The following is a 109,859-nucleotide window of genomic DNA, read 5'->3' on the forward strand; positions in this document are numbered from 1 at the left end:
AATTTGAAGGTTCACGTGAACCACATGCATGCAAGTTACTAAATTCTTTATGTATTTTATTAAATTGTTTTAATGCATTAAATGCATGTTTACTACATAAATATGTGTTTTAATTCATGGGTTATTACAGTTTTAGGCATACGGGCTTTTAATATTTTTCGTGCTCGAACGAGGAACGGAGACCAGTGATAATACAGGAAAAATATTTTTATTAAATAATTAGTTTTAATTATTTAATATATGGTGTATTTAAGTGTGATTTTCAAAAATGGGCCTTAGTGGAGTATTTATACTCGCCGGATCGTATTTTAAAGCGGTACGCGAATTTTAGCGAGTCGGAGGACTTTTTGAAGGTTCGGACTATATGTTCAAAAACTTACCTAAACAAAATATTTTTCGGGAGTGTTATTAGGCTTAGTGGGTTTATTTTAGTGTTTAATGGGCCCAAAACTCTTTTAACCCTTTAAATTTTAATTAAGCTAAGGACACATTAGTGTGTTATATTTTGATTTAAGCACATCATTAAGCAAACTTTCTTCAAAGAAAATACAACAGCCCTTCATTATTCTCTTGGGGTTTTTCAAAGGAATCTCTCTCCGGTGCACGTTCTACGTCTCGTTTGTGCGTTTTCCGTGCGTTTATACGCAAAGGCATGCCTAATACCTTTATTTTCTCATCATTCACATCATATTAAATATTTTGAATGATCTTTCATGAAAATATGTCATTTAATGGTTTTATTCACGTTTTTATGGGTTTGACATGAGAAAACTTGATTTTCTTGAGGTAGTTCATGTGTTCTTTAATGTTTAACGGGTTGCCAGGTTCCAGGCTTGAAGGGGCACGATCCATGAGTGTATATCTGTCCTAGGAGTGGTTCGAACAGGTCTGGTATGACAGCACAAAGAGGCTGAATGAATTTTTCATGGTTTAGGGTTGTTTGCGGTTTTAGGATGCATATGGCTTAGGAGAGCGAGGGGCAGAACTTGCGGCTTATGAGCTGTTTCTAGAGGTTTAGGAGGCTCGTGTAAAGGCCCTAGATGGGTTAAGACGTGTCTGGTATGGTGCAGCAAGGGTGGCCGTCGAGTTGGTCGCGTTTGGGTAGATATAGGACTCGATCTAGAGAGGGCAAGGACATGGGCTTTGCATGGGCTGGTTGGCCAGGGTTAGGACGGTTCAGGAGGGTCTGTTTAGGTTCCTAATACGTCTTGTTGGAGTCGGGGTTGGTCTGGTCCGAGGCTGGTCCAAGCCGGTCAAGTACAGGGTTGAGCGTTTAGCTTGTCAGTGTGACTAGGGTTCGATCATCTAGAGGGTGCAAGAATTTTTCCAGCAGTTGTAGGGTATTTTCCAGGGGTCCTATGTGGTTGGAAATAAGGGGTTTAAAGGCTGGTCATGTAGGTTCAACTCATGGTTCGAGTTGGGGAAAATTGGGCTACGTTTTGCGTTGATTCGGGTTAAAATCGGGACCCCGGTCCAAGTTTTAGAAAGAATCGTGTAGGTTCTGAAACGGGCTCGAGTTTATGTCTAAGGAATGCTCATAAATATTTTTAGGATGTTTTAAGGAGTTTGATAAGCTTCGAGTCAAAATTTAGAGGTCCAGGAGTAAAACTATCATTTCGGATTTCTAGGGGCAAAATGATCATTTTGCACCCGAGTCGAGTTTTTAGTCCTGGCAGCGCCCTAAACACGATTTTACATGTTCTTAAATGTTTACGTATCACGTATATAACCTTTTTGGTAAATATGAAAAATACGTTGCATGCTTGGTTTTAAGGAAAATTACGTATATGCTTGTTTTTATAAGTGATGAAAATGATGATGTTTTTAAAGGATGGGAGTTGGTTGTGACTGACGATATATGTATACGATGAGCTGTAAGGCCAAGGCTCAGTGGATGGGTAATACTGTCGCTGATGTCCCCGTCGTCGGGTACCACAGTTATACGTAGATGGATCCATCGAATAGAGCTGATACGAAAGTCACAAATAACGAATTGAATTCAATCAAGAAAATATATACGTATATGATGATTATGTTGAGACATATTTTGACACGTTATGATTTTATACGATATGTTTACATTTGCACTTTTAAGATTGTAAAATGTATGTTAAGTACAATAATTTTTACTGTTGCATGTTATGTATATATACTCGTTATAGCGTTACAAGTATGTTGAGTCTTTAGATTCACTATGTGTGAATGATGCAGGTGAGCATGATGTATGGAGATTGGAGGCACTGAAGACTGAGTAGACGAAGCTGGGTGATGCACTAGATAACCTGAGAATCTTGCATTTCTTTCACATAATATGTTTATGAGACATGGGTTTAAACTATATGTATATGGGCCATGAATGATCATTGTTTATTTTATGTATTTTTATCTTTTACTATGTTTTCGATTTAGCAGGATTTGAAAGAGTACGCTTGGATTCTTTTAAACAACATTCTAGAGTATGAGGATGTTAAATTGTTTTTAACAGTAGTATTTTTATCCAGAGGTTAGATGACTTTTAAAAACTTGATTAACTTATTTAAATATTTTTGGTGTGTGAGTATTTTCCGCCTTAACTTTTAAAAAAAATGTTTCAGTGGAATTTTCTAAATGAGCAGATGTCTCACAAGGTATTTGTAAAATGGATTGCAGAACCATAATTAATCCATCACGTGTTATAAATCATATCAACCATATTAGATTCATAATAGACAAATGAAATATGAATATCTTTCTTTTCAAGTCAATCCTTAAATTTATTTCAATCCTTCTTCATGTGTCCTGTCTTTTTCCAGAAGAAACACTGGGATTCTTTTCTTGATGTCAGGTTGAGGTGGAATTATTCCTTTATGTTTTCCCTTGACTTTGGCTTGCTTCTTACACTTTTCTTGTGTAGTCATAAAAACATTATCACTTGTTTCTATTAACAACCTTCCTTCCTCTTAAATACACATGGTCATTAATTCGTTTATTGATCACTTATCCTTATGTATGTTGTAGGAAATTTTGAAGGGTCCATATTGTTGTGGAAGAGTGCATAAAATGTAGTGAAAAAGAAAAGTTTCAGACATTTCTACTTCAAGTATCTTGAGTCGAGCAGCTATGTCCCATATTTCATTATGTGCTTTCACACATCTCTCACACTTGTGAGTCTTAATGAAAAGAATTCCATAATTAGGGTGCTGACAAGTGCCTTATCTGAAGACTGAAGCTGTTCATCAATAGCCTTCAGTAATTCTTTTACATCCTCTTCGAAAGTGTTAATAATAAAAGTTTCAAAAACCTTCATCTTGAAAATTTTTTTCTAAAATTTTTTAAAAAAATCAGATAACTGAATAATATCATCTTCAAGACTTCAAGGTTTAATAGATAACTTCAACAAGAAAAAGTTTTCCTACCAATTATATTCAGAAGAAATTCTTATGAGGTGTGCGTTACCTCCGGCTATCGAATAATTTGTAAGTTTTTCTCCGATTGAAGCCTTCTAAACACTCCAACTCTCTCCGTAAATGGTGTATTTTGTTCTTATGATGAGATGTGCGTTTAGGGACCTCAATCACTGCTATTTATAGGCATTTCTCATATTATCAATGAGTTTATAGAGAGCTTGAGAGTTAAAAGAAGAGGTGTCTGCTTGTCTCAATTTTCTAAAGTTGAGGCAGTACATGTACCGTTTTTCAAAATTGTATGTTATGATCGTCGTCATTTTTTACACGTCTTTTTTTTTTTGATATGAGTCTTTTTCTTAGAGGAAGGTGAAAAGATTTAAAATAATTAATAAGGAAAGTAAAAAATAGAAGGCAATTCATCACATGTAAGATGACATTATTGCCATTATATAATTGGCAAGGACAATCAATCAATCTAGATTTTATAAATATAAGATATTAGTTTGAGAAGCATTTGATTGCCATAGCCTTGCAATGACAAATGTTATTTGAACCACAGCGGTCTCTTTTGAAAAGTTAATGAAAAATGTTTTTGGGCCACAGCGGTCTCTTTTGAAAAGTTGGCAACGCCATCATGCATTAATGCTACGGTGCTACCCCCGAATTATTGTATATGGAACATTGCATTTCACGTGTGATACACCTACATGCATGTAATTTATTACCTCTATAGTTTTATATAATATTTTTTTATGACGATGAAATCTGATGTATCATGTCGTATAATAATATTGTTTTTCTTAAAAAAATTCACATTCACGAATCTGATGTGATTTAAGTAAAATGTAGTTTTGTATTTTTTTTTAAATTATTATTGAATAGTTTGGTTGTCTAAAGGAAGCACTCGAGTTATTTTAGATAATTATAGGTATAGGCAACTTATAATATCTAGAAAAATTAAAACGTACATCTATGGGCGAGCAATTTAATCAACACCTACTACAAGAAAAAATGCTTATGATAACATTCATAAATGTCATCATATTCAATATTTAGTGTCATTTAAGTTTAAGTGACACCTCCAACAAATGTCATCTATTCCAATGTCGTCTTAAACTTACTGACATTTTTTAATGTCATTATAAGATATTAATGACAAATTCATACGTGTTACTAATAATTCATATAATGACAATTTTAAATGTCAGGAAAACTCATATTTAAATACATTTATAGATGCCTTGTTATTATAGTAAGAATGACAAATTTATATGTCAGTTAAAATCATTTATAATGACAATTAAAAGTGTCGTGTATGTTATTTATAGTGACAATAAAAAATGTGGGAATATTTGCGTTGGATAAATATAGAGAAAGGAAATTAGATAAAATAAATGTTAGAATAAAAAAACATATTAGATTAGTTATCCTGACATTTTTAATTGATGTCATTTTTTATATGGAGGGAGACAATTATTTTCCCTCCAATATTTATCTAACTCAAATATTCTCACACTTATTTATAGTGAATTTTTTTAGTTCTTAACGATTTTTTACGATGTGGGAAAAATAATTGTTTCCCTCCATATTAAAGATGACATCAATTAAAAATGTCATGCTAACTAATCTAATATGTTTTTTTTATTTTACATATTATTAATTTTTTACAAGTGTCATTATTAAGTATTTGTAATAACATTTAATTAAAAGTGTCAACAAAAAGTGTCACAATAGCCATTTATTGTTGTAAGTCCTTACTTTTCCTCCAAAATATTGGATTATTTAAGCAATTTACGTAAGACGTCTAGTTAATCTCTCACAGTCTCACTATTAATTTATAAGTGACAAAAACTTGTGTGAGACGGTCTCACGGGTCGTATTTTGTGAGACATATATTTTATTTGGGTCGTCCATGAAAAAGTATTACTTTTTATGCTAAGAGTATTACTTTTTATTGTGAATATCGGTAGGATTGACCCGTTTCACAGATTAAAATCCGTAAGACGGTACCCACTCTTTATAAGTACTAGAAATGTATCCACACTTACTTTTTGTAAGTGGATATACTTTACATGTCATAAACATCATAATTCGTATATATCTCCAAATAAAGTAAAGTAAAAGGATTCCGTGCATGTCTGCGCCTGTAAAAAAAGATGATACAAGCAACTTTACTTCATTCCATAAATTGAGAATTTTAAATTATCACAAACAAGTTGTCGGGACGGGGGACACTTCCTTATTCTTTCCGACGTTAACTTAGCCAAGATTGTTACACAACACACGACATGCACCTCGAAAACATATAACATCAAACCACCACTGTTACAACTTCAAAACATGAAATGCAAACATATCTTAAACACACACTTGAAATCATTACCACCTCGATTAATCAGTGATGCAAGACGATGGAATCGTATTGGAAAACAGCGTCGCCTGAAGTATTAGACCGCCACACGGTGCTGACCGACGTTACGCCTCTTGCGAAGGCGAAAAAACCGGTGCCACCGACTATAGATATGTGTCGTAACGGAGTGAGATAGGCATTGTGACCAGAAAAACTAAGTGTACTTCCATTATACTCCCCATCTGTGAAAACAATTGTGAACGTCATGTGGATACTAGTCTCCTCCAACGAGGCTAAAGCATAGATCCCTCCTGCCTGACCAATTATCTTGGATCCGGGTTCCGGCCCGACTGTCACCGGATCATCGAATACCGACACTAGGCCAAACAAGGTAGGCGAGGTAAAGGTCGTGTTTGCACTAGCCACGACGACAATCGTCGGAGTTGGCGAGGTGAAAATATCTCGAACGTAGAAATTGAGTTTGGTGAGCTTTTCCTTTCCTGAATAATGGGTTGTTAACCACTTTTCGAGGGAGTCGGGGCTGGTTCGAATGCCGACATAGGCGATGCCCACGATTGTTGCTAGGGAGACAAGTGTGAGAAGTATGGACTTGATCTTCTCCATGTTAATTATAATGTATGTTTTTCTCTCAAGAAATGGCTGGTTCAATGAATAGATATGGATTTCTCCAAGTTATATAGAGAGATTTAGAGTTTATCACACTGCTCGCTATCTTGTTTGAATGCAATATCACGTGATAAAATTGTAACGATGATAGATCATTAGGTTGAACTAATATGAGGCTATTCATGATTAGTAGTGGTGCATAAATATAGAACGATATGCATGTTTGTTCAGCCTCATGATCTTTTGAAAATTACGATCGAAATAGTTTATTTTAAATTAAAAAGGGAATGTTATTCACACTCCTAATATTATTAATCATACTCTAACTTAACTTTTAAGTTTATAAATTGACCACAATACCTTTATCACTCTTATTTTTGCTTAAATATTAATAAATGCACTCAATAAAAACTCTAATTGCATAACATGAATATTTCTTCTTTATTTTTCGGTTTTCTCAATTTAATATCTATAATTTTTTTTCTAAAATATGCTAATTTTTTATGTTCATATAAAATGTGCAATTATAATATTACATGATAATACATTCAATGTTTCTTTTGTAAAAGTTTTATTATAACATGAAAAATGTTATTTATATTAATTTTTTTAAAAAAAGTTAATTTAATTTTTATAAGCTCTTGTGCCATAATTTTCTCTACTTTTAGGAAAAAATAAAATAATATTTGTAAAATAGTTATTATGATACAGTATAAATTAAAGTGAGAATTAAAATATTTTAAATTCAAACTTTTATCATCTAAAAATAATATTAAATTAAATTTCGAAAATTCACACGGACGTAGAAAATGTTTCCAACTTAAAAATTTTGAAATTTATTTAATAGTTTCAATATTTACAAAAATTTATTTTAATTAATTGGAAATAATTTTAAGAAATATTATTTATGTGTTTTATTTAAAGGTTGAGAAATATGTTCTAAATAAATTTTATTTATGATTTAGGAAATGTGTTTTCTAAGTTTCATCATTAACTTTTTCTAGTAAATTAACAATACATTTTTTTAAAATAATAACTTTGCTTATACGTTTTAAAATAAATATATACAACGTGAATAAATAATCTAAAAATATAGTAAATTAATATATATGTATATATAAAAGATAGATTTAATTTTTAATTTATTACTGACGGAGAACAGAGGCTGACTGAATAAAAGCATTTTAACACTTCAACTGATCTATTTAACACTTGTATGAAAGTCCGAGCATCTGGTAGCCCGGGGAAAAGATGTCCCGGATACTCACCTGCTCGACTTCTGAAGAATTCATCCTGCAGATTGATCTTGATTTGAACTATCCATATAATATCACGAGTCATCAATGACTCGAGCTCTTATAGGGTATCACCAGCACCTTTTCTTTCCTTTGGCACACTTGGGAGCCATTATTCTTATATGTTATTATTGCTCGCTTTGGCGCTGGCTATGATGAACAATGCGGAAAACATCAAAACTAAAACAAATTTGGCCATTTTTGGAGAAAATTTTTATTATCTTGAGTCGAACTTTTGATTTTTATGTAGTTTACATGTACAATCACAATGCATGTGCCCAATATGTGGGTGGGCAATTTAGTCAACTACTAGAGGTTTTTAAATTTTAATTTGAAAATTTTCGTATTCATTTCATGCGACCTAATCCATAATTTATTTTTGGGAAAAATTATTTATCTAGTAAAGGGACGTGTCCAAGATTGTAAAAGATTTGCGACAACTTTCATTAAGGGGACATGACACGAGCCCTATTATTTCCGGCATCAATAATATATATTCATTGTCCCACGAGAAGTTTAGTACATATTCAATTATTCATTGTCCCACGAGAAGTTTTATATATATATATATATATATATATATAATAGTTTGAATTAACTATTTTGGTCAAAATAGAGACTAATACGACATAGTTGTTATATGGACTCATTGTAAAGTCGTGTTGGTGCGAGCCTGAACCGGAGACGTGACATTAACTTACATAAATCGTTACGAGGAAGAAGAATCATGCTTATCATGCTCACAATATACCTTCGAAAACATGAAATCAAACTACCACAATTACAACTTCGATTCGTGATGTATAATCGGGCCAATAATCAAGCTTGTTCGATTTAAAGAAGCACAAAAGCAATAAGAATGTAGCCCGACGTAAATTAGAGCCCGTCCCATGTTTTGTGATAGTGGGCCGTCCCCAAAATACTCAACTATGATAAACAGACACGCTATATTTTTTTTCTCTCTCAAATACCAAAAATATTTTTCATTTTTATTGTTATTTAATAAAAAAATATTTTGGTATCATAATAAAAATATTTCTTTATCTATATCTATAATTTTTAATTTTTAAATAGTCATAACACATATAACATTAAAAATATTATAAAAAAACAATTTTAAAGTTTTAAAATTTAATAAAATATCTAGATTTTCACAAAAATATTTAGCATCAATTTTTTTTTAATATATATGCAAGCATCGTGTGCCAAAAGACACTATTATATATATTATGATAGTGCCAAAAGACACTATTATATATATTATTATCAAAAGACGGTCTCACAGATTTTTATTCGTGAGATAGATCAATTATGTTCATCTTTAAAATAAAAATTAATATATTTGACATAAAAGCAATACTTTTTCGTGGGTGACCCATATAGAATATCAGTTTCACAAAATTGACCCATGATACTGTCTCACAGGAGTTTTTGTGCAATTTTGAACCACATTTTCTAGTTTTTGAATAAGTTATTCTGTTAAGCATTTTTTGAAAAGAGTTTCTCATCCAAAACTTGATTGTTTAGGCTAATTTCTTTAAAAGCGAACAAAGATTAATCGAAACACGCTCTTTATTTGAAGCATAAGCTAGCTTACTGCCTTAAAATTTAGTTAATTGATAAAAGAACGTCACATAAAGTCAAACTTTGATTAACATTCTATCCATTGATATTCTTTAATGAATTGTACTAATCAAGCAAGATTTTCTGATCACGAAAATTTCATTCAAAGGAAATAAAAAGTGTAAATTTAAAATAAAAAAAAAGCGAAGAGAAAAAGTCATGGTATGAACTCACAAAACCCTTATGAATTAAAAAATGATAAATCTAAGCATATATGTGATCTCAATTTGAATTTTTTGTGTAAATTTTATCATAAACTATATTTATTAATATATACATTTCAAAATATTTGAAAATAACATTCATTTAGACAAGATATATAGCAGGCGGTGTTAGCACCTACATTTGCGTGTAAGCATTAAATAGATTATGGAAGACGACATGTAGAATGTGCTCTTTTCTTGTAGTTTTAGGGAGAATATTTTTTATTTTTTATATTATTCATATAAGCTTAATTTTGTATATAAACAAACTAATTAATCTTACTATCCATTTATCATGCCATTCATCAAGCAAAAACAGAAATTCAACATGGAGAAACCCTACATAGTTTTAACACTTCTCTCGTTAGCAACAATCATGGGTGCTGCCAATGGTGTGGCGATGCGGCCCGAATCAATGGAAAAGTGGTTAAAAACCCGAAACCGGGTAAAGGAAAGGGTCACCCCACTCCAGTTCTACGTTCGAGATGTTTTTAGTATGCCAACCACAACGAACGTCATTGTGGCTAAGGCAAACTCTACTTTTGGTTCGCCTACACTTTTTGGCCTTGTCACGGTGATAGATGATCTGGTGACAGTCGGGCCAGAGCCAGAATCCAAGATAATGGGTCGGGCAGAAGGGATCGTCACGTTCGCCTCGTTGGAAAAGATTAGCTTACACATGACGTTCACCATCGTGTTCACTGATGGGAAGTATAATGGTAGCACACTTAGTTTTGTTGGTCACAATTCATGCCTCGCGGCCGAGCTAGGTCAAATATCTATAGTTGGTGGGACAGGTGCTTTCGTCTTGGCAAGAGGCGTCGCGTTTATTAATACTATATCGTCTAATAGTTCGAGTGATACTCTCTTCGAGTATAACGCGTTTGTGTTATCACATTATTGATTGATCGTGACATGACTTGCGGGGTGTTGAAGATCTCATCTGTTTCACATTTCATGTTTTGAAGTTGTACTTCATTCTTGTAGTTTGATTTCATGTCTTCAATTGTGTAGTGCACTGTAAATATGTCTCCGTTTCCTTGTAATAAATATTGTGCAAGTGTATGGACTTACTCAAAGCTCAAGCTCGACCAGGAATGACAATTTCCTCCGAACCCGTCGGAAGATCCGTTCTATTCGGGTTGGAAGGATTTTTAGACCCGATTAAATAATTGGGTAATTGAGTATAGAGATTTTCGGGTTCGGGTATGGAGGCGGGTTTGATATAATCCGACCCACACCCGACCCGAATAACCGTTTAAATTAATATATATATATATATATATATATATATATATATATATATATATATATACATACATATATATGTGTATGTATATAAATAATCCGATGGGTATGTGGATGCAGATGAAATTCAATACCCGGTGGGTATGAGGATGAATTTAATAAATGAGTATGTGGATGGATGTATGAAATCCGACCCATACCCTACTCATTGCCATCCCTAAGCTCGACTTGTGTACATATTGAGTTACTCGAGCTTGAACTCGAAAAGTGTAATGACCCAACACCACTCACCCATGATCATTACTCATAGCATTTCTCCAGCCCAGACACTGGGTCTTCTACCTTACCAGGATTGATTTGCCAAGACCTCCAGGACATAGCTCAATTGGTAACAGGATTGTTTTGTCAAAATCTATATATCCAAGAAGTCTTGAGTTCGAATCCTGGGAAGGTAAAAGCTACAGTGTCTGGGCTGGAGAAGTCCTACGAGTAATGATCGCGGGTGAGTGGTCTCGGGTCATTACAAAAGGCTCGAACTTTATTTAAATAAATATATACATATATATTTACACTCAGTAGCTCGTGATATGTATATACTCGAATAAACACAATTAATATTCGAACTCGAATCGAGATAGTAAATTTGACTGAGCTGCTCACGAGTTATAAGTAACTTGACTCATTTGCAGTTATCTAAAATAATCTCAATGCTTTTTAGGCAATCATATATTCATATATAACATAAAAAATACAGAGAAAAAAAAAAGATCGCCTCAAAAAGGAAATCTCATGTATCAACCTCAACAAATCCATGTAGCACACGTGTAAGACTATTAATAAACGAGAAAGCTTGGAAACTCACAATGATCCAAAACTGCAAATATTTGGATCAATGGCAAGCATTAAATCTACAGGTAGCATTGAAGCTGGTTCCTGAATTGGCCCTCATGAAGCCTGAAGCAGTACGGGTGATTTGTCGAGTTGACCCCATTAGCGCCCAGTTCATGTGTTGGATTACAGCAAATGAGTTATACGGGAAGACTACGCTGTTGTATGAATTCAAAAGTGCGGTGGTTCCTTCCCTTAGGAGGTTTCTGTACGGGTCGCCTCTTCCACTCATGCCTTGCCATAAGGTCATGTCCGTGCCGTATTTATTCGCCGCGACAGGGCCAAAGACGATGGCTACTTTGGTGTCCGGGCTCACCACCTTCCAATAGCATCGGTGCTCTGGCAACATCCATTGCCTACAAGAAGTATTATTTAATGGAAGAGATTTAGAGAAAATTGTAAATTGGTCTCTAACAATCAAATTCCAGTTTTATTCTCATAATTTTGCTTATTTTTCAATTTTATTCATTTCTATCTTAATTGTGTTCAGTTTGGCTCACATAATTAATTGTTTATTGGAATAAATCTGAAATCAGTCAAGTTAAACAAAATCACAATCATGCAAAGTTTAATGACCAAGTTTACTATCTTCCCAAACATTTACTGTCTGGTTTTGAAGTCATAAAATTAAACTTACTCATGTGAACATGCTGAAGCTTCCGAGAATGGCGTCGCAGGCGTCGGAATAAACCAAGGCAACGGCTGCTGCTGAGGAGCCGGTGGAAGCCGTACTGGTGGAGGCTTCACAGGGGCAACCGGCACTGTGGGCGTGGGGGATTTTTGGCAAAATGACATGGGCTTAGCAGGCTGCGCTAGCAATGGATCCACAGTATACATTTCCATATCAAACATGTTGAACATCAATCTTAGGCTCCCAGCAGGACCAGCAGCTACCCCACAGTCATTTGACCCTTGCCCGCTGCTCGAAACTTGTGCATAGCAACCTCTCAAATCCGGGGTCCCGTCAAACTTCATCGCATAATTTCCCACCCAATCCGTGGTTTCTTCTCTCCATGTTGTGTATTGGCCGCCACTGCCGGGACAGGCCAATGTCACGTTCATTCCTGCAAATGAGAACTACTCTTTTACCAGCTGCAAATAACTTCCAGTGAACACGTAAAACTTTATATCTGTCAACACATAGACGCAATCAGTGTTCGAAATTTACCGGACAAGGGGTAATCGTAAAAGGATATTTGGCCATCTCGGCACTGATCACAGAACACAGTTCCAGTAACCATTGTATCTCCATACACTCCATCAATGGATGCTGCTGCAAAAACAAGAAGAAACCCTGTCAAGAAGAGCTTCCCTGACCAATCCATGGATTCTGAGGAGCTCTGAATTAAGCAGTTAACAAGAGGGAGAGACTGCAGAACCTTAAGTAGCGAAGCTTGAGAAAGATAAATCTCGGTGTGAACGAGTTTGAACGAGTAGAAAAACAAACGAAGAAATACTAATTATAATCGGTGCTAAGCTGCAACGCTCAACTGCCTCCATTTATTATGAGCTCTATCAATTGTGCCTTGGATTCAGGATTGTAAGCAGTTGCATTTAAGGTTGTTGAAATAACTAGGATTCAGCTTTGACATTAAAGGAAAGAGTTGCATTAGAAATTGAGCAACTGTCGTTTTTTGATTTGTTAAGGAAAATTAATAATGGTAAGGAAGGATCTTCATTAATGTCCATCTACTACGGTCTGCTCTCTGAATCTTTCATAGGAAAAGTTGTTCAGAAATGTTGACAAGAAATATTCAAATCCAAAAAACAAATCTTTAGATGAAAGAACCCAAAAATTTAATAAGGGAAAAGTAGAAAATCTAATCCTCTAAATTGTCATGTTTTCTTTTTTTGCCATATAACTTGTCAAAATTGTGTTTTATTTCATAACTTTAATTTTTGTTGGTGGTTTTCAGTCATATTTCGTCGAAGTGCTGATGTTACATCAGAAATTTTCTCGTGTACTAAAAAACAAAGTTATATGACTAAAATACAAATTTGACAAATCAAATTACCAACACAAAGAACTTATCAACTTAAAGTGACTATTTCTCTATTTATTAATAACTTGGTATTTTATGGTGGAGCCAATATACCTAAATGCAACCAAGAAGTTGTTCTCGAGCGAAATTTACCAAACTGAAAATCTAGAATCGTTTACAAAATTTCAATGTTCAGATTTGGTGTAGGTTTTTAACTTTTGGACTGATCAAATTCTTTGATCTTTATCATCCCCTACACACACTCCAAACGAGTTGGAACCACGACGGAGTGATGGGTCGAGTATTTCGTGGTCGGTATGGGGTAAGTTTTACTTTTACACATGTAAATCATGTGCAATTACAGCAATCTTTTCAAACAAAATTCACTATCTGAGTCTGCCCATCTATTGTTTGCAGTTTATAAAGTTAATTAATTGAATTTTCTACATTGGCCATTTTCCAAACATAATGCCAAAGTTGTATAAGTGAATTTAATTTATTTATTAAATATTTTACGTGAACTATTTGTCAAACATTATTTGATATGGATTCAAGTTTCTTTATGAATTATTAGTTATTATTTGACCAATATCTCAACTAAATGTGACTTGAATTTGTCGTTGGTAGCTTGAGTAAAATATTATTTCTTGAGTGGGTCTCATGTGAGACCGTCTCACGGATCTTAATCCGTGAGACGGGTCAACCCTACTCATATTCACAATAAAAAGTAATACTCTTAGCATAAAAAGTAATACTGCTCATTGATGATCCAAATAAGAGACATGTCTCACAAATGCAACCCGTGAGACCGTCTCACACAAGTTTTTGCCTTATTTTCTTAGAACGACTTTCACTTTAAAATTTTCGTACAGTTAACAGTTTTCTTCTAAAGTTTCTCATATATAGACAGCACCATTCGACTTCTGTAATCTATATCTACTCGCTTTTGTTGTCTTTGGACTTAAGGATTTCATACGCATGTTTTTTAAATTCTTTGACTTATTTGAATAAACAAAAGATTTAATTGATTTTTCACTTCGATCTGTATCAATTTGACCAATTTCAATAATAAATCATTTGAAATCTAATATTCTCGGAATCCTTCTCCGAATCAAGACACCTATTCTGAATCAAATACATCAATTCAAGCACAACTTTAATTAATTTAATTTGTCGCTCATTTCAATGTAACAATCCAACCAAAAATATTTATTTGATTTTAATTTTTTATTAAGGTCGAAAGACAAGGGCTTTATACAAGATGAAACTTTAAATATTTATAAAAATCATTTATATGATTATCTCGAGTTCAAAACACCATTATTTTGATAATATATAAAAATAAAAAAATATTCGATATGGTTTAGGATTTTATATATTGAGGGCAATTAAGTGATTTGTGATGTTTTTTATTATTAAATTAAAATTATCACATCTCATAAAAGAGATATTTTATTCTTGTATAAAATTATTTATCACGGGCCCATGATAATATCATGTGCTTTTTAAAAAGTTATGAATATCATGGAATTTTTAAAAAGATATCAAACATGTGATAAAAAGAATTATTTATGAATCTCTTTTATTCAGTGTACCAAACTATGCCTAAAAAAGAATTACAAACGGAAGGAACACCAAAACATGGATCAAAAGTAAATAGAGAAGTTGGAAAGGTCCATCTTATTGGGCTTAACTGGAAATACTTAAATGGATCCAAAGGTGATCCTTGGTTGGTTCTTGGAAATAATTAGGCTTAACTGAAATGTGTTTTTTTTGAAAGAATGTTTTCTTTTTTTCTTAATAATATAATCATATTAACTTAATATTGGCAAACAAGTAATCATTTTTGTTAGAGTAGGTATTTTGTAAATACAGTCTCACGAATTTTTATCTGTGAGACGTGCTAATCCTACCGATATTAACATCAAAAAGTAATATTTTTAGCATAAAAAGTAATATTTTTTCATGGATGATCCAAATAAGATATCAGTCTCATAAAATACGACCTGTGAGAGCGTCTCTTACAATTTTTTGTCTTTTTGTTATGAATTAAAGAAAGATAAATTATAAATTTTGTTTGCAAATTTTGCTTTTATAATAAAAAATTTTAACCCCATGGAAAAAAGCACTACCTTTATATTTTGGGCGGATGAAATATTTAACAATATCAATCAAATCTTGAAGATTCCAAGACAAGATGGCTCTTTCAAAATATATATTTATAAGAAGGTGGCCAGACCATTGTGCCGGTTTATTTCATCCTACTTATGCGGGCATTGCCCCCATGATAGGATGGATGGTCAAGATTTGTCCATGCATATGTAGGACCCACTTTTTTTTTTGAAATTGTATGTTTGACAAGATCTTGGACATCCATCCTCTCATGGAGGCAATGCCCACATGAGTAGGATCTCATTAACCCATTGTGCCCATGTTTGAAAGGAAATGAAATATCTAAAATAGCTAAATTCCCACAATTCGGCTATTCTCTTTTACGAGTAATGAAAAGGTAGTTGAGAAGGCACGTTACGCTGCGGCCCGTGCAACTAATCAACCCTCCGCAATTCAAGGAAAAAATAAATAATCTATACATACATACACATACATATATATATATATATACTAGTCTACGCACACGTTGCGTGCTTATACGATATTTTTTATAATTTATTTGGTTTATATTTAACTGAGGATCAAAATATATTTATAAAAATAATGAGTAGCTACATTGTAATTTTGATATATGAACTAAAAAAATTAAAAAAAAGGATAAAAATACCCAAGTAAGAATTGACCTGCAATCTTATGACTAAGAAACATAAGCTTTATCCACTAAATTACATGTGAATTATATTAATTATTTATATAATTAATAAAACAGACCACCAAAAAGTAGTTAAATAATATAATATAGATATATATAATATAATAAACTGATCGTGACATAGATATTAAATGATGGGCGGGGAAGCCTTCTCTGTCTAAATCAATCAAATAAATATTTCCTTCCAACTGCATTTTGTCCCCTTCTCCTTCTCCCTAATTTCAATCCATTTTTATTTATTTTTTTAAAAAACAAACAAAATGTATTACTTTAAAGAAAATACAGTTTTAATTTTAATTAAAATATGATATGTCCATTGATTCTTTCAAAGTAAATCTAGCGTAAGACGATATCACTAATTTTTATATGTGAGATATGTCAACTCGATTTATATTTATTAAGAAAAATAACATTTTTTTTTATAAAATTGGTATTTTTTTATGAATAAAGTTGAGTCGAAAATACGTCTCACATAATTATTCTATGAGACGGATTCACAAAATTATTTATGTTTATTTAATTGTTCTTCAATTTAATTTTCCCTTGAATTTGTTTTGGAAAATCAGTTCACTACCGGGGGGAGTGGGAATCACTAACCAGGAGAATATCTTTTGGTGTAGGTCTTTTGTGAGACGGTCTCACGAATCTTTATCTATGAGACTGGTCATTCCTATCGATATTCACAATAAAAAGTAATAATCTTAGCATAAAAAGTAATATTTTTTTATGGATGACCTAAATAAGATATATGTCTTATAAAAATACGATATGTGAGACCGTCTCACATAAATTTTTGCATATTTATTTGAAGGCCTCTTGAATCAATCAAAAAGGGTTCATGTTAGCAAATAACATAAAAATTTATTGAACTAAAAAGAAACGCAAGTTAGTATAAGTAAATCAAAGCACATTTTAAACAAATAACAGTGATCCAACAATCTTATAATTACTTAACTATTATCATACTATGTTACAAAAGGACAATAAATTTGCTTATTAATTATTATTATGGTTTTATGTGAAAGATTAAAATATGATTTAACGTCCTTTTATCATATAATATTTGATTCAAAGTTTTACAACGGTTTAAGTAAAAAAATAACTATGCTATTTTTATTTTTTCATTTCATTTATTTAATGAGACAATCGACGTACTGAAATTCGATAATTATCTCTATTAACAGAAAAATCAAAATTTTGTGTTTGAGTTGTTATACAACATTAGGGATGTAAACGAATCAAACTGTTTGTGAATTATTCGAAGCTCGATTCGATAAAAGCTCGTTTGAGCTCGTTTAATGAGGCTCGTTAAGATAAACAAACCAAACTCAAGCTTTACAGTATTCGGCTCGTTAGCTCGTGAACACGTTCGTTGGTAAATTCATGAGTAATTTTTTAGATGAAAAATAATAGTTTGATAATTGATTTATTGATTTTGTACATTATTTATGAATTATATAGAAAAATCTATTAAATTTTTTTATTATAATAAATTTTAATAAGAATAATATATTTTTCTTTAAATATATAATTTACCTTTTAATTAATTTAATGAAAATTTAAATGTATAATTCGTATTTATTAAACTTGTTTAGGCTCGATAAAAGCTTGAATAAGCTCGTGATCCATGTATATATTTGTTAAATAAAGCTCGAGCTCGGCTCGATTATAAACGAACCAAGTTCAAACATTCAAGAGTTCGGCTCGACTCGACTCGACTCGATTACATCCCTATACAACATAAAAAATTCGAATTATACTATTATTATTAACTATATTTTTTAAGAAAACGACAAACTTTACATCCTATTTAATAAATAATTAGACAATCTAAATAATCATAATTAGGGGACAAAGCATGATAAATAACTTACTAAATTGCCATAATTGGAGGCGTAAATGAAACATTTTTTAAAGATAAATAAATAAAACTTTTTGAACTACTAGCTGAGACGACTACGTCACTCGCATAAGCAGGCGCGTGGGAGACAAAGCTGGGGTTTGAGCTGGAGAGACCCCCGAGGTTCTGTTAGAGCTCTTTCTTTCTCAGCACATATCAGATTCAATTTCTGCGCGTGTTTGCTCAAACTCTCATCGATGGCGCCGCCGCCTCCCGGAGTGTACTCCGGCCCTTGTACACTCGCTTTGGTAATTGATTTTTCACACTTTTCGCCGTTATCCCTCTTCTCCTGATTTTTGTGTTTTACGTGTGTGTGTGAGAGATAATGAAAATTGTCTGAATTTTGTTGAATGGCAGGTGGCTCGGGTAACAGCATTCTCATTCGGGCTCGTTTACGGGAACATGAAGCTCAGATTTCTTCGGGTATTTTGCTCTCTTTCTTTTGGTCGTCTCTGTTCTGCTGAATTTGAAATTGTGAAATTGAGTTTATGTAATCTTTGTGCCGGAAGGAATGGGCGTATTAGGGTTTCATTGGGGTAGAAATAATTGACTTACATAGATCTTGCACAATGATGATGATGACGGAAACCAAAATATATAGCTTCCCAAAGTCGCGACTTGCGGAACTGAATTTAAGTTACTGCTTTTTTGTTGAACTAATATTGATGAGTAGAGACGTCAAATGTAGGGGGTAATGTTCATTCAAAATTATCCTTAAATCTTTGTAAGAATTGGGATAAATTTCATGTGCCACCATGTTTTGTGCCGTGATTACTAATTGTCTTTTGACATATAGACACAAGGGCAGTAGAGCAAAGAGTTGAGGACCCCCTCAAATGTAAAACTTTTAATTTTCATTTGCAGTGTTTCCTAAAATTCAGATTTCGCATCCAAAATATATTGAATCATCCTTTAGTTTGATCTGGCCCCTGGTCCTCAATCCTGCATCTGCCCTTATTTCGTATCTAGTGATTCTCTCGATTGAAAGAATTTGTGTTACCATTTTCCTGCAGAAATTTTTTTGTTTATCCCAAATTTTGGTCCGTCCTGTTTTTCTATGAATCTTCCCTTTGTGTCTTTCATTTGACATTAGTTTCTTTCAAAAGTCGGTCATTAGTTTGAGTTAAAATGATTGATTGCTTGAAGCTTTGTGGTGATATGTGATATCGTCTTCATTGGCACTTGGGTGTGAGAATGCTGGGGTTTAACGCTATTGTCAGTTGGCCACTGATGTCACTTTGATTTTGTTTTCAAATAAGGTTAGCTCAGTAAGGGGGTCGACTTTTGTTCTGAACTTTCCATCATAAGTTCATTTTTTTATGATCATTTAAAGGAGTTCACATTCTTCTTGTCTTTTACCCAATCAATTCATCAATGCCACAGCTTGCTTGGACGAATGCATTGCAGTTTTCATGAATTAGAATGTGTCTGTGTTACCTTTGAGTTACGATAGATGAAAAAGTGCTGCTTTCACACATTGCTCAATATTCAATGAGTTGATTAAATAGTCCCGTGATTCAGAAAGCTGGTGCACATGATTATTTTTTTTTTTCTCTTTATAAGTAAGAATGCGATTATCCCTTTCCGGCGCTTCATTATATTTTCCCCTTTACATCGATACTGACGTGCTTGTTCAGACCTCTGAAAATGAAGTTGCTAACCAATGTGATGAACATGTAACCATCTAAAAGGTCCCTCGTATGATTCTTTTTTAAAGTGTATTCTATCGATTCAATTGTTTCACTCATGTCTCGTGTATTTGGAGTGCATATATCATTAACTTTTATTTGTATATCCAGTGTTTGTTCTACTGTTAGTTAATGCACAATATATTCTATTCTTCTGGCTAGAGCTGAGAAGACTGAATTTTTACCATCATCTTGTTTTACCAGGCGAATGCCAAATCTTACAAGAAAGCTGAAGCGAAGGGACATCATTGAAGGAGCCCAGTCTGCGTTTTTTCGCGAAATAGTCCTATCTTCATTCTGCCTTAAGATTTAGGATATGTGGTTTTTCTTCTTGGGACTGTTTAGTTCTTGGAGGATAGAGACATGATTCTGGTCTTACGCAGATTTTGTTTCAATTTTCATGATATTGACTATTTCTGAAGCAAGCACGTCGTGATTTCATGTGACAAACGAGTGAAACGACCGATACCCAATATAAAATATTGCCTTTTGTTTTGTTTTTTTATTTAATGTGATCGGTGCCTGATTATATATAGAACACACAAATCTCATCTTCTCCGAAGCCAAACATTTGAGAATTTTAACAATTTAATATCTCCATAATGAAATAACAAATGGTCGCCTTTTGAATAAGTGATTTACGCATTTCATCAAAAAATTTAATTTATTTACACACATGGTTTCATCAGCCACAAAATTTTCAACCCCAACAATATATTTTCTAAGTCAACGATTTATGTATCTCATTTGACACCAAAATCCTGAATTACCATGATTATTGGAATTTTCGAATTTGGATAAAATATTAGATTTGAGAGCTGTAAAAATATCATTCCGGAACTAAATAAAAAAATATATCTTGTATATATTTCTATTAGGCATAGTTTGGTACATAAGATAAGGGAGTGATTGTAAATAATCATCTTTATTCCATTTTTGGTACCATTTTAAAAAGCTCATGATTTTATCATGGACCCTTGATAAATAATTTTTTAAAAGGATAAAATGTCCCTTCTATTATGTGTGATAATTTTAATATAATGATAAAATACACTACAAATGACTTAATTACCCTCAATTTAAAAATGATTTTTATAAATCTATGCTAATAGGTAGAAATTAAAATCAAATAAATATTTTTATTTATTTTTATATATTATATAATATGATAATTATATAAATGAATTCGAGATAATTATATAAATAATTTTTATAAATCTCAATAAAAGTATTAGTATCACCCGATTAACTTTAAAAATTGATATTTGACTTGACTCACAAAATCAATGGCTCAATTATCATATTATATAATATATAAAATTAGGTAAAAATAATAAATCATGTAAGCACTATCGACGCATGAACAGATAAAAAATATGAACTCAAGCAACAATTTTGAAATTATAAAATTTATTATGATAATGTTAATTTTGTCATTACAATCTAATATATAAATTTAATCACTATTATTAAAATCATACCAAACATTAAATATAATATCATACATCTAATTTATCTTTAACTTATTTATCGTGTATATCCTTAATTTATATTCGATTAATTACGCATCATCAATTATTTATTTTGTCGGTCATTGACATTTGCCACGGACGGCACGAAAACGCGTTACTAAGTATTTGCACTTGCCCCCTCCTTGAAAAAGCAACTGGAATGTGCCCACAGAAATCACTGAATTGCTGATCGATCCAGATATAAATGGTTTCCCTATTTTGTCCCTTAAAGAGTCTTCTCTCTCCTGTCCAGACACGCGCGCGGCCCATTCGCTGGCGAAGTCTCTCTCCGAGAACGGGGGAAATGGCAATTAGGGGTTTTTCCTTTTCTCTTGCTGCTTCTCATATCTTGTTCAATTAGACAAGGTAAGAATTTTGGATATAGATCCGTTTCCATTTTTTGAAGGCTATTCATTTGCTCTTTGTTTGGTTGGGACTGTTTCAATCGAATCGTCTGAATCAGATGCATGTATAAAATCTTTTTTTGCTGAGTTCTGCTGTTTTTCCTGTGTTTGATTGCATTTGGATCTACAGAGAATGATGCTAGATCAGATCCAGATTCTTTTGTAATTCTTTAGTTTTGAAGACACTCTGGACTATGCGTTGATTGATTTGAGTCGGACTTCTGTTTGTTTATTTATATTATTACTACAGTATGACTGATATCTGTTTCGGATCAACTCTGTGACTGTTATCTTGTTGGAAGACAACATCTAGCTAGATCTCACTGGAGTTGGGACAAACCTCCAAGTGTATATAGCTTGTATCGCATCCGAAATTACTTGGCGTGCATTAGGAGGGAAGGTAGGCGATTAGCCGAGCAGAGCTCGGATACGGATTAAAAAACCAAAATAGGTGTGGGAGTACCATATATTTTTTTGGGGGGGACCCCAATCTCATGATAATAATTATATCGATTGAAGATTATCCGACGGTGGTAGATATTTTCCTGTTTAGATGGAGAGATCAAACAGATGAAGACGTAAAGTGGTTGCCATACACATGCGACAATATAAATTGTTGCTCAATTTTCAGACAAATTTTAGGTATAGGGAGAGAGATTCCCTTTCCTTGATAGATGGAGACAGATGTAAAAGACATTATTAACGAAATTCAATCGGAATGAAATTGAAATGAACATTAAAATTCGAATTCAATTAAATTGAAATTCAGCTTAAATTCACATGTTTTTGGGAGGAAAGGCAGGAGAGTAAATGGGAGGAGTAATGTAGTACTTGTCATGAAATCCCTAATGTACGTGCTACTTGTCATGAAATCCGCAACGTACGTAGTACTTGTCATGAATCCGTGTAAATTTAGTTGTATCTATCGTCTTTTTAGAGAGGGGACGTTGCTTGTAGAGAGGGAAAATGTACATAGATATGCATACATAATCACGCACACTGATACAAGCTTGTAATCAATCACGTGGAGATTTAGCCGAGGGATGTTGATTATTTGCACCGGAAATGTGGTAGATAAACTCTTGCTAACTTGAGCCGCTCGCCTCTGGGAAAATATTTCGGTTAGTGAATGCGATTGGAAATTTTGTTTCTAATTACTTTCTATTTATTTGTTTTTGTCACTGTTTTTTTTTTGTTCTGATGTCGAATGTGTATATATATTTGGTATTCCAAGTAAAACCCGTCTCCGCTTACCTGAGCCGGTTATACGATAAAATATTTTCAGGAACATGCAAATGTAAATGAGCTTTGTGCCTTTTAAACTGCAATTTTATTATTTGATCGGTTTAAATGAAGATTAATATCGTGTTCAGGGATTAATAGCTTGCCGATTCGATGATTTTCAGGTTGGCTGAACTGAAATTGTGTCCCTGACTGGCCAAGTGTATAAGATTGTGTTGAAACTGAAGAAATGAGTGGCAACGAGGAAGTCAACAGTGATACTATGAGAAGACTTCAATCATCGTTCAGAACATCACCGTCTTCACTTCCGAAACAACAGAATCCCTTTTTAATGAATCAACAACAAGATGTACCTCTGTTAAGCATGCCACAAGTTCATGGTCAAATTCGACAATTATCCCCAAATTTAGGAGTCGAAAATAGTAGTAAAAGGGCTGGCATCCCACCCTCTTATCCCCAAATTCCACCTATCTCACCTTATTCGCAGATCCCGGTGAACCGCTCTGGAAATCAACAAATCGGTATGCAACACTTTAGTAATAGCCCGGGGCCATCACATACTAGGTCTTTGTCTCAACCCTCGTTCTTTGCACTCGATTCCTTGCCACCTTTAAGCCCTTCACCTTATCGGGAATCTCCTACGAATCTTGTTTCTGAGCAAGCATCGGCTGATGTGTCTATGGAGGACAAGGATGGTGGTGGGAATCTGCATTCGTTGCTGCCTCCCTCTGCTTTTATGAGGGGTAACTCATTGAGGCTTGGAGAAGGTCCTCCCCTTCGTAAGGCTCATAGACGTTCGAATAGTGATATCCCTTTTGGATTTTCGACTATAATGCAGTCTTCTCCTCCACTAATTCCACTGAGGAGTCCTGGTGCTCTGGATAGCTCAGTTTCTCGGCCTTTGCCGTTGGTTAAAAGAGAGTCGAGCTGGGAGAAACGAGTTGAGAACAGTGCAGAAGGGACGGGGGAGAGAAAGTCGGAAGGGGAAGTTGTTGATGATTTATTCTCTGCTTATATGAATTTAGACAATATCGACGCATTCAATTCTTCAGGTACCGATGAGAAACTCGGAAGTGAGAATCGGGATGATTTGGATGGTCGAGCTAGTGGTAGCAAGACAAACGGAGGTGACAACAGTGATAATGAAGCGACCAGTAGTGTTAATGATAGTGCAAACATCATGACAAGACCCGGAGTGTCTCATAAAAGGGAGGGGGTCAAAAGAAATGCTGGGGGAGATATTGCTCCAACCACTCGACACTATAGGAGCGTCTCCATGGATAGTTTTATGGATAAGATTGACTTTGCTGATGAATCAACCAAAATCCCCCCATCTCCTGGGACACATCATGGTCAGCTCTCGCCTACTAATTCTCTGGATGCAAATTCAAATTCATTTAGCTTGGAGTTTGGCAATGGTGAGTTTAGTGGTGCTGAATTGAAAAAGATAATGGCGAACGAGAAACTAGCTGAAATTGCATTAAATGATCCAAAACGGGCCAAAAGGTAATCTGTCCTTTCCGGTTTCATTGCTCTTGAAATAGATGAATTTTATGTGGCATGTTTTGAGTAGAATATGACTGTTTTAGGATCTTAGCTAACCGCCAATCTGCTGCTCGGTCAAAAGAACGGAAGACAAGATATATTGCAGAGTTGGAACACAAGGTCCAAACATTACAGACAGAAGCAACCACGTTGTCCGCGCAACTTACTCTACTTCAGGTGAGAGATTGATAAGATTTTTATTTTTCTCAGGATTTTTGGGCTTGAAATTTTTACTTGATCATGGGTTTCTGTTTGCTTTCAGCGGGATTCTGCCGGTCTAACCAACCAGAACAATGAGCTGAAGTTTCGGCTGCAGGCCATGGAACAACAGGCCCAACTCCGAGATGGTATGCTGATTTAAAAATTTTAGATTTTTAGCTGTATTTTGTGGAGACTTAGTTTCTGTCTTTTTCCTCAACCTCTTCCTCTTCTTTTTTTTTAAAAATAATTTATAGGAAAATGCTATCTAAGTTCTGAACCATTACTGTAGCAACAATTAATGTCCTTTTTCATGTTAAATGGTTTGTCAGGGATTGGCGGGGGGGGGGGGGGGGGGGGGTAATTCTAGTGAAGAATTCGATCACATCACGTCTCCTAAAATGATTTATATTCATGGTTTGTTATCATGTATTTTAAAACAATCTGCACCTTTGGAGGTGCATCGCTACTGTTATAGATAAAGTACAGAATTGAAATTGAGATATTTGTTTCTAACTTCCTTCGACTGTGAATGATGCACCTTTGGAGGTGCATCGCTACTGTTATTAGATAAAGTACAGAATTGAAATTGAGATATTTGTTTCTAACTTCCTTCGACTGTGAATGATGTGAAGTATCTTGAAATTCCTTTTTTCCTCAATGGAATGACACGCGCATTTCGCGTAATGGATACACATTAAACCCTTGAAGATTTAATGATGTTCCAAGAAAGAACTTGCTAAATAGGGTGTGAGTCATAAGAGAACATGGAATTCTTTATTTCTGTTTTACCCACGTATCTAAAGTCACGATACAACCGAGTATTCATAATACATTATCGGAAAAATGTTCTTGTATCCAACTCCACACAAATGGGTGTGTATAAGGTTGAGGTTCATGAACCTAACTTATATAATCCAATAATTACTATTCTGTCATCACATCTAAATTTGACGATCATGACTCGTTTAAATTTCACTTACTTTTGGTTTCTTATGACAGCACTAAACGAAGCACTGACAGCTGAAGTGCAACGTCTGAAAATCGCCACTTCCGAACTTAGTGATGACGCCACCAAATTTCAGCAGCTTTCCATCAATCCCCAGATGTTCCAGTTACGCCAGCAGCCAACTCAATTAAACGTGCATCAGTTGCAGCAGCAGCAGCAGCAGCAGCAGATGAATGGCAGCAGTTCATCTAAGATAAATGAATCGAAGCAGTAGGTTCCTATCGTCACTCCAGATGCCGACCTATTCTCTTAAATCTTTTTCTCCCCATTTAGCGAATTTCGCTACTTTGCTTTCGTTTTATACAATTTTGCACCTGCAATGCAACACATGGAGGCGTGGAATCCAGAAAATCCTACCGCTCGCCCATTTTCATCACATATATATTATCTTATAGACATTATAATACAATGAAGTGTCAGATTTATGCTCTAGGAACAAGGATGTGTCTGTAGAATTTGTTCGTCGGATGAATGTTTTATTTTGTATTTATTTTGATTCTTTTTTGGGTTCAACATGATAGTGACATTTTTTCTCTGTTTCTTGCTCTTTAGTTTGCGACTCCCGTCGAGGACACTTGATACTAAAGAAACTGAACTGCAATTTCGTCAAGGTTATGTATGTGATGTCTTGTATATAACTTCATTATGTTTTTCATGAAACATTTGCAGTTTTTATATTCCTGGGTATAGGTTTGTGCTGTGAGTTATAACATGAAAGGCATCTTAGATTCAGAAATGCCATTTTGATACCAAACCTTGTATGATTGTGTCCGAGGACGGACATAGCAGCTCCATTTGAAGTTCCAAATTAAACATTGGCATTACTTATTCTAATATGCGGATAATGCATTTACAAGTAATTATAGTATCATGGGATATATGATTCTATATTATAGCAGGGACTTAATGTGATGATATAATTTTCAGCATAATTTGAAAAGAGCTTTTCAAAAAATAAATAAAATAATTAAAGAGTGAATAAAGCTCTGATCTTTGTTTAAATTGGGATTTTAAAATTTTGATATTCCAATTGGCATCAAGTATGTAATTTTATTATTTGGGCATAATACTAGTTTGTTTTGTTTAATTTATTATGTTGGTGTTATAGTCAATCTAAAAGTAGAAAGTTTTGAATAAAGAAAGTAGATTAAGGGATCAACTCATTAATTAGATTATGGAAAATGGTTAACTCAAATTCCCAAAACATCATATTTTTTTACTTTGTTGGGTCAGATATCTATCCATTCAATAACCAAATCCGACATGCATCTTCATGTTTCTGAAAATGAAGTTACTAATCAATCTGATTAGTCAGTAATAGATTAGACATTTATCTTCATGCGAACTGTTATTGTAACTATTGTTGTTTTTCCTCGCATCCGTCTGGTCTTTGGGATTGGGAGGATTGTGGCAAATGATTCTGCTCTTACAGTGAATTGTTTCCATTTTCATAATGAATCATGATGTTGATTTTTGAAGTGCGCACATAATAGTTCATTCATGTGACAAACGATCATGTGTTGCTTATAAACAGCACCAATCTTTGTTCCATAATGCTAGAGAAATGTTTATAAAGAACAGTAATTCCAGCAACGTTACAAGTACCACGGAAACTTTGAGAAGATGAAATAATTATTGAGGCATCTTTTTGACTTTCCTTCATATGCAAATCCAATGTTGTTTCCTGAAAAAAGGCTCGGAAAATGGACACATACAAAACTACAGAACATGGTAATGGTGGAATTGTACATGGTGAGATGCAAAAAAAAATACATTTACAGATCAGATGCTTTCAAGTGTTGCTGTCCATCTATCAAATTCATCTGCCTTCTCAGTCTTGCAATGTGTGCTTGCACCTATGTATTCAGATAACTGTGTCAAGCAACAGTGTTTGTGCATAGACGAAAGAAGATACTGTAAACAAAGAGTGTACTGTCATGAACTTGTATTTCACATTATAAAGATTGAGCAAATATAGCAGCTAACGAGTTTGAAACACATCGCAAGTTCATCAATTCCAGCACATAGTGGAATAGAAAAACAGCCCAAGCAAGTCATCGACAGTTCAAATTCTGTCTCCAAACAATTTACATCTTCAATTTTTTCCTTGATAAGATTATTATCATCAAAACTATGGTTTTTCCGAGCTCGCTCTTTATTTTTCAAAATCTTCTTTGTGCAGTGAGAAGAGTGATATTCCGCTCCCAATATTGAATTATTTCAAGCTCAAATTGTTTGATTTTGTACCATCTCATGACATTACTTACCTGCTGGCGAGCTGCAGCGAGTTTCAATAGCTCATCAGCCTCAGAGAAAGTGGTAAACCATTGGTTTAGGGGATGATCTTTGGTGTCGCCTCTCTTGCCATCGCCATGTTCCTCCATAGGCACTATTAAAAACCAGATGAATCGATATCATTCCAATGTGTCATGAATAACCAGCACTTTGAATTCGATTAAGAAAAGCAGAACAAAACAGACCAGGAGGCAGTGTAAAGTCAACAGGCAGTCTTGGCACAACAAGTGCAGGATGATTTTGCACCCGAGCAAAGAACGCCTCTGTAGGCTCTGAGAAAACGATTTCATCATAGGCTTCCACAACAACAGGCTTCTTAATGGAAAGTGGACCAGACTCATCCTCTGGATACAACTTCAAATGGTGAAACCTACACAAAAAAGATAAGACACCTCCATATTTGAAAAATGGCGCAACTGTTGTTTTTATCCCTGGATTGTTCAATACACGTTACTTTTGAGTGGCTCACAAGTGCAAAGGTTTATCATTGACATACACACAAGATAACATCATAACAAGTTGAGTGGCTCACAAGTGCAAAGGTTTATCACTGACATCACCGTGGAAGAAAAGGGTCATAGCGATTTCGAATTCACCCCATCCTGACTCTGATAACTCAAAAGGCGGATTCTCGATAATTCTCGTGGGATTATTAAAGCTCGAATGCAATTGAAATACCACACGCTTTATCACCACCCCGAGATCCTCATTCGTCGCCCCACGAACATATATTGTCCATTTATGTGATTGATGCCTGATCAAGCAAAAGAAGAGTGATTAATGGAAAACCGCCCGACATTTTGATCAAACCCTTTCAACACTCAGCATTTAGTGACGGAGCCAGACCGCCGCTCAAATTTTAAATTTCATTGATCAATTGCCTAAAAATATTATATCTTTTCGCTTAGCTCTTATGCTTGCTCTTGCCCCTAAATTTTTTTTTTAAAAGAAAAAGATTCTCTCAACCCATCCTCCATTTTCTGACTCCGTCCCTGCTAGCATTACTATGATCTCACCCAAAAAAAAAGTGAAAGAAAACAAATTAATACTCACTCAGTCGCCTTCTTGCCAAGCCAAACCGCAATGTTACCATAAACAATGGGAAGACAGATTTCGGAATCTTTACGCTTCTTAACCAAGCTCTACACGATTCGCAACAACCACGCAAAGAATTTTAAAAGTAGCAAAATTCGTAATTATACGGATAAATTCTTTTTAAAACGCTTCACCAGTTCCTTGACAAGAAAACATCTTACTTTTTTTTCATTGTCTTCCGGTGATTTAGCCATTTTTGAGCTCTGCGATTTTGGAAGGGGGTCAGTTATATCCAGCTGATCTGCACCTTGACTCGGAGACATTTTGCAACAAACAATCAATTGTTAATTGTTCGAAACTCGAATTTAATTAGGGTTTCCAATTGGATCATCTCGGGGATCAAATTCTCCTGCGGGAAGGCCTGCTATCAAATTTTACCACCGCTAGTGCAATGGAGAATATATTACCCTGTATAGGTTACGTGTCTTTAGCTGATTGGCAAATAAAATATACTCGAAGGACAACATTTTTACGGGTGTTAAAATTAGATATGACCATCGAATCGAATGATTTAACTCAAAAAAAATCAGGTTTGAGTTTGAGGTAAAAATGATCGGGTTGGATAGGTTCGAGTTGATCCGAAAAGTTTATTTTTTTAAAAAAATAATATAATTAATAAATATTGTATATAATTTTATATATTATATGTCTGGAAAAATATATTTATATCATAAAATTTCATAATTTAATATTTATTTTGAATATTTTTTTATTCTTTAAACAATTGTTTATTTGATTTAGTAAATATACTTTATTTTTCTATAATTAAAGTTTCAAATTTAAATCATATATACGACGGAGATTTTGTTATATTTTTTAATTATATTTTTTTAAAAAAATCAAAATCGAGTTAATCGGGTTGATCGGGTTTGGGTTCGGGTTGACAGTTTTCGAGTTGGCTCGGGTTCGAATTGGACAATTTTTGAATAGTACTATTGCTCGACCCGACCCGACCCGACCCACCCGAATCGACAACTCTAATTTTTACTCTGCCATCTATTGTCTACCGTTGCTCTTGCTAATTCGAAAAACTATACTTTCAACCCTCAACCTTTTCTTTTTTAGAAATAAGTCCCCAACTTTTAACATATGATAGTTTAAAACATTGTGTACTGGAGACCGATTTTTAGTTCTAATGGTCTTACCTTGCTTCCCTTTATATTAACTCAGTTTCGAGTCCTGCCACCCCCTAGAGTAGGATTTTAAAAAAAAAGTTGTGTACAGATGATGATAACAATTCAAACCTGAAGTAGTTGCTTGGTTCACGAAGAATTATTAAAAAGAGATTATTCAACTTATTTTTTTGTTATACAACAAGTGTAAAAGGGTCCAAATGCTGTAAGATGTATGGAAATCTCGTGTACCCCTGAAACGATTCGTTTAGGTCGAATCGTTTCTTTCGCTTCGAGCTAAAACCATCTCGGCATTTGAAAGATTTCCATGTCTATTTTGAAGTGGTATCGATGAATAACAAGGAAGAATCTGCTAAAAGTTCTATAGAAGCAAGCAAAAGATGCATCTCTTAAAGACTTGTTGTGTGAGGCCATATAAGTGTAAGTATGTATAGATGTGAACATGTCAGTGCCATACTAGTTAGAGATCTTTAATGAGGTGGAGAAGTTTGAGGAACATAGCACATGAGGAACCTCGTGGAATGTCGTAAATGGTCAATAGCAGATCAAAAACAAGAAAACCCCATGCACGATTTTTCGGTACTACACGGTATATAAGATAGTATGGCATATGGACATGGTGTGGTGCAGAGGTCCATTATATCTTATCAATGCATTATATGATTTCAGCTGAGAGATTCAACGGATGCTTTAGATTATGGTATCCGGAATGTAATAGGACTAAGTTACTGTATGGTGTTCATGTAGGTAATGATAGAAGATTGTTCCAACTATGTTGCTGTTCTGAACTATTTGAATCTAATATTTTTGGTTGTAAGACTCGCTTATGGAAAGAAAAATGGCGAGGTGAAAATCGAAGTCACTGCTGTTAAACTTTTGAAAACTTTCGACGGAGTAACGAAGGGAAAACTACGAGGCTTCGTATGTTCGATAGCATTTTATGAAAAAGTGATATAGTTTCGTTGATACAATCTTGGCAAGACTAACTACTCTTTGTATTGAAAAGAAAAAGTATTTTTAAGAATATATCTAGCATGATCTGGCCAAGCAAGAGGTGAGATTGGTAAATTGATCCTCATTGCAGGGAATGGTGAGGCCACCAGTTGGATGGTTGAACCCGAATTCGTCTTCAGCTCAACTTAGTAAATCTTGAAACAAAGGTTCATTCAAGTATGGTATTGGAACAACAAATCTCTTCTTTTTGGAACTCTCCCCAGCATAGACGACAAAATGACCCTTTGGGACGTCACTTCCCGGCGTTGAAGTTAATCCTTTCGCTTTGAATGAAGACCATCTCAGCATTTAACGAATGGACGTCGTTGTTTTGAAGTGTGGATGGATGAAGAACAAAGAAAGAGATAATAGACCTTGGTAGAAAGCTAATAAGCTTCTTGAACACTTGTGACTTGTTGTATATGGCCAAAAAGTCAAGTATATATAGGAATCTTGACCGAGTGGTGAAGAGGAGAGTTTATTTATGGTGTCTGATGAGTTTTGAGGAACATAACACGAGGAATCGGCTTAAAAGGCCGATCACAGATTGAAAAGAGGAAAATTCATGTAAGATATTCGTTAAAACATCGTACTCAAGATAACATGGCATGTGGCACAGAGGGCCTCAAGCTGCCATATCATTGAATTTTCGTGATCTCCGCGGAGATTGCCAAGCGTAGGTCTGTTGGCATCCTAACATGTCTGTACGAGTCCTCTTTCCGCCATATACAGCCTTAGTAATGAGTCGTATTTCTGCTGTTAGGTATGATTATCGTTGGGCACTCTGCTGCTCCTTAGCAAATATGGAAGCCTAAGTTTTTTATGATAAGTAGGAAAAAGAAACCATGCCATGCCTGAATTCCCTTGTCCCTTGTTTGAAGAGACGGGGACCGCGAATAATCATCTAACTCATACTTAGCGTTAATGAATTTCCAAATAGGTTCTGTTTCGGGGTTTGTATTAAATAACTTGTGAACATGTGGAAAATGCCTTGAAAGCTAGAATGGATTTCTCTAGTGACTAAGCCTGAAATTTACAAGCGTTGGGTTAAAAAAACAGGTAAAAAGCTATTCAAGGATCCACGGAATTGAATTGTTGAAGGGTAAGTTGTCATTTTCTTGTTTTCTGTCGTCAGTAATTGAACAAGTGGTCTTATATTGATCTTGTAGAGTATGCATAACCTACTTTATCAAACTCAATAATTTGATAAACATTAATTTTAGGTGCATGCTCATAGTTAAAATGAATGCATGACCAATTAATAACCAACATTATCCTTTCCCCTTCAAATCCTTAATTTCATCATAATCTACTCTAATATATGGTTACTTCGTAACATGCCATATGGATACTTGAATGAATCATGTTCTTGTTCCGCTCGACTTTGTAGATCTTGAAATGGAGATTCTTCTAGTGTTATATATATTGGAATAGTTACAAATCGATTTCAACTGAGATTCTTAACATATCAGCTGTAATAGGCCTTTTTTCCGCCATTTACCAACTTTGGCTTATAAGTAAATAAAACAACATAATCGAAATCCAAGTAATTTGAGGTAACTATTTTGTGAAGCAAACACGAATACAGATACGAAAGCAGACACCTGCTATATGAAATCTTGCTTGGCTAGGGACGAAACAACAGTAGTTTGCTTGAAGTTGGTTGGGGGTGGGGGGCAACGGAGTAACAAAAAGATCAAGCAAAGGAGAAGAAAGAGCAGGGGAATGGGTGAATGCTTTGCATTTGGTCTTTGAAGGGATCCTTACCAAGAAGGTAACTGTCCAACGTGGGCCTTCGTTGTTTATCATAGTTTTACATTTCAAATATTGAGTTATACTCAAAGTTGTACATATACTGATCAGATATTTGTCAGGTGTTTTCTGATAAGGGACTATTTTATTCCACTCTAGATCACGAAGGACAATTTCAATTACACTCCATGCAACTTCAAGGAAAAGAACAAACGAAAGTAGAAGAATTCAAACACAAGAAGTCTTTGCAACACCTATGTTTATTCAAGAAAATGTGTGGTACGAGCTCTGCAGACCGATATAAAATTACGGGCACTTGCGTTTATTATCACGGGTTGTCATGGTTGCATAGCAAGCACAGGCCTCGTAATTTCCAGACGTCCCCGGCGGAACACAGTTGCACCTGGCGCAGCATGTGCCGCAAGCCCTCTTGCACAGTCTTTGCCTCGACGACAATTTGCACCTCCCCTCACAGGCTCCCCCGCAGTCTGCTTAGTAAAACACGAAAAACAAACATGAAAAAGCAGTAACGCAGTAAGTGTGTGTGTATTGAGTTTAGCTATGCTCCACCAACCGTGTCAACTTTGTGTCCACCAGTGAAGTGGTAGTCACATATTATATGTAATGGATCATATTAAAATTATACATATAGATTAGCGTCATCTCACTAATAGGTTCAAAAAGTTTACACGGTTGTTGGACAGCATAGCAAAACTCAATATATCATGTCAAACTTTGTGCACATCAGCTTGGTAACACTCACATATTGGATACCTAATTTTGATATGATTTATTACATCCAATAAATAGATATCACATCATTGTTAGATACAAAAGTTGACATAGTTGATGAGCATCATAACGAAATATTCGAAAAATATGAGAGCGCAATATTTAGATTACCGATTTTCGGGACGGAAGTTATGGTTTCCGTAATCTATCAATCTGCAATATTCATTCATAATAACTGACTAAATAATAACGTAGAATTAATGGACACTTTCTTGACATTGAAAATTTTAAATTAAACTCAGTTTATAGCATCATAATTAGAGAACTGAAATTGAAGAAACGTGTTTATGTAATAATCAACGGTTGATTGACTTGAAATGCTTGGAGTTGATGCAAGACAAGCAGAGTGAGCAAGATTGAAGCAATAAGAACTCTGAAACCAGCCATTTTTTGTATGATTCTATATGAATATTTCAAGAAATTAATAGATATCGAGTTTATTTTTCTTTTTTTATCTGAAGAAAGTGTCATTAAGGGGACTATTTATAGAGGAAAGATGGATCGATCAATAATGAAAGAACAGGCCCGGGCTCAGGAAAGTAAGTACGTGCATGCAGATAGACAACGCAGAGCTCTGCAATAATGTAGCCTACCGACTCAAATAAAAAATATAACCATTTTTTAACAATAAATTATGGAGGAAAAAAAAAATCAAAAGACAGAAGAAAAGAAAAAAATTACTATCTTTCCTGCATGCCTCTTATATATATGCAAATTTCAAAATTTTTAAGTTTTCTTTGTACAAAATATAGCAAGTGTTTCCATACCAACCCAAATTTGTTTGGCAGTATAAATTTTAATGTATTGTTCCATAAACACAAAAAAAGAGAGAGGATAAGAATTAGTTAATTGAAGCCAAAGATGCAAAGAATAAATTAGTAATATAATGAGAAGTGTCTTTTGTCCCCTTCACTGTTAATTGTCCCACCTCGGTTGGATAAATAACCTTTGAGTGGTATATATGGGATTGAACAATCCCCCCTTGAGCTAGCTTTTGGGATTGAATTAGGTTCAAGTTCCAATCTTAACATGGTATCAGAGTTCGGGTTTCACCGTTATTTGTTGGACTGCCTATAATTAGATCACCCGTCCTGCTCTTTAACATTCACTTAAACAAAACCTTCCATTTTTATTCTGCATGCGAACCAACTTCCTTTTCTGCTTCACAGCTGTTGTCTTTATGTAAATCTCCTATCTTTATTAAGACTTTAAAAAAATTTCCAAAGAAAGTAGTAATAATGATAAATCGAGAGATGGTGCGTTTCTTGGTGGAGACGGTATTTGTTGTAATATAAAAAAGAGAAGAACTTTCGAGTCTTTTAGGACAAGTGTGGTGCCATGCATTTGCAGACCTTAAAAGAGACGAAATTTTTAAAAACGTGTTTTGATGATTTGGTAAATTCGATTCTTATTTGCGTTAATAGGCGGCATGGTATGGTCTGGGTAAAGCATAACATGCAAGACACTAAAAATTTTGATCAGGTGTTTGATCAAAATTAAATTAATGGATTTGGACAAAAATAGTAAGTAAATTAATAAATGAATAAAATAATTTGATCTAGTAAAAGATTTGACATATATAGATAATTTGTCATACACATTAATCTACTTAATGCCTAAAAAAATTATAATTAAATAAATATAAATGATTTCAAATAATAATAATAATAATTTATTATGAAAATGAATTTATTTCCCTTATCTTTATCATAATGCTTCTAGTTCTTAATACTTCACCAAAACTTTTCTGATCTTAAAACTCTTTGAATATAACAAAATTAGATCTTACCATTATTTTTAATTATAAAATTAGGCGAGAACTAATTACATGAAATATTTTTAAATTTAGAAAATGAAAGTGTTGATGAGATCCAGAGACACAAAATGTAATTCTTAATGAACTGAAACATCATCCATCCAACCTAAGCATCATGATCATTGATTCAAATGCTTACACAGCCAAACCATATTGTAAACCAAATTACAGCTTAGTCAGTTCAGTCAATTGGGTATATAGCAAAACAACTGCTTGATATAAATAACGAATCTGCCTAAGTTATTAGCATTTCATTTCACCAGATTTTTGAGCTGAAGGAGTGGAGCGAGCCTTGTCGCATGTCAGTGCACAAGATTGGTTACACCACTCCAGAGGGAAGGCGCAGTACGAGCTGCCCTCCAAAGACACTGCAGGTTAACATAGCAAGGTTGGTGAGATGTAATAGAATGAATAACACAAGATAGCTATACGACCTAAGATGCAGACCTTTTAATGTAATAATAACAAAAGTCGGCCAGGATGAACGTTTGAACTATTTCTGATAAAAGAACCATTGATGGCCATAGTCCATGGCCCAATGCCACGAGAAGATGACCACGGCTGTCCAACACCTGGCAATTGCAAAAAAATTATAAATTTAAGACCCAGTGATTGTACCAGAAACTATAGAATGGGGGCAACGGTGCAACTCAAAATCATCTAAAGTGTAGCAGTCTAAACGTCAAATCTCCATAGTTGTACCACGTAGGATAGCACAGAGGAATTATTCCTCTCTAATGGTTAATATAATGTTTGGTGCCACAAGTAGATTTGTAATTTCAAATAGCAATGGGCTTTCAAATTCTTCCAACAATGCATTAACAGAATACTGCAGTAGGAACAGGTCATATGAATATAATTTAATTTCCACATAAATTACAAGATTATTATATGCCCGATAGCCGGGTTTCATAGAGATGGCCGGATAGGGTATATTCAACATCAACTTTCACATGCTTAACAAAATAAAATGACCATATCGTAAAACTCCATGAAGCCATTCTTACTCCCATTTAGTACCTTGTAACATTTATGAGTAATGGTGAAATGTTTGAGTAGGATTAGATAATGGGTTATTACAATGATTCGCATTTTACATCAAGCCAGCTAAAGAATGCTTAAAAATAATGATAAAGTTAGTGTATCAAACCTGGAGAACCCAATGAGCACAGCTCAGAAACCTCGCAACACCCAATGCAAATACATAATGAGCTGTAAATGGTTCCACAATCTGTAGCCAAGGAATTGAAAAGCCAAAATTACAAAATAAACATGAATACGCTAACACCTAACACAGAAATTCCAAGTAAAACTCTACCTTAGTGTTTTGCATGACGCGTAGTTGAGGTAAGACGGAAATGGCTTCAAGGTAAACACAGAAGGCCCAAGCAATCCGGTTGACTAAGTGATGTGATGTAGATGGGTGTATCAATAGAGCTAAAACAGCACATGGGACCAACTGCAACGCATGGAAAGTGATGCACTCATTTTTTGAAGACAGAGATAGTATGATTCCCATGTACATATTAAGACTCACCACATAATATAGTGCAAAATTGTCTTTATCCTCCATGTAACTTGATCTTAGCTTCAGACGAATCATGTAAATAACCCACAAGGTTGTAGCTAGTGTAGCCATGTCAAGCAACGTGTGTATGTCATATTCCATAACAAAACTGCAATACAATCTAACAGCCAAAAAGATAGCTGTCAGCTCCTGGGATTTGAGTGAAATCCCTGCAATATTTAATTTAAAACAATTGGAGGGTATCAGCTTCCGGCACCACAAAAAAGCCAACCAAAAAGCACCAATAACATAGTCATTTGTTTGCTTCACAAAACTTACCTGGAATGTTGAACAAATCATTCAAAAATCCACACTACGCCCCAATTATTGTACTAAAAGAGGAGATATCTCATCAAGAAATGCAATCAAAACACATTGACAAACCAAAAGAAAAAACCAAACTGTAAAGCAGAGCCACATGCTAAATGTTCATAGTGACAATCGAAATATCTGTAAGTATTAATATTACTTGTTTTGTTTCGAGGTTCTCAATTCAAGGTCTAGTTTCTGTTACCTTCAACTTCACAATTAGCTTACAGCACATTATATTTACACCCCATAAAAGATCCTGCACAACTTTAAGTTAGGCGCGTGAAAATTTAAATTAAATAACAAAGTACATCAAGGACACTGATTGAAGTTATAAAGACAGTTCAAAATTCAAGTTGAACTAAAGGTTGATCTCGACCCTCAAAAAAGAACCAATTCTGGAACACAGTGGTCATAGGAAAAAAATCAAATATTTTAGGCAGGATTAATGTTATTTCCTTCTTTCATTTCAATGGCGCAAATAAGCCCGTAACTAGACCCCGAGATTATATTTTCAATAACAAAAGGAAAACAGTATGGCGAAAATCACATCTTTGCAACACAAGAAATACCTTATTATAAACAAAAGTAGCGCCACTTCGCACATTTCCCAAATTTGCCAATTTAATCAAAACAAGATCTCCCCAAAATCCCAAAAGTCTCAAACTTTCTCATCCTCCACTCAACCAATTAAAATGAAACCCTAAAACACCAACCCCAGCATTAGCAAACACGTAAACTAAAACAACACACACACAATCGAATCATTACCTGCGCAAGTTTTCTCCTTCATAAGCTTGTAAATAAGCACAGAGATTCCAATCGAGTGAACCCCCTCCGCGGCTACGAAAAGATTATCGTGATCGTGTACAATTGCGCGGAGGAGCACGAGCGTCGCCATACCACTGATGACGGCAAGAAAAGCCTTCACCTTGGGCGGCTGCCGCCGCACCCACGACGACACAACTTCGATCGGTCTTCGTGGAGCCCTCATATTTGTATATACAGTGTATACGTATGTTTTCCTTTGGGTTTTTCGACAGGGAAATGAGAAGACGAGGGTGAGAGGAAAATTGTTGAAAATGGAAATTTGATGTAGGTGAAATAAGGAAATTTAAGGTTTCTTGAAAATGGATGAAATTAGTTTTCAAAAAAAAAAATGGATGCAATTTATGAAAATGAGGACACAAATAAAATTTACCCGTATTCTTATTCTAAAAATTAAAATTATTTAGCCAAGTATTTAATTTTAATTATAAAAAGATTTTTTACGAAGATTATATAGTATATATAAATTTTTAAGAGCTTGTGTTGCCCTATATCCAAAGTTCCAAAGTCCAATTTTAATTTGTATTTGTTTTTATAGATCTCATAATTTTAATTATTTGGATTTGAAGATGTAAATCAATTTTGTTTATCGAATCTTCTTAAAAACTTAAAAAAATCGTTATAAAAAAATATGAATAAATTTGAAAATTTCGAGTGTATTTCCTCAAATAGATAAGATTTTTAAAATAATGCCCGTGGTTGGAAATATTAAGAGTCGGAGGTTGGAAATATTAAGAATCGGATTGTTTTGTTTTGTAACCCTGATCAATATTTTTTTTGAAAAAATAGCTTCATGTAGTGTATTTGTTCACTACATGAGGAGGTTATTTTTTTTAAAAAAATATTGACCAGGTCTATTTCCCCGAATATCTCCTCAAATGTAATTGGTATTTAGTAAAATAACAATTGAAATGGCAGCGTAAATTAATTTAAAAAAAAAAGTAAGTGCAAATGGTAGTTCTTTTTAATCAAACCATTTATTTCATGCTCCGGTGTTATCTTTCTTAGACAATAATATAAAAGAATATAATATAGTAAATCAAATAAATTAATTACAAATCAGAGAGTTGAGCTAACATGAATTTGAAGTCAACATTTTGTTGGAATTTGGACTTTGGAGCGTTGAGAAATATTATCACGTGGTTTGGCAGCGTCGTGCTCATGTAAATTAATCTTTAAAATTAGAATCTAAATCAAAGTAAAAATTTTTAAGAGACGATTTCAAGGGTAGTATTTTATGAGACGAATATTTTGTTTGGGTCATTAATGAAAAAATATTACTTTTTATGCTAAGAGTATTACTTTTTATTGCGAATATCGATAGGATTGACCCGTCTCAAATATAAATATTCGTGAAACCGTCTCACAATAGACCTATTCCTAAATCAATAGCCATATATTTTATGTAGGAAAATAAATCTTATTATTATTATATATAAAACTATATATGCCTCAAGATTTAAATCTAATCAATTTTTTCTCATCCATAAGAAAAAATTATTAAATTCGACCTCGTGATCTAGATGTGCATACAGTTTATATATATATATATATATATATATATATATATATATATATATATATATATATATATATATGTGTGTGTGTGTGTGTGTGTGTGTGAAAAATAAAAAAATATTTTAAGAACCAATTTATATAAGCTACAGCAATCTACATTGAACACATGATTTTTAACAATAATAATACTTTCTTTAATTACTCCTAAAGGTATTTATTTGCTTAAGAAGATTGGAAAATGAAATATACATAATCGAATTATGACGATAGAAAGCTGGATAGAGTTGGGAATTTCGTGTGGGCGAAAAGAAAACCAGAAATTTAGGAAGCCAGCTTTTCTTTAAAAGAAGGATATTTCAGCAATAGAAAGTGTATAAAAAGGATAACAAAAAGATCAAAATAGGCAAAAAAAAAAATCTGAGAGAAAATGTCTCAAACTCACAAATAGAAGAACTTGCGAGATTCACTCCATCTGAAAAAAATGATGCATTTCAATGATGATCTGTCATATATTGGAGAAGTGTGGTATATAAGTTACCGCGTCACGATATGATCCGACCAAGGGCTTACTGTGCTCGATGGATTCTCTTCCCCAGGAAACTCTACCGATTTCATCAAATATTTGAAGCAAAATGAGGGAATGGATCTTGATGTTGTCTGAAAGATATGTTTTGGCTAAGCAATTCTCTAAGCCTTTGTCACGATTCAAAAATCATGCAGCAACCTTCTTGGAAGCCACGGAGTTGATTATAGTGGCAAACTCGGGACCCTACAGTGGTTAAATCATAAAGAAATAAGACATACACATCACACATGTCACATTATTATCATCAAAACTCTGAATTGAATATACCCCACTTTATTTTTTTTAGTTGGAAAAGAAGATTTACAATTGAGTCTTGAACTCGAGACATCGTCTCATATTTGAGATTTTGGTATCAGATGAAGTACAAGTCATTGGCACTTCTCACAACTATCAGTAGCAGCAAATTTAGTACATGTCAAATGTTGACCTTTTTGCGATTTTAGCCTGAAGTATGAAGCATCTTAGCTTACATGTGAGAACCTCACCAAGTCATCGTGTTTTGTATTAATGTTCACCAAAAAAATGCTATCTATCTCGGATTTAATGCAAAGGAGATGATGTTTATTTGCTAAGTACAGCATGTGAAATGAAGAAAAAGAGGGCGGGGGGAGACAGAAAACAATATAGGTATACAAACAATTAGCAGGGTATAAAACATAAATATGAGCAGGAAAACAAGATAATTCCTTGAGGGATGCACCACCGACCGGAAATCCATCAGTGTCTTCTTGCTTTGCAAGCTCGGCGCAATTGCCTCCATTGACAGAACCTGTGGATAAAAATTTTGAGATTATACAGGTGAATGGACAAATAAAGGAAATTTGTCTCTTCTACTGAAATGTTAGAACTGGCTATATAATAGATGTTACATTGGATCTTGGAACCGAAATCAAGATTTCATAGAAGTCATTTCTCTCAAAAATTAGAAAACTCAAGCTGGATTTTACACACCTCCACAAATAATGCTGAGTTTTGGAAGCAACTTCTGCAGAAACATTCTTACTAAGCCAATCACGAACAGCTACATGGACCTCCTGAGCCTGCTCTGGTGTGGCCACTTTACCAGTTCCTATAGCCCATACGGGCTCGTATGCAATGACAGTCTTATCCCAACTCGGGACAACATCTGCATATCATGAAAGTGAGAGGAAAAATATCACAAATGACGCAGGGATGTATATATATATGGAGAGAGAGAGAGAGAGAGAGAGAGAGAGATTAAACTTACCAGCAGAAGCCTTCAACTGCTGAAAACAAACATCAAAAGTTTTTCCCGCTTCTCTTTCTTCTAATAACACTCCAATGCAGGCAATCACTCCAATATTCCGACTCAAGGCATAAGCAGCTTTCTTCCCAATGAACTACAGAAGATGATGAATGAACAGGACTTAAGGCACATATAAAATTCAGCAATATAAAAAGAAAGCCATAACATCATACGAACTCATAGTTTTCTTCCCATCTCTTTTTAGAAGAAGCTATGAATGACAGAAAAATAATTGGTGATATGCATATGACAATAGTGACATTGATATTTATATTTTAAATTTAGGACGAAATCGTTTAAGTGGGGATACTTGCATATCTTCCTTGATCGTCTTCTCCAATTATACGTCTCCTCTCGGAATGCCCTAAAACCACCCAATTGCAGCCAAGGTCTTTTATTTGTTCAACGCTATACAAGATGGAGTGGTAAATTGTAAATCCTTGCTCCTATGGTAACTAGCACAATTGTGTCGATTATAAAGGTCGAGTAGAGGATTATTAACCAAGTGCAAAACTGCAGGGCGAAATGGCGAAATTGCGAGAATAACCAGCTGAAATAAGCATATGAAACAACTCAAGTGGAACCAATTAAAATGGTATGACAAAATATGGAAACCATCAAATAACCCCTACAGCCAAATTAATGATATGCAGAAGAATGTCAGCAAAGGAACCAATTTCTTAGATTTTCTTTGCTTTTTCCATTTTCTTTAGATGAATGAGATCACAGTTCACCTTTCATATCTATTAGAAAACCGTATCAAGCCAATAGTAGCACAGTTCATTTCGTACCCGGTCCTCGAATGAAAACACAAAACATCTGCAAATCCTTTCTTTCCACAAACAAGATAACCTTGATCTAGAGAACAGCATGTTGAGATAACAAACCTGATCTCGCCAGTAAATGCACCACCTTTTCCAGTCCAACAATTCTGAGCAGCTATCTCAATTCGATCAGATGAGTTTTTTTATCTGATCAATATAGACAAACGGTGGCGCCACTACAAACAATTACAGCTACCTACCACAATTCTATGATAATAATGCAACTCTACATAACTCTCCAAATTGCAGTTCATGGCAGATTTTGAAAACGTCCAGACTTGAGAATACAAATTCATTGTTCGCTCCTGGAAAGAAACACGGGATGGTATGGCCTCATTTCCTTGGAAAATAATAGTTTTGCTGTTTGCAATTTAAAATGGTTGTTCATCTCTCATTTTCATATTTCCCCGAAAATCAAGCTGAGAGAAAAATGAGAACAAGATGAAATTCAACACAATGAAGCATGGGAGGGGAATCTAAACCTAGAGATGCTAGAAAATAAGGTCATCATAAAGCCCCTCAATATACTCCGATTATAATATCACATTAATAATTTTAATAGCAGAGAAGAACTCACCAACATCAGACTCCAAGGCTGAACTGTTCAGATCAGAGACAAGCTTGCTTAGGGAGTCTTTTGTACCATTTTAATTAAAGAACAACAAATGAGCTATTGAATGGAGTATATGGTAAAACAAAAAACAAGGAAGCAGAAATAACATATTTATCACTCATATTATTCAACTTTACAGCCCGAAAAATGAGCATATATAACACACACCCATCGTAATACATAATAGATATATTAATAACATAAGATATAATTGAAATCATAACATGAACACTCTCTTCGATGTTCCTGTACAACCGAGCCATCAACAATATTACTATCATTCTAATGCAACAAACAACAATGTCACATCCTGTCACACCCCTACTCTGACGACAACAATATTGTCAATACGTCTTCCCTACTAATGTGACAAATAATATCAATGATACGTCGCATCCCTAATCCGACGACAAAAATATCATGTAAGACGTTTCCCAATAAACGACTGCTAATACTATCAACAATAATGAACAAATATAAATATAATATCAAATTATTCATTTCCAATGATTGATCATTGTTCAACACAATATTATTCATCAATGCTAAACAATATCAACATGTACCTGATAATCGAGTATATATAAAATCAGACTATTTATTTGATCACGAGGCTTGTGATTGTCTCATATCTCAGTCTTACTCTTTTCTTATCGTTGATCTTGTCCACATCAGATACAACATTACCTGTTAAGATTCGACGCCACTCTTTTATTATTTCTTAAATATTTTAAATAATATATTACTATCCACAAGTAATCTCAACGTCTATGAAAAATAACACATATATTTAATTGCTTAATATAATTATAAAATTATAAACATCCATCAGATTTGTAATTATTTTATTTTTTGCACTCTAAAGTCAAAATATAGGTTAAACATAAGAAATTGCGAACTTAGAGTTCCTATTATTTTAGAAATCATCATATAAAATGTATCTATCTTCGAACCCAAAAATTTCTAAATTATCATGTCCAAACATTGTTCCATACCCTCTTTCAATTCCTTTAAGTTGGATACTTGGATATCGGAATTCGGATCTCAATTGATTAGGAGAAAATCCTCATCCCCGCTTGGTACCTTCATTTACTAACTATTTATAATTAAGCAAAAACTTGTGTGAAACGATCTCACGGGTCATATTTGTGAGACGGATCTCTTATTTGGGTCATCCATGAAAAAATATTACTTTTTATGCTGAGAGTATTATTTTATATTGTGAATATAGGTAGGGTTGACCCGTCTCACAAATCTTAATCTGTGAGACGGTGTTACATGAGACACACTCAATTGATTAATTAACCCGTCGTTCATAATTTGTGGGCTTGGTCCAACGGGATTCTATCAAACCTTATTCCCACTCCATTTCACTCACATTCGCTGGAAAATCTTCGTGCTCCCAATCAGTAATTGACATTTGCCACCAATGGAGCATCACCTTTATACCACGTGTCATATATTGCCACATCGTCCCTTTAAAAATATTATCAATCTGCCCACATAAATTTGTAAATCATGGATTTGATCCCGACAAAAAAGTTTTCTCTATTTTGACCCTCGATCTTTAGTCCACGCCTTAAAAGAGATATCTCTGCTCGCTGGACGCACATACGTGCACGGCCCATCAGCAGGCGAAGTCATCTTGTTCTCTCTACGTGGGGTAAGCAATCGAGGGGAAATGGCAATTAGGGTTCTTCTGATTCTATGTCTGCTTCTCATGTCGCCTTCAATTTTACAAGGTAAGCATCTTGGATGCAGATCCGTTTCGCGTTGTAAACCCTATTTTTTTCCTTTATGTTACATTCGGAATTGGTTGGGGCTGTTATATTTGACCGTATCGATGACATGCATGTGAAAAAATATATCTTTAAGCCGAATCTTTTTTTATTGCATTAGGATATGTGGAGAGTGAATTAGATCAGATCGAGAATACTATGCCTGGATTAATTTCAATCTGAGATTTGTTTACTAAATTTCTATTCCTACGGAGATTTTGTGGTGCTTTTTCTCATTTATTGCTCATTTTGTTGTTTTGATTGAATCTCTGTTGCGGCTCAACTCTTTCGTGTTGTTTAAGCATTGTTTTACGCACGATGAGGTTCTAGCGTGTTTTACCTCTTTAATTTCTGAGAATTTATTACTGTTAAGCGCGCATTATGCTCCTTTCGATCAGTTTCTTGAGTTTGGTAACTTCTAGTTATATTGCGTTTTGGAGAACAACCCCCTTTAAACTTGGCAACGCTCGACAGAAATCTGTTCTTATTAATATGTTTACTGATTGATAGTCGCAAGATGTGAGCCAGACCCTGATGCAGAAGTTGTTGAATCAGCCGAGGAAGGAGATATTGGGATCATTGGTGAGGATGCCCAAGACTTCGGTACTGGGAGTTTTGGACCTGCTCCAGGGGTGGAAACAGTTTGTGTTTTCCCCAAAAATCCCTCTAAATGTTAGTATTTGTTGTTTGAGTATGATTCTCCGAGATATGATGAAACTTTTGCACCCATCTTATAATTATGCATGTGTTGAGTTATTTTCTCTAATTTTTCAGTGGTTGCAGCAGGGGAGGAAAGTGAACTCTTGGTTGGAATAAAAAATGAAGGTAATTCTTTGTATATGGTTGAAACATAAGTTTTTTTCTTTTTGAACTTCTAGAGTTGTCTTTAATTTTGATATTATATAGCTCTAGTTTTTTGTTGATGTTGTTTCTAAGATTGTGGCTTTGAAAATGGCAAAATGGCATAGATCTACGCTCATTCTTTTGGAAATTGGTACTTGCTGAAAAATTATGGATGACTTAATTTACGTGTGATATTTTGGATGGTGTTCGCAGGGGATTCAAGTATTAATGTTATTGCGATCCACGCCAGTGTTCATCCCGCATATGATCCAAGTTACTTGTTGCAAAATCTTTCTGCACAGGTATCTTGTTTACTTTTCTAAAATGTTCTTATGCTTCTCTGCTACAATTATCTGAAAGGGGAATTTTTATGTGTTTTTTAATTGAGTGTTTTTTAGTAAAAAAAATCCTTGACTGGGTGTGTTGTCATTTGGAAGTTTTTTGTTCAACTAGTTAGATATTTTAAATGATTCAAATAAGTTTTTGTATTGGGATCGATATGGGGATAAAAGCGAGACAGTTAAGAGTTGAATTCATTTCGAATGATGTGGTTATAGTAGTAATCATGAACAAACTTGAATTTAAATTGCATGAGAATGACAACCTTAAGTTTTGAGTAGTCTGAAAGCCAAACAAAAAGGTAGTTGCTTGTCTGTTTTAGTCTGTTTGGAAACCGATTTTCCTTATAGCTGAATTTGTCGGACAGTTTTATGCGACAACATTTTTTAAATTGAATTTTACAGTTTTCATAGACAGGCTGCACTTATTAAATTGCCTCCCACAATAACTTAAATCTTTTCAAGAAAAATACTTAATAAATAAGTTATTTGCATTAACCTTCCCTATTCTTTATGCATTTGGTATTTACCTCCCTAATCAAGTGTAAAAATTATAACATGCCAAGAGAGGGAACTGTCAAATACATGAAGTGTAGGGGAGGTGAATGCAAATTACCCCTTAATAAAAGAATCGGTATCATCCTTGGTGAACCTTGACCGGTTTTGAAGCATATTTGTGAGAATTTTCTGTACTCCGTGCATTATTAATTGGAATCTTAGTGCTAGTGAATTTTTGTATCTGGAGATGCTTATTAAGCCACTTGTGTGACTACTTGTCTAATAAGATGGTTGATAATTCAATCAAATAAACAAGTGTTGCACTTTTGTTATGAGGTTGGCATACAACCTTAGCATTCCTTGTGTTCAGCAACGTGTCTACCACGTAACAGGTTTAACAATCTTGAAGATTGAAATAACAGGGCAAGAAAAGATTTACTCAGTTTTCTGAGTGCACACGTGTTGGGCCTACACCCTGTCTCTAATAGATCTTTCCTTTTTATTCGGTGTCAATGAGTCATAAATGAGGTCTTTATGGTTCCTCACTGATGCAAGGAGTAGATAGTACAGATACTTGTTTTGACTCTTAGATGATAACTTTGTTAGATTCGGCACTTATCTTGCATCCAGGATTAAAAATTGCGTACTTTTCTTTCTGTAACACTTTCGGACTAGTATAATTTGGTATTTTGCTACTGATGTGTGTTTTTATCTACTAGGCTTTTAACAATGCTTCGGTTCCTCCATCAGCTCAAGCAACTTTCCCTTATCTTTTTGCCGTTAGCAAGTTCTTACAGGCAAGTTTGTAGACATGTTGAATTTTACTGTTCCAAGTGTTCTAGCAGCATTGAATACCCCAATTTTTACGTGCAAAATATAATATCAGTTGTCCTGCAGTCTGGTGCATACATTCTCATGGGAACTATTGTTTACGAGATTGACCAGCACCCATACCAGAGTACTTTCTACAATGGGACCATTGAAGTTACTGAGCCAGGTGGTCTGCTCAGTGTTGAGTCAGTTTTCTTGTTTTGCCTGGGGGCCGCCCTTATTGGTCTTCTAGGATTTTGGATACGTAGTCAAATACAAGAATTCTCAAAGGTAATTACCATATATGCACTTGAACTCTTCACCGTCTAGTTTCGGAGTGTCAGAGTGTTTTATATATACCGGAAAATTACTCAAGGACGTATGCAACTTAAGACCAAGCGCCTCGAATTGTGCTAAAGGACTTCGTCTCGTATGCCTCACTATTTCATAACTTTTGTAGAAAACGCATATTTCTTAATTAAATAAATTCAAAATAATGATTATACCATTTTGACATCTCGTTTATTAAATCTTCATGTTTTGTATAATATATATCCGTCTTATCTACCTGTTACTGTTAGTAGACCCAAATACTTTCTTGCTGGGTGGATTAGGGACTGTTTACCAATCATACGTCACCCCCAGCAAGTTTCTTAACCACTTGCAGATACAGTTTCCTGCCCTTTAAATCGATGGTGCTGAGATTGCAGTAGTATATTTGTTTGCTTCCATCTTTAATCTAGTTTCCATCATAGATGGGCACTTTTTTTTTCATCTCTCGTTCTGAATCAGATGCTTACATTTGTGCTGTGTGTGTTCATTAATTAGAAAACCAAGAAGGCACCAAAGGTGGAAGTTGGAACTAAGACAACGGACGTCTCAATGGATGAATGGTTGCAGGTCTGTAACGCAGCAAAAACATTCTCCAAATCTTTTCCTTCTCTTTTACCTCTGGTCTTAGGTGTATCCGTCTCATAAGCTCGATTCATTTGTAAAAAGTGGTTTCCAACCATTTGCTACCTTTTATGTCCAGGGAACTGCATATACACGGTCTCAGGCCAACCAATCGAAGAAGAAGAAATAGACGACCATCCTTGAAGAGTCGGGCACAATCAGGTCATGATTCTTTTGAGAGGGTGTAGAAATTCAAATAGTCGAGGAAGATAATGAAATAGCGAGTCTGTTTTTAAATTATCCAATGTTCGATCACCTCATTATTGTAGCACGAGGGAGAAACCATATGTTCCTTTTTCTTAGAGGCGACTACGAACAAGTCGACAGTAGAAATTACAGAGAGGCGACATTTTTGTCGAACGCGAGATTTGTTTCTTGTTTCGATTCATGCATGTTTAATCAATTATATTATGATGGCCTTTGGATTGATATTTTGGGAAAACATAGGAATTTAGTGTGTTCGTCAATGCAATATTTACCATATTAAATATAAATTTATAAGAGAATATATGGACAATGAATTGCTCGATAATATCAAAACAAATATGAAATGAGATCTAGTGGTGCTTAATCATCGATGAATGTGAATCTAGAGGTTTATTTCGACACTTTCGGGGCATTCTTTTACGTGTATCCAATGGTGTGATAGATCCATTATCTAATATATAATCCTGTTAGGGCAAATGTCTTTTCTTTCTTGTACCTCTCTCAAGTAAGGTAAAAATTTGTGTGAGACGGTCTTACGAGTCATATTTGTGAGACGGATCTCTTATTTGGGTCACTCATAAGTATTATTTTTTATTGTGATATGGATAGGGTAGATCTGTCTCACGGATTAAGATCCGTGAGACGGTCTCCTACGAGACGTAAAACAATGATGTTACCTTTCATATGTTTAATTTTATTTTTTTAAATTCTCAAATTGGATTTTACACTAGAATATGTGATAGATTCTTATTATCTGTGGTTTGTTTCCCGTGTTGCATATTTTTAGGTCACGTGTACTTTTATTCAACTCCTTCTATTTGTAAAATGGCAATTTTTTATTCTGAATTTTTGTGGGAAAAATGTGACGTCGGCAAACATTTATCAATCAACAAGAGAAGAATTTTGTCTTACGTGTGCCCACTTGTATGACTTGTGAATTCTGCATTTGGGACCTTTGACACGACTCCCGATTTTCCGAGGGGAAATCGACGTAGAGAATAGCCGGCAAATCACATCAATAATACAGAAAATCCAATTTATTTTACAATTTAAATAAAAATTATTGGTGCCTATAATTAAATATTATTCAACTGCATCACCAAATTCATTATTGCCTTGATAATCAGAAAAGTAATCCACATATTACCCACCAAAAAATGAGATTGCAATTAACTTACATAATACTTTTCTGATTTTCTTTGCTTATGCATGAAACCCTGTGGGGTTCAATTAAAATTTTGATTAAAATGGCAAAAATATTTTCCTTATTTTGACATAGGCTTATTTACAACATTCGATATTCTCTAGTAACATTTTTCCAAACGAATTTGTCACACAAAGCTTCCTCATTATGGTTTACTCGACTAACGTAACTTGCAGTTCTTGCATTAATTCGACAGTTTACCTGATGTGTACCAAAAGATTGTGGTTGCGGATTCTCGTGTCATAAAAAAAAAGATAAGAATAAATTAGGGACAGAAGGTTAATTCTTTAACATGTCTCACTAAAGTGTAGCTTGACAATAGAGGAAGGTGAAATCAAGGATAACAAGTTAATTATAAAGAAATTCGCAATTTTATACGCCATTTATGTTTTAAAACAAAAGAGATAACTCTATAATACAATAGTAGTCGTCATCCTCTTTAATGTTTATGTATGCAAGAGACATTTATAGCGAGATCTCACTAATTTTTAGTATTCCAAAAAAATATATATAATAATAAATTAAACCTATCACACTTACTTTAATAGAAATAACTAAATAGGTTTCACAATTATATTATCTCCTTCATAGAAAAAGACCTTACTCTTTTTTTAGTGATCAAATCATAGAAACAAACCTATGAGGAACGCAAACAAACTTCAAATTTTTTTTTAAAAAAACTATTCTAACATAGATTATTTTATTGAACTAAATAAAAAACAAAGAAACTACTCAAAAAAAATATTTATTTACATTTAAAAAAAAAAAAGATTGCATGCACAGGACAATTGGTTTTTGATACGCGCGATCAACCGAGTGATGCATTATAAAGATTAAAACTTTCTGATTAATATATCCAGCTCCACGAATTAATGAAAGCACATGCTTCTTCATCCTTGATTATCGGTTGGGACATTGACATATAATCAACTAAATTAATACTAACTCGAAGTATATTCAAATTTAATATCTGTCCAAAGGAACAAAATATTAATTTTTTATTAGGAAATTATATTTCCGTAACGTGTACGTTTTAATATTTAGTCTTTTTGTTTTTCCTGCAGTGTAGATGTGAGATTAGTCAGCAATTTTCGAGTTTTCACATTTTAATTATATCAATGTTTATATTCAAAAGAAGTAAGATTTTTTTTAGATACATGGATTTCTATTTAACAAAGAGACAAAATCTGAAGGTTAATTGACACAAAAAATGTCGCTGTCGGATGATGCGATCGAAGTCACATGCATGATCTAAAATCATTCTGCAGATAATTTCAACAGATTAATTGAGGGATTATTTGGCTTTCATGCATAATATTCACACATGAAAACCAAATAATCAATCGATTTTGATAAGATCAGTTTGCAAACACATGGTTTGTACAAATGATCACCATCTAGTTTAACATTTTGTATTGTGTAGAAAGGATATTTTTATGGTTTTCCTGTCATGTTCATTGGAAATTTATATTAATATTAACACCACACATTTGATCAATACTCTTAATGAGAGTGAGCGAGTAGGTTTGCGGATGGAAAAGAAAATAATGCAGTTGAAGTTCATTCAATGAAGAAAATTGCGATTGCTTGCTAAGCTGCGTATGCATGTCGCCATCGATGGGACTTAACTCTTGTGCCGATATTAATTTTCTGTCGGTGTCCCGTTCTATATAACAGATAACTTTGAGCTCTCAATTACTCAGGAATCACTTTGGGCTACTGCCCTTCAGCTTTTGTCTGCCTTTCTTTCCAAGTACTAGTGGGGTTCCCGAGAAGATTTAGTTTACGATGAGGGTTCATTCCCTTTGTCAGACAGCCCTTTGGGGCGTTTTCTTTGTGTCTTTATTGGGGATTTGCAGTGCAGATGACAAGGCATTGTTCGAGGTTGTCGGGGCAGTAGAGTGTGCTGATTGCAATGAGTATGACATTAAAACTACTGAGGCATTTTCAGGTAATTTCGGCCACGTTGTTTGTTTATGCAAACATAGATATATAATGTAGAAGAAATCCAACACCAAACAAAAGGCTTTCGTACTCGTTCTTGATCCGATGCCTGATTTTATATCTGTAGGTCTCAGTGCGAGCGTTGATTGTAAGCTCGAACACGGGGAAACAAAAAGAATGGGAGATATAACCAAGCTCGACGAAGATGGAAAATTCAAGATCTCAGTCTCACAACTCCATCAAGATTGCTACGTGCAGCTCCACAGCGACGCCGCAGTCCCCTGCGCAGCCCTTAATGGCACCGAATCCACAAAAATCGTCTTGAAATCCCAAACGAATGGTATTCAAACCTTCGGGCCGAGTAAAAATCCGCAGTTCTCAACTGCAACGTGTGCTTCCAAAGCCTCTTGGCATTTCTTCAAGCACCCGCATTTTCCATACACCCATCCGTGGAAGAAAAAGTTCTACAAGCCGCCTGTCCCCGTCTACAAGCCACCAGTTCCAGAGCACAAGCCGCCTGTCCCCGTCTACAAGCCACCAGTTCCAGAGCACAAGCCGCCCGTTCCCGTCTACAAACCAAAACCACCAGTTTACAAGCCGCCGGTTCCCGTCTACAAGCCAAAACCACCAGTTCACAAGCCAAAGCCAAAACCACCAGTTCACAAGCCAAAGCCAAAACCACCAGTTCACAAGCCACCAGTCCCCGTCCACAAGCCAAAGCCGCCGGTCCCCGTCCACAAGCCAAAACCACCCGTTTACAAGCCACCGGTTCCAGTCTACCATCCAAAACCACCAGTGTATAAGAAGCCATTCCCGAAGTTCAAATTTCCTCCAAAGCACTTCCACCACCCCAAATTCGGACACTTCCACCACCCCAAATTCGGGCACTTCCCACCACTACCTCCGCACCATCCTTAAGCTTTTTAAATGATGCATTTGTGTTTGATTTATTTGTTACTGTGTGAACAAAGTATTGGTTTTCCGTCTCTTCAAAGTTCGAATGAAGTGTGTGTTCCTTCTAAAAAATATATATATAGTTTTAGAAATAAATTAACAAACAGTCGGAAAAGACAGAATGTGAGTGCATGACAGTTTAAAATGTTTGTATCTGGTTTGGTGTTGACATGCAATGCATATGCATGGTTTTTTAAGGTTTGTTTGATTGGTTTGTAATTATTACACCGTTTATAAAATTTCAATTCAGTGTTCGTTCAATAATATTCAACCATTTATTATGATTTATTTCACGTATCATATTGTATAATATATTTCGATTATGTATGTGACATTTACTTCTGGTGACAAAAGAAATTTATACCACGATTTCAAAAATGACATGCACATGATAAAAAAGAATAAAATGGGAAAAATTCCATATCTATTTAAACAGGGAATTAAAATTCTAATTTTAGATGACAAAATATTTGGAAATAATGCACCAAAAATAAATGGATTAATTGAAAAGAATTAAATTAGAAAGCAAAGGGCAATTATTAAGGAAGTTTTATAAACTTTGTTATTAAGGAATTCACCACAAGAAAAGTTTTTTGTAAAAAAATGTAACCAATAATAGATCATACTCGTAATGGGCTTGAAGGAAGGCCCAAATTTCCCAAAAGCCCAATCCCGTATATTTCAGAATAATCATAGCTGTCTGTCTTTTCCGCCTCTCGTTAATGATTGGTTCTCTCTCTCAATTTACCCAAAGGCCAAATCCACGCACAGAGAAGAAAGAGAGAAATCGACCGCTAAAATCCAGATCCAGCAAAAAGTTTCAACTCTCTACTGAATTAGAGCTGAATTCAGTTCCAGAACAATGTCTTCGACCTTCAGTGGCGATGAAACTGCTCCCTTCTTCGGATTCCTCGGCGCCGCTGCAGCCCTTGTTTTCTCATGTGAGTATTTTACGTTTTTTCCCCTTTGATGTGATTATTTCTCACTTTTTGTTTATATATGTTTCGATTATGTGTTCTGTAGAAGAATTAATGAAGATAATGTTTTTCTTCATTTTGTTGGTTTATGCTGGTGGTTTACTTTTTTTTAATGATAATTAATTGTGTCGATTGAAGTATCGGAAATTCATATTCTGTTCAGAGGAAAATGAAATTGTATGTTGTTCGGTAATCAATCATGGATTCAACAGGAGCATGAAATTATGATGTAGTTTTTCAGATCATGGTAAGATTGCTTGCTTGAACTTGTAGATTAGGTCGTGCAATGAGTAATCAGCTGGGTTGGATTAGATTGACTGGAACCAATAAAAATTTATGCTTATTCTCATTTCGTGTTGAATTAACCGACTGACCTTCGATGGGACACTTATATTGGATTTGGATTGGATAACTTCACAAAATTTCGTTCTTTCTTGTTTTCTATTTTGTTTCTTTTTTCTTCCCCCAGGTATGGGTGCTGCATATGGGACTGCTAAGAGTGGCGTTGGTGTTGCTTCGATGGGGGTGATGAGGCCAGAGCTGGTAATGAAATCAATCGTGCCTGTGGTTATGGCTGGTGTTTTGGGTATTTACGGTCTCATTATTGCTGTGATTATCAGCACTGGTATTAACCCTAAAGCTAAGTCTTATTACCTGTTTGATGGCTATGCTCATCTCTCTTCGGGCCTTTCTTGTGGACTCGCTGGGCTGGCTGCTGGAATGGCCATTGGGATTGTCGGAGATGCTGGTGTTAGGTATGTGTTTGTATCAACTTCATGGAAATTCTAATCTTTCAGGGTTGAAGTTTGATTTGTCTTGTGATGTTGTAAGTTTAACAGTCGCGTAGGTGATAGCGCCAGGTTTACTTCATAATTAAATTTGTCAGCATAGTTTATTATAGATTCCACTTTGAAAGGTTTAATGAGGTAAAAAGTAAGGGATAATTTTCACAAATTATTGACGAACACATATAATGTATGTATTATGAGAGAGTGTTTAAGGCTTGAGCTAAAATGTTTGACTTGAAATGGCATTTTTAAGTTTTCTCCGTCATGAAGCAATTAAAATGGGAGCCCGTATAATTTGTAATTTGGTATAGTTGATGATGAAATTCTATGCTTCAGGTCTTGTTTTGTTGATTTGTTGAAAAAAATTGTAAATTGCAAATAAAAATCTTTATTCTTCGATAATACCTATTGCCACCAAAACCAAGTCGGTATAAACTAGAACCAACAAAATTCGAGGATGATGAGTGAAACATGCCAGTGTAATCATGCAGCAATGTGATCTTGTTTAGCTTCAAACGTTGATATTCTGAGCGCTTGAGCTATGACTTAAAATCTTTCCATGTCCTTATGATGTGATCAGCTGCAACCACCCCAGTTTTCACCCTCGGAATGGATTTCAAACAACTATATGTACTTTTAGGCACATGTATGTTTTTAAATGGATCTCAACCTGACATCTTCTTTGCAGGGCTAACGCACAGCAGCCAAAGCTTTTTGTAGGGATGATCCTCATTCTCATTTTCGCTGAAGCTCTGGCACTCTACGGCCTAATTGTTGGCATTATTTTGTCTTCTCGAGCCGGCCAGTCTAGAGCTGAGTAGCGGATAACTCAAATCATGGCTTGCTTTGAATGAAACTTTTACTCTCATCCAAGATATCCCACAGATCTTTCTTTGGTAACTTTTGTGCTGTTCTTTGTATTCGAATATTTGGTTTCTCCTCCAAATGAATAAAAGAACTCATCGAGCGTTTATTATTTGATGGATTTAAAAAACTTTTGTGTATTTTTGTAGCTTCGTACGGTATAAAAATTCTGTGATTTCTGCTACTGGACACAAGTCTTATATTTATTTACAAATAATGACAACTGTGGTTTTTCTTAGACAACTTTGCCTTTTACCTGCCTGCATTTGACATAATCTTCTGTTACTTGAGCCACTCTTTCAATATGCTCTACTGTCGATTTTTTAAGAATTATTTTATAACTAGTTTATTTACAAGTTGTTTCTTTTTTTTCTACAAATTATGAATTTCAAAACAAAACTCACACTCAGACTGCAGTTCTTGTTTGCCCGACTTACCAGGCAAATGTATTTTGTACTGTTTCCGACTAATTTACTAATCATTATAATTATTTTTTAACCAATAATAATTGATGTGGAATACTTGATAAGATGTTTGCCAATTTTGGATTTTAATTTGCATTCTTCTTCTATTTTCTCAAAATTAAATTTTATATAATACCCAATACTGTATGGGTATAACGCCAAAATCCAAATAACATATTTTTAAGTAAATTAACATAATTATAAAAAGGGCATATGAATAGTTACTATTTAACATATTTGTTAAATTAATTTTACATATCTCTATATTTTTTTAAAAACTTATTGTTATAATTGATATAATTATTATAAAAACAAAAATAAGAATGATTAGCTATAATATTTATAATAATTTTTTATCGTAATTAATTATTAATGCTATGGGCTGCTTCATAAGATGGGCTTGAGTAGACGATATAGGAAAGGCCCAGCCCAATCACATCCACCGATATATTAAGATTCGTGCACAAGAATGACGCATCGGATCTTTCCTCCCCCATATTATTTCTCTCCAGTTCCTTTTCTTCAATCACTTCCAATCTAACTTGTGCTCTAGACTTCTCTCTTACCCCCGAAATCTCTGGTGAAAGATCGGCGCTTACGTTCTGCTATTCGAAGTACTGGCCTTTCCTTCGAGTTTACCCCGCGGACTCTTACTCTGTTGCGTGATTGATTAACCTTTTTCCATTTTTATCGGTTAATTAATCAAATTTTGTGATTGTTTTTTCTGCAGGTGAATTCAAAGTTGAGAGCGCGTTTTCGTCGTTTGTGGTTTATTAAATATGGTGCGCCTCGAAACAAATTCCGATTTTTAAGAATTTTTTATTTGGCTTTGTGTTGAAGTTAATCTGAGAAAAATTTTGTTCTTTATTGTGCTGGAAAATCGAATTTCTTGTTTGCTCTGAGAATTTTCTTTTTGAGATCTCCATGTGTTTTTTTGCCTATATTGAGTACTGACCGACCTTACTGGAAAATATTATTTCCTAGGATCATGATTGTCGTACATTTGCTGCTTCGTTTTATACTGCTAGTGCTAATGAGGTTAAGAGTTTTAAGTGTGACAATAGTTCGGGTGGTCTGTTGTTGGTTTTCTTCATCTTTTGGGTTGATTGTGTCAATTGATGAGGTGTATTCATCAATGTGTTCGCTGGGAAGTACAAAATGCTTGTGGCTGGTTCAAGACTAAAATATTATTGAGCTAATAATCAAGATTTCAGTGGATTATATGATTTTTTTTGGTCGATATGGGTTCTATGCAGAGGTAATTATTAGTTCTAAGATTTTTAAGATGCATACAGTTCTTTGATCATGGGTCTCTTGGAGGGGAAGAAGAGATTCAAGAGTTATTGAGCATGTGATAGGTTAATAAAATATAAGCCCTTGCTAAACTCACAGTAATAATGGATTATTAGCCATGAGACTGCATTGTCAAAGTAGTTTTGGGCTCTTGAATGGCGTTCTGGATATTTTATGCATCAAGAGCATCATTTTTAAATGCCAACGAGGATGTATATTTGCGAATTTTTTTAACACTCTTTATTTTGTGTTATTGCTGTTATGAGAGCCTTCACTAGGTGTGTTCACATATATATTTTTTGCTTTCTTGTTTCAGTTTTTTAATGGATATGGATACCATGGAATGTCATTTGAGCAAACATATCGGTGCTATCCCGCGTCTTTCATCGACAAGGTTTGACGGCTTCTCCAACTTTTAATTAATTTTTACTTTAATTTTGCAATGATTCTCACAGATGTAACTTATAGTTGAGTTAACACTACCAACTCTTTTTTAACCCCATGGATACCCTTTGAAGATATTTTCACGGTTACGTATCCTTTTCCTGGAACTCATAGTTTGGGTTTTTTTTTCTTTCATACAATGCTTGTGATATTTTATTTGTACATATGATCAATCTACTCTAACCATTGGTATTTACTTGAAACTTTTACAGAATTTGATACTGTAATCAATTTTGATCTAATTCTGAATTTTCCCATCTTAATTCTGATTTTTCTTATCTCTTAATTCGCAGGCACAGATAGAAAATGGCGACAAAGGTAATCAGTTTAATAAACTATAACTGTAGGCAGAATAGTATGTTTCCTTGACCCATGATATCTCATTCCACCTTTTTTTTGTTTCAGTAATCATGCCTCCTTCGGCTCTAGATCGCCTTGGTTAGTTTCACATCTTTTTTTCTAGTGACATTATATCGTTTATAAACCTTTTCCTTGGGCTTGGACAGTTACTGATTTCGAGCCTTGATCTAACTTGACTTCATCTTACAGCATCACTTCAAATTGATTACCCTATGTTGTTTGAGCTTGGAAACGCTGCAACTGAACGAGTTTCTCATTGTGGAGTTCTGGAGTTCATTGCAGAAGAAGGCATGATATATATGCCTTACTGGGTATGTGCAATCTGTGTGCACGTTATATTATGACTTTTAGTACTTTGGGACACGATTTGATGTTTTGTGATCGTGCAGATGATGGAGAACCTGTTGTTGCAAGAAGGAGATATTGTACGGGTAAAAAATGTAACTCTTCCAAAGGGTACATATGTCAAATTGCAACCTCACACAAAGGATTTCTTGGATATATCAAATCCAAAAGCTATGTGAGTGTTGGACATAAAATTAACTTGCTCTATCCGTGATTCTCATACATGTGTTTGGTGTTGTCTAGCTTCTCTTTTGGTTTTCCTAGAAAAACGACATTTTTGAAAATTTCCTGTTTTTTTGGTTATCTTAGTTTAATCTTTATTTTTAAAATTCTCTCTTGCAGCTTGGAGACGACATTAAGGAATTTTTCTTGTTTGACCACTGGGGATAGTATCATGGTGGCTTATAACAATAAAAAGTATTACATAGATATAATCGAGTCGAAGCCTTCTAATGCCATAACTATTATCGAAACCGATTGTGAAGTGGACTTTGCTCCTCCTCTCGATTACAAGGAGCCGGAAAAACCTGCACTGTCAATTCCAACAAGCAAAAGAACAGAAGGTACGATGTTTTTCAGTGTTCCTCATTTTCTTATATTCATCATCTTATCATTACTTTAGTACGTTGGCAATTAATTATCTTACAATCAAGAGGTTACTGCTCACTGTAGGTTCCCCTTTTAGAAAATAAGTTGCCGCAAACCTCATCTATTCAGTTAACATGGATACATTTCTCTTCTTAATTCTCCTTTCAAGGAAGTCGAGATTTCTTCTTGGACGAATCCTTCCTATGCTAGTCATCAACTAACCATTATCTTGGCCATTTTGTGCCTTTTCTGTTCATTTGTTCAGGCCAGGAGCCTGCAGCTGAGACTGAACCGAACTTCAATCCATTTACTGGTACTGCGAGAAGACTGGATGGAAAACCCCTGAAAACCCAGCCTCCACCAGCCTCTTCATCTGCACCCACTTTCAAGAACCTGAATGCCTCCAATGATGGTGGACAAGCTTCTGCATCCAGTTCCAGTTCACAGAGCACCAGTCGCCAGTCTCAGGGCAAGCTTGTTTTTGGTTCAAATGCAAACCGCACCAGTGAATCATCAAAGGTAACCTTTTTCCTGCCAAAAAAAATCAGATTCCATGCTCAAGATCCCACAAAGATATGTTCCCTCACAAAAAAAAATGTCAAGTTGTTCATACTTTTCCGATTATAAGATATCAGATGGTTAAAAGGATGTTCTGGATCTGATATCCGTTGACCTTTATCACAGGACACTTCAAAAGACACCAAACAAGAGCCTCCAAAGAAAGAAGACCCCAAATTCCAGGCCTTCACTGGGAAGAAATACTCTTTGAAGGGTTGAATGTATATTAAATCCAAATTGTTTTCCGTCACTCCTTGGATACATGAACGATGTACGTAAGCATGCTTCATTTTACGTGTGGTAATATGGATCTTGATTCAATATTAAATCAAAATCAAGTTATAAATTATAAAACATTGAATTTCATTTATCATTGTTTCTTATTTTAAAATATTGTTGTTGTTTTTGTGAAGTGGGTGTAAATTATTATTATTGTTATTATCAACAAAGAGTTTATACTTTGTTGTGGGGTGATGAAATTTGATGAACCCGCGTTCTGTCGATTTATTATCTGTTGTAAGTGATACTCAATTCCAGTATGGCTTAAATGTCTCTCATTTAAAAACTAAATCACTTGCCGGATAATTTGACCAGGGTTAAAGTATACGTTTTAAAAAGATTTTTTTGTAGGCACAAGAAAATTCGAGAAAACAATTATTTCATGAAAAATAAATAAAGATTAAAAGCCTTATAATTATGCGTTTGATATTTGAGATTATTGCCGTCGGAAGTGTAAGTAATATTTTTCCATCGGAAATTTAACTATTTATATAGATGTTTAATCATAGTAACCACCTCTGTTTTTATTTATCATGCTTCTTTTTTGTACACGAGCACACGCACTCTATTTCATATCTCATCATACATCAGTGCTGATTAAGTTTATCAATTTGTTTAAAAAGTAAAAATAATGAACAAAAATAGCTATGAATCAACGATGAATAGGGCATCCTTTTTTCCTTTAATTCATAAATTCGTCATAAAGCGGCCATGTTTTTGGTAGTGAAATATGCTTATTAGTAGCTGTAGCCTTTCACAAACATTCCTGTCTTGGCTTCCTCTGATTCTCCCTCGGTGGTGTACTTGCCGAGTTGAGCCAACGAGTTAGCCTTGGCCCTGAGCAGCAAAGCTTCCTGAGCCGCCTTCACGTTCTCCGGGCGGCCTCCCCAAGTCTTCAGGCATGTGTTTTGAAGAGCTCTTGCGTAGGAGAACGACACGTGCCACGGGTTCGGGGCTTGGTTCATGGCATTCAAGTTCAAGGTTGCTTCCACCTCAGATTGCCCACCAGACAAGAACTGCTCATCAAAAGAGTAAAACCTGGTCTCAAATTTAAAGTCGACTCATTAACACACTCATGTATATGAAGCAAAACTGGAAATACTTGCCATGATTCCAGGAACGGCCGGGGGGATTCGCTTGCGGAGGAGGCCGAGTGTGTATGCGGCAACCTTTTCGGGTGTCGCCTTTTCCTTGCATTCTGCACCAGGAGTGACCATGCTTGGTTTGAGGAGAATACCCTCAAACAATACATTGTTTTCGGCTAAGTAGAAAAACACCTCAGCCCACACCTTCAAAGCTACCTCATAAGTCCTGTCAATCCCATGCTCGCCATCTAGCAAGATCTCTGGCTCCACAATTGGGACCAATCCAGCCTCCTGAATCATCATGAAAAAACACCTTCAGTTCCACCAAATCGTGTGGACTGGAGTTGATCAAACAGTTGGATGTTTAAGTTTTGAAATCTCGAGTCATGCTCATCACCCTAAACTCCCATAGCATGATATCATACAGTTAAAATGGGAAGGGGCTATATGTACCTGAGAAATGGCGGCATAGCGGGCTAGGCCCCAGGCTGCCTCTTTCACTGCCAGGGCAGATGGACCATTGGGAATGCTCACCACAGTACGCCTGAGCAAGGTCCGAATCGAGAAATTTGGTTAGAATCAAGGACATTAAGCTTTACTTAAGGTCTACCGGTATCATTTACACATATTTAGTTTGAGAGGTGACCAAAGTACGAATAAGTATCCTTACCATTTGGCGAAACGAGCACCTTGTTGGTAGTAAGCAGCGGAGCGAGAGGCGAGGCCATCAAGACCTTGGCACCATGACTCGTCATTTGAACCAGCAAGTGGAACCAAACCCTGCAAAGTTCGAATCCCATTAATTATATAAGCATTCAAGAATCATTAAAATCTCTGACCCACATCGCAGCATAGTCACAGCAACGAAGAATTCTTAGATCCATCCTGCTAACAGCAAACTAAGAAATGGAAACGGGTGGTTATTGATTACCTTATCGACTTTAATGCCAGGGACAATATTCTGCTCAACAAGAACATCCACTATTTTCTTGCCATCAATGGTGGATTGGTAGAGAGTCTCCTCGAATAAGATTGCACCAGAGATGTACTGGCCGAGTCCAGGGGCAGCCACGAGAAGGGTGCGATAAGCCTGACGGTTCGCCTCGGTGTTATCGAGCCCAATGGATGCTAGACGCTTCCCACAAGTCGCGTTTGATTCATCTATGGCAAGAATACCACGCCCTGGTGATGCAACAGTTTTCTACACCCAAGACACATTTACAAAAAAATGGTCAGTCTCTCAATTAGCTAAACACTCGCCTCTCCAATAAACTTACCACCAAATAACCAACAAAACGCAGTTTTATATAACATTATGCAAGAACTGAACCAAGCCAACTGATGAAACTAGCCATATACCGCAGTCTTGACGAGCTCATCGGCATAGGAGGATGCACGGACGGTGAGCGGTGATGGTGCCGCCTTGGGGTGGAAGCGGATGGTGGCAGCGGAGGTGGATGGGTGGCGGAGAAGGGAGTGGCCTTTAACGAACTCAGACTTGTCAAGAACAGGAGATGACTTGAGGAATGAGGCTGAGGCTGAGGCCATTGGTATCAATAATTTTCTTTCTCCTCCCTTTTTGTGGTCGAGAAATTTGATGATATGAACTGAAATTATTGAAGCAAAAACCAAGAATTGATCAAAAATCTTATCCCCCCACTAACACTCTCTTTGCCACACATAAAACCATCCTCATGCATGGCTCAATTTATAACTGTGTATGCTGTGTTGTGACAAAAGATGTCACATTTGCGGCTGTCATGATTGGGCCAATCGTGGGTTGACAAGTGGATGTGATGATTTGGTTGCACAAGTTGCTAAAATAGATTGAACCATACACAATACTCCACTCATACAGTCTTGTCTAATATTATTTGCTTCAACTTTATTCATTTGTCTACACATATTCATTTATTCAATATTTATATTTGTGTTCTATTACTTTTAGTAACGGAAAAAATTTAGTTCATCAGAAGCAACTTAATTTTGGATGTTTAGAAATTGTGAATGAAATTTAGAAGCTGGGTAATATCATTTTTTTCATGGATGGAAATCAAAGGTAGGACATCAATTTTTGTCCTATCCCGAAATCCCATTTGTGCATAATTTATTCCAGTTTGTGATTTTGGAAGAAAAAAATATTTTGAGTTTTAAATTTTTCTGTCAAATCTTACGAATAAAGCTCCGATTTCAAACGAAAAAGATCATAACAAGCCCTCACAACATTCAAGAAACTTGCGATTGCGAAAATTTCATGCTGATATTTAAATGTGTGTCTGTACGCATAAAAATATTGGCAAACAAATGAGAATCACTAACTGGAAAAACCTTGATATTTTCAAGACTTCACGTTCTTCCAAAAATGGAGCTGTTTAACTGAAAAAATCTATTGGGTATGTAAATGTGAGGCTGTGGTCATTTCTGATTTATGTTCTGTTTGTTAGTTTTGATTGGGTGTTAACGGTCATGGTTTAATCCCGGAATTGATGCGAGAGCGACACAGCGTGCACCATACCAAAAGACGGATTGTGTGCCAGGTTAGCTTTAATCATGGGAGCTCATTAACTTTTAAGGACGGGGCAAGATTTGTGCTAAAATATCAGGTATAAAAGTTCTGCTGTCACTGAATTTCCCATAATATTTCAAGAGATTTTCGAAATAAATTACTAGTATTAGGTTGCTTGCAGTGTGGAATTCTCCCTTACTAACCAGAAGGAACAAGAATATCAAATAGTGCATTGTCTAGGACTTTCAATGCCAAGAAACATCAGAACGCATTTTGTCATGAGCAGCAAAGTCAAGTTGGATTCAGACAGTTTTCAATGTTGCTTCTGTAAGAGATTTAGCATGCAGTGTAACAATTTGCGATATTTGGTTAGTCAATAATCATCCTTTGCAACATGTTCCGGAGGAAGCATTTTTCCATACAGAGCAAATTCTACAGAATGGAAACCCCATGATAGACAATTACTTCGTTTAGTCACCAACACAACGGCTAAAATATGTGAAGCATCTAAGGGTATGCATAAAATCTTTCAGCACCGATGAAGATAAAATCCAGTTCATTTTAAAAACTTGATCAAGTATCTGATTCGTGAGTGGGTGTATCACCACTTTAAACATGTATATGAAAATTAACACATGGAAAATTCTCCATTATGGAATCAATATCCAAGAACACGTGAAATTGTAAGTGATTAGAGTCACAATATCTCTGAACACACAACAAACTTCTCAATGTAAAAAAACAGTGTTTTCGAGGTAAAAACCATGCCAAAGATTGAAATTTCAACATATGCCAAATCTCAAAGTTTCCTGATTAGAATTCAATTAAAGTCTTTCTCATAACTCATCACAATCCTAAAAAATGGGGGTTTTTAATATACATAAAAAACAGAGCTTTTTTGGCCAAGTTTTTAAGCAAATGAATGATGTGATATCAATCTTCTTCACTTTCATCACTACTATATGACACCAAACCACTACTACTAGATACAAGCCTAGACTCATCATTATCACCGTCCTGATTTCTCGCGGTATCTTTTGTATCAGTATTACATGATCTTACCACAGTCGAAGCTTCTTCTGCATCCGCAAAGTCTGTTTTTGCTTTCTTCGTTTGTGGGTTCACTTTAATTATCATTCCCAGCGGACGAGCTGCTGTATTCCTCCTTCCTAGAACTGATTTCTTTTCCTGGACCTCGGAAACTGACGGTGCCTCCTTTAGCTCATGTACAGCAGCAGCTTGTGCTGCTACGGCTGCCTGAAAGTTCTCCAGCTGCAGCTTTTCTTCATCTGCAAGCTGTCGCTCATATTCTTTTTTCGACATTTCCAGGTTATCGAGAAACTCAGTCTCTTCTTCATCCAAAGCTTTAGGTGGCCTGTGCTTGAATCGTTCGTTGAATTCAGCATCCTTCTTATCCTTGTTTTCCTGCAAAATCTCGTAAAGAGACCTGTCTCTCTGCGCAGTACCATCTTCCACTCGAACACCCCGAGTTCTCCGAGTTTCTTCCAACTGCTCTTCCGAGACGAAATTCATCAACCTCATCGGCATCTCATCATCCGCCATTCCCGAAAATGCTTTCTGATAGTTGAAAATAGAGACTTTTTTTTTTTCAATTTGTAGTTTATACAATTTAAAATTTCAGCAACGTTAGTGAAAGCACACATTGAAAATTTGAAAGCGATAAATTAACAACTCAGTAAAAAGGATAATTGGAGAATCAAGGAAGAAACCATACCTCGTGGGGATCTTCAAAATTAGGGTTTTACGGAATTCATACCCGAACTTTGTGTATTAATTTTCAAAATGAAAATGTGAATAACAATTTCCGTTGCCGGGACTTGAACCCGGGTCTTTCGGGTGAGAGCCGAATATCCTAACCAACTAGACTACAACGGATTTTAAGTGCCGACGACTTATTACTTTTTAATTAAAGTATAGTTTCACACAATTCCCTATTTCATATATAATTTTACAAAAGATTCCCAATGATTAAAATTTTGTAGTCCAAAATAGTCGCAACCTGTATGAGAAGTGAGAACTAATTCCAACCATTGTGTAACACATGCCTTATTGCCTTCATTATTTTATATATACTACTTTCTTTAAAAACTAAAAAGATAGAAGTGCAATAAGTATCCGCAACATGAAATATTATTATAATTAATAAACAGAAAGTATCAAATTATTTCGATCAATATCTTCATGCATCCAAGTAAAAAAACAAACTGAGTCTATTATAGATCGGTCAAAATAAGAAAACCAAGATATGTAAAATTCATTAGACGTACAAATAGTCCAAAAACGACACCAAACTGTAGAAGTCCAACCAACAAATTACCAAGAGTGTAACATCAATCTCAACTCGATACAAAACAAAGAAAACTCTGCATAATTGGCCTTAACACATAAGCCACAAACTTCTTCCTCTAGCACCTTCTGGGATATCTGTCCATGAACCTACCAGACGAGCACTCAAAGGCCAAGTGCCCTCTTCCTCCACAGTAGTGACATATAGCCATGGAAATGCAATCCCGACTCATAAGCCCCACTTGCTGGTAAGTCCTACACACAATGTCACGAAAGGGATATAGCAATCAACTAGCAAACAAAAAGCAATTATTCAATCCCTCTCATTGAACTTTCCATTATGTATTTTCATATAAATTACTTCGGATTTGGGTTAATTACTGAGATTTGAGAGGATAGACCAAAAGGAATAAGATATTCTTTGTATTTAAAAAATCAGGTGTGAAGTAGATTGGATCAAGACCCGAGACACGCAGAAAGCAGCCAGGCACAGCATAAGATGTGATTTCCCTTTGTATTGATCACTCACTTCCATATCCCCCTAGGCCTCTTCGATTCAACATACACAAAAATGAAAATAATAGTTATGAACAAGATGAATGGATCCAAGACCAAATAACCTGATGCCCCTCCTCGACTCCCGCCTATACGGTGCATCACGATTAGAATAGCGTTGAGTACAAAGCTTATGATCCATTGGACTCCTACTTCTGCTCTTGCTACGGCTCCTGCTGTCTAAGCTCATTTTCCTAAATATCAACAATGAACTTCTATGCGCAATAATATCATCACCAACACCACAGTTGATGCCTCCTCCCTACCCTGTCCACCACAACCACACTAACAATCAGTCTTAGAAAACTTCACTCGTCCTTCATTTCGTAGACACCAGATTCCAACACTGTTACTGCAATTTTCAACAAACAATACCACCGCACATTATGCATGGAAAAAAGAAATTAGCTCCTGTCAAATTCTTGAACTCAAAAACACATTAAGTGTTTGATCATATATTCCAATTTAGATTTTACTAACCAGTTTTGCTAAAGAAAGGGATATATCGCACCCAAATCTACTTTGTGTTAGATAAGTGATGAGTAACAAATGATAAAACCAAAAATAATTAACAAGTGAGTGGAACATTAAGTTAATTGACATATGTGCCTAAGGAAGAATAAATTACTCAATATAAATAAATATATAAAATAAAATTGCTACCTTTTATAATTAATAAAAATGAGTTACCCAATTATTCATTTTTATTTGATATTTTATATAATCATTAAATTAGTGATATCCTATTTACGTGTTTAATAAACAACCGTGTAATATTGCATATATATAAATATTATAAAATTACTATAAAAGCAACACGGTCGATGTGTTTTTTTTTTTAAAAAAAAAAAGAAAATATAAAGTGTATGATTTATTTATTTTTTTTCATCTCGGTTTGGATGGGTTGTAAAGTCACCCTTAATAAATACCACCACATTCCCATATGGTGAAATTTTTTGAAATTCAACTAAACAAGAGAAAATTTTATATAGAAAAGGGATTAGATTTAAGATTCTTCTGATTAATAATTTCATGCAAAATTATACGAGGCGCGATGGCCCCAACCTACACCTAGCTATCAGCACCCTTCATGGCTAATAATGCAGCTCCATAGGCAGCTTCTGTTTGAAGCGCCTTTCGCACCGGCAAACCAAGCACCCTCTCTCGTATGGCTATCCACTTCTTGTTTCTCGACCCGCCGCCTGCAGTAAACACTTCTTCAACTGGGGTTGCTCCTAGTTCCTTCAGTAAGCTGTAACCCTTGGCCTAAATTAAATGCAAGGCGATTATTTGGTGGAGTTCTCTTCCATAATTAATTAAGGACAAGGCGGCCAACTGAAAAGACAAAATGAAAACGGTGGCTTGATCATCACCTCAATTCGGGCGATGGACTCAAGAATGCCATGCAAGTACTCGACATCACTTGCCGGGCGAGGATGCAATCTGATATGATAATTTGATACAGAATATCATTTTTGAGGTAAATGACTGATACTAATTATTGTAGAACACACGAGATATGATAAACGTAGAAACATGGACGATATTCTTCTGCATTGAAACTACGACATTTGCAAAACCACTAGCGAGAAAAGAATAATATTGTTGATGCCTGCAAGGATGAATAAAAGCAAGTTCTTACCTGGGTTCCATTTCAGGGTCTGCTACTGGAAATCTTTCCCCAATATCTAGGAGAGGGTAATAGTCAAGAGGAGAGACTTCAGAAGAATCTATCTGCTCACTCAGTTTCTGCAGCTGTTCATCTGTAAAAATTTGTCGAAGGACAGCACCGCCTGTGTTGGAAGCTCCCCCAACGAGCCATTTATCATCGAGGCGATGACTATACACCCCAAAACGTGCATCTTCTACTCTTTGTGTGCTCAATAATTTTATAGCAAGTGTTGAACCCAAAGATGTGACCTAATCATAAAGAAGCGATGGTTTCCACATGTGGTCGTCGAAAAACATATATCAGAGAGGCGACTCATAGGTATAAAACATTCTTGTGTTCTGATAAATAATCAAAAAGCTGCCCATGTAGCAACTTCGTAGGAAAACGAGGTAGCAAGATTCTCACAGATTGTCCAGGTTGATTAGCTCTCGCTGCAATAAAGGCTGCAATACTATCTGTGGTGCCAGTGCAAATAACACAATCCTTTGGAAAACCTACAGACAAAATAAATGTTTCTACATTAATTTTTGGTCCAAAAGCAGGGGAACTTCTGAGGAAATATCCAAAGGGAAAATTATAGGACAATATCCTATAAAAATAATGTCGCAGGATTTTCAAGTTAAAGCCAAGATATTATAAACATACCAAGATGTGTTCTGACAACCTCTTTCATGGGACCAATGGTGGATCCAGGAGACAGAACAGTAGGTAAAACACGAGAATATGGCTGAGCGAGAAGCCAAGGGGGATATGACTCTGTTTCTGGATCATAACCCACCTGTCGAAATACTTAAAAAATCGTTTGCAGAATTACTAATTTTAATGGTCTGTGGAATAGGTTACAAAATAAGCAGTTGTCCGCTTTACCGGAAAAAATCTGACCTTCAAAGCATTGTTGTAATCAGAAATTCCAAGCCTGCCATGAAGAAGCCACAACAACCAGTCCGCTTGATGCAACAACACAGCCGATTTTTTTGCTGATTTAAAAAAATTCCACCAGTGCACAAGTTTGCACAATGTCGAAGAACCAGAACAAACTGTGTGGTTAACAGGAGCGATCGCCTTCACCAATGGCAAAGCCTCGGGATAACTCTCATTGTAGAGGAGTGGTCTACACAAGGGTTCACCTGTTGTGCTACGTCGATCAAAAAAATTGGGTGAAAAGCTTAAACTAGAGTAGTAACAAAAAAATGTAGAAAAATCATGTGAGTTTTTTGAGAAAATTCAACCTATCAACAATGAGAGTTGTTGCAGAAGTACCATCCACAGAAATGGACGCAACGGCTGCACGAAGACTGACTGGGATATCTTCCAAGAGGGCAAAAAGTGTAGTTCTCCAAGATTTCACCCAATCTACGGCTTCTTCACTCTTTCTAAGACCACACTTACAAGATTATGCATGCATCTTACAAAAGAATCAGACTAACAATTGCAACTAAAATGCCAACAGGAATAGCAATCACAATCTGAAGCTTGAATAGTGCAGAATTGGCACATTAATTACCATATGCAAAGGGTAATCCCTCTTGCCTTCGGCTTGTATGTTTCCATCCTTGTCAATCAGAGAATACCGAGCACCAGATGTCCCGAAGTCCATTCCAAGATAGAGTTTCCCCTCGGCTTTAACATCAACGTCCATAGTGTATTCACTAGCCCTCACACTAGCACTTCTTGATTCTAGTTTATTAAATACGTTACATCCCGACATTTTTGAAGTTAAAGTTCTTGGATAACTATTCCCTGTCACGTGGATTGAAAATAAATTACAATTTACAAATAATTTTATGTCTCCTTTGATCCCTGGTTCTTTGCCAAATTCAATGGAAACTAAAAACACAGTGCAGCAGCTTCTCGAAAAGAATAAGATTTAGCAAGAAGCTTCTACAAAAAAAAACATAATAGAATCGAATACCCTCTAGAATTCAACATGCAATCTAAATACAATTTATATCTGATTGAGAGAAAAATTACTGAATTTCAGAGATTTGGGCAGATGGATAAGCAACGAACATGAAGGATTGTGAAGTGAGGCCACCATTTCTTCCAGCACGCTGTACTGATCAAGAAGATTTTAGCGGCCTTTTATAATGTTGCCTACCTGGTTTGAAGCTTAAAGCGCATGTCAGATGAGCGACTTTTATTTTGACCAAGTAAAGGAATTAGTTGATAGGCCGGATAATTGGGCCTTTAGATCAACCTTGGGCTTTGTACAGGCCTATACAAGCTTTTAGCGTACAAGCGGCTGCTCTTGGGATATTTGGAACTAGAAAAGGTAACATCAAACTAATATTAACAATAAATAAAATGAATATCAATATTTATTATAGTTCATTTCAAATTGAACTAGATCAACTCTAAACTTCTCAAAAAGATCACTTATTTATTAATCAGAACACTCTGATTTTAATATCCAAATTCTCTTCACTAATCATATTCTTTCCAAAGATAATTTTAGATGGGAGAATTTTGTGTTTTGGTGTGCTTTTGAAATGCAAAAAAGGATAGGTATTTATTGGGGAAGTTTAGAGAAAAAAACAAAAATTAAAACATTATTGCTTACATAATCAAACCAACAATTTTTGACTAACTCAAACTATGTGTTATTTCTGTTGTTGAATTCCAAAATGGTTGCTCGATGTACTTTTATCTTCAACGAGCAGAGATGTGTATATATTGTTATATTGATTAGATATCCACGGGTATATGTATACGCTGCGTCAACATGTTTGATGTCCCATAAACTGACTGTATAATGGATATCAGTCTGTGTGACAGATAATGAACATGTAGGTTGTGTTATATATGCACTGGAAAAAAGAAAAAAATTAACTAAGGAAACCACATTTGGTGATGCTAATCATAATTCATGCTCTTCCTTTGTCTTGCAGGGAATCAGACATTGTTTACACTGTATGTAAATAATTGGAACGCAAACATCTTTTGTGCTTTTTCTTTTTGTTTCTCCCTCGAAAAAAGACCGACTCTGCTATACCAGTGCCTTACAAGGGGTTAGGAAAGGGGAGAAATAGATAGAAATAAATTGGGGAAGATGGAAATAAATTGGTTCACTTTTATACGCCTATTTGGATGGATGTAAACGAATCGAGTTAAATCGAAAAAAAATTGATTCATATTCGATATTATCTAATTTGAGGTGTATGTTCGAAATTGTATCAGGTCGAATTCAAAGTTTAATTATTGTGTTCTCTAGTTTGCGAATCGTTCACGAACTTTAATATTTTATTAATATTAGCGCTTTATACCCCTTATGTAATTTTTTGTGAGTTTTTTTTTTAATTTTTAATTTAATGTTTTTTAATAAAAATTCAAAATTTTGGATAAAGATTAAAGAAAATAGTTTAACAATTTTAAAATTTTTTGAAAATGTATATGATAGTGATAAAGAATAAACATGTTTTTCTAAATATTTTTATTAAATAATTTTTTTTTAAAAAAGTGATAATGAATTTTTTATTTACAAATTTATATAAAAAAAGTTGTAATTATTTTTTTTTAGAGGTCGGAAGACCTCCCAGTGGTGCATCATTCTATTTGTTCGATGTACATGATAAATGATGATTGATTTTTAATCATTTATTTATCATGTATTTTGTGTGTATAATTAAAATTATGATAAGTCCGTTCAATATTGTGTTATTATCCTTTTTTGGTAGTTATATAATCATTTAGAGAAGAAATGATAATATTTAATTAATTTAATTTTTTTAATATCTAAAGTTTAAAATAATTATAAATTCAATAAATTTAGTAATAATTAAATATAATTTGACTAATATTATAATTAATCATATTTTAATTATTATTACTTATTATAATTAGTACTAACCATATTTTAATATACAAATTTGTGCTACTATTTTAATTATCATTTGTTATTATCAAATTTTAATTATTTTTTATAATATTAATTGATTTTTTAATTTTTTTAGAAATTGAAATTAGTAAAAATTAATAATTAATATAATATTTAATTTAATTTATAATATTTTGAAATAAATGAATTTTAAATTATTTATTTATTTATTTATTTTAAAAATACATTATTAATTAATATATGGTGAAGAACATTTTAATTTTATAATCACTCTTGTTATTATATATCAAGATATTTAATAATTAATTTTTTTTAAAATGGATACAATTTCATCTGCCTGTCACGCGATTAATTTTCCACTCGGCTGTTCATTTTTCAGACGAAAAGTTCTTCGGTTGAGATTTTTTGATCACAAACCCCTAATTCTAGAATATCGAAGGACGGTGTCCGAGACTGTTGAATATATAGAGGAATTATCAAGAAAATTGACGAGGTTGATTGTCGTTTATCGGAGCCTAAATTTGTATTGAAACCAATAATGGTGAGTGCTGCACCCCTTTCTTTCATTGTGCATTACGCTTGTTATTCAATACATGAGTGTCGCTTAGATGAATGTGTGAATTGTTTTCAGTGTTAATTGATTTGTTTTTTTCTTGATTACTTGATTTTGCTGCTGCTAAGAGTGGCGACTTGATGGTTGCCGATTACCCATTTTCCATGTTGGGTTATCATGATTATTGTGTCAGAATTTTCATCTTTTGGCTTCCAAGTTGTCTGTTTTGTATATTAGCCTAATTGCCTAAGTCGTCTGTTGATCTGTGCTAATGCCAGTTGATAGATCTATGCTGGTTTTCATGTGGTTTTGTAACATTGGGGCGAAGTCAGCAAGATCATGTAGCAATCCTCCCTCGAATTTAAAAAACGGTTCAATTTTTACAAGTAGTTTTTCCAAAAGAAATTTTGACCTTTAAATACCAAATGCATCATCAACCTTATAGTAATATTATGCCTCCTGTATAAATCGAATTCAGTTGAACGTATCACATCAGGTGAAATCTCAGTGAAGGTTTCTGGATTAGAGTTAAATGTGACTATAAGACTGGAGCGAACTAATTCTATTGTGTTTAATTATTTGTTCGCAATTAGGGTCCTGAACAAATGGTATAATTTGAATTAGTATTTCTTCCAATCAAAACCATGTTTTGAAATTTTACCAGAGAAGGCAACCAAAGAGGCCCTAAATTATGAACTTTATATCTTTTGCCATTTTTTCGGACGTTATGATCAAGATGATTAAGCCATGTATTCTTGAAGCAAATTGAGCTGAAATGGATAGTTTTCACCTCTCATAAGTCATATCTCCACTGCAGTTTATAATGATCTCATTCATTGCGAATTGCTACTTATAGTGATTGTTGCTACCTGAGTTATTTGGTGATGATTTTTTTATTACTATTGTTGGGAAATTCAAACCTGAAATTTGCAACAGACTACGCCATTGATTGCAGGACTTGCAATTGCTGCTGCTGCTTATGCTGGTAGATATGGCATTCAGGCCTGGCAGGCATTTAAAGCAAGGCCACCTACGGCTAGAATGCGTAAATTTTATGAAGGTGGTTTCCAGCCTACAATGACTAGGAGGGAGGCGGCTCTAATTCTTGGTGTTAGGTGAGTTCAAACCTTCTTCTTGATGCAACATATGCTAATGGAATCATTAATCTTGCTTTGTTTGATTCCTTTTTCTATTTTTCCTTTTTAGGGGGCAGGTTTCTTAAAATCGCGTATTACTCTTGTAGTTTAAAAATATTAGATTTATAAAATTCTTCTAGTTATTCAAAAAACTGCAAAGTGCAGAAGAATGCATGCAAGTGTGCGAAGTGCAGAAAGACATGAGTTTGACTCATCTTAATCCAAGTGTGGGGCTGGAAATTTGATGTATGATTTGTAAAGATGAGCCAATTCACTCATAATCTGAAATTTGGGCTTAATATTGACCAAACCAACTCAAACAAAGCTCAGAATACAATTGCTGGATCTCTTGTGAAGTTTCAAGATTTTGCTCTACCTCGTATTGTTTCGAAATTTCAAATTGCCACTTATGTAATCTAAAGCTGTTCTGAATGCTGAAAATTTGTTATCTTCTAAAACTGGAATGCTAAGTGTATGTGTTCTCTGCTTGACAAATTGATATTTGGTTATCAGCAAATATGGAAAAACACAATGGCGTTTGAATCTTTTGACCACGGATGCTTGAGTGAGTTTTGGCGTTTTTTGTTTTGCTTCATTGATATGAAACTGCTAAATATTTTTCTGTGAGCATATCCCCGCCCAAATTTTTTGAAACTTGGAAATTATGTGATGTTTATCATCCGTTATTGCATCAAATGATTGACTTTACCTTGATTAGGGAAAACACCCCGCCCGATAAGATAAAGGAAGCACACAGACGAGTGATGGTAGCAAATCATCCTGATGCAGGTGGTAGCCATTACCTTGCTTCCAAAATAAACGAAGCTAAAGACGTATTACTTGGGAAGGCAAAAAACAGTGATTCCGCTTTTTAATTATGCTAGTGATTCGGTGAACTTTTGACAGCTGAAAATGAGCATGAAACACCGCCCAAAACTAAGAAATCTCCTCCTGGATAAACCATTCAAATTTGTTCCTCCTCTACCAAAATAATCATGTAAGCTTTTGGGCCCTTACTCGGTTAATTCCTTAATATGATGTAAATGTACATTATTTGTGGAAAACCATTTCTTTTTTCCCCTGACAACGGTATTGAATGTGCGCCGTTTTCTCTCAGATTAATTAATCTATGTTTGCTATTTTTTTGCAAGTTTGTTGAATCGATCATATTCAAGAGTCGGTCTCATGTGAGACTGTCTCACGGATCCTAATCCGTGAGGTGGGTCAACCCTACTCATATTCACAATAAAAATAACAAATAATACTTTTTCATTGATAACCCAAATAAGATATATGTCTCATAAATACGACCCGTGAGACCATCTTATACAATTTTTTGTATTTAATGAAGAGGGAACTCTTTTTACACGATAAAAGATACGAGATAAGATAGTGGCGATCTAGAAAGACAATGCTAGCATGAGTTAACAACGACAACCACTTATATTTAAAATATATATACATAACAAAGAGCTAAGGTGTTTGTTTGGCTAAACGTGCATGAATAAGATCAGTAGACAAGCTCTTGGGAAGTTCTCTTGTGTTACTAACATCGGTTCCTCGTGATATATATTTTTAACCTGGACTTCTCTTGATTTTTTTAAGATAATATATCGTTGTTGTTAACTCTAGCTCCTCATCTAATATAAGGATTTGAGATTATTAACACCGATTCGTCGTGGTATATACATTTTTAATATAAAGGGCCTTGTGATTCTACAAAAATATTTCAAATTTAATTTGTTGAGAACAATGATGTCATTATTATCAGTGGTGAAACTAAGTGGTGTCTAGTCTGGGCTTCTTTATTACATACATGTGTACTTATGACCCAAAGATTTTTTCAATTTTTTTCTCATGAAAATACCAAGTCGTCCTCGCTTTTATTCCACTATGGGCTTAACCCAAATCTTTTTAATTTTTATTTTTAACCCCAGTTGATTTTAATAGTTGTTCCATAATTGAGCATTGTCTTTATTATGTCAAGGGTTTAGAGGATGTATTGGTTATAAACTTTTAATGACTTTTATGAAATTTAAAAGTCTAGAAGTATTCAAACTAGAGTTTTATATACTCCATGAAAGTTTAGTGGTATTCAATGTAAACTTTTGTAGAATTTTAAAAAGTAATGTGGTATTCAAACTTGACTTTTAAAAACTCTACAAAAGTCTATAGGTATTCAAAATGTCAATAGACTTTTAATAACTCTGTGGAATTCAATTAAGTACAAGAATTATAACCTAAGGTACAACAATAAAATGTCAACAAAAGTCTTTGATTCAACCTAAAGATTTGGATGTACATTTAATTGAGAAATCTACCAAATTCAATACAAACTTTCATTCTTTCCTCATCTATTATTTTTCTTTTTATTTGTACTTTTTAAAAACATAATTAAAATTTAATTGTTTTATTAATTACTATATAACATTTTATTTTTAATTATTTTCTTTAATTTTATTTAATCTATATATTAAATTATTGTATAAACAAATTCATATCGATACTATACCAAAATTTTCGGTATACCAAACCTAAAAAACCTTACATTTTAAAAAAAATATAATTTATTGTTTTAAAATATTATACATTTTAAAATTTTTGTATATTTTTCCGGTATTTCGGTATATACCAAAATTTTCAAATTAGATATCGTTACCGTACCGAAAAATTCGGTATTGTTACCGTACCGTATCAAAATTTTCGGTATACTTAAAATTCGCTAAATTCAATATTTTTTTGTTACGATAATCTCGGTATACCGAAAATTCGGTATTTTTTCCCACCCCTAACAGGGCTTGTATTGGCATGTGCTATATTACACAATTTTCTTTGAAAGAAGTGTCAATTTAATGAATTTCAAATTGAACTAGATAATGAAGCTCAATTGTCTTCACCAGCATAAGTTTATGAAGGTGACGATTTTGATCAGTTATTTAATACTCAAAAACAATAACGAGCAAATGCTAATGCATGGAGGGATATCATAGCCAATGGAACGTAGAATGATGTTGATCAAATTGTCAGTAATGATTAGATTTTTTTTATAAAAGACTTCTCATTATTTTGAGTGTTCTTTTAATAAAATTTTATTATGAACTTAAAAAAATATTATTCATTAATATGTTGAATTGACATAAAGAATTGAAATTTTGATTTCAATAAATTGGATAGTTCATTTGTCGTTTTTCACAAATTAAATTGATTTAACTTTTTAGTAAGTAAAATTCATTTACATTCATAAATAAAAATAATAATTTAAAATTGAAGAGGTTATCTATGTCCAATAATTATTTTTAAAAAATTAATAAAAAAATAAATCACAATTATAAACTACAAAATTCAAATAATTCTATGAAAATTTTTACAAAAGTCTACAAAAATCTTGAAAAAAAATCTACAAGAGTCTATGAAATTTGTTTTACAATTCTATGAGATTCCATAAAAGTCAATAAAAATCCATCAACTCCACAAAAGTCAATCATTTAAAAAAATTCATCAAAAATCTTTGAAAATATAGAATGAATACACCTTCTTTAATCTAAAATTTCCTTACCCCAAGTCATATTAAGTAAATATTCCTGCATGTTCAGCCTGCTGCTCCAACCTCCGAAAATATTAATATGGTTATCCATGTCATAGCATTAATTAAATTTTTTTCACTTGTTAATTTGATAAAATATTATTCATTATAATATCATAAATTTATTATGGATTTTGACCTATTAGTTTTTTTTTTATCAGTGTATTCTTTCGTGTGAAAAATAACATAAAATTTTGATTCGTATTTGGTTTAGCCCACCCAACTACATAATCCTGATTTCTTCCAGGTCAGTATCATAAAATATAAGAATTCAAATATAATTTGTTTGAGAAACATGTCGTCGCTGTCATAAAATATAATAATGCAACGACTTTACAAATAATAAGACAATTTAATAAAAAAATAAATTGAAATAAACTTTTAAGAATGAAACTTATAATAGATACTTCAAACACGTTTTTCTGTTAGCTCTTCGATTGTCTTCCAACATCCAAGTATCCAAACATGGGCGCCGAAACTATCAAACTTCCGGCCGTCAGTTTCTCCCAACTGAGACAAGAAAGCGGAACCCCTACCAGAGAATCGGTTAAAAGCCAGGTGAAGTTCGCCCTGCGAGAATTCGGCTGCTTTGTGGCAACATTCGATCAAATCTTCGAAACTCGGTGATTGGTGGACTGAAGCAGCTTTTTGACCTCCCTTTACAGACTAAACTCGGAAACAGGTCAAATATACGCTATCGCGGATACAGTGGGCAGCATCCGGTGATGCCACTTTAAGAAAGCTTGGGGATTGATGATGCACTCGACCTTGGAAGTGTCGAAGCCTTCACGAATCTTATGTGGCCTGAAGGAAATCCTGATTTCTGGTATGAGCTAATTGTTTTGTCATGAGATTGAGAGCCTTTATATTTAATTGGTTCTTCACGTAGTCACGCTTCAGTTTTCATGCAATTACCTTTTTTTCCTTCTTTAGTTTGCTCTTTTTTAACTCATTTTTTTGGTGGAGTCGTGCCGGTTGTGAGACGGATTTTTTATTTAAGTCATCCATGAAAAAATATTATTTTTTATGTTAAGAGTATTATTTTTTATTGTAAAAATCGATAGCTTTGACCCGTCTCAAATCCATAAACTCGAATTTAAAATATTAATTGATTTTCTTGGCAAGTAATTACTCATACAATTATTGTGAATTTTTAATTTTCATATTCGCCCGAAAGAAATTCGATTTCACTCATCTAATAGTATTCTCCAAAGATTATAATACAAAGATATAATAATTGTTTTGTCTACTAAATTGTTTATTTTGGGTTATGTTCCGCAAAGTATTCAAATTTTTTTTCGGAAAAATGATTTTAAATTTTTTTTGCTCTTAATCTTATTTATCGAAGTATTAACGTGGTACCAAAAAATGCTGACATGTCTGGTTTCACATAAGTAATTAGACCAAAATAGTTGAAAATTAAAATTACGTGCACCAAAACTTAAACTTGACGAGTTAATAGACTAAAACCCAAAATAAAACAATATAGTAATTTCCCAATGCAAACTAGGTCTTGTCATCAACATACGAGATGGTAGCTCTTAACCCGAATATTGGTTAATCATCCCAAGACGAGTACATTTTTTTATTAGTTTCTAAAATTAATATATTCTCTTGATTGTAAGTTTTAGCCTAAGATTTTATCTGCTTCTGTTAAATTTATTTGGTTTCCTTAATTATAAACCATTTTTTACACAAAATATTGTCACGAGTTTTCCTGTTGGCAGCAATAGTATTCTGTCCTTCTCAGAGCAACTATCCCAATTGGATCAAATTGTGCGCAAGATAGTTCTTGAAAGCTTGGGGCTTGAAGCATATACAGACGAGCACATAGGGTCTACAGATTACGTGATCCGATTTCAGAAGTATGACCCCCCCCAAAAAGTCATGAAACCGAGCTTGGATTTGCAGCGCACACGGATAAAAACATGATTACCATATTATATCAAAATGAGGTAAATGGATTGGAGGTGTTGACAAAAGATGGACAATGGATGACTGTGGAACTTTCTCCGGATTCTTTCATCGTCGTTGTCGGAGAAGCTTTTCGTGTAAGTGCACATCAATATCGATTTCAACTACTTTTCATTCCATGTTTGATCGACTGCGGATATAATAAGAACATGAATATATACAAACATAATACGGATATATATAGGATGCAATACATCAAAATTCTTTGTCGTACTTGGACGGATAAAATTGAAGTGAATTTCAACCCAAAATGCAGTCGTTTAGCACGTTAAATTTTGCATGCGATTAAGGGAGATTACTAAAAAGCTAAAATTATTTTTTTTTGTTTGAAAGGCATGGACAAATGGAAGGCTGCATTCTGTTAACCACAGGGTTATGATGAAGGGAAGTCTTGCTCGCTATTCAATAGGACTATTTTCAGTGCCTAAAGAAGGATATATTATCAGAGCCCCCGAAGAAATGGTTGATGAAGAGCATCCTTCGCTGTTCAAACCCTTTGAATATTTCAAGTTTCTTGATTTTTATCTCTCTGGAGAGGGTCAGAGATCGTCGGATGCTCTTAAGCAGTATTGTGGGGCTTGAATTTCGGAAGAAGTCGTGTTTTAAAGATATCGGGTTGTGGCTTCATGTGTGCGTAAGCGTGCTTTAATAATAAATATTATGTGGAAATAATTCCACAGTTGTGAATTATGATTTGAAGTTGTGAACCATGATTATAAGTTTGGTGTTGTTATTTTTAACTTAGTCGTTTGTCTGTAATATAATACATAAATATTATGTAAGACATATACATAATATATTTATATTTTTTTAAAATATTTCGAAGTAAAATTATTTATATATATTTTTATGTTTTGCATGTTGTTGGGGTGAGCTTTTTTGTTCAAAAAGAATGAAAAAAAAAACATGGATTATTGTTAAATATAGAAGTATTGTTTTTTTAGAGAATAAAATTTTAGGTAAGTTAAAAATTATACCGTGATTTTAAGTGGTTATTCTAGGATGCTCGAGTATTATATATATTAATAAATTAGTATCATGTTATCTTATAGTAGGTCTCTTGTAAGATGATCTCGCTGATCTTTATACGTGAAATGGGTCAACCATGTCATATTTACAATAATAATTAATTTTTTTGGCATAAAAATTAATAGTTTTGCATAGATGACACAAATAAGAGATCGTTTTAAAAAAAATTGACTAGTGAAATCGTCTCACAAAATTTTTTGTGATTATTCCTGGAGTAAATTAAAAAATATATCCTTAAAAAAAAGATATTAAAATATGATATGCATTATTAATAATTTCGAGAGGTTATTTTCTGCTCGCTGTGTGTATGTGTTTCTGTTTGGTATTTTCCAAATTAAACAAAAATGTTTACACTCCTTTTTACTGTGTATATATGATCGTTGTGATTTTAGTATTTTATCTCATCAAATTTAGGTTTTAGTCTGTTATCTTTTTATTTTTTATAACTTTGATTATTTGTTAGACGTAATGTTAATGTGACAGCAAATGACACATATATATAATATCACATCGAAACTCTCAATTAAAAAACTAAAACTGTCAGAAACTGAACACGTGACAAAAATTATTTTTGATAATATAGATTACCTAAAGTACAAACATAAAAACCTATATACATTACAAAAAATCGTAATTTTTCAAAACTTTAAAATCAATTCATTTTTAATTTAATTTTGTAATATATTTTTTCAAACATCTCAGTAGAGCCAAATTAATTACCCATTCATTTTTTAAAGCAGAGAATTTTTGTGCCATAAATATGCTAAGTTTGTTTTCAAATATGAAAACACTTATTAATTTTAACTAAAATGCTTAAAGATTTAAAAATGTAAAATTTTCTTCTCAAAAATTGTACCAAAGTTACAAAAATATTTAGCAATTCAGTGAGAAATTTGAAAGTTGGATCTATAGTGTCACGTTCGTTATTAATATCATCATCGCCATCCTTATTTATTTATTTATTTATTATTATTATTATAACTTGGTATATAATTTTTTTTAATTTTTTTTTATGAAATCTTAATTATCATTGTTCAATTTAATAATTATAAAATTTTATTATTATTTGATAAAAAATGTTAACTATAAATATTAATATCATTATTCAATATTTTATTTATATATTTATTTATCTATTATTTAATATTATTTTTTAATTATTGTTGAACTCATTATTATTAATATTCCAATTTCCGAATCGTAATTGTAACCATTATTATTGTTATTATTAAATGTTAATTATTTAATTATTATTTATATATTATATATATTTATTATTTTGCTTTTAAAATTATATATTGATTTAATATTTTAAATATATTTATTATTATTATAATAAAAAACTAGATTTATAAATATTTATATCAAAACATTTCAAAAAATAAAAAATAAAAACACATATAATTTGGGAGAATAAGAATTAGTAAATACGGCCGACATGTGTTTCGTGTGAAAAAGGTATTTCCATCGGAGTGACGTTTCTATTCCAAAGTTGATTATGTCTTTTGTGACACTGTTTCACGAATATTTATCTGTGAGACGAGTCAACTCTACCGATATTCACAATAAAAAGTAATATTCTTAACATAAAAAATATTATTTTTTTATGAATGATCCAAATAAGAGATTTGTCTCACCATCTACGACTCTTGAAACCATCTCATACAAATTTTTGCTAAAAAAAGACATGCGGAACCATATGGATATGTTGACGGGATTGTCACATCAAATATATATTGAAAACATAAATTAATTTTCAAATCAAGCATAAGATTTTACTAGAATTTAAATATTCAATAATTTTTTCGTGAATATTTTAAAATTTACATAAATTTTTTGAACTTAACAATGCATAAATTCCTTTTGAACTAAATTATTAAATTTTATTTTTATCACAATCACTGTGTACCTGAATTTTTTTTAAAAAAATTATATGATGATATATATATATATATATATATATATATATATATATATATATATATATATATATAAATCAAAATGTTAGCTAAATAAAAAATATGTAATTTATTTTCTATATTATAAATTTATTTACTTAAAATTATTTTGATAATAATCTTTTCAAAGAAAGGTATAAACCATTTAATTTATCTGATAGAATAAAAATCAGAATTTTAACCAAATTAGTTTCTATTTCTAAAATATAATAAACAAATGTGCCTAATTTAAATAAAAACTAATTATGTATTTTTGTTAATAAAAGGCAAAATATATGTACCAATTAAACTATTAATAAAAATTCATGTTCTAGTTTACCCTTTAACGAATTGTTCGTATATCAAAATAATTTTAAATCATCAAAAATATATTATCACTGGTGTACCTTTGATTCCTCTCCCTTGTGTTAAATTGTACATAACTCGCCTTACTGAAAACAACAACCAAATGAAGATTCACGCAGTTCAATTATTGTCGATGATTACTTACAACCAATTATATTAGGCAAAAACTTGTGTGAGACGGTCACATGTCGTATTTTGTGATTATTTTTATGCTAAGGGTATTACTTTTTATTGTGAATATTGGTAGAGTTGACCCGTCTCACAGATAAAGATTCGTTAGACGGTCTCACAAGAGACCTACTCGTTATATTATATGTATTATGAGTAATTATTGATACTTAAACAATTAAGATATAAGATACCTACTCAATATATAATAATAACATTATTAAGAGTAAGTAAAATAAATCCAGTTGTTATTATTTTTATTTTTATACAATTCGTTTTCCAACATCTTGAACAAACAATCATGCAAGAAAATCATGTCATTCCATAACCCAAATATATGAACAAATGTTATTTTTTAACACAATTCGTTTTCCAACATCTTGAAAATTGCATGTTTGAAGCAATGAAGTTTATAAACAAATGATAATATATATATATATATATATATATATATATATATATATATATATATATATATATATCCGATCTCAGCCCTTAAAGGGTAAAAATATAGGAGGACTGTTATTACTTAGTCATGAAATTCATATTGTTCTGTGCATAAATTGGGATACATGTTTAGCCCATAAAAGTTTGAATATTTTGCAATACGTGTTACTCCTGTTATATTGGATAGTTTGTTGGAAATGATTTTAAAGGTTGTGAGAATTATTTATCTCGTATACTGAGTGCAAATCATATAACTCATCATATCTCATTTAAGAATGAAGAATAGATCGTCGAGGATAAACACGCTCAATTATGGGGTTGGTGAAGATGATTCGATTAATTTTGTTGTTCAATTTTTATTATATTAATCTACTGTGTTTGACGTTAGACATTTTGTTGTTTCTGTTATTGATTTGAACATTGTAAAGATAATGTATTTCAATATTATGAATGAATAAACCGATTTATGAAATTTGTATTTCCGAGTCTTGTTATTTACAAATGTATAATTTAATAACACTGCTGACGTCACTCGCCTCGGGTATGGGGCGTGACAACAATGATACAAAGGATAGCTAAAGCTCGATCTTGTGTGGAAGTAACTAGTAACTGGTAATAGCATGTTCAATACGAAGTCTAGTAGCAATTAGCCTGTAGGTGGTTAGTTATTCAGCAGTTGACTAGTGTAAACTTGTATAGGGTAATAATATTCTTTCCTTTCACAATCAATAAGAGGTGCTCCCAATCTTTTATTCCAGATTCGATTTTTCTTTTGGTTCATCGCGTTCTTCGATCTTCCTGTTAATTCATATCGATAAGAAACAATAATTTTATTCCAATAATCTCTCTCCATATAATTGAAATATGCATGCGACTTTGGATCTGATGCCAAATGTAGTATCAAATGATCATCGTATTACTAAAATATATAACTGATCTTTTAAATCATATAATAAATTAAACTTAAAGCGTGACATATCGATTATTTTCTTAACAAGGAAAAAACGTTTGCACTCCGAGTCTAATTTTCCCGATCCATGAATTCCATAGCAAGCATTCTTCCGAGTCTAATTTTCCCGATCGATTAGTCGTCCCAACACTGAACACAAGTGATAAAATTTGCATTAATTTAGCTACAAAAAATTATCTTGATTGAGAGTTTTCCTGTTTGCAGCAAGAGTATTCGTTCCTTCTCAGAGCAACTATCCCAGTTGGATCAAATAGTGCGGAAGATAGTTCTTGAAAGCTCGGGGCTCGAAAAATATATAGACGAACACATAGACTCGACATACTACCTTGTTCGAGTTCAGAAATGCGATTCCCCGAAAAGCCACGAACCCGAGCTTGGATTAACCAGTCACACGGATAAAAACATGGTTACCATATTGTATCAAAATGAGGTGAATGGACTGGAAGTGCTGACAAAAGATGGAGAATCGATCACCGTGGAGCCTTCTCCCGATTCTTTCGTTGTCGTGATCGGAGAAGCTTTTCATGTAAGTGCACACCAATGGAGGTGTTCCTCGTTACTCGATAGGATTATTTTCAATTCCAAAAGAAGATTATGTCGCCAAAGCTCCCGAAGAAATGGTTGATGAAGGGCATCCGTTACTATTCAAACCCTTTCAATTTTCATCATTTTAAGTTTCTTGAATTTTTTTACTATGAAGAGGGTCAGAGATCATCGGATGCTATGAAGGCATATTGCGGGGTGGGTTTAATTTCGAAAGAAGTCGTGTTTATATTATATATAGGATTAATCGTGGTTTGATGTGTGTGTGTGTAAGCGTGCTTTAGTACGTGTGAAATAATTTTAGAGTTTGTTTGGGATGGTTGTGACTTGTGAACCATGTAATTGAGTTTCGTGTTTTTATTTGGCATAGTGGAAATAATTTTTTTTTCCTCACTCACTTTTTAATTCTGATTTTTGATTCACTGAGTTTTCAAAGTTTAATGTAATGTTAGTACATTAAATCTAATTTTTTAGATATTTTGGTCAAATTATTGATGCAACATATGAAAATACTGACGAAACACACAAATATTCATATGACATCGAAAAATATTGACATGCCATATAAATAATGGATTTGTTAGAGGTTACATTGTCAACTAAATCTAAAAATTAAAATTTGAAAATTTAATGAACTAAAACTCAAAATTGGACCATTTAATTGACTAAAAAATAAAATTTTCTTTATCATATTCTATTAACAAATATACAAAATATATTAACGTACCATAAGCGTTGAAATTTTTTTTTTTACTATTAGAGTCGTGATTGATAATCCGCCTAATCATGATATATATTCTAAATATAAGGAGCGGAATTGCCAACCCAATCCCTTGTGATATTTTTTAGAGTAAGTATCTTGTGAGACGGTTTCTCAAATTTTTATATGTGAGACGGGTCAATCCTAATGATAATCACAATAAAAATAATACTCTTAGAATAAAAAGTAATACTTTTTCATGAATGACCCAAATAAGAGACATGTCTCACAAAATACGACCCGTGAGACTGTAGCACACAAGTTTTTACCTATTTTTTAATACAAAATCCGACCCCTTGTGATATTTTTTAAAATATTAGAAGTCGTGATTGTTAACCCCGTATCTACGTTGATATATGCTCACTATTATCCAATAGGTGCTATATAGATCCAAAGACGTCGGGGCGTTAATTTTCGGGCGTTGGAGTTCTGGCTCAATTTTTTTTTATTGATATGTGCTATATATCTATACTATATGATTAAGTTTGAGAACATGTGATTCAGTGAATAGAGTCTTTGATTTCTAAAAATCACTATGTTCAATTCCTAATTGATTTTTTTCTTTTCTTTTACTTATTTATTTTTAATTTTATATATCAAAATTGCAGTGCAGTTTCTCATTATTTTTTATAATTACTAAATATAAATGAAATGAAGTATAAAAAATATTGTACAAGCATGCAAGACGTATATCGGTATACTGATATTTAATTATAAATTTATCGAGTTTATTTTTTAAAAAAAGTTTGATCTGTAAATTATTACCCGAACCACTAGGTTTGGATCCAAAATCCATTTGACAGAAAAGCCCAGCAAAAAGGCCACTACAAATTGGCGCCAACATCCCCTGTTTTTCCCGCCGAAAATCGAAGCCTTTGTCATCAAATCATCTCCGATCCACTTCCCGCTACAATCCATTTATTCGCAAAATTCTGCCGGGTTGAAGATTATGGCTTCCGATTCTCCTCCAGCAAACATCAACGGCGGTAATTTGTTTAAATTTGTCTATTTACATTTTTCTAAGATTCATTTGGTGAGTTTATACTAGATTTTGTAGCGAATTCGTCGGAATTGCAGGTCCTTCTTCACCTAATGACTGGGAAACAAGCCCGATTGGCAACACATTCTCATCCCCGGGAAACTCCAGGCGTCCTAAGCGCGGCCGCCGTTCATCGTACGCCACCCCACCGCAGCCACTGTCGGATTCCCGCTTCGATACCCCTGGTACTACTCCACCTTCTTCAGGAGCAAATACTCGTCGTGGCCGAGGGAGGAGATCCTCCGCCACTCACATAGGTGCACCTACCCCATCTTCCACTGACGATGCGCAGCCCTCGTCGGAGGCGGGCGACGCAGACGAAGACGAGGCTCCACCTATGTACGTGTGGGGCACGAACATCAGTGTTCAAGACGTTAATGCTGCGATTCTGAGGTTTTTGCGGCATTTCAGGGAGAATCCTCAGCAGATTGAGGGAAAGTATATGATAGCTATCAACTATGTCATCGAAATTGAGGGCGATTCACTTGATGTAGATGCCCATGACGTGTTCGATTATGATAGCGATCTTTATCTCAAGATGGTTAGATACCCTCTCGAGGTTTTAGCCATTTTTGACATCGTGCTGATGGATATGGTCAGTCGAATAAATCCTTTGTTTGAGAAACACATACAAGCTAGAATTTTCAATCTTAGAAGCTCAACTTCAATGAGAAACCTCAACCCATCTGGTCAGCTTTAATAATTTTTTAACTCACTCTATTAAATTGTCTATGCACCAGCTGTGTGTTGAATGAAAAAGCTTTTCTTTTCTTTTTTCTTTTTTTCAATTAGATGTCGAGAAGATGGTTTCATTGAAAGGCATGATTATTCGGTGTAGTTCCATCATACCAGAGATCAGGGAAGCGGTATTTAGATGTCTTGTATGTGGTTACTGCTGCGAACCTATAGTTGTTGATAGAGGTAATTGGCTGGATCATTCTCATTCTAGTTTTACACCCAACATGTCATCAAATTTGTGTGAGCTAATTTTTGTTAATCAAATTGCCAACTTTCTGGTGCCAGGAAGAATTAATGAACCAACTATTTGTGGTAAGCAAGAATGTCTTTCCAGAAACTCCATGACTCTTGTTCACAACAGATGCAGGTGCTTTTTTTTTCATCTCGCTACTTTTATTTGATTGTTCTAAATATTTTGGAACAACATTGACTTGTTTTTCTATGGAAAATTATACGTGATAGGTTTGCTGATAAGCAAGTTGTAAAACTCCAAGAGACACCAGATGAGATTCCAGAGGGAGGGACACCTCACACAGTGAGCTTGTTGATGCACGACAAGTTAGTTGATGCTGGCAAGCCAGGTGACAGAGTCGAGGTCAGATAAGTTATAGTTCTTTGGTGTTGAAGATATTACAAGCTTCATTTCAAGCTATAAACTTCGATTGATTTCCTGATTTTAAATGCTGCTTTTGCTGTAAGGTTACTGGAATTTATAGGGCTATGAGTGTCAGAATCGGTCAAACACAAAGGACGGTGAAGTCAATTTTCAAGGTAAGTACTTGGGTCCTTTTTTGTGCTATCTTGTAATAGTCTTTTATAGATATGACCATCTTTTGACATGAAATGGTATTTTGATTTGACATGCGTTTTTCCGTTGTTTTCAGACTTATATTGATTGTCTTCACGTAAAGAAGACTAACAAGTCCAGAGTGGATGTGGAGGATCCAATGGAAACTGAAAATGGAGTTAGTGGGAAAGACAATGAAGCTGTTATTGACTTTAAAGATAAGGTAATTTAAAATAGTATCATTAACAGTGATAGAACTTCCGTATTAATCATTGTTCGGGTAATATCCCTCTAATATTTTAGGTGGAGCAATTGAAAGAGCTATCAAGACAGCCTGATATATATGAAAGGTTGACAAGGTCTTTGGCACCAAACATATGGGAGCTTGATGATGTAAAGAAAGGTCTCCTTTGTCAGGTGATTTAGCGTCCTTTACTGATATTATTAGTTTTTTTCTTTCTTTATGTTACTTATATTGTTCAAGTGGCTTATACGTAGCTTTTCGGTGGGAGTGCATTGCAAATGCCATCTGGGGCTAGCTTCAGAGGTGATATCAACATACTCCTGGTGGGTGATCCTGGAACCAGCAAATCGCAGCTGCTCCAGTACATTCACAAGCTATCTCCTCGTGGTATTTATACCAGTGGACGAGGGAGCTCTGCGGTGGGGTTAACAGCTTATGTCGCGAAGGATCCTGAAACTGGTGAAACTGTAAGTTAATAACTAGGCGATTTTATTAATTTTTAAGTTCAAGCTTCATGGTCACATTGAGAATGCTAACAGAATATTAACTCTGTAGGTCCTGGAGAGTGGGGCCCTGGTGCTGAGTGATAGAGGCATATGTTGTATTGATGAGTTTGACAAAATGTCCGAAAATGCAAGAAGCATGTTGCATGAGGTAAAAATCATAACTTTTGCTATGTCATGTCATAATATTGAATTAATTTGGTTTTGTAGTTGACCACATGATATAATTCTATGTAGTCTTTTCCGATGACCCTGTTGCATTTTCAATCTAAATTTTTTATCAGGTGATGGAGCAGCAAACTGTTTCAATTGCAAAGGCAGGGATTATTGCTTCTCTAAATGCACGAACTTCGGTATTGGCATGTGCCAATCCCATTGGTTCACGTTATAATCCTCGGTCATCTGTGATTGATAATATACACCTTCCTCCAACATTATTGTCCAGGTAAAAATACTTTGTAGGTATTAATTTTCATACTTCATTAGATGACGTTGAGAAGTGGTTGTTGGGTCATGCTTGCATAACTCCAATATTATTACTTCTCTCTTATGATGATTATCATGTTGACGACCTAATTTTCACAGAATCAATCAAGGGCGCTTATGCCTGGGGTTGTGAAGTAGCATTTGCTTCAATGACTGACTTGTCTGACTGAATAATAGTCAACTATTTATCTTGACTTAAACTGTTGTACAGGTTTGATTTGATCTATTTAATTCTCGACAAGGCTGATGAACAGACGGATAGGCGCCTTGCGAAGCACATAGTGGCATTGCACTTTGAAGACCCTGAAGTTTGGGTCTTTCCTTTCTACTCTAATATCTATACTTATTTGGACTTCCATTGATATCTGAGCCAAATTCGGATTTTTACCAGAATTCGGAGCAGGATGTCATTGACCTGCCGACTTTAACCGCTTATGTGAGCTATGCACGTAAGAACATACATCCAAAGTTATCTGATGAAGCAGCTGAGGAGTTGACTAGAGGCTATGTGGAGATGAGAAGAAGAGGAAATTTCCCTGGAAGCAGCAAAAAGGTAATGAATGTGTATTTCATCAGCCATCATGGGTGCATGTGTTTCAGACAATTTTGATGGGTAGACTAAACGATATTGTCAGAAGACGGGAAGGGAATTGGACGAAAGCATAAAATTTTCTCCCAGAGGCATCTGAGTTCAATTATTACGAGTGGAAGGATTCTCCTGGAATCTTCCATGGTTGGAGGAATTGAACTAATTGTATTTAGGTGGACCGACTCATTTACTTGCCTTCCTCTTACACTCATTCATTGAGGAATGGAAGATGCTTCGAACCCCTACCACAATCCTATATACAAAAGTGAAAAACTACTATTTTACGAAACTTTTCTGTCGACAGTGTTCTAAAATTCGGCCGCCTCAGCCCAGGCGGCGCAGGCGCCGGCCGACAGCACCGAAAATGTGCTAGTAGGCCAGCCTAAGCGGCAGTGTGGGGAAGTAGTGGAAGAACGATTGTACCTGTTAGGGACTCCGACTTCTGAAACTACAGCCACGGCCACGATGAGATGATGAGATTCTAGGCACGATGAACGATTCGAAACGGATGGGAGTAAAAGGTGTGAGGAGGCTTTCTAATTAGAAGAAGTGAGTGAATGGGAAAGGCAGCATGGCGGCCAGGGTAGAGAAAAAGAAAGGGCAACTTTCTCTCCATTTTTTAAATTGTGGGCCGGTTAATGGACAACTCATTAATTTATGAATGGGCTTGGTCCTCAATAACTTAATTTGTAACACCGTTCCTATTTTTTTTTAATCATAATAACCCTTTTCTCAATTTTTATCAAATCATAATAACCCTTTTCTCAATTTTTATCATGCTTCCATCTAGTGATCCCGCTGGTCTAGTGTCCGATTAGCGCTTAACGTTTAGAACCTTGTCTATCGATAATACATTAATTTACTGTTGGTCAAATGCATTATCGTTCTACATTTCTTATTTAGTTGTTTTTAAGTTTTGTAAAGTCATGTGCGTTGTTTTGTAAAGTCATGTGCGTTATTGTGGTCTCACATTTGGTTCTATTGTTATTGTTACGTAAATGCTACAATAATATCTTCAAGTTGGCTTTTTGCTTGATGGGTATTGATGGTTCGTTTTATATGTTAGTTGCTGTTTTGTGTCCATTTTTTCATCTTCCACAGGTGATAACTGCGACACCAAGGCAACTTGAAAGCTTGATACGCCTCAGTGAGGCTTTGGCCCGCATTCGTTTCTCCGAATGGGTTGGTTAAGCTATACTTAGTGCCACACACTTGAATTTGAAAGGCTTGATGGTTAACTGTGATCACTCATGCTCGCAGGTTGAAAAGTGTGATGTAACTGAGGCAATTAGGCTTCTTGAAGTAGCAATGCAACAGTCTGCAACGGATCATTCAACCGGTAAGTCCTTGTAATCCACAACTGTTTCCTATACGAGAGGCATATGTGCCAGCGTTGCCTAGATATTCAGTGAAAAAGAGGACAAATGCTTTATCACAGCTGCTCTTATATACCAGCGTGGCAATTCTTTGCTCACCACATCCACCTGAGTATAATAGGCTGAAAAATGCTTACTGTTGGACAGGCACCATTGATATGGATCTCATCACAACTGGGGTTTCGGCAAGCGAAAGAATGAGAAGGGAAAACTTGGCATCAACCACCCGGAACATAATAATGGAAAAGCTGCAGCTTGGGGGCCCGTCAACTCGCATGCTGGAGGTATGTAAAGTTTGTACACCATGTTAGTTCTGTCTCGTGCATGAAACATATGCAATCTGATTCCCACTAAATTTCAGTTACTCGAGGAACTGAAAAAACAGAGCCCCGGTGAAGTCCACTTAAACGATGTAAGATCTCTAACATTCCTGTGCATAAATTGCAAATGTTTGGATACTTGTTTTGTGCATGTGAATAAAGAAACGTTTTGAAGTATGCCATTGTGTTTTATCAGCTTCGAAACGCACTTGCTACTCTTTCTGCTGAAGGATTTGTAGCTGTTCATGGTGACAGTGTAAAGAGGGTGTAATGGAGTAGAGTTAAAATTGGTGGTGTTAAGCATATGAAGTTCAATTATATATGCTCAAATCCGGCCGAGTACCCGTGAAAATCCATTTTCCTAAAGCTACTGTTTTACCGGTCATGATCTGTATTAAGTCGGTCCATGCTGGCATCTATTAGGAATTTGCTAGCGACATCAATTCAAGTTACCCCTATAACAGTGAAGGAAGGGGAAAGGCTTAATGGCATGGTCAAAACAGTAAATATTTTTGTCTTGTCGAAAGATTGCTATTGTTCTATTTGAAGTGTTGGGCGGATATGAACGAAGGAGACAATGCGGAAGGAAATCAGTACGATGTAGTAATTGGGGGTTATTTAACATTAGGTGTATCTCTATCTGATTTTTTTTTATAACATATGGTTCTCATAATGACTTACATTCGTCGCTGTCGTTGGAGCATACCCAACAACTTATGATCGATCGATTAAAAAAAAAAGTTTAAAGTATGGATATTTTAAATTTGCCCCTCAGATAAATAAATCTTCCTCTTCAATTAGTGTTTGTTCTAAATTCGAAGTCGAACTTGCTGTCGTATAAAAAAATTTATGCAAGCTTGTTGCGTATATATTTTTAGAACAAAGCGGACACATAAGTGCAATTTACACGGTTAACTCTCCTTAGATTTGAAAACGCATTTCGATCCATGAATTTCCAAGGATCTCAAATATATTATAGACGTTTAGAGAATAACATAATTTCTAAATCCACCTGTTGTAATTTTATATGATATTTCTTGTTAGATTTGATTTCAAATTCATCCAACAAACGATCTAAGAATTAATTCTACATGTGTGTGTATATACAGCTCATCATCAAACATTATATGGAAGCTACCTGTATATATAGGAAAATGATATATGTTTAATGATACTTTCTCCTCTCATGAATGTAAAATAAAATAAAACATGGGGCCAACAACACATATACAACTAGAATTACAAGTATACGTGTACGGATGCCGATTGCTTGCACGTTTTCACAAGGACAATAATGTCGATGAACTTGCTTTCCACACTTGTGGCAGAAAGTGATCCTGCATCTGCATCCAAATTAACCTCCTTTTCAGATTGATTTGTGTGTTTCGTTATAAAAATCTATATTGCTATATCCCCTGTCTCATTAAAAAAAAAAATAGGAGAAAGACCGAAAATAAACTTTTTTTAATCTTGTCATTAATTTATTTTTAATTTGTATCATGTTATCTATAATTCACGATTTTAGTCATATTTTTACTAATTCCAAGAAACGGAAAGTGAAATGAGGATGTACCTGCATCTCACAATGGAACAGCCGGATGCCAGTTCGACGTACTCCCCGCAAGAAGGACAAGTCTGCCAACGTTTCAGCGCCGCCAGCTTTCTCAAAGGCTCAGCATCCCTGTTCTCTTTACACGTAAGTGGCCCGTGACAAACTGTTTTACACCGAAAACAAAACAACCTCTTGCATTGCGGACATCTCGACCGACTTAATTCCCCGCCACACTCGTTCAACACCCGAACATTGCAATCTTTATACGGGCAATAGCACGTTTCCCAACCCGTAATCGCCGACTCGCAGAGCACATCGCACCACCATAAGAAGAGGAAACGGCCGATGAGTGGGGCGCAGGCTAAGGGGTCGAGCATGTGATCGCAGTCCGTTGCCGGGCATTTGATATGTCCTGTGTTATGCTCCCCGAGCCTGACTCGAATGTACTTGATCACACAGTTGGTGCAGAAGGGGTGCACGCATTTGTCGCCGTTTCTGAATTTTTTGTTGGGAAACGACGTTTTCTCAATACAGATTTCGCAGGTGAATTCGCCACCATCATCCTCCTGGTGGTGTTGCCGTTCTACACGGTGAGCTGCGGCGGAAGGTAGTGGATTAAAGGCAAGTGCAGTAGCGTTTTCCATGGATTTCTTCATATGCTTTGGAACAAAAAATATATTTAGTTAAAAGATTAAGCTAACATAGTATAGATACAATGAGTTTCACCATAATCAAGATTACATAAGATCTTATCATATTATTTATCTCCAAATTAAGAATCTGAACAGTTTTATTAATCAACAATTACCTAGTTTTCAAACTTTTCCTTCTCCCCCAAAAAAACTAATCTTTTTCATATATACTATATTATTAAATATTCAAAATCTAGATAAAAAAAATTCAATAATATTAAAATTTTAAAAATATATATGAGATATGACAGAAATAGCTTGATCCTTATTGTGGCATCCAATATTTCGAGACCCCATAAAATATATTTTAAATTTAAAGGCTTGTTCAAGTTGTGCTAGAATGCGTTTTTTTATAATGATTTTCTATATATATTTTTCAAAATTCGAATTTTTCTGCAAAATTAAACACGATTGGATAAAATTAATATTTTAAAAACAAATAATAATGAAAACATATTAATTAAATCACAACCTAGCTCTTAAACCACTATTGTGCTTTCCCCGGGACTCGAATTGAAACGTAAATTACAAAAACAATAGGTTGTCTTTGTTGAGTTGTACCATCAGCTCGGCTGATCGATCAGTTACTCTAAATTGAACGGTGAAATTTTTTGAATGGAGAAGTTTTTGAAAAATACGATTTTTCATTATATCTAATAGATGAATGATACATCATCAATATTCACAGAAATATGCATTATGTAACATATCAAAACTATATACATTAATTTATCATCAAATTATGAATACACATGAATCCCACATTAATTTTATGTTAATTATTATATAATCTAATATAATAAGGCTCTGTTTGGTACGTGTGATAGGATAAGTAAATGATTAATAATTAGAGTGATTAAAAAAATGAGATATATGAATTAATAATATTGTGGGATAAATAGCATGTTGTTTGGTATGATTTTAAAATGATGGATTAATTTTGTAAATTTTTTTGTAATGATCAAAATGTCTCAAATGCTAATTAAATATATATTCTTGAAACAATTGGATATATAATTAAATATTTATAATTATAATTTAAATTTATTAAAATTAATTTAAATATATTTATTAGAAACAAATTTGTAAAAATGTATTTACTTTAATAATAAAAAAACAATAATATTTTGAATGTTAATGTTAAATGAAGTTTTAGTAATAATTACAATATTATTATTTTTTTATTAAAGAATTATAAATATTTTTAAAATAATTTGATAAATAATTAAATATTTATAATTAATAATTAAAATAATAGTAATATTTTGAATATTAATTTTAATGTTAAATAAAATTTAGTGATATTATAATATTATTGTTTTTTTTAAATAATTATAAATATTTTTAAATAATTAAATATTTATAATTATAATTTATGTTAATTTAAATATATTTATTAGAAATATATTTTAAAATAACGGTAATCATTAAATACAATAAATTAAAATTTTATAAGTATTTATTTTCATAAGAGATAAGAGGATAAAAATATAATTTGTGGTGTGTTGATAACTTATCTCACTTAATTTGTTAGATTAATAATCAAATAATTAATTATAAAATTAAATTTTAAATTGAGTCAAAATGATTATTAATATATCTTAAAATTTTGACCAAACATTAGATAAGTATGTGATTATTCATCTATCCTTATTTAATCACATCAACCAAACACACCCTAATTTAATTATCAACCAAAAGGAACGAGAGATTATTTTCCAATGGGCCGGGCTCAATATGTATTTGACCCAAGTAAGAAGTATGCTGTTGGGCTCGTCTTGTCTTTGCGTTGCCGTTGTAGCATCCATATAAGGTTGCTTCAATTTTATTTTATTTTTTATTTTTTTGTAAAATAACAGATCGCCCTAACCACAGGATAACGATGATTTGCAAAAAAGGACATGTAAAATTTGATGTTATGACAAAAATCTATCACTAAAACTCATGAGATGGTGTTATGATTTAATTTTGTAATACAAATATTTTATTTGGTTTATCTATAAAAAAATTTCATTTTTATGCCAAAAATATTCATTTTTAATATAAATATCGATAATTAAATCACATTTTTCTCTCGTATTTGCCAATGTTAAATATTTGAAAGCACCACCAGTGAGAAGAGATTACAAACTTATCTTTTGAAAATTATATAAAAGCTTTATCAATAATAATAACTAGTGACCCTTGACATGTGTTGCGTGCTTGTATATTTTTTTTATAATTAATTTAGTTTATATTTAAGTAAAAGTCATACTGTAATTTCGGAAAATAATGATATACTAAACTTCAATTTTGATACAATAAACTTCAGGCTTAGGAAATATCTACATGTGTCTTATACTACAATCTTGACACTTTATTAATATGTTTAATTAGAAAAACAGATCATGACATTTATAAGAGGAAACTTAACTTAATAAATAGTAATAGATAAAAATTACAATAAGTTCAATGAGTAAGTTTTTTTTTTTTGACAGAAGTAAGTTTTAAATACTATGGAATACACAATGTCTCCTCACCTTACAAATAAATAGATCAAAGAATGGAGCCATTTATTGACACAAACACAGTAATTATCTTTCTTTTTTCTTTCAGACAGTGACTCATTTTTTTACCAGCCTTTACACAAGTATGTATGCGCAAACTATATATGATTGCTTCTTTTCATTTCTATACATACGCAAGTGATCTTTGAACAAGAGATATTCTTGAAGCATCCCCACCAGTTTCCTCGAAAACGACCAACAAATTATGAGCCGGCTTCAACCATGACCGAGGGACGTGATACCTGAAAAACCCGAGTGAAAGACAGAGACAGACTAAGAATTTAAGAAAACGACTGAAAATCATATGATACATATGCAGGAAGAAAAGTGAGTACCATCTTTGTGTCGGTTTTCCACATCCGTATTGGCACTTAGGCTGTCTATATGTTCCTGCATAGCTGCAGCCATTGCAAGTGCCTGTAGCATAAGCAGTCCAATATCTTCCGATGTTCTGTCCATTGATCCACACTTGACCTTTGCCCATAGAACTTAGGTCCAACGCCAATGGCTCGTTTCCTAATGGTGCGTTGAAATAAGTCTGCAAGGAAGGTGCAAATCTTATACATAATGCTTGAGACAACTGAAATCATTAAGCAGAAAATGTAGCTTCAAGTCTTGCGCTTCAATTTCCTTTTAAATTTTAAAAATGAATTTTAATTATCATATCCAAACGCAAAAATGATTTTATTTTTCATCTAAACAAAACATTTTATAAAGCCCATTTAAACAAATTTTAGCTGAGGGCTTTTGTAGTCTCACTTTTATCTTTTTAGGCAAATGTCCCAACAAAGATCGACGCAGCCACTTGATAAAGTGGTTCATTTAATTAAACAATGACAGATTGTTTGGAAAATCTATGAGTTACAACGGTAATGGGTTATTCTAAATTGATTTCAACACATAGAAATTACATCGCATTCGATGATACAAAGAAAAAAACTGAAGAACTAATAATATTTGTTGTTTGGCATTATTAACATTCAGCTTGTGCTAAAGCTAATATAAGTACCTTATACCAAGTCAGTGGCTGTTGCTTGTTTGCAACCAAGGATTCCTGTATCCAATCTGTGGATGAACTCTGTGTTGGTGAAGCTAAGTTCATGGCTTCTCCTTTCAGCCCAACCTGAATGCATGACAAATTACATCCCCAGTGCAAACTTAAATGTTTATTGGATAAATAGAAGCATAAAAAATGAAGTATATATTACCTTGTATGACCATTTTTGTCGGGATAAATCCCACGTTCCATGATCTAGTCCATGTATTGTTACTGGTCCCAAGATTCCAGCGCTCCATGTTTCAAATCGATGGCCAACATTCTTTGGACACAAAAAGAGGGACATGAGTGTGAGTGTGAGTGTGAGTGTGAGTGTGAAAATATGAACTACAGGCAGCCAGGAAGTATAATTACTGGTAGGCCAACGTTTTAGAGCCAAATGACCTACATTGTTAAAGAAGGGGTCTTTAACAGAGATATTTTTCTTTTTCTAAGAGGAAAATCACACACACACTCCCTTTGGGACTTTAATCCAGAACAGGTGTCTTGAAAATCAGTAGCATTATTACCAGGGTTAATTTCAGAAAGTATAACGTCACGGTATTAAAGGTCAAGAAAACTAACTGGCAATCCAACTGCCACGCTAAGCAACGCAATCGTATTCATTCCAGCATGAAAGTTGACATTGCTTGAGAAAGTAACTTTCCAGTTTCCACGAGTTCCATAGGCTGAACCTGTAATGAGAAATTATTTAATCATATAGCTACTGGCGACTTCTCAAAATTGTTGTATTCCATTTTGAAAACGAGTGTTAAATAATGTAAGATATATATGAAAATAATGAATAGGTTCAGAAAATTCTCGGTCGAACCTCACTTATTATAGAATAATCTGATGATGCTAGCGCTTGTTTTTTAAAAAGGAAGAAAAGTTCTTAGAACCTGACAATTGTCCATTAATAAACACATGCAAGCCATGGCCTGCCGAATCCACGGTGAGAATTGGCTTCTGCCCTCCGTGTAGAAAAGATTCAGCTGGGCTAATGTTGATGCTGCGAAGATCTCCAATTGTATATATAAATTCTTTAGATTATTGACAATATTCAAGAACAGTCGTCTTAAATTGTGTATTTACCTGGTTGTGTACCATAAATAATCACTAGCATCTCTAGTGACATTTAACTGCTCCAAGAGACCAAAAACAGTGATTTTTGAATCGACATTAGTGGTGGACGTGTCTTCACTGAATGTCTCCCACAAGAGCGTTCTAACATTTGTAGGCAACATTTGTGCTTGGGATGTTCGAGCTGTAACCTAAATGGATTAAATCAAATTGTGAGAAGATGATAAGTTGATAGCCAGAGAGGAATCCACGAGAAATTTGGAAATGGTAACCAGCACAAAAAAATTACCAAAATGTCAGAAAAGAATATTTCAAGAAAATCAAGTGTAGCTCTACTTCTCTACACAGGGAAATGTTTAGCTTACCTTGGCAGTGTTAAAAACAATGTTTCTGCAATCGGGAAGTATGCTGATCGACCAAGGTGGTAAGTCGTATTGGATGTTATTGAATTTCACTGTTGCAGATGTGTCCCAGTGGAAATTTGATAGAAAAGCAGCACACTGGCCTGATTTTGAAGAAAATACATATGCCTGAAGACGAAGCATCAAAATCCCGATAAAGAAAGAAGGACAAAAATATCTCATACCACGAAAGACTAAACTAACCGAAGCACTTAGAAATACTTCCTGCGGTTCAAAATTGGATGCCATACTAAGTGATCAAACTATTTAATCTTTCTACTCCGTTAACATATTGACTATTTGACTATTTCTTGTTACAAAAACGTTCAAATCATAATACATATCACATCGTTTAATATGATCCAATTATTTAAAAATATTTAGTTTGACGTTCACAATTGAGCTCACGAGGTTAACTGATAATAAGGACTCGCATATTTTCCAATGCCTTGTCCTTTAATTGGAATGCAAAGAATTACAGTAGTTAAACAATAACACAAACCTGTTCATAGTTTCCCAATTTAGTTACAGTAGGATCTGAAGCAACCAAGGCAGGCTCGCATAGCTTTATGGCCTTGTGAAGCTCCATTAAATGATCATATTTCGGCTGCCTAGGTAAGCCTATCCAAATATTAGTGAACCAATTAGCTATGATAAGAGCATAACAAAAAACAAGTAACATGGTCTTGAATTATTTATCTCTCACCATATTCATCAATTGGAGCATCATAATCATAGCTGGTAGTGATGAAAGGACCACCAGCAGTTCTTCCAAAATTTGTTCCTCCGTGGTACTGTCGGAAATAAACTAAGATGAGTTCATGAATTTCATATAGCAGATTAAAAATGCATGTCTTTACACAGAATAAACCATTTATAATATTGTTCCAGAAGACCGGAACCAAATTTTTGAGTACTTGATCAAATCATTAACGTTTTAAACAGTGGAAACTAAAATAATAGACAGATATCTATCAAATTTACATCCATTGATTAGGATCCATATATTTATATGCAAATCACTAAAAGACTGCACACTCACTACATCACTCTTACAACAAACTATATCAAATTTTAGCAGTTCTTTGACTACTGGGATTTTCATATTCTTTAATCGATGCGAGTGAGAAATAAAGTTTTATGTACGACGAATAATAAGAAACTTGAGTAAAAAAGTTGAGGAACCGAGAGATGTTTGCAAACCATGTAGTAGTTTACAAAGGAGCCTCCTTTCTGAATAAACCTAGCAACTGCAAATGCCAAATCTTCTACAGGACGGTGATGAATAGGCCCACCAAAATCTTCAAACCTTGAGATGGAACAACAGTAAAAAACATGGCATACATTTTTCATTCATCAAAATTTGAAGAATGAGGGAAATTCGATTGTACCAGCCAGTCCAAGCCTCGGTCCATATCGTGGGCTTGTAAGGTTTGTTCGGGGAAAAATAATCGCAGTATAAACCATTGCACGTGTTTATCTGTCATAAAAAATTAAAGAAACTCAACAAAATTGCCGTACTTACAAGTGATTTGATGACATTGTTCAACCAAATGATTTAAACAAATATTAAGTTAATATTTTCTAGAATATACAAAAACAAAACGAGTATTACCACCGGATCTGGGGCATCATCCTCCTTGCACATAAGCCATGGAACTCCGGTGTTCAAGTCGACAGCCATCTTAGCTGCCCAAGTCATATATGCATGACCGGCGGCACCAAACGCCTTGGTCTCAAAACCATACTCGTTTTCAATCTACACCATTAACATCGAGTACACTGGAATCAAGGACATGCACTCCAAATATTAGAGCCTATCATTGATTAATCACTCGGGAGTTTTGAAATTTATGGCTTTCCCTCTAAATAGTCTTCCTTACGCGTGTAAAGGTAAAATCACTAGCACCTGCTCTGTTTGGTAGTTAGTATGACTTAATAAATGTAATTAGGCATAAATTATGTTTTTTTCAGAAAAAAAATAAAAAAATTATACAAGAATGTTGTATTCCTTTGCTGAACATACCTGGGAGAGAATGATAGGGCCACCTTGAGACTGAAACAACTTCTCATTCTTCATCATTTGGACAATTTTCTGAGTGAAACTTAGCATTGCCATCTTCAAGAAACCAAATACTAACATTTATCAATAATGTTAAAGCAAAACCAAAAAAAACTCAAAAAATGAAAAATTACTCCTAGGCAATGAACATTAAGAATGTACAGACCTTGAAAGGCCCATTGTCAGTTCTGAAGCTAATGCCTGGAACATACTTCAACCAAACTGGGAACCCACTGAAACCATAATACAAATAATAAAAACAAATAAATAAAGAAGAAAACATCATAGAGTAAAATCTTACTACATAATAAAAACAAATCCCATTACCCAAAATTCCATTCGGCACAAACATAAGGCCCAATACGCAGATTTAGGTACAATCCTGCTTTCTGGACCAACTTCACGAATCCAACTAAATCACACCTTCCCTCAAAGTTATACTAAAACCCAACAAGAAACAGCTAATTAATTCCCGATTTAAGGAAATAAACAGCAAGAAGTCCAGTAAATAAGGTAGCATTGGACAAGAATTGAAGAAATTAAATCGAGTACAATGCCAGGTGAAGGTTCATGGAGGTTCCAAAACACATAGGTGTCTATTGCATCTAATCCTCCATCTTTAGCCTTCTGAATAAGCCCTTCCCACATCTACAATATCAAGCTATTACTTTATCAATTTCCAGGGGATAAAGAAAAAACACTCCACCAAGAAATCAAAATGAACAATTTCAAGAAATGATGATTTATTTACATCCGGGGTACTTCTTGGGTAATGTATGGAACCAGAAAAAAGAATTCTCTTCTGGCCATTGATTATAAGGCCCTTTCTGTCATAGGTGACACTGCCAAACGAGATATGAGTAGCAGAAAACAAAATCATACAGAGCACGAAAAAGCTCCGGGAAGCTGAGGTAGCCTCCATTTTCCCCCCTTGTTTTCTGGGCTTACTTTGATACAATAAAAGCTTCGATTTTTTGGAGGAAATATAATGAGAATGGGAAATGTCGTATGATTCACTGATCGATGCTCCAACAGCTAAGAAAAACTGGTACTTTTTAACTGCATGGCCAGAGACAAAATTTTTGAAGATTTCTTCAGAGAGAGATAAATGTTAAGAGTGCTTTTTATGGAAATAATTAATAACTTGCGTCCGTCTACATCTAACTTGATGGCTTCGTACAGTTGATTTATTTTTTGCGTTAAATTGGATGAAAAGTAAGTTTTTGTTATACGATTTTATAAATATATATGAATTAACTTGATCTGATTTGTATTTATAATTAAAAATAATATATTTTTTTATAAATTCGATTAAGTTGAAGAATCGTCTCATAAAATTAACTCATGAAACGGTCTGATCTAAGTTTTGTGTTGAATGATACTGACTCACTTTATTTTTACTAATTATAATAATTTTTGAATATGTTTTTTCAGGAAAAAATTGTTTTGAAAATGTTTGTTTAACAAAAATTTATAATATCCGTTGATATGGAAAAAACCCACGTAACAAAAATAAGTATTTTCATCTCATTCATAAAAGTGATAATTTTTAGAATATGTCTTTTGTGAGATGGTATCACTAATTTTTATCTGTGAGACAGGTTAACCATATTGATATTCACAATAAAAAATAATATTTTTTCATGGATGACCCAAATTATATATATGTCTCACACAAATTTTTGCCTGATTTTTATGTTTTTTTCCGGTTTTTTCGTATTAAGATATTATTGTTATCATTAATTATTTTGTTTTAATGAAAACCTTCTCTTAATTTTAAAATCCCTAAAATATCATGACTATATGATGATGCTTATATTTAAGTTTTTAACGAAAATTTGAAATTAAATAATATTACTAGGCAATGGAAATTAATTTAATCATCTAATATATTGTTACTCTATTTATTCTAACTAATTAATTTATTTATTTTTTAAATTCTCACACTATGTTTAAAAAAAAATAAGATAAATGATGATAAGATTTTTATTTCAAGTTAAAGTGATATAAATTAAAATATATTTTATTGGATTTCATTAAACTTATTTTTTCAAAAATATTAATTATAAAAACATAAATTTATTTTCTATATTTTGAATATATGTACGTAAATTAATATACGTTTACTTGGAACATAAAGACTCGTCCAAGGATATTTAATTGTAACATTTTTATTCATTACAATGATTTTTCGATTTAGAAATAGCAAATTACAATATTAGCAATTTGTTAGGGAAAAATTGAAAGACAATATTGTGGGAATCTATACTGTTATATATTATTTATTATATTAAGCAAGAATCGCTTATGTCAACATAATTTGACATGATTTTGGCAAAAAATCGTGTATGACGGTCTCACGGGTAATATTTTGTGAGACGGATATCTTATTTGGATTATCCATAAAAAAATATTACTTTTTATGCTAATAATAATATTTTTTATTGTGAATATCGATAGGGTTGACCCGTCTCACAGATAAAAATTCGTGAGACCGTCTCCCAAGAAACCTGCTCCATGATTTGTGTGACATAATTTTATTTTTATGAAGATATCTATCTCATCATAATTCAAATATTCACACGTTATCAATAGGATGATGTCAACTTTTTAAAATTATAATATTTATTTTTACGAATTACATATTTAATATCAAATAATAATTATAATATAACTTCTTCTTTTCTTTTTTTCTTTCCTTTTTTTTTTTCCCGACGAGTGCTTCTTTACCTGTGGTTGTCCCATATAATGCTTTCTTTCTTAGGCAATTGTGCATATTTTTGGTTAAAATTTTGGATTGATCAAAGATTTTCCGTAGCCATATGAAAGTGATAGAGTCATTTTTCCCCCAATAGAAGTTGAATTGTTGGATCAATTTATTGCTTTTTCAAAGTAATTTATTGAGGCTTTAGCTTTGAGTTCAGTATGAATTTGTGTAACTATATTTTTATGGAATTGTCTTCAATCGTATTGTTATTATGTCATCATCATATTTTTAATGATATAATAACTGTAGAAATATTGGTTTTGGATGAATTGTAATTTGCGTTAGGATCTTACAAATCTTACCTTCATATTAATTCATAAATTATTTTTGTTTCATGAATAAAATAATTAATTCTCTTAGCGTCGAGTGCTACCAAATGGATCGTTTTTTCTTAGAAAATAATTTTTTAAAATCATTTTACTTTTTTTCAAAAAAAAAAATAAAAAATTCTATTTAAAATAGTAGTTTATGATTTTTTTAAAAAATCCAAATTGGTGTTAAATTAATCAATTATTAATTAAAAAATATTATGGAAGCCAAAAATATTAATTAATCACGTAATTTGTTTTATAGTAATTTTTATAATTTAGGGCCAGAAATAAGACGGGTCATGCCATGATGAAAGTGAATTCACTTGATGGAACATTAGAACTGTTAACGAAAAGTCAATTTATAAACCATATATATATATATATAATTATTTAAATAATACATAAATACATATATATAATTATTTAAATAATATATATTTTTTATATTATATAAATAATTTCATCTAAAATATACCATTTTTTATTTCAAAATTGTCTCTACACCAATATTTTTCTCAATATTATCATTGTTACTAATTTTCAGTTATACCCCTTCGAATGGATTATGGTCCTTTATTAATCTCTGTCAATTATAATTAAATTAAACATTTAAAAAATTTTAAAAAATATTATATAAAAATGATTATAATTCTACACATATAACATATATGCATACTTACTAGTAATAATAAATACAATATACGTGTCCCGAAATACACACGAAAAAAAAATACACATGAAAAAATCAATTTCGAATTCAAAACTACGAAAATAGTCACAATTTTAGCAAAATTCGCTGAACCATAACAATATGCTAACCTAACACAATATTTTATATGTAGATTTATCAAAAATGCTTGGGAATTGTCATTTTCTTCCAAAAAAAAATTACTAATACTAATTAATATTTATGAATTAATCTCTTTGGAAGAAAAAACTGAAAACTTTTTTAAAAAATTCGATACAATTTTTATTTATATAAAATAAAATTCGATTACGAAACTTAAGAGGGTGATTATCCTATTTATTTGTTTGATAAGCTTTATATGATATAACTATTTGGTTCAGAATAATTGACCAAAAAGGGTCTAAATCAATTAATTCATGAGGCCAATTATTTTCATGCAAGATTGAGAGTTACACCCACTCTGCCGGCCAGCAGTGTTCTAAAGATAATTCAATCTCAATTCAATTATTTTAGTGGCCATGCAATTATAAATGCAAGCCGGCCCCAATCAGGTTTATGTGTGTAAGAATTTTTTTAACTAAAAGTTGGCAACAACTTGTGTGAGACGGTTTCACGGGTCGTATTTGTGAGACGGATCTCTTATTTGGGTCACCCATGAAAAAATATTACTTTTGGCAAAAACTTGTGTGAGACGGTCTCACGGGTCAAATTTTGTGAGACGGATCTTTATTTGGGTAATCCATGAAATAGTATTGCTTTTTATGCTAAGAGTACTACTTTTTGTGGTGAATATGGGTAGGGTTGACCCGTCTCACAGATTGATATCCGTGAGACGGTCTCACATGAGATCTACTCATTACTTTTTATGCTAAGAGTATTATTTTTTATTATGAATATGGGTCGGGTTGAACCGTCTCACAGTCTCACATAAGACTCACTCCTAAAAGAATTACTTGTGTAATCATTATTAAAAGAGGTATTTTATCGGGATATCGTGTTAAATAAGACTTTCTCAACGTGGTTTGTCTGATTTGATTTACAGATTATTGTATTAACTTAAAAGATATGTCAATATTGATCAAAATATAACGATTATGTCTATTTTCCAGTCACGAGTGAGAAATTTGGCAATCAAATTTAGTATGCGAAATATCACGTGAAACTTTAAAATGCATTTCACCCCCAAAAAATAAATGTGGAGGACCGACTTACAAAAATATATGAAAGTTACGTATATTAAAAAAATGTGGAGAATGAAGTTTAAAAAAAATTTGAAAGTGACATATATATTAATATTAATATATATCAATTGAAATTTAAATGGATAAAAATATTATTAAAAAACACAACTCCGCCATGTGATGAAAGGGTGTATTAAACGACGAGTCCCTATCCCGTGACCTTTTGTCCACACTAACCGTGATCCAGAATATTGTGGCTCACGTGTTCCTATTCATACCCATGCATATTTTTAATGCTGTTATATATATAGTTTTTGAGTATATGTGGCCGTCTCACATATTTATTTCGTGAAAGACAAAAACTTGAGTGAGACGATCTCACGGATCGTATTTTATGAGACTGATATTTTATTTTAGTCATCCATGAAAAATTATTACTTTTATGCTAAGACATAAAAGTACTATTTTTTATTGTGAATATCGGTAGGATTGACCCGTCTCGCAGATAAAGATTCGTGAACCGTCTCACAAGAGACCTACTCTTTGTGAAATATATCAATCATATCTATGTTTACAATAAAAGTAATACTTTTGACATGAAAAGTAATATTTTTCATGAATGATCCAAATAAGATACATGTATCAAGAAATTGACCCGCAAAACCGTTTCATAATAGTTTTTAAATGTGAATACATGAGACCAAAACAATAAATATAATATAAAATAGCTCTTAAATCTCATCATAAAATAAAATAATAAAATATGCTATTTCTGCACATAAATTATTTGATCAAACTGCAATGATTTCATCAAGGTGAAGTTTTTTTAAAAGAAACAATTTTTTAAGCATACAATATTAATTTTAAATAATGTTATCAGAAAACTCGACTTATTAACCACCGAGATTCATTGGATTGGGCCATATTATTTAATTGAATAGCAGGAGAAAATTCGTTGGTCGATAGCTGGCTAGATAAAAGGATATAAATTTCGTCAAAGATTAACGCCGTTAGACAGCAAGCAACGGCGACGGCATTTATTTTTTCTTTAATGAAAATGAAATTAATGTGTATATAATAATAATAAATACAAGCCAGCATCAAACTATATTTTATAAAAAATATTATAGAGAGAATAAATAATTTTATCAACTATGACCCATAAGCAGTTATTTTATATTTTTCTAAATTTGGACGTAATATTTATAATTTATTGTATTTTTAATTTATTTTTCTTTGGGATCCGCTTCCACATTAAACACGTCGTGTGCCTTGGAATTTAGTAGTCCAATTTAGATTTATATATGATATCACCTACATTAGAATCATTATCCATCCACGTTATCGAATGTTTATGGATAAGAAATGATTGTATGTCTATATATATATATATATATATATATATATATATATATATATATATATAATTTTGTCTATGACGTTCATCAACATGTCAATCTCTGTACACTGAGGTATAGTTTGGTACACATGCTAGGATAAACATGTGATATATAATATAAGGATAAATTAAGGATAAATAAGATGTAGGATATTATATTTAATGTTTGGTATGATTTTAATAAGAGTGATTAAATTTATATATTAGATTGTAATGACAAAATTAACCTTATCATAATAAATTTTATAATTTCAAATTTGTTGCTTGAGTTCATATTTCGTATTTGTTCATGAACCGACAGTATTTGCATGATTTATTTTTATTTTACCTAATTTCATATATTATATAATATGATAATTGAGCCCTTAATTTTGTGAGCCAAGTCAAATATAAAATTTTAAAGCTAATCGAGTGATATTAATAATTTTATTGAGATTCATACAAATAATTTATATAATTATCTCGAGTTCATTTATATATTTATCATATTATATAATATATAAAAATAAATAAAAATATTTATTTAATTTTAATTTCTATCTACAAGTAAAATGAGAGAACAATAGGGTTTAAGATTTTTATATATTGAGGACAATTAAGTCATTTGTTGTTTTTATCATTAGATTAAAATTATCACATTTCATAAAAAGGATACTTTATCCCTATATAAAATTATTTATCACAGGCTCATGATAATATCATGAGCTTTCTAAAAATGTACCAAACACGGGATAAGAGATGATTATTTATCAATCCCTCTCTTATCTCATGTACCAAACTATACCTGATGGAATAACAATCAACTATTGAATATACAATTTTTATATGTTTTATTTCATTTAACATGTTAGTGTCACCTCATTGATATTGTTCAAATACAAATAATAATATGGACCACATCAAGGCAAAATTTGCGTGAGACGATCTCACGGGTCGTATTTGTGAGACAGATCTCTTATTTGGATCACCGATTATGATCCGTTTATTGTGATCCAATATGGGTAGTATTACTTTCTATTGTGAATAGGTGTAGGATTGACCTGTCTCACCGATTATGATCCGTGAAACGGTCTCACGTAAGACTCACTCCTACATCAAAACCATGTACGGATCGAGCGTTTAGTAAGTTCAAAATCAATTCTAATATAATTGCAATTTCAAATTAAAATATAAGAAACATTTTTCGACCAATTTAAAAACACATCACATGTATCTAAAAGCTAATGAGCGCCTCTCGATTTTTTTTTGAAATGTTTTAGATAAATATAGCCATTCGTATTATTATTATGATTATGACTTTTTAACAACTATAATTAATTTGAATTTAAGACCTCGAAAATAAAAGTACATACGGAAACATACATTTTTGGTTCTATATATTTAATTTTTGTGATTTTGGTGATTTATATTTTCAAATTTCAGTTTTAATTTTATATATTTCGATTTTTAACAATTTTAAGTATTTATCAGATCATCGTTCATTTGACATTGCATGTGTCAACATCACGTCAGTGCCGCATCAATGCTGAATTGATACCACATGAACACAACGTTAAAAAAAGACTAAAAATTGAAGGGAAAAAAACATTCAGACTGAATTTTGACAACATGAAATACCAAACTCGATAAAATGCAATTACAAATCACCAAAAAAAGTAATTTCTCAAATCGGAAGTTTTCAATTGTTCTGATGAACTTGCAATGCTTGCTATATTTTTTTGATTCTTTCAGTAACTTCGAGCTTTTCCTTTGTTTTAGTTTGGTCGAATTTGAGCTGAAAATTTAGTAATATAGATATTGAGGAAGTATTATGTGAAGCTTCATGTGGAGAAAATTAATTATTGGCTTTTATTTCAGAGTAGGTCTCTTGTAAAACGGTTTCGCGAATCTTTATCTGTAAAACGGGTCAATCATACCGATTTTCACAATAAAAAATAATATTCTTAGCATAAAAAGTAATATTTTTCATGGATGACTCAAATAAAATATTTGTCTCACAAAATACGACTCGTGAGATCATCTCACACAAGTTTTTGCCATTATTTTATGAGAAAGAGTGTGTCTAATCTTTGAAGGGAAGCAACCATTGTGATTAATAATAAAGGAAACAGTATCTTTTCAAACCCAATCATAACCAAGATTGCATTTTATACATATCGACATATCGTGGAGTAAAAGTCAAGTAAAAAAGAATGGGCCACTGAAGGCGATTCTTAGTTGGGCTTCAACGAGGCCCAAATAAAATAATCGGCCTTTAGTATTTTGTTGCTCGTTCAGTTATATTTTTATTTATGACGTCAAAACTAATAATTTTTTACAACCACGGGAATTCAAACGAACCCGATCTGAAAATTCAATTTTATTATTTTAATAAATCAATATTTACATAATATTTTCTAGAAGAGTACGTATCTTATGAGATGATCTCATGAATATTTATCTGTGAGACGGGTCAACCATACCGATATTCACAATAAAAAGCAATCATCTTAACGTATAAAATAATACTTTTTTATGGATGACCTAATTAAATAAGAGATTTGTCTCACAATATACGACTCGTGAGATCGTTTCACACAAGTATTTGCTTTTTTTTAGAATATATACATACTTAAGACTTCCACATACATATGCTCGTTTTTATTGACCATTACATATTGGATGATTTGTTTCGATTTCGAGATATATAGTTATTTATTCATCGATCTGGCTCGGTTCGATTATTATTATTTTTTGGGGTTTTCTAACCATTATATTTAGATTCGATTTATTCGACTGGACAATTATTTTACTTAAAATATATTATAAAATATAAAATTATCTTCTTGGTTA

The 109,859-nt window shown here is 33.7% G+C and overlaps 17 protein-coding genes, 2 long non-coding RNA genes, 1 other non-coding gene and 4 pseudogenes across 26 annotated transcripts; 11 read left to right on the forward strand and 13 right to left on the reverse strand.

The window, feature by feature from the left end:
• Window positions 1–5,781: 5,781 nt before the first annotated feature.
• LOC140840920 (pterocarpan synthase 1-like) lies at window positions 5,782–6,360 on the reverse strand. The gene has a single exon (XM_073208071.1). The coding sequence runs from the start codon at window positions 6,358–6,360 to the stop codon at window positions 5,782–5,784; it is 579 nt and encodes a 192-aa protein (XP_073064172.1).
• Window positions 6,361–9,812: 3,452 nt separating this feature from the next.
• LOC140840923 (pterocarpan synthase 1-like) lies at window positions 9,813–10,388 on the forward strand. The gene has a single exon (XM_073208072.1). The coding sequence runs from the start codon at window positions 9,813–9,815 to the stop codon at window positions 10,386–10,388; it is 576 nt and encodes a 191-aa protein (XP_073064173.1).
• Window positions 10,389–11,462: 1,074 nt separating this feature from the next.
• LOC140840604 (uncharacterized) lies at window positions 11,463–13,252 on the reverse strand. Its single transcript, XM_073207786.1, has 3 exons — window positions 12,789–13,252; window positions 12,258–12,684; window positions 11,463–11,976 (listed from the first exon to the last, which is right to left on the reverse strand). Exons 1-3 carry the CDS (start codon window positions 12,943–12,945, stop codon window positions 11,622–11,624), a joined length of 939 nt encoding a protein of 312 aa, XP_073063887.1. The 5' UTR covers window positions 12,946–13,252; the 3' UTR covers window positions 11,463–11,621.
• A 5,101-nt stretch (window positions 13,253–18,353) lies between these two features.
• Window positions 18,354–20,516, forward strand: LOC140840605 (uncharacterized). Its single transcript, XR_012120028.1, has 3 exons — window positions 18,354–18,574; window positions 18,684–18,749; window positions 20,219–20,516. It is a non-coding gene; the product is annotated as an uncharacterized lncRNA (long non-coding RNA).
• Window positions 20,517–21,734: 1,218 nt separating this feature from the next.
• LOC140841836 (bZIP transcription factor 29-like) lies at window positions 21,735–26,566 on the forward strand. The gene is made up of 5 exons (XM_073209539.1): window positions 21,735–21,891; window positions 23,336–24,677; window positions 24,761–24,893; window positions 24,979–25,063; window positions 25,917–26,566. The coding sequence occupies exons 2-5, from the start codon at window positions 23,401–23,403 to the stop codon at window positions 26,135–26,137; spliced, it is 1,716 nt and encodes a 571-aa protein (XP_073065640.1). The 5' UTR covers window positions 21,735–21,891; window positions 23,336–23,400; the 3' UTR covers window positions 26,138–26,566.
• Window positions 26,567–27,512: 946 nt separating this feature from the next.
• Window positions 27,513–29,667, reverse strand: LOC140841837 (transcription initiation factor TFIID subunit 14b-like). 3 transcript variants are annotated; one of them, XM_073209543.1, is made up of 6 exons: window positions 29,475–29,664; window positions 29,272–29,360; window positions 28,751–28,972; window positions 28,404–28,588; window positions 28,191–28,312; window positions 27,513–27,779 (listed from the first exon to the last, which is right to left on the reverse strand). In XM_073209543.1, the coding sequence occupies exons 1-6, from the start codon at window positions 29,574–29,576 to the stop codon at window positions 27,699–27,701; spliced, it is 801 nt and encodes a 266-aa protein (XP_073065644.1). In that variant the 5' UTR covers window positions 29,577–29,664; the 3' UTR covers window positions 27,513–27,698. The 3 variants fall into 3 exon arrangements, with proteins under 3 accessions (XP_073065644.1, XP_073065643.1, XP_073065641.1); XM_073209542.1 differs by having other exon boundaries at window positions 27,575–27,795; window positions 29,475–29,667; XM_073209540.1 differs by lacking the exon at window positions 27,513–27,779 and having other exon boundaries at window positions 27,810–28,312; window positions 29,475–29,666.
• A 1,808-nt stretch (window positions 29,668–31,475) lies between these two features.
• LOC140840924 (auxin-induced protein 15A-like) lies at window positions 31,476–31,748 on the reverse strand (annotated as a pseudogene).
• A 4,147-nt stretch (window positions 31,749–35,895) lies between these two features.
• Window positions 35,896–38,789, reverse strand: LOC140841838 (uncharacterized). The gene is made up of 6 exons (XM_073209544.1): window positions 38,447–38,789; window positions 37,337–37,536; window positions 37,118–37,258; window positions 36,950–37,030; window positions 36,247–36,371; window positions 35,896–36,167 (listed from the first exon to the last, which is right to left on the reverse strand). The coding sequence occupies exons 1-6, from the start codon at window positions 38,667–38,669 to the stop codon at window positions 36,119–36,121; spliced, it is 819 nt and encodes a 272-aa protein (XP_073065645.1). The 5' UTR covers window positions 38,670–38,789; the 3' UTR covers window positions 35,896–36,118.
• Window positions 38,790–40,289: 1,500 nt separating this feature from the next.
• LOC140840925 (triosephosphate isomerase, chloroplastic-like) lies at window positions 40,290–43,345 on the reverse strand (annotated as a pseudogene).
• A 1,548-nt stretch (window positions 43,346–44,893) lies between these two features.
• On the forward strand, window positions 44,894–48,963 carry LOC140841839 (translocon-associated protein subunit alpha-like). Its single transcript, XM_073209545.1, has 8 exons — window positions 44,894–45,053; window positions 45,600–45,761; window positions 45,864–45,914; window positions 46,146–46,234; window positions 47,488–47,565; window positions 47,666–47,869; window positions 48,407–48,478; window positions 48,612–48,963. The coding sequence occupies exons 1-8, from the start codon at window positions 44,993–44,995 to the stop codon at window positions 48,660–48,662; spliced, it is 768 nt and encodes a 255-aa protein (XP_073065646.1). The 5' UTR covers window positions 44,894–44,992; the 3' UTR covers window positions 48,663–48,963.
• Window positions 46,320–47,472, reverse strand: LOC140841840 (uncharacterized). Its single transcript, XR_012120275.1, has 2 exons — window positions 46,637–47,472; window positions 46,320–46,579 (listed from the first exon to the last, which is right to left on the reverse strand). It is a non-coding gene; the product is annotated as an uncharacterized lncRNA (long non-coding RNA).
• Window positions 48,964–51,629: 2,666 nt separating the features above from the next.
• On the forward strand, window positions 51,630–53,129 carry LOC140841841 (uncharacterized). Of its 3 annotated transcripts, none has more exons than XM_073209547.1 (3): window positions 51,630–51,894; window positions 52,015–52,517; window positions 52,554–53,129. In XM_073209547.1, the coding sequence occupies exons 1-3, from the start codon at window positions 51,732–51,734 to the stop codon at window positions 52,803–52,805; spliced, it is 918 nt and encodes a 305-aa protein (XP_073065648.1). In that variant the 5' UTR covers window positions 51,630–51,731; the 3' UTR covers window positions 52,806–53,129. The 3 variants fall into 3 exon arrangements, with proteins under 3 accessions (XP_073065648.1, XP_073065649.1, XP_073065647.1); XM_073209548.1 differs by having other exon boundaries at window positions 52,560–53,129; XM_073209546.1 differs by having other exon boundaries at window positions 52,015–53,129.
• Window positions 53,130–53,549: 420 nt separating this feature from the next.
• Window positions 53,550–55,654, forward strand: LOC140841842 (V-type proton ATPase 16 kDa proteolipid subunit). The gene is made up of 3 exons (XM_073209550.1): window positions 53,550–53,782; window positions 54,288–54,573; window positions 55,295–55,654. Exons 1-3 carry the CDS (start codon window positions 53,704–53,706, stop codon window positions 55,425–55,427), a joined length of 498 nt encoding a protein of 165 aa, XP_073065651.1. The 5' UTR covers window positions 53,550–53,703; the 3' UTR covers window positions 55,428–55,654.
• Window positions 55,655–56,395: 741 nt separating this feature from the next.
• LOC140841844 (uncharacterized) lies at window positions 56,396–59,888 on the forward strand. Its single transcript, XM_073209552.1, has 10 exons — window positions 56,396–56,548; window positions 56,665–56,716; window positions 57,544–57,621; window positions 57,965–57,989; window positions 58,077–58,109; window positions 58,221–58,342; window positions 58,421–58,551; window positions 58,719–58,939; window positions 59,230–59,483; window positions 59,649–59,888. The coding sequence occupies exons 2-10, from the start codon at window positions 56,714–56,716 to the stop codon at window positions 59,739–59,741; spliced, it is 960 nt and encodes a 319-aa protein (XP_073065653.1). The 5' UTR covers window positions 56,396–56,548; window positions 56,665–56,713; the 3' UTR covers window positions 59,742–59,888.
• A 565-nt stretch (window positions 59,889–60,453) lies between these two features.
• LOC140841843 (fructose-bisphosphate aldolase 1, chloroplastic-like) lies at window positions 60,454–62,581 on the reverse strand. The gene is made up of 6 exons (XM_073209551.1): window positions 62,246–62,581; window positions 61,818–62,087; window positions 61,557–61,666; window positions 61,340–61,430; window positions 60,908–61,177; window positions 60,454–60,817 (listed from the first exon to the last, which is right to left on the reverse strand). Exons 1-6 carry the CDS (start codon window positions 62,432–62,434, stop codon window positions 60,539–60,541), a joined length of 1,209 nt encoding a protein of 402 aa, XP_073065652.1. The 5' UTR covers window positions 62,435–62,581; the 3' UTR covers window positions 60,454–60,538.
• A 1,599-nt stretch (window positions 62,582–64,180) lies between these two features.
• On the reverse strand, window positions 64,181–65,278 carry LOC140840606 (uncharacterized). Of its 2 annotated transcripts, none has more exons than XM_073207788.1 (2): window positions 65,128–65,278; window positions 64,181–64,970 (listed from the first exon to the last, which is right to left on the reverse strand). In XM_073207788.1, exon 2 carries the CDS (start codon window positions 64,953–64,955, stop codon window positions 64,326–64,328), a length of 630 nt encoding a protein of 209 aa, XP_073063889.1. In that variant the 5' UTR covers window positions 64,956–64,970; window positions 65,128–65,278; the 3' UTR covers window positions 64,181–64,325. The 2 variants fall into 2 exon arrangements, with proteins under 2 accessions (XP_073063889.1, XP_073063890.1); XM_073207789.1 differs by having other exon boundaries at window positions 64,181–64,990; window positions 65,128–65,268.
• TRNAE-CUC (transfer RNA glutamic acid (anticodon CUC)) lies at window positions 65,216–65,288 on the reverse strand. Its single transcript has one exon. It is a non-coding gene; the product is annotated as a tRNA-Glu (tRNA).
• A 1,977-nt stretch (window positions 65,289–67,265) lies between these two features.
• On the reverse strand, window positions 67,266–70,046 carry LOC140841845 (D-ribulose kinase-like). 2 transcript variants are annotated; one of them, XM_073209553.1, is made up of 9 exons: window positions 69,898–70,046; window positions 69,431–69,666; window positions 69,156–69,295; window positions 68,809–69,061; window positions 68,572–68,704; window positions 68,332–68,420; window positions 67,897–68,174; window positions 67,628–67,697; window positions 67,266–67,520 (listed from the first exon to the last, which is right to left on the reverse strand). In XM_073209553.1, the coding sequence occupies exons 1-9, from the start codon at window positions 69,962–69,964 to the stop codon at window positions 67,326–67,328; spliced, it is 1,461 nt and encodes a 486-aa protein (XP_073065654.1). In that variant the 5' UTR covers window positions 69,965–70,046; the 3' UTR covers window positions 67,266–67,325. The 2 variants fall into 2 exon arrangements, with proteins under 2 accessions (XP_073065654.1, XP_073065655.1); XM_073209554.1 differs by having other exon boundaries at window positions 69,937–70,034.
• Window positions 70,047–72,088: 2,042 nt separating this feature from the next.
• LOC140840607 (mitochondrial import inner membrane translocase subunit TIM14-1-like) lies at window positions 72,089–74,566 on the forward strand. Its single transcript, XM_073207790.1, has 3 exons — window positions 72,089–72,302; window positions 73,251–73,429; window positions 74,169–74,566. Exons 1-3 carry the CDS (start codon window positions 72,300–72,302, stop codon window positions 74,323–74,325), a joined length of 339 nt encoding a protein of 112 aa, XP_073063891.1. The 5' UTR covers window positions 72,089–72,299; the 3' UTR covers window positions 74,326–74,566.
• A 2,885-nt stretch (window positions 74,567–77,451) lies between these two features.
• On the forward strand, window positions 77,452–79,817 carry LOC140840608 (probable 2-oxoglutarate-dependent dioxygenase AOP1.2; annotated as a pseudogene).
• A 3,696-nt stretch (window positions 79,818–83,513) lies between these two features.
• LOC140840926 (probable 2-oxoglutarate-dependent dioxygenase AOP1.2) lies at window positions 83,514–84,725 on the forward strand (annotated as a pseudogene).
• Window positions 84,726–86,059: 1,334 nt separating this feature from the next.
• Window positions 86,060–91,966, forward strand: LOC140841846 (DNA replication licensing factor MCM4-like). Its single transcript, XM_073209555.1, has 18 exons — window positions 86,060–86,213; window positions 86,305–86,955; window positions 87,059–87,187; window positions 87,290–87,371; window positions 87,467–87,599; window positions 87,704–87,775; window positions 87,889–88,014; window positions 88,095–88,208; window positions 88,290–88,502; window positions 88,591–88,689; window positions 88,823–88,983; window positions 89,236–89,332; window positions 89,416–89,577; window positions 90,715–90,795; window positions 90,874–90,952; window positions 91,137–91,273; window positions 91,351–91,401; window positions 91,506–91,966. The coding sequence occupies exons 1-18, from the start codon at window positions 86,177–86,179 to the stop codon at window positions 91,578–91,580; spliced, it is 2,499 nt and encodes an 832-aa protein (XP_073065656.1). The 5' UTR covers window positions 86,060–86,176; the 3' UTR covers window positions 91,581–91,966.
• Window positions 91,967–92,432: 466 nt separating this feature from the next.
• Window positions 92,433–93,689, reverse strand: LOC140840927 (E3 ubiquitin-protein ligase RSL1-like). The gene is made up of 3 exons (XM_073208074.1): window positions 92,883–93,689; window positions 92,553–92,652; window positions 92,433–92,447 (listed from the first exon to the last, which is right to left on the reverse strand). The coding sequence occupies exons 1-3, from the start codon at window positions 93,515–93,517 to the stop codon at window positions 92,433–92,435; spliced, it is 750 nt and encodes a 249-aa protein (XP_073064175.1). The 5' UTR covers window positions 93,518–93,689.
• A 2,376-nt stretch (window positions 93,690–96,065) lies between these two features.
• On the reverse strand, window positions 96,066–101,784 carry LOC140841847 (beta-galactosidase 3-like). The gene is made up of 18 exons (XM_073209556.1): window positions 101,433–101,784; window positions 101,234–101,329; window positions 101,009–101,121; window positions 100,848–100,914; window positions 100,646–100,738; window positions 100,235–100,378; window positions 100,011–100,099; window positions 99,823–99,928; window positions 99,326–99,413; window positions 99,122–99,240; window positions 98,584–98,748; window positions 98,231–98,409; window positions 98,038–98,147; window positions 97,721–97,830; window positions 97,308–97,418; window positions 97,109–97,222; window positions 96,435–96,637; window positions 96,066–96,341 (listed from the first exon to the last, which is right to left on the reverse strand). The coding sequence occupies exons 1-18, from the start codon at window positions 101,601–101,603 to the stop codon at window positions 96,224–96,226; spliced, it is 2,196 nt and encodes a 731-aa protein (XP_073065657.1). The 5' UTR covers window positions 101,604–101,784; the 3' UTR covers window positions 96,066–96,223.
• Between the last annotated feature and the right edge of the window lie 8,075 nt (window positions 101,785–109,859).

Source organism: Primulina eburnea, chromosome 9, assembly GCF_022965805.1.
Source record: "Primulina eburnea isolate SZY01 chromosome 9, ASM2296580v1, whole genome shotgun sequence".
Taxonomy (NCBI): domain Eukaryota; kingdom Viridiplantae; phylum Streptophyta; class Magnoliopsida; order Lamiales; family Gesneriaceae; genus Primulina; species Primulina eburnea.

Bases quoted from the DNA above. Each gene is read 5' to 3' on its own strand.
- LOC140841836 (XM_073209539.1), top strand. From the start codon at position 23,401: ATGAGTGGCAACGAGGAAGTCAACAGTGATACTATGAGAAGACTTCAA. The intron at 24,678-24,760 runs GTAATCTGTCCT...TGACTGTTTTAG, and splicing joins GATCCAAAACGGGCCAAAAG to GATCTTAGCTAACCGCCAAT. The intron at 25,064-25,916 runs GTATGCTGATTT...TTCTTATGACAG, and splicing joins ACAGGCCCAACTCCGAGATG to CACTAAACGAAGCACTGACA.
- LOC140841842 (XM_073209550.1), top strand. From the start codon at position 53,704: ATGTCTTCGACCTTCAGTGGCGATGAAACTGCTCCCTTCTTCGGATTC. The intron at 53,783-54,287 runs GTGAGTATTTTA...TTCTTCCCCCAG, and splicing joins TGCAGCCCTTGTTTTCTCAT to GTATGGGTGCTGCATATGGG. The intron at 54,574-55,294 runs GTATGTGTTTGT...TCTTCTTTGCAG, and splicing joins GTCGGAGATGCTGGTGTTAG to GGCTAACGCACAGCAGCCAA.
- LOC140841843 (XM_073209551.1), bottom strand. From the start codon at position 62,434: ATGGCCTCAGCCTCAGCCTCATTCCTCAAGTCATCTCCTGTTCTTGAC. The intron at 61,667-61,817 runs GTAATCAATAAC...CGAACTTTGCAG, and splicing joins CTGGCATTAAAGTCGATAAG to GGTTTGGTTCCACTTGCTGG. The intron at 60,818-60,907 runs GCAAGTATTTCC...TTTGATGAGCAG, and splicing joins CGGCCGTTCCTGGAATCATG to TTCTTGTCTGGTGGGCAATC.
- LOC140841845 (XM_073209553.1), bottom strand. From the start codon at position 69,964: ATGGTGGCCTCACTTCACAATCCTTCATGTTCGTTGCTTATCCATCTG. The intron at 68,421-68,571 runs GTATGTTTATAA...TTTTGTCTGTAG, and splicing joins GGTTGTCAGAACACATCTTG to GTTTTCCAAAGGATTGTGTT. The intron at 68,175-68,331 runs GTGAGAATCTTG...CTTTATGATTAG, and splicing joins CTAATCAACCTGGACAATCT to GTCACATCTTTGGGTTCAAC.
- LOC140841847 (XM_073209556.1), bottom strand. From the start codon at position 101,603: ATGGAGGCTACCTCAGCTTCCCGGAGCTTTTTCGTGCTCTGTATGATT. The intron at 100,915-101,008 runs GTAATGGGATTT...TTATGGTTTCAG, and splicing joins TGTGCCGAATGGAATTTTGG to TGGGTTCCCAGTTTGGTTGA. The intron at 100,379-100,645 runs GTATGTTCAGCA...TTAATGGTGTAG, and splicing joins GCCCTATCATTCTCTCCCAG to ATTGAAAACGAGTATGGTTT.
- LOC140841838 (XM_073209544.1), bottom strand. From the start codon at position 38,669: ATGAGGGCTCCACGAAGACCGATCGAAGTTGTGTCGTCGTGGGTGCGG. The intron at 37,259-37,336 runs GTGAGTCTTAAT...CATGCGTTGCAG, and splicing joins ATTTTGCACTATATTATGTG to TTGGTCCCATGTGCTGTTTT. The intron at 36,168-36,246 runs GTCTGCATCTTA...GTTAACCTGCAG, and splicing joins TGTTATTATTACATTAAAAG to TGTCTTTGGAGGGCAGCTCG.
- LOC140840927 (XM_073208074.1), bottom strand. From the start codon at position 93,517: ATGAAGAAATCCATGGAAAACGCTACTGCACTTGCCTTTAATCCACTA. The intron at 92,653-92,882 runs GTACATCCTCAT...ATTTGGATGCAG, and splicing joins TGTTCCATTGTGAGATGCAG to ATGCAGGATCACTTTCTGCC.
- LOC140841846 (XM_073209555.1), top strand. From the start codon at position 86,177: ATGGCTTCCGATTCTCCTCCAGCAAACATCAACGGCG. The intron at 87,188-87,289 runs GTAATTGGCTGG...TTCTGGTGCCAG, and splicing joins ACCTATAGTTGTTGATAGAG to GAAGAATTAATGAACCAACT. The intron at 90,953-91,136 runs GTAAGTCCTTGT...ACTGTTGGACAG, and splicing joins TGCAACGGATCATTCAACCG to GCACCATTGATATGGATCTC.
- LOC140840607 (XM_073207790.1), top strand. The intron at 73,430-74,168 runs GTGAGTTCAAAC...TACCTTGATTAG, and splicing joins GCTCTAATTCTTGGTGTTAG to GGAAAACACCCCGCCCGATA.
- LOC140840604 (XM_073207786.1), bottom strand. From the start codon at position 12,945: ATGGATTGGTCAGGGAAGCTCTTCTTGACAGGGTTTCTTCTTGTTTTT. The intron at 12,685-12,788 runs GTAAATTTCGAA...TCTCATTTGCAG, and splicing joins TTACGATTACCCCTTGTCCG to GAATGAACGTGACATTGGCC. The intron at 11,977-12,257 runs GTAAGTTTAATT...TACTTCTTGTAG, and splicing joins GCTTCAGCATGTTCACATGA to GCAATGGATGTTGCCAGAGC.
- LOC140841841 (XM_073209546.1), top strand. From the start codon at position 51,732: ATGAGGGTTCATTCCCTTTGTCAGACAGCCCTTTGGGGCGTTTTCTTT. The intron at 51,895-52,014 runs GTAATTTCGGCC...TTATATCTGTAG, and splicing joins AACTACTGAGGCATTTTCAG to GTCTCAGTGCGAGCGTTGAT.
- LOC140841844 (XM_073209552.1), top strand. The intron at 57,990-58,076 runs GTAATCAGTTTA...TTTTTGTTTCAG, and splicing joins GATAGAAAATGGCGACAAAG to TAATCATGCCTCCTTCGGCT. The intron at 58,940-59,229 runs GTACGATGTTTT...TCATTTGTTCAG, and splicing joins AACAAGCAAAAGAACAGAAG to GCCAGGAGCCTGCAGCTGAG.
- LOC140840606 (XM_073207788.1), bottom strand. From the start codon at position 64,955: ATGGCGGATGATGAGATGCCGATGAGGTTGATGAATTTCGTCTCGGAA.
- LOC140841837 (XM_073209540.1), bottom strand. From the start codon at position 29,576: ATGTCTCCGAGTCAAGGTGCAGATCAGCTGGATATAACTGACCCCCTT. The intron at 29,361-29,474 runs GTAAGATGTTTT...CGAATCGTGTAG, and splicing joins CGGAAGACAATGAAAAAAAA to AGCTTGGTTAAGAAGCGTAA. The intron at 28,313-28,403 runs GTCTGTTTTGTT...GGTTTTTAATAG, and splicing joins TGACTTTACACTGCCTCCTG to TGCCTATGGAGGAACATGGC.
- LOC140840923 (XM_073208072.1), top strand. From the start codon at position 9,813: ATGGAGAAACCCTACATAGTTTTAACACTTCTCTCGTTAGCAACAATC.
- LOC140840920 (XM_073208071.1), bottom strand. From the start codon at position 6,360: ATGGAGAAGATCAAGTCCATACTTCTCACACTTGTCTCCCTAGCAACA.
- LOC140841839 (XM_073209545.1), top strand. From the start codon at position 44,993: ATGGCAATTAGGGTTCTTCTGATTCTATGTCTGCTTCTCATGTCGCCT. The intron at 45,762-45,863 runs GTTAGTATTTGT...CTAATTTTTCAG, and splicing joins CCCCAAAAATCCCTCTAAAT to TGGTTGCAGCAGGGGAGGAA. The intron at 48,479-48,611 runs GTCTGTAACGCA...TTTTATGTCCAG, and splicing joins CAATGGATGAATGGTTGCAG to GGAACTGCATATACACGGTC.